This window comes from Manis pentadactyla, chromosome 5, assembly GCF_030020395.1.
Source record: "Manis pentadactyla isolate mManPen7 chromosome 5, mManPen7.hap1, whole genome shotgun sequence".
Lineage (NCBI taxonomy): Eukaryota > Metazoa > Chordata > Mammalia > Pholidota > Manidae > Manis > Manis pentadactyla.
Genome location: NC_080023.1, coordinates 19,337,537 through 19,481,715, shown reverse-complemented (window position 1 = coordinate 19,481,715; position 144,179 = coordinate 19,337,537). Strand labels below are relative to the sequence as shown.

At 37.7% G+C, this 144,179-nt stretch overlaps 1 protein-coding gene and 1 pseudogene across 1 annotated transcript; one reads left to right on the top strand and one right to left on the bottom strand.

Moving 5' to 3' along the window:
- Nucleotides 1-70,090: 70,090 nt before the first annotated feature.
- Nucleotides 70,091-131,068, top strand: DHX15 (DEAH-box helicase 15). The gene is made up of 14 exons (XM_036921002.2): nucleotides 70,091-70,316; nucleotides 76,372-76,807; nucleotides 80,966-81,159; nucleotides 103,006-103,165; nucleotides 104,631-104,849; nucleotides 109,890-110,057; nucleotides 116,961-117,047; nucleotides 118,035-118,184; nucleotides 118,600-118,708; nucleotides 119,194-119,385; nucleotides 122,261-122,383; nucleotides 126,664-126,854; nucleotides 129,105-129,274; nucleotides 130,502-131,068. The coding sequence occupies exons 1-14, from the start codon at nucleotides 70,246-70,248 to the stop codon at nucleotides 130,617-130,619; spliced, it is 2,388 nt and encodes a 795-aa protein (XP_036776897.1). The 5' UTR covers nucleotides 70,091-70,245; the 3' UTR covers nucleotides 130,620-131,068.
- On the bottom strand, nucleotides 81,173-88,672 carry LOC130683771 (eukaryotic translation initiation factor 1-like; annotated as a pseudogene).
- Nucleotides 131,069-144,179: the final 13,111 nt, after the last annotated feature.

Genomic DNA, 144,179 nt, shown 5'->3' with positions numbered 1-144,179 from the left:
GTGGCTTTCCTATACACTAACAATGAACCAACAGAAAGAGAAATCAGGAAAACAACCCCATTCACAATTGCATCAAAAAAAATAAAATACCTAGAAATAAATCTAACCAAAGAAGTGAAAGACTTATACTCTGAAAACTACAAGTCACTCTTAAGAGAAATTAAAGGGGACACTAACAGATGGAAACTCATCCCACGCTTGTTGCTGGGAAGAATTAATATCGTCAAAATGGCCATCCTGCCCAAAGCAATATACAGATTTGATGCAATCCCTATGAAACTACCAGCAACATTCTTCAATGAACTGGAACAAATAATTCAAAAATTCATATGGAAACACCAAAGACCCCGAATGGCCAAAGCAATCCTGAGAAAGAAGAATAAAGTAGGGGGGATCTCACTCCCGAACTTCAAGCTCTACTATAAAGCCATAGTAATCAAGACAATTTGGTACTGGCACAAGAACAGAGCCACAGACCAATGGAACAAACTAGAGAATCCAGACATTAACCCAGACATATATGGTCGATTAATATTTGATAAAGGAGCCATGGACATACTATGGCAAAATGACAGTCTCTTCAACAGATGGTGCTGGCAAAACTGGACAGCTACATGTAGGAGAATGAAACTGGACCATTGTCTAACCCCATATACAAAAGTAAACTCAAAATGGATCAAAGACCTGAATGTAAGTCATGAAACCATTAAACTCTTGGAAGAAAACATAGGCAAAAACCTCTTAGACATAAACATGAACATATCTCCCCGGGCAAGGAAAACAACATCAAAAATGAACAAGTGGGACTATATTAAGCTGAAAAGCTTCTGTACAGCTAAAGACACCATCAATAGAACAAAAAGGAACCCTACAGTATGGGAGAATATATTTGAAGATGACACATCCGATAAAGGCTTGACATCCAGAATATATAAAGAGCTCACACACCTCAACAAACAAAAAACAAATAACCCAATTAAAAAATGGGCAGAGGAACTGAACAGACAGTTCTCCAAAAAAGAAATACAGATGGCCAACAGACACATGAAAAGATGCTCCACATCGCTAATTATCAGAGAAATGCAAATTAAAACTACAATGAGGTATCACCTCACACCAGTAGGGATGGCTGCCATCCAAAAGACAAACAAAAACAAATGTTGGCGAGGCTGTGGAGAAAGGGGAACCCTCCTACACTGCTGGTGGGAATGTAAGTTAGTTCAACCATTGTGGAAAGCAGTATGGAGGTACATCAAAATGCTCAAAACAGACTTACCATTTGACCCAGGAATTGCACTCCTAGGAATTTACCCTAAGAATGCAGCAATCAAGTATGAGAAAGATCAGTGTCACCCCTATGTTTATCGCAGCACTATTTACAATAGCCAAGAATTGGAAGCAACCTAAATGTCCATCGATAGAAGAATGGATAAAGAAGATGTGGTACATATACACAATGGAATACTACTCAGCCAAAGAAAAGGGCAAATCCTACCATTTGCAGCAACATGGATGGAGCTGGAGGGTATTATGCTCAGTGAAACAAGCCAAGTGGAGAAAGAGAAATACCAAATGATTTCACTCATCTGTGGAATATAAGAACAAAGGAAAAACTGAAGGAACAAAACAGCAGCAGAATCACAGAACTCAAGAATGGACTAACAGGTACCAAAGGGAAAGGGACTGGGGAGGATGGGTGGGTAGGGAGGGATAAGGGTGGGTAGAAGTAGGGGGGTATTAAGTTTAGCATGCATGGGGGGGTAGGAAAAAGTGGAGGGCTGTACAACATAGAGAAGGCAAGTAGTGATTCTACAACATTTTGCTATGCTGATGGACAGTGACTGTAAAGGGGTTTATTGGGGGTCCTGGTATAGGGGAGAGCCTAGTAAACATAATATTCGTCATGTAAGTGTAGATTAGTGATACCAAAAAAAAAAAAAGGCAGTTCCTGTGTGGTAACCTCCAATGAGTTCTACACAAGTGTATAAAGGGCATATAAAAGTGTAGGCAAAGGGTCTGTTTGTGTTTATACAGAGGATCAAAGCCTAATTGGGCTACCCCGAAAATGAACTAAGATATGATATGAAAAAGAACTTACAACATCAGCACTCTCTGGAAGACTCATGCCAGAAGATGATCATCAAAAAAACCCAACAAAGATCCACACACTGCTACAGCTGTAGATGCACTATTCCCACCAGCTCCTGGACTTGCCATGGGAATGAAGAAGGAGATATCTAAGCTGGCCTGTGCATACAGTAAAACAACAAATTTGACTGGATCTATACTGTTGGAACTCAAGCAAGAATTAGGAGAAGTGCAAATTGTAGCGCTCCAAAATCTTACAACTACAGACTATTTACTGTTAAAAGAACATATGGGATGTGAACATTCCCCAGGAATGGGTTGTTTTAATTTGTCTGATTTCTCTCAGACTGTTCAAGTTCAGTTGGACAATATCCACCATATCATAGATAAGTTTTCACAAATGCCTAAGGTGCCTAACTGGTTTTCTTGGTTTCACTGGAGATGGCTGGTAATTACAGGTATGCTTTGGTTATGTAACTATACTCCTATTATGTTAATGTGTGTGCACAATTTAAGTAGTAGTTTAAAACCTATACATGCTGAAGTTACTCTACAAGAAGATATGTCAAAGAAATAATCAATCTTCCCAGGTTTTCTGCTGCCTGCTACTTCTATAGCTTTTCTTCTTCCTTCCTAATTACAGCCCTTAAATAGAATTCGTGCCTCATATCAAATTTACCGAGTATCATAATTCTTCCAAGTGGTAAAGATACCTCAAGACAAATGCTGGGCATAGAAGCCACAGGGCATAAATATGCAAAGAAGTAAAAAGCTAACCTTTTCAAACAATAAGGCTTCCCTCTCACTTACCAACTTCACATTTCCCTGTATGGCCCCGGAAGATGACTGGTTAGCCAGAGACAGGTAAGTTTCCTCAAGGGAGGAACAACCTAAGACAGGCACAGTCGCAGGGGGTCATCAGGTGAGAAATAGGGGATCAACAGAGGAGAGGCTTAGAACCTCACCCCCCCTGTTCTGAGAGAAATCTTCTGCATACGTGGATGTTTTATTGCCCTGGTCTATCTTGGATTAACACATAGTCTACAGGCACACACCTGATCATCTACATTTGCTCTCTTACAACACTAAACTATGTTTTCTACCTTTATCTTGTATCTACCTACCACTTCAGCATTTTATTAAAAATAATAATAATAAATAGAGAAATGTGGTATCCACATATAAATCAAGTATAAAAATCAAATGAGTATTCATATTTGAACTGAATGTTTATAGTTCATAACGCATGAGCAAAACCGAAAGTTTCTGTGATGACTGCCCTTGTTCTGTTCACCATGTAACTTATTCACTATGTAAGAATTTGTTCTCCATGTTAAGACTTGTTTGTTGTGCTTCAGAAGATTGGAGACTGACGAAAATTAGGCTTGGGGTGGATTAATGATTGTGCATTGAGCATTGACTCCCCTATACAGAATTTTATTGTTGTTAACAACCATTTGATCAATAAATATGAGAGATGCCCTCACAAAAAACAAAAACAAACAAACAAACAGACAAAAAAAAATACACACTTCCAATTGTAAAATAAATAAGTAACCGGAATATACTGTATAGCATAAGGAATATAGTCAAAATATTGTAACAGCTTGGTATGGTGATAGCTGGTACCTAGAATTATCATGTATATAAATGTTGAATCACTGTGTTGTACACCTGAAACTAATGCAATGTAATACTGTGTGTCAACTACCCTTAAATAAAAAATAATTATAAAAAAAAATTACCTTAGATTTCATGGCTTATAAGCAATAGAAATTTATTTCTGACCGGTCTGGAGGCCAACAAGTCCAAAATCAAGGCTCCAGCATATTTGCTGTCTTGTGAGAGCCCACTTCCTAGTTTACAAAAAAAGATACAGTTTTGTATTTTCACATGGCAGAAGGGGCACAGGGTCTGGGTTTTCTGGGGCCTCTTTTATATAAGGATATTAATGCTATTCATGAGGGCCCACCCTAATGACCTAATCACCTCCCAAAGGCCCCACTTCCAAATGCCATCACATTGGAGATCAGGTTTTGGCATATGAATTTTGGGAGGACACAAACATTTTCAGTGTATATATGTAATATGTAATGTAATATTTAATGCATATGTATATAATATATAATAATACATAGTTATAAATATATGTGTGTTACATTACATACATATATATTACATTAATATGTACACATTACATTATATACTTATATGTATGTATATATTATTTTTATTTCTGTCTTAATTTGTGTTCCTCCAGAATCAAACTTTGAGAAAAGGATATAAATATATGTTGTTTGTCTACAACCCCAGAAAACCCCAATAAGGGATGTAAAGCAAGGAAGGGCAAGGTAGGTGAGGAAGGAAAAGCAGTCAGCTAAGGGGCGTTGTCAAGAACACCACCACCGATGACAGCCAGAGGACAGGCCTGCCGGGCCCTTCTGAAAGAGTGTCAGCCTCACTTCAGAGTTGTTTCAGCCAAGGGGCCAGGGAGCTGGAGGATTAATTCACCAACTTTCCGTCTGCCTTTGATTGTGGGCTATCCCTAGGAGCATTTGCTCTGGAGTCACTCGGCTTGCCAAAAGTGCTCCCAGGGCCAGAACTCAAAGCCCCAGGTAGGAAGACTCGGGGTTCACAGAGAGCGGCCTTTTGTGTGTCCAGGGGAGAGGAATTCGATGGGGCACTAATAGGCTCTGCTCAAATATGCACAGAGGATGTCTGGAGGGAGATCCACAAGGAACTGGTGTCAGTGATGGAGAAGAGAAAGGGAACTAGGAGGCTGGAGGAGACGGGTGTTTTCACTCTACTGAACCCTACTGAACTTTCTGAATTTTGTGACATGCATATATCACCCATTCTCAAGGTAAACAAAATGATATCTGGAAATTAAACTGAATCCCTGTGGAGATGCACGGGAAGCCAACAAGCATGTTTCTAGAGCACCTGGCCACTACTGATAGTCTTGGTGACATAGCCACTGAATAATTACCTCCAGAGGCTGTGCTGAATCAAATGTGGCCCCTGCCCGAAGCTGGCAGCTCAAAGCTTGAGGGAGACCTGACCTTTCAAAGGTGGGCCTTCAGAGTAAAGGGCTATCTGGGCACCCGGAGGCTGAGAGATTCTTTCTCACCTTTCCTTTTCTTTCTCAGCATCCTTCTCTATCCCATGTATACTCAGGAGCACTTCCTACCATCTGTGATGGTCTTGTTAACTTTATTTATCTGTTTATTATCTGTCTACCCTGCTAGAAGCTGGGGCTCTTCAAAAATGGAATCATTCCAGTCCTCTTCTCACCATTTCTCCAGCATCATGAATAATGCTCAGTACAAAAGAGATGGTCAGCAAATGTTCATTGACTGAATGAATGACTACTGCATGAATGAATATTTCGAAGGGCTGGAGGACGAGAGAAAGCCCGGATGATGACACAGGGAATAGAAGAGAAACAAGACAGGAACTGGGTGAGGGGAGATGCCATGGAAGGCATCAGACATAGCTTCTGCTGCTTAGAAAGCTCTTCCTCCTGATGAACTAGCAGAAAGAGAAATCAGGAAAACAATTCCATTTGCAATTCATCAAAAAGATAAAATACCTAGGAGTAAACCCAACCAAGGAGGTGAAAGACATTTACTCTGAAAACTACAAGACCCTCATGAGAGAAATTAGAGAAGACACCAATAAATGGAAATACATCCCATGCTCATGGAGGGGAAAAATTAATGTTGTCAAAATGGCCATCCTACCTAAAACAATCTATAGATTTGATTCAATGCAATCCCTATCAAAATACCAATGGCATTCATCAACAAACTAGAGCAAAATAGTTCTAAAATTCATATGGAACCACAAAAGACCCCAAATAGCCAAAGCAATCCTGAGAAGGAAGAATAAAGCTGGGGGGATTACGCTCCCTGACTTAAAGCTCTACTACAAAGCCACAGTAACCAGAACAATTTGGTACTGGCACAAGAACAGGCCCATAGGTGAATGGAACATAGTAGAGAGCCCAGATATAAACCCAAACATGTGTGGCCAATTAATGTATGATAAAGGAGCCATGGATATATAATGGGAAAATGACAGCCTCTTCAACAACTGGTGTTGGCAAAACTGGACAGGTACACGTAAGAAAATGAAACTAGATTATTGTCTAATTCCATACACAAAAATAAACTTGAAATGGATCAAAGATCTGAATGTAAGTCATGAAACCATAAAAACTCTTAGAAGATAACATAGGCAAAAAATCTCTTGAATATAAACAGGAGCAACTTCTTCCTGATCACATCTCCTCAGGCAAGGGAAACAAAAGCAAAAATGAACACATGGGACTACATCAAACTAAAAAGCTTCTGTACAGCAAAGGACACCATCAACAGAACAAAAAGACATCCTACAGTATGGGAGAATATATTTGTAAACTACGTATCTGACAAGGGCTTAACATCCGAAATATATAAAGAACTCACCTCAACACCCAAAAAGCAAATAACCCGATTAAAAAATGGGTGGAGGATCTGAACAGATACTTCTCCAAAGAAGAAATTCATATGGCCAACAGACACATGAAAAGATGCTCCACATTGCTAATTATCAGGGAAATGCAAATTAAAACCACAATGAGATATCAGCTCACACCAGTTAGGATGGCCAACATAGAAAAGACTAAGAACAACAAATGCTGGCAAGGATGTGGAGAAAGGGGAGCCCTCCTACACACTGCTGGTGGGAATGTAAATTAGGTGAACCATTGTGGAAAGCAATATAGAGGTTCCTCAAAAAACTAAAAATAGAAATACCATTTGACCCAGGTATTTTACTCCTAGGAATTTACCCAAAGGAAACAAGATCTCAGATTTAAAAACACATATTCACCCCTATGTTTATCGCAACACTATTTACAATAGCCAAGATAAAGAAGCAACCTAAGTGTCCATCAGTAGATGAATGGATAAAGAAGATGTGGTAAATATGCACAATGGAATATTATTCAGCCATAAGAAGAAAAGAAATCCTACCATTTGCAACAATGTGGATGGAGCTAGAGGGTATTATGTTCAGTGAAATAAGCCAGGCAGAAAAAGACAAGTACCAAATGATTTCCCTCATTTGTGGAGTATAGCAATGAAGTAAAACTGAAGGAACTAAACAGCAGCAGACTCACAGACTCCAAGAAGGGACTAGTGGTTACCAAAGGGGAGGGGTGTGGGAGGGTGGGTCAGGAGGGAGGGAGATGGGGATTGAGAGGTATTATTATTGGTACACATGGTGTGGGGGCTCATGGGGAAGACAGTGTAGCACAAGGAAGACAAGCAGTGATTCTGTCGTATCTTATGATGCTGATAGACAGTGACTTCAATGGGATATGGAGGGGCACTTGATAATGTGGGTGAATGTAGTAACCACAATGTTTTCAAGTGAAACCTTCATCAGTGATACCTTAATTTTAAAAAAATGAAAAAAAAGAAAGCTAGGATTCCTTCCCACTTTCTGTCTGTCACCCCCTAGAAGCTGGAGCTGCACCCTTATTTGCAGGGTGTAACATCATCAGAGGGTGATAGCATCGCTGAAACAAACTGAATTTAGATGAGTTCGTAGGGCTTCGTGCCCCATTTCCTGGGTTCATGCACCATTTGCCACTTCTGCAAACAGGCAATGGAGGAAAAAAAACAGCCTTTTATTCATCACCATGAAAGACAGCTTTTCCTCATACTGTGTATGTAGCATAGCTGCCATTGTTCGGATTAATATTGAGCAATACTCACTCTCCTCCCAACCGTGGAGCCTAGTGTATGGCCCTGCTCCATGATGTCAGGGTCGGCTTCATAACTTCTTTTGGTCAGTGGAGTGCTAGTCACGATATGACTAGAGGCCTTCGAAGCACTCAGTTAATTGGCTTAGTTCTTATCTCTGGTGTCCCTCCAAGAAAAGTCCATGCCCTGCATGACCACTGCCCTTTCAACTGAGCCCCAGAATGAACACACAAGGAATCAGCCTGGACCTGATTCCCAGCCTGGAGCCTTTCCTACAGAGCCCAGACCCTAAAGCAGTCACCCACTAATGCCAGCTTAGACCCAAACCAGTCAACCCACAGACCTGGCAGCAGTACTGTGGTAATAGATGTTTGATTTGATAGCAATTAGCAATGCCTGCCCCAAAGTCAGACGTGAGCATTAATAATGGCTCTTTCCCTATTAGTTGGAGCAAGTTAACTTTTGAGGCTCAGTATGGTTCCTCATTTATAAAATAGAAGTAATAATAGCATTACTGTCAGCATTGTTGTGAGGATTGAATGAGATAGTCAATATAAAATGCTTACCATCGCACCGAGCCCAGGGTAAACACTCTATAAATCAGAGGTCACAAATTGGAAGTGTGTTTTCAAATAATTCAATTGATTATTTGGATCAATTCCCAACAGCTAGCTGGGGGGTTTTATGTAAAAAAAATAATCTAGACTTAGATCTTCTCTTGAAAAATCAAGTCTGGCAATACAGCATTACTATAAAGCAACAACAGATAGAGCGGGGGGTGGGGGGTGGCAGCAGCATATTACTGTTTGAATAATAGAAAATGTGACCATCAGGGTTTAAATGAGTTAGGAGTTACTTTTTCTCAAGCAGTAAGATATCCAAGAATCAGAAGTCTGTGGCTAGCACTGAGGCTGAGTAATGCCATCCGGAACCTGGGCTCCTCTGTCTTTCTGCTCTGCCATCTTCACCATATGCTGCTTTGTCTTCAAGACCTCAAGATGGCTGCTGCACATCCAGCAAGCACAGCATAAGTGTCTCAAGCACAAATTGGGGAGAGAAGTTCATCTCTCCTACAAGGCTTTCTTCTTTCATCTTGGAAAGGAAGACTTTCCAGGGACTTCACCTCACACCTTAAAGGTCAGCATTGAGTTGTATCAGCCACACCTTGCTGCAAGTTTGTCTGGGAAATGGAACATTTCATTATTGCCTCGCCAGTTAAGAAAGAAGGGGTTTGTAAAGTTGTTGAACAACTCTGTGTCATTTCAGTTCAGCACAGACTCTCCCCAGTCAGGCTCATCATTACCTTCCCTCCATGGCCCCTGTATCAGTTTGCTGGCAGCTCTTGCCACATGTGGTACCTGTTGTTACTCTTGTCAGCCAAGTCAGGACACTGTCTTGGAGGGAGCACTCGGGTTTTTCACTGCTGGCCTGTGCCTTCCTAAGCTCATGGCTGAACTGAACTTCCAAGGTCATGTCCTCCCCAGAAAACTTGCCCCATTCTTCATCTTTAGCTTCTCATCTGGGGCAGAAGCAATATACAATATGCTCAAAGGAGTGATGAGGAGTTTCGGTCCACCTCTTATAAGTAGCTCTGACCATTCTAGCCATTTTCTTGCTGTGGCCTTAGCGAAAACTGAGAGTAGATTCTTTTCTCTCTACTCCATTCATCCTATTTTTCCTTTTGATGGACTTTGATAGTTTCATACCATTTTTCAAGGCAGGCTATTTAAGTTCCAAGAGGTGACCTCTATTTACTGCAATAAAATTAGTGATTTATAAGAAGTCAGAATTCCTCAAGCCCCCAAACTCCCCTTTTATCCCTAACTACTGTGTCAACAAAGCACCCAGCATCCAGTATGGTTCAAAGGTCTGAATTGTGTAGCAAAATAAATCATTTTTAAAATCCCAATAGTAATGTATGGTGAGAGCATTCTTAACTTGCACTGAGTCAGGAGGAGGAGCGCAGATGCAGCTGACCTTGGCTGTAGTATATTACTCAAGTTGATGTGGGGCAGAGAAGATTGGATATTTAATGTCAACGATACTGTAAGAGGGGGTGAAAAATTCCAAGTTCTACTAGAAAATAAGAAGGAAAAATTAAGGTCCCATAAGCCCTAGCCTATTTTTTCTTTCCTTCTCCTCCCCCACTGTCATTTCCACGGTTTCTTACCCTCCATCTCCTCTCTCTCCCTCCTTTCCTGCCTGCTGGAGTATTTCTCTGTCCACTGTTGAATGCCTAGCCAGTTTTTCACTGGGGCCCTAATTTAGGTTCAGTGTTGACATTCTAATATATGCAGAATGTTGGTCCCAAACTTGCTTATAAAAATGCACTGATGCTGTGCTTTACATCATAATGTTGGAACCTTAATCTCTGGGGTGTGCTAAGCTGCCCAGGGCCTCTGCAGAGTTTTCTTTGTTTGGGTAAATTTGCACATTCGAGCTGGCGTCCACTTCAGGAGGCTCAGGAACCACGGAGAGCAACGGTCTGTATGTTAGGGAGGAGTACGTTAGTCTTGATGGGTCTGGCTGTTTAGTGACATCAGCTCATGTCAGCTCAACAAATCTGTCCTGAGCTCCTACTATATTCAGACACAGTCCTAAGTGCTGGGGACACAAAAATCCATACGATATGATTCTTTGCTCAGGAAGCCCACCATCTAAAGGAGATGGCTGGCTTCCAAATAAATTATTTCCCTCTCTAACGCTAAATCCCCTAGGACAATGCTTCCCACATTTTAATGTGTGCCCAGATTCCCCAGGGTTCTTATGAAAATGGCACTTTGGCTTCAGTAGATCTGGGAAGGGCCTGAGATTCTGCATGTCTGCAAGCTCCCAGGTGATGTCCACCCTGCTCGGGCAGGGCCACACTGAGTGGTGTGGCCCCAGGGTTGGGTGTCAACCATTAGGAAGAAGCCTGGAGAGGTGCTGGGTGAGAAAAGCCCCAGGGAGCAAGGAGAGGCCCTTCTTCCACACTCCAGAGCATTAGTTTCCTCTTAGGACACATCTATAGCAGTATAAATGGGCTTTGCCTGTCTGCTAAGGTCACTCACCTCTGTGTGACCCCAAACCAAGGGAGCATTTTTCAGCTGTGGGCTGAGTGATGGGCAGTTTGGGGAGGCAAATATTTGAAAACAAAGCAGCATACCATTGTTGAGGGTTGAGGGGGTTTAAGTGCACTATTGTTCTTCTTGGGATAGACTTGATTTCTCTCTTTTCTGTCTTCATTGGAAAAAGGAGTTTCTCAGTGCACTGTAAATTCTGTAGCTCTCCATAAAGGCCCTTTTCTCCTGTCTCCTCCCCCACATAAAAGGTACTGTACTTGTCTGAATTCTATGGCACTCCACACACAGTAGGTGCTCCATAAGTACTTGAACAGTCTTGAGTGCAAAATACATTGAGGTTGTATTCTTTTTGCTTTTTAAAGCCAAGGACTGTACTCTAGGACTTATTTTGAACTTTTGAATCTCTGTTTAAAAAACGTTTCCTTCTCCTTTCTTGTAAAGGATCATGTCAGTGATGCCCTGTGTGGAAACCCATTAGGAGATCAATGAGTTTTCAGTCCATGAGATTCCAAATGTGTGCTATCATATCAGCTGTCTATTGCCATGGCTAATGCTGTGTAACAAACAACAGCAAGCCCTCATTGGCCTTGCATCTGGTGGTTGGCTAGGGGCTTCTGCTGATTTGGGCTGAGCTCATTCACGTATCTGGAAGTCATCCATTTGTCCTGACTGGATAATCGGGGCATCTGGTCTCTGCTCCATGTATCCTGTCTTGCAAAAGGTTTTCCCAGACATGTTTTCATGGCAGTTGTGGAGGATGCAAGAATGCATGCAGAGACATGCAAGTGTTTTTTTTTCAAACCTGTGCCTGCGTATGTCAGCTAAAATCCCATCTGTCAAAGAAAGTCACGTGGCTAGGCCAGGATCAGAGCAGGAGGGCACTGCAAGTTTGGCAAGCGCGTGACTAAATGGAAGGTAGAAAAACTGGGACTGTAAATGCAATCTATGGACCACAGCTTTCCCATGTAACACAGTCACTTTACAGTTCACAGTTAAGCTGATCCAAGCAACATCTTTGCATACAGCAAACATCTACCCTTCTCCGCTCTGGGATTGGAAAGACAGAACAGCTGCAGAGAGTCCAGTGGAAACAAAGGCATCTGCGAGGAGGGAGAGCAATGGAGTATTTACTGACAATGCTCAATTCATAATCACATTTCATTCAAACTCAAAAGGATGTATTTACAATCTGCCAGGTTTTTAAATTCCCACTCATAAGTGGCATCTCTGCTGCAGGAGAAATATCAACCTTGCTGCCTCTTTCAAAAGCAAGGGCCTGCATTTGCAGGGTAAAGAAGGATGATGGAACAGAAATGGCAGTGTCACATTGTTGGAAGGTGTCTAGCAGGATGCCACGGGGATGCAGTTCCATTCTGGTCTCATTTAACATCTCCATTAATGATCTGAAGAGGGAGTAAACATTAATTATAGTCACAAGTGATGCTGAATTGGGATTTGTTGTCTGCACCAAAGGAAGGGACCCCGAAGGACCGGGCAGGAGATGAATCCAGCTTGGAAAAGGCAAACAGCACCCAGGAAAAATACCATGCCACATGGCAGGGGATGGAACAAGCCATTTGGAAGCAATGAGGCCAAAAGGCAAGGAAACTGCCTGAAATCCTTTCTGGAACAAGCTAAAGGTATTCACAAGTAAATCAAGAGAGGGGAAAAGTTTGTATCAAGGAATTGGTAACAAGAAATCAGATGAAGCAAGCTAGAGCAGGAAGAAGGAGAAATAGACCCATAATTTGGATTATAAACTTGGGAGCAGGGGTACTTGGCATATTTTCCTCCATGGTTTCCTTTTCCCACTAGGATATTAGCTCCTGGTGGTGGATTTTGTCTTGATTTGTTTTCTGCTATATCCCCAGCAGAATAAAGCTTGGGACATAGAAGTCACTTCATCAACAGTTGTGAAACGAATGCCTAGATTAATGAATGAGGAATGGAGTGTGATTCCTAAAGGAAGAATCAAAGAGGCTTTCTCTCTTTTCATATGGTACAAACCAGTCAGAGATGGATTAAAAAACAAAACAAAGAAACAAAACAACAATTGGGGATGGGGAGGGAGTGGACCAAGGGAAGCTCAATAGAGCTACTCAGAGAGCAGAGACCCTATTGGTTTTTTGGAACAAACAAAAAATCGCATAATAGTGATAGTGATAGTGACAGTGGTCATGGGTGTCTGCCACTGCTAAGTGCATTGTGTGCATTATCTCACTGAATCATCACGATAGAACTATGAGATACGTTCTATCATTGCCTCCATTTGATATATGAAATACAAAAAGATTAACTTATCCAGGGTCCCATGTTGACAGTGGTGGGATTTAAATCTATGTAATCATATCTCATGCTTTTTACTCCTGTATCACATTTCCTGCCACACTGGCTTGAGGGGAAGGCGGGAGGTGGGAGAGAAGGAGAGAGGGAGAGAGAGAGCTCAGGGCTAGGGGGAGGGATACTGAAAGGAAAGGTAAACAAACAGGCAAAATACCGCAGTTGACCCTTCCCCATCCACCCACCCCATCCCCCACCCTCACCCCTCACCCCGCTGACCAGCAGGAGCCGGAGACTGGAGATTTAGCCCAGCCCTTCAGCCTGTAGATGGCTCATAGTCTCTGCCATAAATACCATTCTAGTATTTAAAGACAGATTTTTTGGGGGGTACAAAGTGCCCCTTAATTCTAAAGGAGCATTTTCTCTGGTGCTCAGTTGAAGAAACCATCGTTAGTCTTTGTTTATTTTCTTCTTTATTCTTCCATTTCTTGTCTCTTTTTTATGGAAGTAAAAAATTTGGTAATTTATCTTTTGCATATGTACTCATTATTTTTCTACATTATTTATTATTTTCTGTACATGACTACATACCTCTGAGTCATTCTTACATACCGAGAATTGAGGGTATAAAACCACATATATTGTAATTTATAGGTGATTTAAGGGACTTTCAAGGCTAATTTTTTGCAGGAATTGTTTTTTGTCCTATACTCTGACTTTAAAACAAAAACCCATTGTCCTGGGCTTCTCCTCCTTTGGAACCAGTCAATGTTCCTTAACATTTTTGCCCATGGTTCTAATTTTAAAATAATTGTCTTTGTTTTGTCTGATGTTTATTATGTGAATCCTTGAAGATCATAAATCTGATTCCTGTAATTGCCAGCATGTATAGAGGTGTGTGGTCGGGCAGATCGAAGCTAAGGCAGAGACAAACTATTATGGGAGAGATAATCCTGGAAATACCAAGAAATTGGGTTCAGTCCTCAAGGTACCCAAACGTGCTCTGGTTCCTGAAGTTTATCCTCTGCTTCTAGAAGTTTCATCCCCAAGTTACTTTTCAAAAAAAAATTCCTGTTCAAATTGAATTTCTATCTCTTAAAACCAAACAATTTCTTAACAATGCAGTTATGTTAGGGTTTGTCCAATTTTAAAGTCTGTGCTTTGATTTCAGGATTCTAATTCTAGCATTGATGGGAGATGGGAGTCAATTTAGAAGTGTTCTGTGGGATCACTGTTCCAGGCAATTCTCATCCTGTGCTCATCTAGAAATTACTATGAATCATCTCTGAGTTCAATGCCTAAGTAGTGAAATATGCCATCAGAAAGGAATTCCTAAGGCCAATTTAAGGTGGTATAAAAAGTTGCTCCCTACAAATAAGGATAATAGAAAAGCATTTTCCAAAGTGTGTTCCTCTTAAAATAGCATGATCATATAGTTTACCCTCCAAACTGGTACACTTTGGGGAATGAAAGGGGATACCTTTAGTAATTATGGTAAGATAATGGGAATAAAACAGGGTCTTTATACCTTATGTAAAACGTGCCCCAACAAAGAGGGTTCTTTGGCCCAAAAAGTTTGGGAAGTCTGCATACTGTAGTTCCCTTCTTGAGGGTCACAGTAACCATTCAGTTAAAAGCTCTGAGTCTTATAGTAAAGAAACCCATTACATGTTATCTAAACTAGCATTTCCCAACTGGTTTTATTATGAAATCTTTATTTTTAGTAATACTTACTACCATCCCATGGACTCAATATTCCATAAGAAACACTTCAGAAAATGGTGACCTTGAACATGTCATACTCAGATACAATGTAGCATGCTACCTACATGAATAACCTGAACCAGAGGACTCCAAACCAGAAATATCTTCCCATCAAGCTCCCATCTGCCTAAAATTTCTACCATTATTTTCTCCCTTAAGGACCTTTTAAAGGATACACATATTGTAATGGGGTTAGGCATTATGTCATCTGGAAGGAACAACTCATTAGCTAGCTAACATTAGTGATAATTAGTTTATCGGAATAGCCACTTAACCACCCATGGATTCTGAGTGGAGAACAGATCCCTCAGGAATTACCTTCATGGGAGTAATGGGGGAAAAGGGTCTGGAGCATGGGACCCCAGCCTGGCCTGTGCAGTATTTCAGTGGAGGGTTCTATATTAATATGGTTCCTAACCTTTACTCCACCAAAGATCATTTCTCTTTACCTGTTCCCCAGTATCTCTAGTTGTAGAAGATGTTGCCTCCCAAATAAACTGAACTTACTCAGTAGTGGCATTTGTAATTTTATTGTTCTCTATTTTTTTTTGCCTGCCCTTTGCCTTCTTTCTTCTGGGAATGCTCCTTCCCAACTTGAACCTTGAGGTTCTAGAAAGGGTTTCCACAGTCTTCTAAAATCCAACTTTGCTGGATCTACAGCGTCCCTGGGCCAAGCTGGGCCAATCGAGCCCTTCCCTGGTATTTTCAACATTTGGATCAGAAAGAGCAAGTCTCAGTTCCCCTGGGACAACGGAAGCTGGGCCTGGGAGTTGGCCATATGGAGAAATAGCCTCTTGCAACAGGGTTTCCCACCTACTATTGACTTTTGGGGTCAGATAATTCTTTGTTTTGGAGGCTCCTAGCATGTTTGGCAGCATCAGTGGCTTCTACCCACTCAATGCCAGTAGCACCCTCCCCCGAGATATTTTCAAATGTCCCCTGGGTGCTAAAATCACTCTCCCTCCCTGGTGGAGAACCAATGGTCTAGAGAATGAAGCTCACACTCAGAGAAGAGCACAGATGAGAGTTAGGGGATGAGAGAAAGTCCTGGTGACATTTAAGTCCCCTCCACACTCTCCCTGAGGCTCAGCATACCCCAGTTCTTCCTCTGGACTGATTTCATGAGCCAATTAATTCCACTTTTTTCCTTAAGCTGGCTCGTGCTGAATTTCTCTAGTTGCATACAAGAGTACTACGTTCATCTATAATCGCCATTTGCATTTTTAATAAACTGAAAATAGTTCACCTCCTTGTTTTTCTCTTCCTTATTGTCCCACCTACCCCTGCCCTAAATCCAGGTGGCTGATTACATCTAGGACGCCTATGAGTCAAACCCCTAGTCGGTGGTCCCTATCACTGTCATAGAGAAAGGAGTGAGGCGTGAATGAGGACAGAGGTAGTAAGGGAATGTGCGTCCAACAAAAATGTTTCCCCTCCTTTCTCCAGCAAGCAACACAAGTGGGCTTGACTCAAGATATTTTCTTTGGAGAGGGGGATGGAGGCTGTGGAGGAGAGGGAAGTATGTTTTCCTTCAATGGAGGGAATAGGCTAAATAAAAAATAGAAAGAATGGAAAGCTGATGCCTCAGTGTCCTAGAAAGCCTCTCCTTGGGGCTGCTACAGGCAACAGAGAATCTCCTGGGCACCTAAGCCAATGACCTTGCATAGTGGGTCCTGGGAGAGGCTGTGTCCTGTCCTGTCAGCTGGGAGCTACCCAGACATTGCCTTCGTAACCCATCTTCAGCACAACCCCGCCATCTGCCCTAGGACTGAGTTCCCTGAGCAGCCCACACCCACAGTGCCAGGCCCCTGTCATCGACCCAGCTTCACCACAGCCTTGGGGCACAGAGCAGGGTTCTTGGAAAGGGGTGGGGGCTGGCACTTAGGGCACAGCAGGATAGCCACAAGGTTGTGGAAATACTGGTGTTCCCATGCGGGTGGGCAAGTAGCTGCCATCCTGAGCCCACTGGTGTACCTTTGCCAATGCAGTCCCTCCCTTGGAACCTGATGCTTCAGGAACTAATGAGTTCTTGTCACACAGTGGTGGTCCCAGTACTGCTTCTGCACAAGACTGCTTCTATTCCGACTGGTTAGGGCTCCCTTTCTGGCTGTCACACACTTGCAGTATCACACTGAAAGGGAAATCAGGATTCTGGTGGACAGGGATAGGAAGGTGGCAAAAGACTTCACTTCTTTTCTGCTCTGGAAGATCCTGCATTGTCCCTTATTCTTTATGGATGCATTTATTCCGAAAGCGTTTTGGACTTGCTCTTGGAGGTAAGCCGTCTTAGCTCATACTGTTGGTGTGCACTGTCCGGCAGGGCAGAGATGGGTGCTGCGGTCACGGTGGAGAGCACACAGGGGGCAGAGGAGGTGCTTTGGCTGGAAGCCTGCTGGGCCCTCAGCTGGGCCTTCATTTTCTCTGGAGGCTGAGCTGGGTTTCTGTGGTTTTCCGGGGAGGTGAGAACTGCTGGCAGGCCCATCTGCAGAAGCTCTTTGGGAGCTTCCTCATGCGTGCCCCCCAGCAAGTCCGCCGGCAGGAGCTGGGCTTCCCTCCTACCCTGGGGGAAGCACCCTCTCATCCTGGCCATGTCCAGGCTTCACTGCACCCCACTGAGCCACCAGGGCTACATGTATACCAGGGGAGTGATGCGACCAAACAGAGCTAAAATTAGATGGGATGGAAATTCCGTTGTGACTATTTTCTTGGATTCCTTTTACTCTTTCTAATTAAGGCGTGGCAAAGTAGAGAAACTCCAGCATGCGTGCTTTACTCAACGTATGCTCAGGAAAAGGAGGAACAAACCAGCCACTTAAAACTGCTTTTCTTGACAAGGCAAAGGAGGGGCTATGGGTAATGGTGAGTGGAGTGCATTCTGGCCAGAGTATAAGGAAGACCCGAGAATGACCCCTTCAATAAATACTCTCTCCTCCCTCCTGAATCTGTATTTCCTCAGCACCACCTCTTCCCTCTGCCATTCCCGCCCCATTAAAACAGATCCTGTGCTCATGCAACAGTCAACTATTAACTGATAAGGCTTAACAACTCCTAGCCAGTATTTGCATTTTAATAGAGAATTATTGAAGACCAAAAAGCTTTCAGCGTCCAAAAGAACAAAGCACAAAATTACAGACTGTGAGGTGGATATTTGGGGGAGCAGAAGATTATCCAGGTTATTCTCAAGCTTTACCATGTTTATGGTGTCCGTTTCACAAAGGACAGCTGCTGTCCAACCCTCTTGCCACGTTCCCCCTTCCCACCCCTGCTGCCACACCTTCTCTACACATGCTTAGCCATTGGTAGCTTGTTTGCTGGGCACCTAAGAAAGAATTCTCACTGTCCTTTATTTCGCGAAAATTCTGATGAGCCATTCTGGTCATGGCAGCAAAGCCTGGACAGAGTGTGGCCTGCCTGGGTTAGAGGCAATAGAGGGAGGGGCGAATTCTGTGGTTTAAGAAAATATCATGATGGTTAGGTGGCTGGGCTGGGAGCTATCTGCTAAAATGGAGAAAGTAGGAAGAGGTGAGAAAAAGAAAAAAGAGTGTCGACTATGGGGATAGATCATGGTGTTATATGGAAGAGTGGTCAATAAGAAGTTACTGATACAAGAAAGGCCAGTGGAGTTTTATAATACGGATGTTTAATGTTTAATTTTAATGTTGGGGTACGTGTGTGTGTGTGTCTGTGTGTTGGCACATGTGCCATAGTGAATTAAAAGCAACCCATCACCCTCAAAATATCAATGAAAGTTTGCTATGCCTTGTGCCAATATGGAATGTTAAGGAAGTGCACATATTTGAGTAAGCAATACTAGCCACGGCAGCAGATAACCCTTAACCCACCACAGGTTTATTTCTCCCTCGGGTCACGGTCCAGCAGGACTGAGCAGCCGTTTTGTGGCTGTGCATTTGAAATGTGGGTGGGTTAAGCTATGGTCCCCTAGCTTTTCTGTAACCTTAATGAATGTAAGCTTAATGAAGTCAGAGATCTGTGTGTAACTTTTTGTTTGGAAATCATTTCAAGTACAGCAAAGTGGCAAACATGAGAATAGTACAGAGAACACCCATGTACCCTTCCCCCAAATTTGCCTTGTTAGCATTTTGACCATATGCTTTATAATTTACTCCCTCCCTCTTGTATAGAAAACCTGGGATAATTTTAATTACATAACCGTGTTATATAATTATGTAATATTTTTCCCAAACATTCGGGAGTAGGTTGGGTGCATCATGGCCCTTAATTTATAATTACTTCCCGGTGGATTTCCTAAGAATTGGGATATACTCAAAATAACCACAGTACAGTTATCAACTTCAGTAAGTTTAGCTAATAAAATACTTTAATCTACCTACTGTATTCCAACTGACAGTTGACCCAATACTGTTCCTTATGGCATTTTTCCTCCAAATCAGCCTTTCTTTCTATTTTATGACATTGGGACTTTTGAAGATTAAAGAGCTTCTCTTTCAAACTCTCTCCTCTCTTTTCATTGAAGGTTCCTCATGTGGGATTCATCTGATATCTTCTCATGGTTAGATGTGGGTTATGCATTCCCAGCTAGAATTCACCGTAGGTGACATGTGTCCTCCTCAATGCACAACACCTGGAAAGCCCACAACAGCCTCCTGGCCCTCACAGGTGATGTGAGTTCTAATCATCTGGCCCAGGTGTTGTCCGACTTCTGCGCTATATAGTTACTGTTCTTCCCATTGCAACTGATGGCCAGGCTCTAGAGAAACTTTAGCCCATGCAAATCTCCTGTTCCTTATGAAAACACCTCCAAGATTTACAATCCATTGATGATTCTTGCCTATGCCAGTCTTTATTATGGTAGTGGTAAATGGTAACTTCCCACTTCCATACTCCCTGCCCATTGCTAGTGGAACTTGGTATTTTAGTTAAAGCAAAAGCCTTCCCTTGTCCCTTGTTTATTTGTTTATCTACCCATTACTAAAATTGATTAATCAGTTTCTATTCTTTAATGGTTCATGGTTCACTCTTGTCCTTAATTATTTGGTACTCAGATTGCTCCAGATTTTGCAGAAGGGTACCCTTTCAAGCAGGCTCTGTGTCCCTGTGACTTACACTCATCACTTTTTTGAGTACCTCCTTAATCTCTAGTATGCATGAGAAGATGTACAAGGTTCATGTTGTACTTATATGGGTCAGGGACTTTTGTCTGTTTTGTTCCTTGCTGTAACTCCAGTACCTAGACTATGCCTGAACATAATAGTTACTCAATAAATATGTATTGATTGTATGAATAAGGTTCTTAATTAAAAACCTCTTGAGATACTAAGATATCTGTGCTGGACTAAACCTAAATGTTGAGATTTTGGCGACCGGGGATAGCATGGGAAAAAAAAAGATTTTGGTGGCTAAAAGCCTGTGGAAATGTTTAAACCCTGTAACCTACTGATTCTATTTCTAGGAATCAATCCTAAAAGGAATAATCTGAAGCTAAATATAATGTGATTCCACATAGATGTAAATATTAGCAATATTTGCACAAAGAAATTCTAGATGCAGTGTCCAAAGTGAGGGAATGATTAAGTAAAACTGTGGCCCATTCACATGATATAAGGTGACTATTAGAAGCTAGCTTTTTGGGATATTTGTTATTAACATAAAATGCTTTTGCTCCGATATTAAGGGGAAAGTAGGATAAAAATTTGAACATGTTGAGTGCATGAAATATGTTAAAATATGCCTACAAAAAGAAACAAAAGGAAATACAGAAAAAATTTTAGTAGGAATTTACTCTGTGTGGTAGGATTATGTAACTTTTCCTTTCTTTGCATTTCCAATTTTTCTACAAGGTGCTTGCATTTCTTTCATAACTACAAAAGTTAATTTTTTAGTAAGGGAACAGAAAACAGTAATATGCATAATGCGAAGTAGGTAAGAGGTGCCCCTCGTGTTTGTTTTGTGTGCCACATGTTAAAAAATCAGTCCTATTTTCTGAAAAGCACTTCTGGACAAACAGATCAGACTAGCTTAGAATGGCTTCAAGACCTTATTCAAGCAACATCCTCTACCTGAAACTCTGCACCAGCCTCCGTCTGTCAATGTCTTACCTGTCCTTCAAGGTGTTGTAGTTTGTTTCCCTGCAAAAACAGACCCTGAGATATGGGTGCAGGTGACTTCTCTGAAAGAGGAAGGTGATAAGGTATGTGTTAATGAGCAGGTTACCACTAAGAATCACCTGGTGTTCAATTCCTAGAGGGACCGTCTGAGCAACTTAGTGAAATGTGCCAGAGAATTGTTCCACTGTGGGATGGCGAAGCTGAGGTATTAATTCTCCAGCTTCTGTCTCAAACATTGTTTGAGAGTTGCCACTGGGGGCATTAACTCTGACACAAGCAGAGGAGCAGAGAGTCTCCTGAGACGAGAAGCTGTCACTTTTAGGGAACTGCCCACCGCAACTGCCGGGGAGCTCAGAGATGGTCCTGGTATGAACTGGAGCAAGGTATCCACGGCATCTGCCCGAGGGCCTGGGCTCCGGATCATCCCCACACCAGCCATGCTGTCAAGTCGTTTATAAAAGTATCAGTTTCTTTCTTCACCAATATTTATTTTTTTGTGTATTGCCACTGCTTTCAGTGAGACTTAGGTCATGCCGTATGCCTGTCTCAGTTTCTTCATCTGTAAAATGGGGATGGTGATAGTCCCTGTGGTAGATGGCAAACATGGTGGCAGTTCTTCACTCCTCTGGTATCCATGCTTTTTATAGTATAACTTTGCAGCCCCTCTCATCAAGAGATAGAGCCTATTTCCCATTCCCTGAATCTAGGTTACCCTTGTAAATTTGCTTTGGCCAAATGCAAATACAGCAGAACTGACCATGTGCGAGTTTCAAGTCTCAGCCTCTAGAGGTTTCTGTACTCCTTAGAATCCTGCCTCTGGAATGAGGATGCCAAAATAGGAGAGACAGAGGAAAGGGAAGGCAAACTGTTTCATCTGAGACCTTCCTAGACCAGCCAGTCCCCGGCTGCCAGATGCAAAAGAGAACCCAGCAGAGGTGCCTCAGGCAACAACCAGCTGCCCCAGAAGCAGACGCTCCCAGCTGATACACAGACTTGCAAACAAGAATAAATGTTATTGCATGCCACTGAGGTTTATGGTCGTTACACAGTAATATTCTGGTAATACATAACCAATATAGCACTGATTTCAGTAAGGATTAAAGAAGTCTATAAACATGTGCAGGATTTAGCACAGGGCCAGTACCATGATACCCTTTCCTTGAATGTTAATTATTAGTTATAGTATTGCTCTACTTTTCAGATTATTTATATGTATGTCAGTTTCTCCTACTAAAGCAAGGGCTCCTGGATGATAGAAATTCATCCTTAATAACATATTCCCTATACTCAGGAGCCCATATTTCAAGAGGGAGACAGATGTACACATACAGTCTGTTGTGGGGACCAGAGATAGCAAATGTTCAGAAGTGCTGAACATAGAGGATAGCACAAAGAAGATGTTCAAAAATGATAAAATAAATAATAAAAACCAAGCATTCCCACTTCAGGGCATTTTTGTGGAAGGTAAGATTGATAAAGATGAGCTGGCTGAGCCTCCACCTCAGGAAAGCATGGCCAAAGGAATGACGGGCTTATTTGGTGGTTTTACAGCCAGAGCTGCTGCTCACGTTTTCAAGCCCTTTCTTCCTCCAGAGACCAACCTTCACATGATGAAAAAACTAATTAGAGCAAGCATGGTGCCCAGAATAAGCAGCCTATTAAAAGAAATTCGAGTCAAATGAATGTAAAGGATATATCTTATAAATATATTGTTAAGAAGAATTTATTTTTTGTTTTGTCCAAACTTTCCTGGGGGTGGGGGTGTGTGTATTGTTTGAGAAGAAGCCTGGTAAAAATGAGAATATTTTTACAGCATGCCTTCTGGTCCCCACAGAGATTCTCTGGAGGGTTAGCAGGCTGCATGGAGTGAGCTCCCAGCAGGCACATGTAGGCAGCGTGTGCTGAGCCCGACAGCAGATGAACAGAGACTCAGGCAAATTCATCTTCATTTCATATCTTCGACAGCCTCTCAGCTTAGGTCAAGTCCAAAGCAAACCAAGTAATTTTATTAGAGGCAGGAAGAGGTGGTAGTAAGCACATGGACTAACTTGGATTTCCATTCCCAACCCCACAACCCACCAGCTGGGGGACTTTGACCTAGTTTTTTAATTTCTCTGCATCTCAATTCATCATCTGTAAAATAGGGATAATGAGAAGTCTCCTTGCTTGGCCAGTATGAAGACCAAAGAAGAGATGCCAAATGTCTGGCTCATAATAGCAGGCATGTAGGGGCAGGATAGACTAGTGGCTAAACAACTGAGCTCCTGAGCTGAGAGCTTGTGTTTATAGTCCAGTTTTGCCACTTTCTAACTATTTGTGACCTGTCTGGGCCTCAGATTCTGCAAAATCAGTAAAGTGGGGGAAATTATCACTAGCTCTTTAGGTTGTCCTGAGGATTAAATGAGTTTGCATGTGGAAAGTCCTTAGAACGGTATCTGATACATGGCAAGTGCTCAGTAAGTGCTGGCTATTGTTGTTCTGCAAATAGAATTATTAATAGAAATCTCTGGTGACCAGAAACCTCCTCATCATCTCACTTTAGTCCAGATATCAGCTGCAATACATTAGCTCATATGCATAAATGGCGAGAGTGGATTTAAGCAAATCATAATTCAATGAGTCATGATTCCAGTTTATAAGCAGAGAAGCACAATTCAATTTTATAGGCAGCTGGGCTGCTAATTAAGAAGCAGCCCTTAATTACAGCCCCTGATGTGGGAGACCTATCTCACGCTTGCTCACCTTGCTTTCCTCACTTCTCTCTCAATCTATGGCCCATCTATTTCTCAGCTTATTCTTTCTTTTGCTTTCTCCATAGAGCACATGTCAGTTTCTAGAGAACTAAATACTGAAACTGTTCCCTGACTCTAGAACTCATACATCTCCACTTGAAGAAAGAACAGTGCTTAACTCTCCAGGCGAGGGTTCTGAAGCAGATGGATGTGAGGGAGCCACAGGAGTCTGAGGAAGCCAAGAAAATGGTCCATAGGATGTACCTAAGATAAATGGAAACCCATGTTCATATAAAAGTCTGTAAGCAGATATTTATAGTGGCTTGATTCATTGTCACTAAAACCTGGAAACAACCCAAATGTCCTTCAGCTGGTGAATGGATAAACAAACTGTGGTATGTGCACACAATGGAATACTATTCAGCAATAACAAAGAACAAACCACGGGTACAAGCGCATCCTGGGTGCATATCAGATGCATTAGCTGAGTAAAAGAAGGCAGTCTATATGTGTATGATTCCATTAATATGACTTTCTGGCCTGAAAATAGACCAGTGATTGCCAAGGCCTGGGATGGATGGGAGCAGGTTGGCTACAAAGGGCCCTAGGGAATTTGGGGAAGGAAGGGAAATGTTCTACACCTACATTCATGAGTTTGTCAAAATTCATAGAACTGTATGCTGAAATAGGTAAATTTTACTGCATGTAAATTATGCCTCAGTAACCTAACTTTAAAATAAAATGGTCTGTAGGAAACCATGGAGCAGCAAAAAAGGACCTTGGCATTGCCCAAAGTCATTAATAACCTCTGTTCTTTCCTGTCTTTTATTTTTACTTTGTACATTTCATGACATCCTTGTTAGCCATTAAAATATGCATTTTTAAAGTAGGGGGCAATTAATCTCATCAAATATAGTAACACTAGCATAAGAAAAGATTTCTTTTTCTAAGTAAAATCAGTCTTTAGGAAGAATCAGATGTGAATTCCATTGGGCAAAAGGCATATGCATGTCAGATGATGCATAGGATGGGGTGCATGTGTTTCAGAGTCTGAAATAGAACAAAGGCAGTTAACATGTTTTGCCCAACTGATTCATAACTGACTTCTGTGCACAATGACCTCAACACACAGGGAAGCTGGTCCCACAAAATTAGGGCAAAGCCTAATACAGACAAATGCCATGTGGGTGTTCCCAGAAGAATAGCTTTGTCCAAGTGAAGGAATGCCAGCATGGATAACAATCCAAGAATTCATATTCAAAGTACCTTCAGACTGCCCAAAGCTTAGCATTGCAGAAAGAAACCTGTTTTTCAGTTTATCACAGAAGTATGAAGGACTGTGGATTCATTGTTGTGAACTTTTTCCACCATTAACATGATTCTTTTTAATTTAAAACACACTTCACTGATGAATCATTAGTGCCAGCTTTTCATAGAGCATAACAACTCCAAAAAGTATCTGTGAATAAATGAGTAACCCAAGGCTAGGTGGGACAGGGAACAGGAGAGTGACATGAACCAGTAAGTACTGAGTATCTGCTGAGTGCAGACCTGCATTCCCTGGTCTGGGGCCACCTCCACCTATGGAGGAAGAGGTCCTTATCACCACTTTACAGACAGGAGATGAGGGCTTGGAAAGACAAAGCCTCTTGCTCTTCAACATTTTATATTTTCAAATGTAAATGTTCTGTGATACAGCAAGTGGAAATGGTGATTTCTGAATTAAATTCAGGCAGAGGTGAGGGAAGGCAAGAGGAGAGAAAATGAAAACGTAAAAAGGAGGGCAAAGTATTTAAAAGAAGGTGCTGGTAAGTGTTTAACAAGAGGTGCTGGAGAAGGAAGGGCTGGTTTATGACAAATCTACTATGGCCAAGTTGAAACCATCCATGTGAAGTCAAACAGTTTGCAAACTTCCTGACAATTCAACAGTTAACTATTGCAAGACTTGCCACTGGGGAACTTTGGTGAGGAATATGGGTGCAGAGAAAGCCTCCAGAGAACCCCGAATGAGCTAGGACATGGGAATGGGAACAGCAGGGTAATGGGAAGAGGAAAGAAACTAAAGGAGGTAAGGGAAATAATAGAGGAAGACAGACTTCAAGGGACAGATTTGAGAACTGATGAGGAGGTCCTGCCAGGAGTTTAATTAAGCCAAGAAAGCCCCAGATCTGCCCATGACCCTCTGTCCCAAAGTCCCCAAAGTTTAAGGTGTGGGTGGGCCAGGGAACTGCACAGAACCTTGTACCTGAGAAAGGGCCAAGAACATAGCTGTCCCTGGTCAGGGTTTAGAGAACTGATCTGAAGAAAAGGACTGAGTTGCTGAGAAGAAATGGTGATTTCTGGTGGCAACATTATCAAACTTGCTTAGATGTCCAAGTGTAAAGGAGCAACTATCCAGTCACCTGAGCTCCTCTGATGGGCAGTATCACCCCATATCACACACATGAGGCACTGCGCCACTTCTAAAGGGACACCCCAGCATCTCTTGCTGCTCACAGATCTTACTTCTGAACACCTGTTGCCAACATCTATGTCCTGTTATATAGTTTCTAACTCTTGTTGCTTTGATTCTGACATTATTTCTCATCCTCCTACTTGCAGCCTCACTGTGCCTTTCAGGCTTGATGGGCCCACAATGTTCCCCTCTATGCATTTGACTTCCTGTTGGATTCTGTCCGTCTCTACATTCATGGCAGTTTTTAAACAAAGCTGCAAATTCTTTGACATTATTTCCTTCCAGAGGTGGAACCTGTGTCCCCACCTCTTGAATCTGGACAGGCTTGGCCCAATAGAATGTGGTGGAAGACCCCCTACATGATTCTGAGATTGGGTCATAAACAGCCTGAGCTGTCAAGAAGACAAACTACCCTGAGACCACCATGACAGGCAAGTCCGTGTAGGCACTGCAGTGGACAGTCCCAGCTGAGCTGAGCCTTTCCTCCAAATCACCAAGCCACCAGACGTGTAAGTAAAGCACTGTGTGCCCTCCTGGTGATCCCCTCCTCCAGCAGAATGCTGCCAAGTGCTCTCAGGTGACGCCTCATGGTGCCCTTCTGCTGGCCCCCTGCCTAAATTCCTTACACATAAAATCATGATATATAAAGATGTTTGCTGGTTGAAGCCAACAAGTTTGGGATAGTTTGTTACACAGCAGTGGATAACTAGAACACCTCACTCCGAAACTCTTCATGCCTCCCTCTGTGAAGAGCCTCTGGCTGGACGGTGCATCTAGTCCTAACCCTGATCAATTGAGAAGTTTCATAGAGCAGCGCCATGGAATGTTGGTTGGTTTATTAAATTCCACTGTATGAACCAAGAACAATTTTACTAGCCTACATTTTACATGAGTACGTGTAGGCAATAAAGAATCACCTCAGCACATGTCTTTGAAAAATCAGTCTTTGGACCTGAGGACTGTCAGATACTTCTAAAATACCCTATTAATATTTGTTTGCTCCTTGTTTATTCTCTTGCTTGTGAAGTATTCCCAATCCAAGAAGTAGAAGCAGGTTCCAAAGATCCATGGACCTATTTAAGTAAGAAGATTCTATCCATTTAAAGTGACATTTTCCCACTTGAATTTGAGAAAAAACATTCTTCAAGTTGAGCAACAAAACATGTCCATCATAATTCATGGAAAAAAGAAGAATAAATTGAGAACCTCCCTCTCAAAACGATGTCAGTCCAACTAAATAAGTAACACACGAACATGTACATTAATTATCTGACTAACTTATAGTTTGCATGTACCCATTCATTCTATGCTATTTCTTGAGCACATAATACATACCAAACACTATGCTGAAACATAATTATCTGGATAACTTCAGTAGTTTAAAAAATTTGGTGTAATTTAATGGTCTTTTTAAAAAGTTATTACTAAATAAATATGCCATCTTAAAATCAATAGTGTCTTAAAATTAGGAACTATGGTAATTATACTATCAAATGGGCTCATGAAAAGCATGAATTTGAGTATTTTAATATCCTGTAATTACAATATATTGTCAAATATGCTGTGGAGTCTTGATTTAAAGTATTTAATCCATTGTGCTCCTTAGTATAATTACATTTATCAGAGAAGGTATTGATTAGGAAGATAAGGTCATGATGATAAAGCATAGGGTCATGGGACCTGCAGAAAGAGGGATGAATTTTCTTTGAAATAGGGCAGAAGGAAAAACATTGACTTTCTGAAATGGTGATTTTTAAAAAACTTTGTCTTTAAAGATATGTACATTTTTGTCATAGGAGTAAGAGGAGTGAAAATTAGAGGAAAATAACATGAATGAAGCAAAAATACTTGGCTTATTCAGGAAACTGAGAACTTCAGTGGCTAGAGCGTACGCTTTATGAGGAAGGCGATAGAGAAAGTACACTAGTCAGAAGTCAGAGCTTTACAGAGGGCTCTGTGTTTCACTTTATCCTTTACACATGAGGGACACAGAAAGATTTAAATAGGGGAGTCTCATGATCAGTTGTTCATGTTTTTAAAGCAACAACCGTGATAGCTGCCTGGAAAATGAATGGGGGAACCAGAGAACAAGGCTGGAGGCAGGGAGGCCAGTTGGAGGCTGTTACAGTATTCCCAAGGGAGGTGAGGTAAATGGCAGTGCAAAGGAATGAGGGAAGCAACTCCTTCTGGTTTCATCCTATTGTTTTCCCATTTTCTTCACCACATTCTTGAATTCTGTGTGTGGGACCAGAGCAGACAGAAAGGGGAAATATGTATCAGTGGAGACAAAGAAGATACAGTACAAAGAGTATGTGAATCCAGGGGTTTAGTCTTGGAGAAGAAATTTCCCTTTTTAATTTATTTTGATTTCTTGTGGGGGTGAAAGAAGTCACGGAATGTTGATAAGAGCAGCAAAAGAAGCCCTTTCCTCCGGGATGGTATGAATGGGGAAGTGTACTTTTTATTTACAGTTGAGTTAAGTTGCAAATGTCACCCTCCTCTTATAGTTTGCAAGAGTAAAACAATGACTAAAGTTATAAAAAAATGAAATGCATTTATCATTGAAAAATTACTATGCAAGTAATTTACTATTAAAGGATATTTTACTGAGGAAAAATGGTCACCTACTTAATCTGAACTTTCTTATACAAGTTTTCATAATTTGCATAGTTTAAGCACAGTGTAGTATATATGTCAACATAGCCTTTTATTTCCTTTTGAATTATTTTCTTGGAATAATATGCCAAGGGTGGGATTATTGGGCTAAATTAACTTTTTTATAACTCAGCACACAGGGACAAAGATGAGACAAGGAAGGCATTCATCTCATGTGCAAAATTTAAAGAGGCATCAAAAAATTAGTAATGAAGATAAATAATATTTAAATGAGTATCTCAAAGGATCACTAATGCAAAAAAATTAATGCAAGAACTAACACCAATGCACACAATCTCTTCCAGAGAGCAGAAAAGAGTGAACACTTCCCAGCTCATTCTAGAAAAACAATATTATCCTGGTACCAAAAGCAGACAGTGACAGTGCAAAACAAGAAAACTGCAAATGTCTCTCATGAATATCGATGCAAAAATTATTTTAGCAAAGAAAATTCAGCAATATATAAAAAAATCATAGACCATGACTAATTGAATCTTATCCCAAAGATGCAAGGCTATTTTAATGTTCAAAAACCAATCAGTGTGATCCACCGTATTAATTGGCTAAGAAAGAAAATCACACGATCATATTAGTTGATAAAGAAAAATATTCAATATAATTTAGTATTCATAATAAAAACTCTCAGAAAATTAGGACTATAAGGGAACTTCCACAACTTGAAATAGAACATCTACAAAAACTACAACTAACATCAAATTTAATAGTGAAAGACTGCATACTTTCCCCTAAGGTTAAGAAGACAATATTGGCCACTCTTACCATTGCTATTCAGAATAGTACTGGATGTTCTCATCAGCATAATAAGGGAAGAAAAGGATGTAAAAAGGATATAATTGAAAAGAAGAAATAAAAGTTTTTCTGTTCGCAGATGACATGATGACCTACATAAAAAATCACAAGGAATCTACAGAACTCCTAGAGCTAGTAAGTAACTTTAGCAAGTTTTCAAGGATACAAGATCACATACTAAAATCAATTGTATGCTAGTATACATACCAGTAATTGTATACATACTAGTAATTAATTTATGCAACCAAAATTAAAAATACAATTAAAAATACTACTTATACGCTTGCACAAAAAAAAAAAAACCATTTCTGTGTAAGCTAGCAAGACATGTACAAGATATGTATACTGAAAACTACAAAATCCTTGTGAAAGAAATCAAAGATGATCTAAATGAATAGAGAGACTTGCCATGTCCATGATTGGAAGCCTCAGCATACTAAAGATGTCAGTTCTTTCCAAATTGATATACAACTGTAATTCAATTCCTGTCAAAATCCTAGCAAGACATTTTGTAGATACAGACAAGATAATTCTAAAATTTATATTCAAAAGAAAAGAGTAGAATAGCTAAAACCCATTCTGAAAATAGAAGTATAAAAGGGGAGGAATCACTCTACCTGATTTCAAGACTTATTATATAGCTACAATAATCAAAGTTGTATGGTTTTGGCAGAGGGAAAGACACATCAGGAGAACAGTATAGAGAACCCAGAAATAGCCCCACACAAGTACAGTCAACTAATTTTTCATAAAGGCCAAATGCAATTCAGTAGAGGAAGGTAGTCTTTTTCAATAAATGATGCTGGAGCAATAAGATATCCATAGGCAAAACAAAACACAAAGCGTGAAATTTGATCTAAACTTTATACACAAACTAACTCAAAGTGAATCATAGAGTTAAATGTAAAATATAAAACTATAAAATTTTTAGAAGATAATATAGGAGAAGTCTTTAGGATTTGGGATTTAGTGAAGAATTCTTAGACAAAAGTCAAAAGCATGATCCATAAAAGAATAAAAATCATAAATTGGGCTTCATCAAAATTAAAATTTTTCTCTCTGAAAGACCCTATTAAGAGGATGCAAAAACAAACTACAGTATGAGAGAAAATATTTTCAAATCACACATTTGACAAAGGTATCATTTCTAAAATGTCCAAAGAACACTTTAAAGTCAACATTATGAAAACTAGCAATCCAGTTAGAAAATAGGCAAAAGATATATGGAGACATTTCACCAAAGAGGCCAATAGGAGTGGCAAATAAGCAGGGGTAGATGTTCAACATCACTAGCCATTAGGGAAAGCAAATTAATAGTACTACAGGGTATCATTACATACCTGTCAGACAGCTAAAATAAAAAATAGTAACAATACTGTATTAGTTTACTAGGGCAGCCATCACAAATACTACAGACTGGCTTAAGACAACAGCGATTTATTTCCTACAGTTCTGGAGTTTAGAAGTCTGAGGTCAAGGTTTCAGCAGGGTTGGTTTCATCCTGAGGCCTCTCTCCTTGGCTTGTAGATGGCTGTCTTCTCCCTGTGTCTTCACATGGTCTTTTCTCTCTGTGTGTCTGTCCTAATCTTTTTTTTATAAGGACAACAGTCATATTGGATTAAGGCCAACCCCAATGATTTCATTCAACCTTAATTACCTCTCTAAGACCCTATCTCCAAATAACAGTCACATTACTAGAAATTAGAACTTCAGGATATCAATTTGGGGAGCATACAATTCAGTCTATAAGAAATACCAAATAACTGGGGAGGATGCAGAGAAAATGATCTCTTGGGCATCACCGGTGAAGATGTAAAATGGTATAGCCACTATGGAAAATAGTTGGTTGATTTCTTAAAAATCTAAACTGAATATACACAAGCAATACAACACCACAGTTGCACTTCAGGGATTTTATTCTAGAGAAATGAAAACTTACACCTGCACAAAAGCCTGTACATGATTTTTTCAGAGCAGCACTATTTGTAACAGCCCCAAACTGGATACAACCAAAATGCCCTTCAATAGGTGAATGGTTGAACAAACTCTGGTATATCCATATCCATACCACGAAATACTATTTAGCAGTAAAAATGAACAAACTGATGATGTTTGCAACAATTTGGAGGGATTTTAAAAGGTCGTTATGCTAAGGGAACAAAGCCAATCTCAAAAGGTCATATACTTTTTGATCCCATTTGTGTACCACTTTCTGAATTACAAAATTATAGATGTGGAAATCAAATTGTATTTTTGCCAGGGGCTAGAGATGGCAGAGGGGAAGGGTTAATGTTACTGTACAGGTTAGCATGAGGGAGAACTTTAAAGGGATAGAATCATTCTGCATCTCACTGGTTGTGGTGGTTAAAAAATCTCCATGTTATAAAATGATGTACAAATGTACAGACATATTGTACTAATGTCAAATTCCTGGTTTTGACATTATACTATGGTTACATAAAATGTAATTGTTGTGGGAAACTCGGTAAAAAAAAAATACAGAGGATCTCTCTCTACAGTCATCCCCCCTCATGTGTGGGAGATGCGTTCCAAGACCCCCAGTGGATGCCTGAAACAGCAGATAGTACCAAACCCCATCTATACTGTTTTTTCCTACGTGTACATACTTATGATCAAGTTTAATTTATAAATTAGGCACAATAAGAGATTTACAACAATAACTAATAATAACACAATTATAACAACGTGTTGCAATAAAAGTTATGTGAATGTGTCTCCTTTCTCTCACAAGATAGCTCACTGTACTTTATTCACCCTTCTTGTGATGATGTGAGGTGATGAAATGCCTACATGATGAGTTGAAGTGAGGTGAATGATGTAGGCTTAGTAATGTAGCATCAAGTCATTCTTGACCTGACGATGATTTGTCAGAAGGAGGATCATCTGTTCCAGGCCATGACTGACCATGGGTAGCTGAAACCATGGGAAAAAAACCGTAGATAAAGGGGGCTTATGTACTATCTTTGTAATTTCCTGTGAATGCATCATTATTTCAAAATAAAAAGTTTTCTTTTCAATCAATGATTAATAAAGTAGCAATATTTTAAATCAAGACAGCATTGAAGGGGACCAGGATTAGAGGGAGGTGAGTGAGGCAAGCTATGCAATTGAAGAACTTCATTTAAATTTTGTTATTTTGTTCAATAGATTTGTCTCAACTTTGATTTCTTTAAATGCTGTATGAAAATGTCACTCATCTTGACCACTGAGTTTTTTCATTATCTTCTTAAATCGTGCACTCAAGGCAATGCTCAGCCCCCTCAGCCTAAACCCAGCACAAATTGTTTGTCAAGGTTTTGCTGCTCTGTAAAATATAAGCATTACTTTACCACGTTTTTACATTAAATCACAAAAATATCACATACTCAAAAAAGAGAGTATAAAGAAAAAGTCGAAATCTCTCACGCCTTTGTCCTCTCAATCCCATTTCCAGAAGTAACCATTATTAATAATTATGTATCTTTCCAGATGGTTTTTATAGAAACATATGCAAAGTATATATATATATGTATATATACATATATATATACTTTAAAAAACAAATGGGATCATATTCCATCACTGCTCTGAACTTGCTTGTTTCAATTTTATGATATAATAGACACATTTCCACATCCTTCTATTCTGATGTATTCTACTTGACCTGCATAGAAATTCATTTTACAGCTGTATCATAATTTAGCTATTCAATTCCCAATTGATAGACATTCAGGTTGTATCTGGCCTTTATTGTTGCAAACTATGCTACATCAATAACAATCCCTAAACATATTTTTTCTTGTTTGTTCTTATTCCAGTTTTTTATTAACATTCTATATTGCACTCTCAAATATTTTATGCATCATTTTACTCTTCACCAGTTGTTTCAGGAGCATCTGTTTTTCCCTTCTCTGTGGCCAATACAGTCACTCATTTTTTAAAAAATTTGTTAATCTGATAGGTAAAAAAGGAATTTCATTGCTTTATTTTCATACTCTTTTATTATCTTTTTACAGACTTATTAACCATTTATTGCTTTCCTACGAACCATATCCTTTGCCCATCTTTCTATCAGATTATTAATCTTTTCCACATGGATTAGTATGAACTCTGCATATTAAGGAGATTAGTCCTTCTTGTATCAATGTATTACAAACATTTTTCTTTCTGCTTCTTGTCTTTTTATTCTGTCTCTGGGATTTTCTTTGTTTATTTTTGTAAGGGTCTTTTTTGCTGTATGGAAAATTCAGAATTTAAAAAAAATATTTTAATAGTCCATTTCATCATTACTGGCTTCTTAACCTCACGTTATTCCTAATATGAGTTTACCCGTTCAAATGTATAATTTTTTAAAATTTATCCATGTTTTCTCTTAGGTTTTTTGTTATTGTTAAGGCATTTCCTTGAGAGTTTAAGCCACTGAATTTCCTTTGGTGAAAGAAATAACGTAGAGATCCAGATGACCTTTGTCAAATGGCTTTCCATGTTGTACAACATACTTTATTAGAAGAGTCATCTTTTCACCACTATTTGACAGGCTAACTTCGGTATTACAATGTTCATACATACTTCTGATCATCTTTAAATTTCTTGTCCTATTTATTTAGTAGAATATTTCTGTTTCCGTATTAGTTCATAGCATGTTAATTACTGTAATTTAGTGAAACATTTAAATATTTGATATGGCTATTTTCCTTCATTATTATTTATTTTTACCTACTGGTCTTTTTCTGACTCTTCTCTCATGTTTTTCTAAATTAACTTTAGACTGATTGCATTGAATTTTTAAAAATCTGGCATTCTGACTGGCATTACACTAAATTTATAAGTTAATTTCAGGAGAATTCATATCTTTATATGTTTTTTAAATTAAGGTATTATTGATATACACTCTTATGAAGGTTTCACATGAAAAAATAACGTGGTTACTACATTCATCCATGTTATCATGTCCTCCCCATACCCCATTGCAGTCACTGCCCAACAGTAATAGTAAGATGCCACAGATTCACTATATGCCTTCTCTGTGCTACACTGTCTTCCTCATGATCTCCCACACACCATGTGTGCCAATCGTAAGACCCCTAAAACCACTTCTCCCTCCCTCCCAGCCACCCTCCCCCACCCCTCCCCACTGGTAACCACTAGTCCCTTCTTGGAGTCTGTGAGTCGGTTGCTGTTTTGCTCCTTCAGTGTTGCTTCGTTGGTATACTCCACAAATGAGGGAAATCATTTGGTACTTGTCTTTCTCCATCTGGCTTATTTCACTGAGCATAATACCTTCTAGCTCCATCCATGTTGTTGTAAATGGTAGGATTTGTTTCTTTCTTATGGCTGAATAATATTCCATTGTGTATATGCACCACATCTTTATCCATTCATCGACTGATGGACACTTAGGTTGCTTCTGTATCTTGGCTATTGTAAATAGTGCTGCAATAAACGTAGGGGTGCATATGTCTGAATCTGAGGAGTTATATTCTTTGGGTAAATTCCTAGGAGTGGAATTCCCAGGTAAAATGGTATTTCTATGTTTAGTTTTTTGAGGAACCTCCATATTGCTTTCCACAGTGGTTGATCTAATTTACATTCTCACCAGCTGGGTAGGAGGGTGCCCCTTTCTCTGCATCCTTGCTGACATTTGTTCTTCTTAGTTTTTTCAATGCTGGCCATTCTTACTGGTGTGAGGTGATATCTCATTGTGGTTTTAATTTTCATTTCCCTGATAATTAGTGATGTGGAGCATCTTTTCATGTGCCTGTTAGCCATCTGAATTTCTTCTTTGGAGAATTGTCTGTTCATATCCTCCACCCATTTTTTATTTGGGTTATTTGCTTTTTGGGGGTTGAGGCATGTGAGTTCTTTATATATTTTGGATGTTAATGCCTCATCAGATATGTCACTTGCAAATATATTCCCCCAAACTGTATGACACCTTTTGATTCTGTTGATGGTGTCCTTTGCTGTACAGAAGCTTTTTAGTTTGATGTAGTCCCATGTGTTCCTTTTTTGCTTTTGTTTCCCTTGCTCAAGGAGATGCATTCAGGAAAAAGTTGTTCATGTTTATATTCAGGAGATTTTTGCCTATGTTGTCTTTGAAGAGTTTTATGGTTTCATGACTTACATTCAGGTCTTTGCCCCATTTTGAATTTACTTTTGTGCATGGAGATAGACAATAATCCTGTTTTATTTCCTTGCATGTAGCTGTCCAGTTTTAGAACACCAGTTGTTGAAGAGGCTGTCTTTTCCCCATTGAATATCCATGGCTCCTTTATCCATATATAAACCCATATATGCTTGGGTTTAAATCTGGGCTCTCTAGTCTGTTCCATTGGTCCATGGGTCTGTTCTTTTGCCGGCATCAAATTGTCTTGATTACTGTGGCTTTGCAGTAGAGCTTGAAGCTGGGGAGCATAATCCCGCTAGCTTTATTCCTCCTTCTCAGGATTGCTTTGGCTATTCAGGGTCTTTTGTGGTTCCATATAAATTTTAGAATTACTTGCTATAGTTCTTCAAAAAATAAGGATTGCATTGAATCTGTAGATTGCTTTGGATGGGATGGCCATTTTGACAATATTAATTCTTCCAATCCATGAGCACAGGATGTGTTTCCGTGTATCTTCTTTAATTTATCTCATGAGTGTCTTGTAGTTTTCAGAGTACACATCTTTCAATTACTTAGTTAGGTCTATTCCTAGGTATTTTATTCTCTTTGATGCAATTGTGAATGGAATTGTTTTCCTGATTTCTCTTTCTGCCAGTTCATCATTTGTGTATAGGAATGCCAAAGTTTTCTGTGTATTAATTTTGTATCCTGCAACTTTGCTGAATTTAGATGTTAGAGCTAGTAGACTTGGAGTGGATTCTTTAGGGTTTTTTCTGTACAATATCATGTTATCTGCAAACAGTGACAATTTGACTTCTTCCTTACCAATCTGGATGCCTTTTATTTCTTTGTGTTGTCTGATTGCCGTGGCAAGGACCTCCAGAACTATGTTGAATAGAAGTGGGAGAGTGGGCATCCTTGTCTTGTTCCTGATCTTAAAGGAAAGGCATTCAGCTTCTCGCTGTTAAGTATAATGTTGGCTGTGGGTTTATCACATATGGCCTTTATTATGTTGAGATACTTGCCCTCTATACCCATTTTGTTGATGGTTTTTATCATGAATGGATGTTGAATTTTGTCAAATACTTTTTCAGCATCTCTGGAAATGATCATGTGGTTTTTGTCCTTCTTGTTGTTGATGTGGTGGATGATGTTGATGGATTTTCTAATATTGTATTATCCTTGCATCCCTGGAATAAACCCTACTTGAACATGGTGGATGATCTTTTTTATGTATCTTTGAATTCAGTTTGCTAATATTTTGTCGAGTATTTTTGCATCTATGTACATCAGGGATATTGGTCTATAATTTCCTTTTTTTGGTGGGATCTTTGCCTGGTTTTGTTATTAGAGTGATGCTGGCCTCATAGAATGAGTTTGGAAGTATTCCCTCTTCTTGTACTCTTTGGAAAACTTTAGGGAGAATGGGTATTAGGTCTTCACTATGTGTTATATAAAATTCAGCAGTAAAGCCATCTCATCCAGAGGTTTTGTTCTTAGGTAGTTTTTTGATTACCAATTCAATTTTGTTTCTAGTAATTGGTCTGTTCAGATTTTCTGTTTCTTTCTGGGTTAGGCTTGAAAGGTTGTATTTTTCTAGAAAGTTGTCCATTTCTTCTACATTATCCAGATAGTTAGCATATAATTTTTCATAGTATTTTCTAATAATTCTTTGTATTTCTGTGGTGTCCATAGTGATTTTCCTTTCTCATTTTTGATTCTGTTTATGTGTGTAGACTTTCTTTTTTTCTTGATAAGTCTGGCTAGTGGTTTATCTATTTTGCTTATTTTCTTGAAGAACCAGCTCTTGCTTTCATTGATTCTTTCTATTGTTTTATTCTTCTCAATTTTATTTATTTCTTCTCTAATCTTTATTATGTCCCTCCTTTTACTGACTTTGGGCCTCATTTGTTCTTCTTTAACTGGTTCCACTAATTGTGAGTTTAGACTGTTCATATGATATTATTCTTTCCTGAGCTAGGCCTGTATTGCAAAATACTTCCCTCTTAACATGGCCTTCACTGCATCCCACTGATTTTGCGGTGTTGAATTATTGTTGTCATTTGTCTCCATATATTGCTTGATCTCTGTTTTTATTTGGTCATTGATCCATTGGTTATTTAGGAGCATGTTGTTAAGTCTTCATGTGTTTGTGGGCTTTTTCATTTTCTTTGTGTAATTTATGTCTAATTTCATATCTTTGTGGTCTGAAAAACCGGTTGGTACAATTTCAATCTTTTTGAATTTACTGAGACTCTTTTCGTGGCCTAGTATATGATCTTTTCTTGAAAATGTTCCATGTGCACTTGAGAAGAATGTGTATCCTGCTGCTTGCTTTTGGGTGTAGAGTTCTGTAGATGTCTGTTAGGTTCATCTGTTCTAATGTGTTGTTTCATGCCTCTGTCTCCTTACTTATTTTCTGTCTGGTTGATCTGTCCTTCAGAGTGAGTGGAGTGTTGAAGTCTCCTAGAATGAATGCATTGCTTTCTATTTCCCTTTTTAATTCTGTTAGTATTTGTTTCACATATGTAGGTGCTCCTGTGCTGGGTGTATAGATATTTATAATGGTTATCTTCTTGTTGGATTGACCCCTTAATCATTATGTAATGTCCTTTTTTGTCTCTTGTGACTTTCTTTGTTTTGAAATCTATTTTGTCTGATACAAGTATTGCAACTCCTGCTTTTTTCTCCCTATCAGTTGTATGAAGTATCTTTTTCCATCCCTTCACTTTTAGTCTGTGTATGTCTTTGGAGTTGAAGTAAGTCTTTTGTAGGCAGCATATAGATGGGTCTTGTTTTTTTATCTATTCAGTGACTCTATGTCTTTTGATTGGTGCATTCAATCCATTTACATTTAGGGTGATTATCGATAGGTATGTACTTATTGTCATTGCAGGCTTTAGATTCGTGGTTACCAAAGGTTCAAGGTTAACTTCCTTACTATATAAGAACCTAACTTAACTCACTTAGTATGCTATTACAAGCACAATATGAACATAGATGCAAAAATACTCAACAAAATATTAGCAAACCTAAATTCCATCTTCTTCCTCCTCCATTCTTTATATATTAGGTATCATATTCTGTATTCTTTGTCTATCTCCTTTTATTACCTCTGTGACAGCTATTTAACCTTAGGAACAGTTCCATTTATAGAAGTCCCTCCAAAATACACTGTAGAGATGTTTTGTGGGAGGTAAATTCTCTCGGCTTTTGCTTATGTGGAAATTGTTTAATACCGCCTTCAAATTTAAATGATAATCTTGTCAGATAGAGTATTCTTGGTTCAAGGCCTTTCTGCTTCATTGCATTAAATATATCATGCCACTCCCTTCTGGCCTGTAAGGTTTCTGCTGAGAAGTCTGATGTTAGCCTGATGGGCTTTCCTTTGTGTGTGATCTGTTTTCTCTCTCTGGCTACTTTTAATATTCTGTCCTTATCCTTGATCTTTGCCATTTTACTTACTATATGTCTTGGATTGTTCTCCTTGGGTCCCTTGTGTTGGGAGATCTGTGTACCTCCATGGCCTGAGAGACTATCTCCTTCCCCAGACTGGGGAAGTTTTCAGCAATTACTACCTGAAAGACACTTCTATTCCCTTTTCTCTCTCTTCTTCTTCTGGTACCCCTATAACACAAAAATTGTTCCTTTTGGATTTGTCCCACAGTTCTCTCAGTGTTCTTTTATTCCTAGAGATCCTTTTTTCTCTCTGTGCCTCAGCTTCTTTGTATTCCTCTTATCTAATTTCTATTTCATTTATCATCTCCTCTACCATATCTAACCTGCTTTTAATAACCCTCCATTGTGTTCCTCAATGATTGGATCTCCGTCCTAAATTCATTCCTGAGTTTTTGAATATTTTTCTGTACCTCCAGGAGCATGTTTATCATTTTTATTTTGAAATCTCTTTTAGGAAGATTTATTAGATCAGTCTCACTTGTTCATTTTTCTGGTGTTGTTGAGATTTTGCTTTGAACCAGGTTACTTTGAAGTTTCATATTTGTATGTGGTGCCCTCTAGTGCCCAGACACTGTACTCTCTGGAGCTGCTCAGCCCCTGGAGCAATGTCGGGGGTTGCAGGGTAGTCGTGCTGGTGCCTGCGGGGAGGAAAGAGCTTTTTCCTGCTTCCTAGCTACTATGCCTGTCTCCACTGCCAGGACCAGTGGGCTGAACACACAGGTGTAAGCCTCTCTGCTTTGCGTTTTTAGCTGCTGTAGGCTGGGCTTCCCTCTGGCTGGCCTGATGTCAGGGCAGGGTTTGCCGGTTTGTGAGCCAGGTGCAGGCTGGCCGGGAGGAAGATGCAGCAGGCTGCATATCACAGTGGAGGGCTTTGGAGCTGCATAGCCAGCTGGGGGATGGAGCGCCTGAAGATTGTGAAAGCTCCTAACCCTGTTCCATGAGGACTGTTCTTTTCTCCAGGTGTATGCAGCCTGGCGCAGCCTTCTTTTCTGTTGCTTTTTCAGGATTAGTTGTATTAATTATATTTTCATTTTATATGTGGTTTTAGGAGGCGGTCTCTGTCTCACCTCTCACACCGCCATCTTTAATCCAATCCTCTCTTTTAGTATTTTAAATAAAACCCATGTCTTTTTAATTCCTAGGCAAAAAGAACACATATCCATCAATATATTAAAGTCTTCTTGAACAAAATAGTATTGCATTATGTTGCGTATCTTTGATTAGGAGCTTCAGGAGGAGATACTTTCTTTAATTCTATACTTAATACTTACATTTGTTTTTACATGAATTAATTACATAAGTGATTATGAAGCACCTACTACATGTACCACACACAATACTAGGCAACGAAAAGATAAGGAACCAAAGATGTAGCCCCTGCTCTGACTCCTTATCAGGTAGTCTTTTCTACCACAGAGAACAATCATATAAATAATGTAGTGACTGCTCTAAAAAGGGCAATGCAATGTGTTATGGAATATAGGATCACAGAGTTTCAAGGAAAGCTTACTTTCTCTAGGACTTTGCTGGGGCCTCTAAGACATGACATATCAGCTAGATTTTAAGGAAAATTGAGAATTGGCCAGTAACAGTATAGTACATTCGTGTATCTACTGGAATCTTGATGTTACTCAAAAAGATTATTGTAATTAAAAAATAAAAAATGAAAAATGAATCCAAAAGTATTCATTAAAAATTGGATCTCATATTTAAGCAGATTTTCATACATGTGAGTGAATTCTTTATATGGTAGATATATGAATTTTTGGCTGTTATGTATGTTGTGAATACTTTCCCATCTAGCTTTAGCAACTTTCATGGGACAAAAATACAAAAATTGTAGTCAGTTAAATCTGTCATTTCCTACTTAATTTCTCATATTGTTTCAATCTTTCAAAAGCTACCATTTCTACAAAGATCTGGTAAATGGAGTCCCATTTGGGCCACCACATTTCAATAATCACAGGGAATTGCTGAATAGCATCCAAATTGATGAGAAATGAAAAGTAGATTTCCATTTTTTCATGAGTAAAAATAAAAATAGAACTGACCAAAGAGAGAACTTGAACATTGTCTCCAAGAATAATACAGAGGATGTGAGCAATGATTTTCCATGTCCAATAATTTTGATTAAGTGACAATGAGTTTACAGCAAAGTAGAAAAGTTTTGATTGAACCCAACACAGAACTTACTTACCATCACTGTGCTAGAACAATTGAATAAACTCCAAAATAATATGAGTGCCTCCATTCCTGTAGGTTTTCCCAAGATAATAAGAACCATTTGTACCAATGGTTTACAAACTGGAGTTCTTATCTGGAGTATCCTGGAGAAGGTATAGGAAAGGGATAGGACTGTTAGCAGAAGGCCAAACATTTATTGGTTGAACATAAAGACCTGGAAATACTGGTTTGTCCAGTTGATAGATGGTGTGTTGACAGGTGCGGTGCTGACTAGCCTGATAGTTCAAGGTCCCTTCTCAGTATTGGCTATTATTAGTAAGTAAAGGGCAGGTCACATTCTTAAAAATAACAATTTTGGTCACAGCTTTGTGATTTTGTGGTCTGTACTAATTCATGTTTGGACAAATGGGCTCATAGTGAATACTTTTCCCCTCAATCCAACATATTCATAAAATTACATAAAAGTAGAAAACTAAAAGCATTGGGAATATACTTTTTTTTTAAAGATGAGAGAATAAAAAGCATGTTTTTCCATGGTTTAGAAATTCTGTGGTTGTTGGAAAGCTAGATAAAAATAGTTTAGTACACTCCCAAACTCCCAAATTAACTGAATTTCTTTTCAAAGGGCAGGCATATTCAGCATCTAAATCAATGGTCAAAATCTGGTCTTTAGTGACTTTGAACACAGACATAAAAATGCGTATTTTACATCTTGAAAAGTCTTTAATTAACTCATAGAGCCATGGCAAAAGGAGATGAGAAATTTTTTCAGCTGCATAAAATTTTCAATGAGTTCCTTAAGGATGTGGGTGGTTATCTTTGATTTTAAGATTGAGCTGATTAGTAGGAAGGAAATGTAGTATCAGAGCTTCTTTTTTATTATCCAGCATTTATGCAATTCATTTCCTTTCTGAATTGAAAAAACACTTTATAATATCTTGGTTAAGGAGAGCAGTGTTACATTTAAAGACTAGAGCAGAAGATATTAGAGGAGCCCAGCTGGTGACCAACCCAGGTCTCACAAGGCTACATTGTACAGATGGGGTCGCCAGGACCCAAAGTCCAGTAACTCAAGTTCATCAGATACATTCAGGCTCAGAGAGACTGACTCACACTAACCAACTCCCGATTCTCTGAGGTCAAAAATGGGGATGGGGGGTAGTGGGCATACACATCTGCCTTTCCTTCCTCACCAAATCCTATAAAATGCTGTAGAGGTACTGCTAAAAGGAATAAATGTATTACAGTATGGGGAAATAATAGAAAGCTTTGTTAATGAGACAGAAATTTGGAATTATTCCTAAGAAAGAAAAAGCAAAAGGAGTCTTATTTAAGAGAAGAAAAAAAAAATCCAGTAGAACATCACAGCTCAAAGCACATGCAATAGTAATTGTACCTTTGGGAGGCCTGATTTTTTAGGAAGCTGCCTACTCAGAGCTAAAGCAATTCACTAACTCATTGTTTTATTGAATAAATATTCCTTAAGCACTTATTATGTGCCAGGCACTGTTCTAGGCATTTGGAGCACATCAGGGAACAAAACAAGATTCTTGCCCTCCCCAGGCTTATGTTCTAGGGGGATGAGGCAGACAAAAGGTACAATTAATCAACATGTCAATAGGCCAGAAAAAGATGAGTGCTGTGAAAAATAAAAAAAGTAGATGGGGCAAAGGAGATTTATTGTGGGGGAGAGGAGGCTAGATATTGAATAAGGTTGTCAGAGTGGCCTTATTGAGAAAGAAAACAGTGTGTGAGCCTAGAAGCTATCTGGGGGAAAGACTTCAAAGTAGATGCAACAGTCAGTATGAAGGCCCCAGGGTGGAAGTGATGTGCCCATCATGTTCTAGGGACTTCAAGAAAGCTGGAATGCCTGTAGAGGAGTGAACTTGGAGTGGAGTGGTAGGAGATGAGGTCAGAAGGTCACAGGGAGTTGGAGTGTGGAGCCCTGGTATGGACCTTGGCTTTTTAATTTAAATGAAATGCAGTGGCAAGGGGAGGTGTGTAGGGGAGCCAGTCAGGTGTAGTGTTTTGAGCATAGAAGTGATGTGACCTAATGTACATTTTAAAGGGCTTGACTCAGGACGTCCTGTTGAGAACAGACTGTACCAGGGCAAGAACAGACCAGTGATCTGGGTGAGAGAGGATGGTGCTGCTGTCTGGGAGGGAAGCAGCGGAGGCGAGGAAAGAGTTCAATTCTGAATATGGTTTGAAGGTAGAATGAACAGGATTTCCTGATGGCAGTGGGTGTGGGGTGTGTGGGAAAGAGAAGAGTCACAGATGGCCCACCCTTTCTGACATGCGTGATTGGCTGGATGGCATTGTCCTTACCTGAGACAGGGACAGCTGCCGGTAGGGAAGGTTTGGTGGGATTTGGAAGAGGGGGAAGGTGGTCATGAGCTCCATTTTTGACATGTTGAGTTTGAGATATCAACTAGGCATTCAAGGGAGGTGTCAGTAGGCAGTTCTCCCGGATCTGGCATTTGAAAGAGAAATCTGGACATACATATTTAGGGGTTGTTGATAAACACATGCTGTTTAAAGCCATGAAACTGAGCAAGATCACTACATGGGGGAGTATAGATGTGGAAGAGAAAATGACATTAATTGATTAAAGGAGAGAAACCAGATGATCATCTCAATAGATAACCAAGAAAAAGCTGATATACTTTAAACACTCATTCCTGATAAAGAAAAACAATAGCAACAAAATTCCTGGCATGCTTGAGATATAAAAACTTTAAGGGGAAAAAAGACGTCCTTAATATATAATGAAAGAGATCATGTTCGCTAGATGGAAGATTCGATTTTTATAAACTGTTTTCTCTGATTAATATTCCTCAAATTACAAAGCCAAACAGCCTTATTGTAACAAGTAAAACAGTACAATGATGTATAAAGAAAAAGTTAATCATCATTTCATTCCCATCTGAATCCCCTTTGAGGTAACAAATCTTAAGAACCTGGCATTCATTCCTTCACATCTTTTCATGGCTCATTCAGCATTACAAGCATTTACGCAGCCAGCCCACAGTTGTAAAGGTTTGTTTGTATGTGCTTTGTTTTGACAAAAGAGAATCACACCATGCACATTATGAGGTTTTTAAAATTTAACAACATATCATGGACACGCTGCAAATAATAGATGTAGATTCAACTCTAGTTTCTAGTGTTTTCCCTTAATATATACAATATATATGTATATGCATATATACACACACATATTATACATAGAAATTTTATTCTAGTTTAAAAAAATTTTTAATCAGACTTTTTTTCTATCCTTTTTCCAGCATCTACCCAAATTCCATCCCCTCAACCTGGTATAGACCCTGTTAACAACCCCACACAGAGCATTCCATGCTTTTCCCCAAGCTCACATAATTATAAACAAACAGAGGTTTGCATACAAATATATACATTTACACATACATATATCCTAGTTTATCACTGTGAAACATAATATAAACAAATCTCACCGTCTTGACTTTCTCACTTGGCATCTTGTAAAAATCTTTCTAATTCTAATACTTTCTTCTTAGTAGCTGCATAGTATTTTATGATGTAGATATATGCACAATACATGCAACCATTTCCTTATGGATGTATGTTCTCTTTGTTTTTAGGTTTTTGCTACTATAATTCTACAATAAACAAGTTTACATATTGCCTTCCATACTTGTTTTTTATTTTTACTGGCTACATTCCCAGGAGTGCAATCCTTGGGTCAAAGTGTATATAGATTCTTCATTTCAATAGGTGCTGCTAGACATTTGTTCTGAAAAGCCAAAGAGAATCCACATTTTCACAAGGAATGCATGAGATTGCAATAGATAATATCATTCTTTTTAATTTTTACCCATCTGTTGGGTAACTGTAATGTTTCATGATTGCTTTAATTTGCATTCCCTGATTGCTGGTGAGTTTGGGTGCCTTTCCTATGTTTATTAGCCATTTGGATTTGCTATTTTCTGAATTGCCTGTTTATACATTCAAAAACATTTTTTATTACAGTATTATTGATATACACTCTTATGAAGGCTTCACATGAAAAAATAATGTGGTTACTACATTTACTCATATTATCAAGTCCCTACCCATACCCCAAAGCAGTCACTGCCCATCAGTGTAGTAAGATGCCACAGATTCAGTTTGCCTTCTCTGTGTTACACGATTTTCCCCGTGACCCCCCACACCATGTGTACTAAATGTAATACCCCTTAATCCCCATCTCCTCCCTCCTGACCTGTGCTCCCACACCCCTCCCCTTTGGTAACCACTAGTCCCTTCTTGGAGTCTGTGAGTCTGCTGCTATTTTGTTCCTTCAGTTTTGCTTCATTGTTATACTCCACAAATAAGTCATTTGGCACTTGTCTTTCTCTGCCTGGCTTATTTCACTGAGCATAATATCCTCCAGCTCCATCCATGTTGTTGCAAATGGTAGGATTTGTTTCTTTTTTATGGCTGAATAATATTCCATTGTGTATATGTACCACCTCTTCTTTATCCATTCATCTACTGACGGACACTTACGTTGCTTGCATATCTTGGCTATTGTAAATAGTGCTACAATAAACATTTGGGTGCATATATCTTTTTGAGTCTGAGAAGTTATATTCTTTGGGTAAATTCCTAGGAGTGGGATTCCCGGGTCAAATTGTATTTCTATGTTTAGTTTTTTGAGAAACCTCCATATAGCTTTCCACAATGGTTGAACTAGCTTACATTCCCACCAGCAGTGTAGGAGGGTTCCCCTTACTCTGGATACTCACCAGCATTTGTTGTTCTTAGTCTTTTTGATGCTGGCCATCCTTACTGGTGTGAAGTGATATCTCATTGTGGTTTTAATTTGCACTTCCCTGATGATTAATGATGTGGCATCTTTTCATGTGTCTGTTGGCCACCTGAATTTCTTCTTTGGAGAATTATCTCTTCATGCCCTCTAGTCATTTTTTAATCTGGTTATTTGATTTTTGGGTGTTGAGGTGTGTAAGTTCTTTATATATTTTGGATGTTAACCCCTTGTCAGATATGTCATTTACAAATATATTCTCCCATACTGTAGGATGCCTTTTTGTTCTGTTGATGGTGGTTTTTGCTGTACAGAAACTTTTTAGTTTGATGTAGTCCCATGTGTTAATTTTTGCTTTTCTTTCCCTTGCTCAAGGAGATGCATTCAGGAAGAAGTTGCTCATGCTTATATTCAGGAGATTTTGCCTATGTTGTCTTCTAAAAGTTTTATGGTTTCATGACTTACATTAAGGTCTTTGATCCATTTTGAGTTTACTTTTGTGTATGAGGTTAAAAAATAATCCAGTTTCATTCTCTTCATGCAGCTGTCCAGTTTTGCCAACACCAGTTGTTGAAGAGGCTGTCATTTCCCCTTTGTATGTCCATGGCTCCTTTATCATATATTAATTGAACATATATGGTTAGGCTTATATAAGGGATCTCTAGTCTGTTCCATTAGTCTATGGTTCTGTTCTTGTGCCAGTACCAAATTGTCTTGATTACTGTGGCTTTGTAGTAGAGCTTGAATTTGGGGAGCATAACCCCCCAGCTTTATTCTTCCTTCTCAGGATTGCTTTGGCTATTCAGGGTCTTTTGTGGTTCCATATGAATTTTAGAACTATTTGCTCTAGTTCACTGAAGAATGCTGTTGGTATTTTGATAGGAATTGCATTGAATCTGTAGATTGCTCTAAGCAGGATGGCCATTTTGACAATATTAATTCTTCGTATCCATGAGCATGGGATGTGTTTCCATTTATTGGTGTATTCTTTAATTTCTCTCATGAGTGTCTTGTAGTTTTCAGAGTATAGGTCTTTGACTTCCTTTTTTAAGTTTATTCCTAGGTATTTTATTCTTTTTGATGCAACTGTGAATGGAATTGTTTTCCTGATTTCTCTTTCTGCTAGTTTATCATTAGTGTATAGGAATGCAACAGATTTCTGTTTATTAATTTTATATCCTGCAACTTTGCTGAATTCAGATATTAGATCTAGTAGTTTCGGAGTGGATTCTTTAGGGTTTTTTACATACAATATCACATCATCTGCAAACAGGAACAGTTTGAGTTCTTCCTTGCCAATCTGAATGCCTGTTATTTCCTTGTGTTCTCTGATTGCCGTGGCTAGGACCTCCAATACTATGCTGAATAGAAGTGGGAGAGTGGGCATCCATGTCTTGTACCCGATCTTAAAGGAAAAGCTTTCAGCTTCTCGCTGTTAAGTATAATGTTGGCTGTGGGTGTGTCATATATGGCCTTTATTATGTTGAGGTACTTGCCCTCTATACCCATTTTGTTGAGAGCTTTTATCATGAATGGATGTTGAATTTTGTCAAGTGCTTTTTCAGCATCTATGGAGATGATCATGTGGTTTTTGTCCTTCTTTTTGTTGATGTGGTGGATGATGTTGATGGATTTTCTAATATTGTACCATCCTTGCATCCCTAGAATAAATCCCACTTCATCATAATGGATGATCTTTTTGATGTATTTTTGAATTCAGTTTGCTAATATTTTGTTGAGTATTTTTGCATCTATGTTCATCAGGGATATTGGCCTGTAATTTTCTTTTTTTGTGGTCTCTTTGCCTGGTTTTGGTATTAGAGTGATGCTGGCCTCATAGAATGAGTTTGGAAGTATTCCCTCTTCTTGTACTCTTTGGAAAACTTTAAGGAGCATGGGTATTAGGTCTTCACTATATGTTTTATAAAACTCAGCAGTGAAGTCATCTCATCCAGGTGTTTTGTTTTTAGGTAGTTTTTTGATTACCAATTCAATTTTGTTTCTAGTAATTGGTCTGTTGAGATTTTCTGTTTATTTCTGGGTCAGTCTTGGAAGTTGTATTTTTCTAGAAAGTTGTCCATTTCTTCTAGGTTATCCAGTTTGTTGGCATATAATTTTTCATAGTATTCTCTAATAATTCTTTGTATTTCTGTGGTGTCCATAGTGATTTTTTCTTTCTCATTTCTGATTCTGTTTATGTGTGTAGACTCTTTTTTTCTTGATAAGTCTGACTAGGGGTTTATCCATTTTGTTTATTTTCTTGAAGAACCAGCACTTGCTTTCTTTGATTCTTTCTACTGTTTTATTCTTCTTGATTTTGTTTATTTCTGCTCTAATCTTTATTATGTCCCTCCTCCTACTGACTTTGAACCTCATTTGTTCTTCTTTTTCTAGTTTTGTTAATTGTGAGTTTAGAGTGTTCATCTGGAATTGTTCATCTTTCCTGAGCTAGGCCTGTATTGCAGTATACTTTCCTCTTAGCACGGCCTTTGCTGCATCCCACAGATTTTGCAGTGTTGAATTATTGTTGTCATTTGTCTCCACATATTGCTTGATCTGTTTTTATTTGGCCATTGATCCATTGGTTATTTAGGAGCATGTTGTGAAGCCTCCATGTGTTTGTGGGGTTTTTCATTTCCTTTGTGTAAATTGTTTCTAGTTTCATACCTTTGTGGTCTGAGAAGCTGGTTGGTACAATTTCAATCTTTTTAAATTTACTGAGGCTCTTTTTGTGGCCTAGTATATGATCTTTTCTTGAAAATGTTCCATGTGCCCTTAAGAAGCAGGTGTATTCTGCTGCTTTTGGGTGCAGAGTTCTGTAGATGTCTGTTAGGTCCATCTGTTCTAATGTGTTGTTTCATGCCTCTGTCTCCTTACTTATTTTCTGTCTGGTTGATCTGTCCTTCAGAGTGAGTGGAGTGTTGAAGTCTCCTAGAATGAATGCATTGCATTCTATTTCCCTTTTTAATTCTGTTAGTATTTGTTTCACATATGTAGGTGCTCCTGTGCTGGGTGTATAGATATTTATAATGGTTATCTTCTTGTTGGATTGACCCCTTAATCATTATGTAATGTCCTTTTTTGTCTCTTGTGACTTTGTTTTGAAATCTATTTTGTCTGATACAAGTATTGCAACTCCTGCTTTTTTCTCCCTATCAGTTGTACGAAGTATCTTTTTCCATCCCTTCACTTTTAGTCTGTGTATGTCTTTGGAGTTGAAGTAAGTCTTTTGTAGGCAGCATATAGATGGGTCTTGTTTTTTTTATCTATTCAGTGACTCTATGTCTTTTGATTGGTGCATTCAATCCATTTACATTTAGGGTGATTATCGATAGGTATGTACTTATTGCCATTGCAGGCTTTAGATTCGTGGTTACCAAAGGTTCAAGGTTAACTTCCTTACTATCTAAGAATCTAACTTATCTCATTTAATATGCTATTACAAACACTATCTTCGGGTTCTTTTTTTTCTCTTCCTTTTTCTTCCTCCTCCATTCTTTATATATTAGGTATCATATTCTGTACTCTTTGTCTATCCCTTGATTGCTTTTGGGGATAGTTGATTTAATTTTGCATTTGTTAGTAATTAGCTGTTCTACTTTCTTTACTGTGGTTTCATTACCTCTGGTGACAGCTATTAAACCTTAGGAACATTTCCATCTGTAGCAGTCCCTCCAAAATACACTGTAGAGATGGTTCGTGGGAGGTAAATTCTCTCAGCTTTTGCTTATCTGGAAATTGTTTAATACCTCCTTCAAATTTAAACGATAGTCTTGCCGGATAAAGTATACTTGGTTCTAGGCCCTTCTGCTTCATTGCATTAAATACATCATGCCACTCCCTTCTGGCCTTCTTTTCTGCTGGGAAGTCTGATGTTAGCCTGATGGGTTTTCCTTTGTATGTGATCTCTTTTCTCTCTCTGGCTGCTTTTAATAGTCTGTCCTTATCCTTGATCTTTGCCATTTTAATTACTATGTGTCTTGGTGTTGTCTTCCTTGGGTCCCTTGTGTTGGGAGATCTGTGCACCTTCTTGGCCTGAGAGACTATCTGGGGACATTTTCAGCAATTACCTCCTCAAAGACACTTTCCCTTTTCCTCTCTCCTTCTTCTGGTACCCCTATAATGCGAATATTGTTCCGTTTGGATTGGTCACACAGTGCTCTCAATATTCTTTCATTCTTAGAGATCCTTTTATCTCTCTGTCCCTCAGCTTCTTTGTATTCCTCTTCTCTAATTTCTATTTCATTTATCATCTCCTCCACCATATCTAATATACTTTTAATGCCCTGCATTGTGTTCTTCAATGATTGGATCTCTGTCCTAAATTCATTCCTCAGTTCTTGAATATTTTTCTGTACCTCCATGAGCATGTTAATGATTTTTATTTTGAAATTTCTTTCAGGAAGATTCATGAGGTCGATTTCATTTGAATCTTTCTCAGGTGTTCTGTTCATATTACTTTGAACCAGGTTTCTTTGATGTTTCATTTTTGTACAAAGTGCCCTCCTGTGCCCAGAAGCTCTACCCTCTTGAGCTGCTCAACCCCTGAAGCAATGTCAGGGGTCTCAGAGGATCAGTATTGGTGCCTGAGGGAAGGAAAGAGCTGTTTCCTGCTTCTTGGCTGCTTTGCCTGCCTCTTCTGCTAGAACCAGTGGGCTGAGCACACAGGTATAAGCCTCTATGCTTTGTGTTTGTAGTCGCTGTAGACAAGGCTTCCCTCTGGCTGGCCTAACATCACCATAGGGTTTACCAGTTTCTGAGCCAGGTGGGGCTGGCTGGGAGAAAGGCGCAGTAGGCTGCATATCACAGAGGGGGTCCTTTGAGCTGTGCAGCCAGCCAGGGAGGTGGAGTTCCTGAAGACCGAGAAAGTTCCCAACCTGCTGGGAAGAGTGCACCTGGACAATTTTGTCCACCCGTCCTTTCTCCTGAGCAGTAAGCTCTGTGCATCCTTGCCCCTTTAGCAGCCCTCTTGCTGTTTGGAAGTCTCTCAGACTGCCTGCCTTTCTTTTGTCCCAGAGCAGCCGATTATGGATCCCTGCTTTCCACAAGCAGCTGCAATCTCAGTCTCTCCAGTTTTTCTGCCTGTCTTAGCTTTCCAACCCCATAATCACGAGAGTACCATGAAAGCACCATGAAATGTAGGTTTGTGCTCCCAGAGAAGATGTCTGGAGTTAGGTATTTAGCAGTTCCAGGCCTCCAGTCCCTCCCTGCTCCATTTCTCTTCCTCCCACCAGTGAGCTGGTGTGAGTGAAGTGCTTGAGTCCAGCCGGGCCATGGCTTTGGTATGTTACCCTGTTCTGAGAGGTTTATTCTTTTCTCCAGGTGTATGCAGTTTGGTGCAGCCCTCTTTCCTGTTGCTTTTTCAGGATTAGTCATATTAATTATATTCTCTTTTTATATGCAATTTTAGGAGGAAGCTTCTGTCTCACCTCTCACACTGCCATCTTTATCCTCTCTCTGCTTGTTTATACTCTTGCCCTTTTTAAAAATTTACCTGTTCAAAAAAGAGGGTTTTATCCTTTTCTTATCATTTTGTAAGAACTTGTTGGAATAAGAAATATTAACCCTTTATCTGTTATCTGCATTTCACATATTGTTTAAATGCATATTTTGACTCTCTGTTTATGGGATCTTTCACCATATGAAAGTTTAAAATTTTATATAGTTAAGTATCTATCTTTTATACTTTCCATCTTTCTGGTTTTAGTTAAGAAGGTGTTCTCTGTCTTTAGATTTACATGTAGTCACCTAAATGTTCTTCTAAGATTTATTGTTTACATTGACATTTTTAATCCACTTGAAATTCTTTTTGGATTTCTTGTGAAATTGGGATAAAAGTTCATTTTGTTCCACATGAACAGCCAGTTATGCCAGCACTGTTTATTAAATAAACCATTCTTCCCCACAAAATTGAAGTACTACCTTTGTCACATATTAAATTATGATATATACTGAAATCTATTTTTGGATCTGCTCTTCTATTCCATTGATTTGTCTACTCTTATGCCAATACAGTGTTGGTTGTATTACAGTGATTTTTTATTACAGTGGCTTTCAGTTGAAGGCAGGTCTCTCATTATTTATCTTCTTCATAGTTTTCTTTGCTAGTCAGGCATTTATATCTCCATATGGATTTTTAAATAATTTTATCTAACTCCCTCCATCCCCCAAAAAGAGGACTGTTGAAATAATAAATTGAATTGTGTTATGTCTATTTAGGGGGATAATTGTTATCTATTAATCTATAAAAATGTCAGTATTTATTTCTTTAAAAAAGAAATACCATTATCACATATTAAAAATATTAATATCTTAATATAATTAAATGTCTAGTTACTGTTTTAAATTTCTCCAATTATCTCATGATTATTTAGTTTATTTGTTAGACTCAGGATCAAAAGAAAGCTATAAATTGTAGTTGGTCTTTTCATCCATAGACTCCCCCATTATGTTTTCTTCCTGTAAATTACTGAAGAAAATGAATTGTCTAGTAGCATTTCCCTAGGCTGAATTTTGATAATTGCACCTCTGTGGTGTCATTTAATGTATTCCTCTGTCCCCTGTAGTTTCTGTATTTTGGTGGCTAGAAATTTAGTCAGACTCAGGTTCAATTTTCTGGCAAATACTTTTATAGAAGTTGGCACAGGATGTCTCTCTGTTGCTCAGCATTCCTGTCATTAATTTGTTAGTGCTTGCACAGTGGTGATATTTTTATTCCATCATTGCTTTGTTATTATTAACTGGAGTAGCTTTAGAAGCTTCTTCTACAAAGATACTGTGTCCTTTTCAACCACCTGGGTACCTGGAGGCACAGGTTAAACAGGAAAACAAGATAAAGGATTAATTTCGAAGGAGCTGGTTTCCTAGAATCCTCTAAAGGTGACCACTAAGTTTTGGTTTGTTTGTTTTGTTAAGAACTAGTGGACACAAACATACTGGATGTGCTTAAAGCTATTATAGTTATTATTTGTATGTTTCAAGGGTTTGTGGGAGTCCCTTCAGGTGGGCTCATGAGTCCTTTGGACACAGCGCTGGGAATCTTTGAGGTCATGCTAGAGAGCAGGAAACTCAGATGCTCAGGGCAGGTGGTGTGTTTCCTGCCCTAGACCTGCCACAGCTATAATTTCAGGAGCCCTGCTGCCTTCTAGGGGAAATGGAATTTGGGACCACTATATGGGCATTTGATATTACTGGCTTAGTCATTGTTTCTGGACTTTTTCAGTAAGTGAAGTGGAGAATGGTGTGTGTTTGCAAAAAATACATGTCATGAATTTATACTAAATAGCTTTAATTCAAATAAAGACTACAGGGTTTTTGCTTAATTCATTGATGTCCTTTCTGCCACACTGAAAAATTTTAGTTGTTGACTATCCCAATAGAATTACTCACTTCCTTTAGGCCTTCTCACACACTATAGTCTAAAAAACAAACAAAAAAAACAGTCTCCATGCTGCCTTTAAAACATGAGATTTCTGAAGGCAACTTACAATATTTTTTGCATTCTTTTTTTGCCCTTAGGGCATATCCCCCCAGTGATTGGCAATCAAATTATTGTGCTTTAAAAGTCACTTTCAATAAGCTCTCTCTGCATAGTTGTGCCACCAACCTGATTCCAGTTGGGTTGGGTTCATTTGTTTTATTTTACTTCCAGTTTTTAGGCATTGCTTTTAAAAACTTAAACTTTGATGTATGACTATGTAAAATATATATGGTTTTAAAGTAAAATTTAAAAGCAAGGTGTATTCAGAAAACTCCAGCTTCTGTGTCTGCTTGTCCACTACCTTCCACAGAGGAAGTTATTTAAAACCACTTTTATAGGTAATTAACTTTGCATTTTGCAATGTAAGTAGTTATAGATTTATGTGCATGTATACATACATAGGATGTATGTATACATAGGATGTATACATACATAGGATACCCCTTTCTTAAATGGTAGGCAATTGCATATACTTCTCTCTACCTTGTTTTTTCAATTAACTAAGTATCTGAGAAATCACTCCTCCTTAGTCTCTAGAGCTTTAATATTTTCCTCTAATGGAGTTCCCATGCTTCTGACTTATCAGCCTTGAATTGGCCAGCATGTTCTCAGTTGGGTCTTCAAATGCACAGTCTAATCTAATCTAACACATCTTCCCTTTCCAGTCCATCTATAGCATCCAGCAGGTAAGAAGTGTTATTTTATGACATTAACATTTGCCATCCAAGGGTGAAGTATATGCAAATGTAAAGATATCAATTATATCTCATATTAGTATATAAATTTAATTCAATTCCTACCCAAGTCCTAACAGGACTTTTTAAGGGTATTTAAGCTGATTATACAATGCATGTGAGAGAGAAAGGAACCCAAATAGCCAGGAAATTTTTGAGATAAAAAGAAAAATAAGGGAAGACTTTCCCTACCAGATATTGGAGCATACTCTGAGTCCATAGTATAGACTTGGTTTACTAATATACTGTAAGACTTATGCTCTTGGCCCTGATGAAATAGCAGGGTTCAGATTTAGCCTCCTCCCTATACAATGAAATTACTAGACAAAATAAATAAAACAATAGTTTTGAAGCATTGTAAAATAGGCAAAACAGAGAAGGAAAACAAGCATGGTGAACCCTGAGCTGCCCAAGCTTACTGCCTAGAGAGAATTTCTCAGCTGCAGCCCAGGGAACAATCACCATACGTATACAGAGTGGTCTCTGAGTGTACATATGGATCTTACTCAGCCCAGGCTGTTGCAACAAAATGCCATGGACTGGGTGGCTTAAACAACAAACATTTATTTCTCACAGTTTTGGAGGCTGCAAGTCCAAGATCAGAGTGCCTGGTTGGGTTTTTGGTGGGGGCCCTCTTCCTGGTTACACCCTCCTGTGTGACCTGCCTTGGTGCACACATGTAGAGAAAAGAGAGATCCTGTGTCTCCTCTTCTTTTTAGAAGAACACTAATCCCACCATGGGGGTCCCACCCGCTTGATCATCTGACCCTAAGTATCTCCCAAAGGCCTCATCTCCAAAAGCCATCATACTGTGGGGTAGGGCTTCAATATATGAACTGGGGATGGAGGTGGGAGGAACAAAGAATCAGTCCAAGCAATGTGTATGAGAAAACCACGTGAGGTGAGGGAAAGACCACCAGAAAGAATCAGGCAGAACAAACCCCACAACTAGCCGTAGGCCAAAGGCCACTCTGGACCCAACTAATGAAGCATAAAGACAATCTTTGCAAGGATCTAATTCCTTCCAGTAACTTAGCTGTGCCTTAGAACATAAAGCAAAGCCCAAAAATATTTAAAGGAACAAAAACTATGTAGTATTGAACAGAACAAATTCAAAGTGTTTGCATCTAATAAAATTTTTCCAGGCATGCAAGGAAACAGAATAATATAACTCATAATGATGAAAAAAAAAAATCAGTAAAACAGACCCAGAAATAACACAGATGGTAAAATGTAATAGACAGTGACACTAACAGAGTAATCACAGATTCAAGAAGGTGAAGGAAAGTATGACCATGTTAAGGAGAGACGCAGAAAACAAAGACCCTCATCAGACTTCACGTGAGTGACTTGGGTGTTGGCAACTGGATGCATTGAATCAGTGGTTGCTGAATCGGCTTTTAAAAAACTGGCTTTTGGAGAACTGACCAAGAACTGTAACTTGGACCTGAGACTGACAGTTGGGCTAAAATTGTTCACTCTCTGAATGGAAGTAGCACAGCTGGAAGCTGTAGGCCCCCTTCTTCTTGGTGGTGAACAGGGAGTGAGAACAGTGTGGGTGTTCTGCCTTGGCAAGCTTATGTTGAGAGCAGGAGTGGAGAAAGAGAATGGACTCCATTTACCAGCATGCAGACCCAAGAGAACAAGAACTGAAAGGTTGGGTCACGTAAAGAATCTATAACCCCACCCAAATGAGAAACTTGGACCAATGGAGGTCAGGCTCTCACTGGGCTGGTGGAAATGGTGAAATTTACCTTCCTGGTACTCCTGCAAGAGTACAATGTACCTGAGAAGTGTACAAAGCTGGGGATAGAAAAAAGGAACTATCCCCATGCACCTAGTAAATTCAGGCCTTGTGCTGAAGATTCAAGCTTGGGTATGAGGTGGCCACTGCCTCTCTCAGTGTAAGAGGCTTGCTTCCTTACTTTGTTTTCTTTATAAGCTTCCATTCTTCTTATTTGCCTCCTAAGTAAGTCAGCACCTGTATGGCACTGGTGTCAAGGCACTGCCCTAAGCTTCCTTCTGCTCCATTTATAGTTACCATAAAAGGGGTAGAAACTAGAACAAATTATCAGAGCCTAAGCAGGATCTCCCTTAGACCCAGGGAACCAAGGCTCCTGGCCCGAGTCCTGGGCTATACATAGTCTCATTGGATCTGTCTTCAAGTTAATAGTAAACCTACTTGGAAAGGTGTCTACAGGGCCAAGGGAATATGGCCACTTAGAGTCCCTGCTCCTGGGAACTGGATCAAACCCATCACAATTGTGCTGGGGTGTCCATACAGGGAGAGAAGAGAAGATGTGTATGCCACAGGCCAGGAGCATTCATTTGAATCCTTGCCCCAGACCCCTCAAATGTTAGCAGTAAACCTGACTGACAGTCCAAAGGTGGCCTGACTTCCTGCTTGGGGAGCTCAATGTTATTTTCACCAGCTTGAACCCTGTCTCTTGGGCCTGGACATTGTATCAGAACTCACAACGTTACCTGTCACTCTGTGTCATGTCTCTGTTCCCCTTAAAAGAATTATCTATATGCCTTTTCATCTCCCATTCACTCAACCCACTTTATTTGGGTTTACATCTCTACCACTTTTCTGAAACAGCTCATATAAAGTCCTCCATCATTTCAAATCCAGTGGTCAGATATTTGCCTTACCTTACATCTTTATTAGTTTTCTATTGCTACTGTAACAAATTATTATACACTTAGAAGCTTAAAGCAACAAGAATTTATCTTCTAGCACTGTGTGACAGAAGTTTGACAATCTGAAGTAAAGGTATCAGGGGAACTACATTCCTTTCTGGAGGCTCTAAGAAAGAAATCTGTTCCTTTGTTCATTCAGGGTATTTGCTGAATTTGGTTTCATGTGGTTGTAGAGCTGTTTCCTTTGCTGGCTATCAGCTAAGGGTTGTTTTCCAATTTCTAAAGGCCACACTCATTCCTTTTCCTGCAGCTCCCTTCCCCCATCTGCAAAGCCAGCAATGGCAGGTTGAGTCCCTCCCAGACTTTGAATCTCTCCTGCATCCTCTTTCATTGCATCAATGTGCCATAGTGTTCTTCCATTTTTAAAGGCCTATTTCACTACATTGCAAAGTATCTTTTGCCAGGTAATGTAACATATACAGGGGAAACATCAGGGGGCAAAGATCATGGAGTCAAGATCATGCCTACTATACTTAATGGCTCCTTTTTCATATGTTTATTATTCTCGGCTTAAGAGACCTGGTTTTAATGGTTGGATCTTCTGTCATCTTTGCTGGTTTTGGTGGTTGATTCTTCTCAGTTGCCTTACCTGGCAAATGAAAGGGCACCAGGAGGACACCAGGGCCTGGTTCTGGCTCTCACTAATGCATGAAATGATCTCACACAGTTCCATGTTTTTAAGAAACAGTTCTATGCTGATGACTCCCAAATTTATATTTCCCGCCCTAAGCTCTCAACATGTGTTGGGCTGCCTCTTTGAAGTCTCCACTTGGAAGTGTGGTAAGCATCTCAAACTTAGCATGACTAAAGTAGAATTCTTGATTCACTCCCTCCAGGCCACCTACCACAACCCTCCCCAGCCTAATAAACAGTTTCACCATCCACCCAGTTGATCAGACATCTCATATTCTTCTCCTTCCCCAACCTTCTTCTGAGACAATCCATTAGTATGTCGTGTTGGCTTTGCCTCTAAAATAGATCCCAAATCCAACTAAATCTTGCCTGTTTTATTGCCACCATCCTAGTTTTAGTCACCAACATGTCTCACCTGGACTACTTCATTAGTGTCCACACCAGTCTCTCTGCTCTGACTTTAGCCTTTTCCCCCCATAGTTGATTCTCCAACAGTAGCTAAAGCGACTTATGCAAAAGTAAGATAGATAATGTTGCTTCCTTGTTTAAAAGTCTCCGCTGGATTTCCACTGAGATTAGAATAAATACTAACTCCTTACAATGACACATGGGCACTACACAATCTGGCCCCTGCCTACCTCAATGATCTTATCTCTGTCCTCTCCCTCTAAACACTCTGGTCTCTTTCCTACACTTTACACTCATACTCATTTCCTTCTTTTGTTTTCTCTTTTCTCTGCCTGAAACATTGTTCTCCCGTTCTTAAAAAGGCTGGGTTCTCCTTATCTTGGCTCAAATGCATCTTCTAAGAGAAGCTTTTCCTAACCACCTTCTCAGTGCAGTCCCTCATATCTCCAGCACCTGCAGATATTCCTTATCACAATACCCTGTATTATTTTCTTCACAGCACTTAACAATATCTGAAGCCATCCTATTCTTCCCTTGCTTAATATTTGTTACCCTCCACTAGGATATAAATGCAACAAGGGCAGGAACCTTTTCTATGTTATTAATCATTATAGTCTTAGCTTCCAGAACAATTCTTGACATATAGTTGGTGCTCAATAAATATTTGTTAAATAAATGAATGAACATATATGTGAGACTTTCAAACTTTCTGACAATTTATTTAGAATTTGTTTGGAGATTGTCCCTACTGAAAATAAAGAAACCAACTCTAGTATATTAAATCAGGTTTTCTGGGAAGCAGACTCTAACACTGAGATTAGCATACAGGAAGTTTGCTAGGGAGTGCTCCAGGGGTCAACACTGATGGAAGGGAAGGGAAGAAGACAGGATTGGGCAGATAGAAAGATTTGGCTGTGATTATTCCCCCATAAGGCCTCATGATGATCAGTTCTTAGACACAGGCTGCCCTGTGGAGGAGGTGGGCTTTTGGGATCATCTACAGACACTGCAGTAGGCCTCAGCATTTCAATTAATATTCATTTGTTCTCCTTCCTCTACTAGCTGTCTATTTTACTGGCACCCTCAGCTAGCATCTCTGGTGCTCCCGGTGGCTTTCCTGGCAGTATGACTCACACCCTCACATCTTAAGGGTCTGAGTATCTGATCACTATGCCATTCTCAGGATATAGCTGCTACACTTGTATATTTGTTATCAAAATGGCATGAGAGTTCCATGAAGTACTCAAATGGATCACCTGGGTGGAAAACATTCTTTTTTGCCCTCATTGTTTAATAGCAGCCTTGCCTCCTCCTGGTAACCAAGACCAATTACTTCTGCAAGGATGGTGATTCCTCTTCTTACTCTCTGGTCCTTTGGCATAAGGAGCACAAGGAATACAGCCATGGTAGAAGTATTCCCTTTTAGGAACCAGGATTCTTAACTGCTTACAACTCAGTTTCAGGAATGGGAAGCACACATTCCCAAAATGGATTGTTAGCAGTGCAGGAAAGAGGGGTACACTTTCCTCTACCTCGATTCCCAGACCTAAGTATTCTACCTATAGGGGAAACAGCACCATATGGACTTCATTTATTTAGAATATACACTGCATTATGAAGGCTGGCGTGCCATCTTCATAAGGTACTGTCTCTGAGTCAGTTCTCTTCTCAGGCTAGTGGCTTCTAGGTATTGCAGTATATGACATGAACAGTATCTCATGGTCATGTGTCTGTTCCAGTACGTCCTTCAGTGGCAAGTAGGTCCTTTTGTCTGACACAATACTATGTGGAATCTTGTGCTGGAGCCTTGAACATTCTATATGTTCTTGGATAATGGTACTGGCTGAAGCCCTGGGGGCAGAAAAAGGCAAATCCATACCTATAATATTTGTCTGTTCTTGTCCAAATGAATGGCTACCCCCTCCAGGGTGGTTTCCGATGTAGTTATCTTGTCATTCAGTAGCTGCTTGGTCTCTTTGAGGGGCTGTGTCATATTGGGCACTCAGCATTGGTTTCTGTTGTGGAAAGGTTGGACATTCAGTGGTGGCAGTAGATCAGTCTTGTTAAGTGGGGACATGCTGTTGCATCCATGTACAGCCTCCATCCCTGTTACCATGGCAACTCCATTCACGTGCTCACCATGCGGGCACTAGAGTAGCTGATGACAGAGGCAGACTTGTATCAACTGGATGATATGTAGGTTTTTAGTACCTCATCTATTATGGATGCTGTCTGACAGACATTAAGACATGAAATAAAAAACTTCACTCTCTGTGCCTACTTCCATATGTTCATCCACACGGCTTTACCCTAGTCCTCACTGTCCCTGAACCCTCCAAACTTTCTGCTTCCAGATCCTGGACCAGATGGCCAAGCTATTCAGCACAGCAAATGAATCCCTGTGTATTCTCATTTCAGACCACTTCTCTTTCTATACAAAGTGTGGACCAGGTGGGAGAATTTCCCCTGACCACTGTCTTTCAAATTATGCTGAGTGGGGCAGCAGTGCAGCCACCCTCCATTTCTATCTTACACCAGCAAACCAAGTTGAGCCATTTGTGAATCAAGCTCAGGCTTTGCCCTCTTACGTCAACTGATCATCAAGGATCCCTTTGTGTAGTAAGATACTTGAGCTGAGCAGTGGTACACAGCTAAATAGGTAACATCCAACTTCTGAGAGAAAAAATATCTGATTTGCAGCATTAACTAATTTTCATGGTGTAAATACTTCCAGTATAGTCAATTTCAAACTACCAATGTGCTATTGACAGGATGGTAACATTCATGAAAAATTTAACAGTGAGCTCTCATGAGCCAGTACACCACTGGAGGGAAAGGTGCTGTATTAGAGTGGCAGGTGATTGAGTTTCCTGCCTGCTACCTGCTCTTAAAGCTTGCTGGTGACCTCTGCTCTTATTGATGTTCAATCCTAGATTGAATGTCAGTCCTCCTTCTGGGCCCACCCCACCTTATGGCTTGGAGAGTGTGATAGAACCTAGCTTGTGAGGGGAAGTTCCAGTGTCATGGACATTTGATGTTCCATGGTGAGAGACACCTGTCTCAGTCAGAGCCTGGTAGTACTGTTTTTGAAAGGTGCATAGTTCTCTATTGCAGTTGAGAATCTATAGCTTTGATCCTGAATCCTATGTATCTACACTGTGATTCTCTTACGGGGGCTTGCATAAAATCCACATCTTTTTTCACCACTGATACCCCTAATATTAAGGATCTGCTTGGCTGTCTCCAAGGCCAGCTGCTTGGTCTGGGCTTGGACCTGTTAAACGGAGTCCTTTCCTGCTATGGACCTCCCTGAAAAATATCATCCTTCTATGTCACCTGCTACGTCAGTTGGAGCAGTACTCCTGGGAATATACTGCTTCCAGAATCTGACGGGGCCTAAATGGCAGGCATTGTGCTGTCTTGACGGGAGGGAGCTACAAGATACATAATTTCTCCTTTATTTTGGAGGGGATGTCCCAACATACCCATGATCACTGAACTCAAAAAAAAAAAGTCACTTACATGCCGGCTCCTGTATTTTTTAAGGTTTCTCTCTCTCAAGAGTGCATTTGAATTACCAAGGCCTCTAACCTCCTAGCCACCTTCTTGTACATATGGTCCAACTAGCATGATGTCACTAGTTTACTGGACCAGTGTGATACTCTGTGGATGTCCTGCTGGCCCGGGTCTTTCTAGACTATGTTATGACAGAGAACAGAGTTAACATAGCACTGGGGCAAGTCTATAAATGGATACTGTTTTGTGCTCCAAAGGAATGTAAATTGTTTCTGATTCTCTTGATAGCCATAGAAAAAGAATCAATTTGCCAGATCATCGGCCACATATCATGTACGTGAATGCGTGCTGACCTGCTGTAGCAAAGATAACACACCTGACACAGCAGCTGTGACTGGGGACACTCCTCAGTTAGGCTGATGATAATCTGTTGCCATTCTCCAGGTTCTGTTTGGATTTTGCAGAGACCAGACTGGTAAATTAAATGGAGGTATGATGGGGACCACCACTCATCCATCTTTTAGGTCTAAGGGAGGCAACCATTTTTACCTTTTTTCTCCCATTTCTTCTTAATGTGGTAAAATATATATAACATACAATTTACCATTTTAAGCAATGTTTAAGTATATAGCTCAGTGGCATTAAGTACATTTGCATTGTTGTGCAGCCTCTGCTACCACTCATCTCCAGAACTTTTTCATCTTTCAAACTGAAACTCTGTACTTATTAAACCATAAATCCCCAATACCACCTTCCCTGAACCCCTGGCAACCACCATTCTGCTTTGCGGCTCAATGAGTTGCACCACTCTAAGTACCTCATGTGAGTGGAATCCTACAATATTTGTCCTTTTTTCACTTGGCATTATGTCTTCAAGGCCCATCTATGTTGTACATGTGTCAGATTTTCATTCCTTACTAAGGTTTAATAATATTTCATTGTTGTATATACCACGTTTTCTTTATCCATTCATCCATCCATGGACATTTGTGTTGTTTCCCCCTTTTGGCTTCTGTTATGAACCTGAGTGTACAAATGGCTATTCATATCCCTGCTATGAATTCTTTGGGGTTTAAACCCAGAAGCAGAATTGCTGAATCATAAATCATATGGTAAATCTATATCTAACTTTTTGAGGAATTACTATATTATCTTCCACTGTAGCTGGCCCATTTCACATTGCTGACAGCAGTGCACAAAGGTCTCAATTTCTCCACATCCCTGCCAACACATGTTGTATTCTGTCTGCATTTTATAATGCCAGACTAATGGGAAGAAAAGTGGTTCCTCACTGAGGTTTGGATTGCCTTTCCCTAATGACTTGTGATGTTGAGCATCTTTACATGTGCTTATTGGCCACCTGCATATTTTTGGGGAAATAATCTAATCACCCAGTTTTTAGACTGAGTTGTTTGTTTTTCATTGTTATAGGTTAGTTTTGTCCCTGTTTTCTATTCATTGCATTTGTTCTTTAGTTCATTTTTCACCTTTTTTTCTGCCTTCTCTGGTTTTAACTGAGCATTTTATATGAGGCCATCTTCTCTCCTTTCTTTGCTTATCAATTACACCTTGAAGAAATTAAGTGCATTCTTGAAAAACTTAGTTTTCAGTATACATTTTAACTAATGTTAAATTCATCTTGAAATAACCTATGGCTTCATGCATAGTGCAGGTAACTTGTAATAGAATATTCCAGTTTCTCCTCCCAGCCCTTGAGATATTGCTGTCATTGCTGTTGTTTATTTCACTTACCCATTTGCTTTAATTGCCAGTACATTGTTACTACTTTTACTTTCAATAACTATTATCTGTTAGATCATCTAAGAGGAAAAATAAAATACTTTATTTTACTTTTTTATTCCTTCTCAGTGTTCTTGCTTTCTTTATGTAGGTCTGAGTTTCTGACCTTTATGATTTCCCTTTCCCTAAAGGACTTCTGTTAACATTTTTTGCAAGGCATTCTTCATTTGTTACAGTGATTTTTATTTCTAGGATTTCCCTTCCATTCTTTCTTAGAGTTTCCATCTCTTTATTTATATCACCCATCTGCTCTTGCATGTTATCTACTTTTTCCATTAGAGCCCTTAGTATATTCATCATATTTTAAATTCCCTGTCTGATAATTTCAAGATCTGCATCATAGCTGAGTCTGGTTCTAATACTTGCTTCCTCTTCAAACTATATTTTCTCTTGTCTTTCATCATGCCTTGTAATTTTTTGTTGAAAGCCGGCATTGGGTAATAGAAACTGGTTAGCAGTAGCCCTTTAGTGTGAGGTTTTATGTTAATCTGGCTTGAAGCTAGACTGTTTAACATTTCTTGTAGCTGTAGCTGCTAGAGGTTTCAAATTCCTCTGGCATCCTTGTTCAGTCTCCCCTGCTAGCTCTGTGCTTGCCTGGGAACTCTTCTTCCATTAGAGTCCACATCTTGCAGAGATTTCAGCTGTAATCTACTGTTATTCTACTGGAGCCCTGTTGGCGTGGTGGTAAGGAGTGGGGAGGAAAAGTGTTCTAGAATCTTATGATTAAAGCTCAGTCTTTTCATGGGTCTGTGTTCCTGAGCTTTGACCTTCACAAGAATTTCTTAGCTTCCTTTTACCCCTGTAGGTGAGACAAGAAGGCTGGAGTGGGAGAAATACCCTCCCCCAGGTAGGACAAGGTTCTGGTAAAGTGTTTTCTCTTGGAGAGTAAGCCCTTGTTATAATGCGCTGGCTTATTGCACAATGGTTGTTCTTCCCCTGTCTCTACCTGAGCCACAAGCTGTATATTTCTTGGCTCTTTATAGTGAAAACTTGGTAGGATTCCTGGAGGTGAAACTCACGAAAGTGTGGGAGCCCCCTCATACCAGAAATGAAGAATCAGAAGTTTCTTATTCTCTAGGTAGTCCACACTCAGCCTTTAGCATTTTACGAAGATGACCATTGAGATGTTCCAACCAGTTTTATGGGTCCAGCAGCCTCTGCTCCAGGTAAGCAGATCTTTGCTATAACTCACTGTGTGTATTTCTCAGAACTTTCCTGTGGATATATTCATTTGCTGGGTTTTCTATCTTTAAGTACTTTCACTCCAGCATGTTCACCTCTTTGAAATGTGTAATCACCTTTCATGCTGTCAAACACAGCAGTTCTAGCTTTACTTAATTTAGTGTACTGGGGACTATTGCTTTTTCCATCTTCTAGGTAGCAGAGGACATCATCCTACATGTGTTCATTCCATCAACTGGGATTCTTGTGTGAGGGTTAAATACTGTATCCTGGGAGAGTACTCCCACATTGATAAATTCTCCCTTATCTATGTTCCACCTCCCACCTCTCTTCATCCAGAACCTTCAAAATTCAGTCCCATGCATACTCTCCCGGCTCTACTGGTACTGTTAGCTAGGTCTTACAACTTCTTTGGAAGTAGAATCACTTTCCAACACTATCAGCTTTTGGATGTACCTGGACAATCATACTTTCTGACTTCACCCTAAGTATAGCCTAGTGGTCAGCAGGAGGTTAGGGGTGTATTCTGAGGGAGGTGCATATTATCCTGCAGAGTAGAGGCCTCTCATGAATTCACAAGGAAGGATCACTAGGTTGTGATAGGGAGGAGTGGAGCTCTTTGGCAGGTTCAGCAGGCTGAAGGGAATTTAGGGTTCTAAGATCTTTCAAATATATCAACCTAAAGGTGCCATCCTATGTGTCAGAGTCCCACTCTTTCCCAACCAGGGCCCTGTGATATATCATATCCACACAAGTAGAGAATGTAATCTTTGGAAGTTTCCACTTGGCTTTCTGCTACTGTTATGTTTAAATCCTGGGACTGGTCCTCAGTTTTCTCTGCCTTACTGCTGCAAGAGATGAGAACATATTTACATGCTCCCCTGAAGGTCTTCTGGCTTTCAGATTTAGCTTTGAATTGCAGATTAATCACCCTCAGCCTTTCATTATCTCTCTTCGAAGTATCAGAAATAGCCATCAAATCCCATGTGCATATAGTTCTACATTGAGGACAATGTATGCTCTTTAGCTGTACACCACATACTCTTTCCCAGTAAAACACACATAAAATTTTTTACAATTGAGTTGTTTTCTTGTGGTAACTATGTTCCACCTGCCACCAATGATTCATTGTGGACCAGCAACAAGTGGCCAATTCCGAAATCTGATCATAGTGTCTGCTTTCTTGGGCCATTCCTGGCACCAAATCTTTTTGGTTGGGTTCCATTAAAAGTAAACTCTGAGTTAAAAATTATTGTCCAGGAAGTTTATTAAGGAGTAAACTTAAGGATCAGCACCACTGGAAAGGGAAGATATGAAAGGATCAGACAGAGGGAAAGATTAGGTGGGGATGTTGTTGTATCTTAGGGACTTGACTGGCCTTTGTCTCTGGTTCTTGGGAGGCAACTTCTAAATCCTTGGAATTTCCCAAGTGATGAGTGACTTTGTTATTTATGTCTAGTCCTTGGACCACATCTGAGTTTGTGCTCATGAGATAATTCATGATGAGGGCTAGTCATGCCAGAAAGACAAAACCAGGTGAGATTATAGGGTTGGGGCTTTGAGCCTGGTGGTATAAGCCCAACTTCCTGACCTCTAGCAGGGAGAAGGGAGCTGGAGATTGAGTTCAATCATGAGATCAACAATACAATCAATTATGGCTATGTGATGAAACCCCAATAAAAACTCTGAACACTGAAGCTCAGTAGAGCTTTGTGATTTGTGATGTGCCTAACTCCACAAGGAGGGATCACAGAAGCTCTGTGTTCAGTACTCTCTCAGATCTCATCCTATATGTCTCTTTGGCTGATCTTTGTCTCCTTTATAATAAAACTGTTAGCATAAGTATACTGCTTTCCTGAGTTCTGTGAGTTATTTTAGCAAATTAGTAAACCTGAGGGAGATGTGGGAAACCTTAAATGTTTAGCCTGTTGGTCAGACATGCAGGTGGCCTGGTGACTCCCGAACTTATGGATGGCATCTAGAGTACAGGCAGTCTTACTGGGGACTGTGCTCCTAATTTGTGGGGTCTGAGCTAATGCTAGGTGATTAGTATATAGTACAGAAGATGCCATTATAACAATGGTCTCAGCTGATGCCGCAGGGAGTTCTGATGCTCTGAAGCTCTAAAGCTCACAGTTGTCCTAAGTTGGAGAGAGGGGCTATACACTTATACCTCCAGATTGTATTCAAACTCTCCCTGGGAAGACTCTCTCTTTAGCCAAGAAAGTTCTTGAAGGAAGCTGACACATGAAGGTTGTCTGCAGGAACTGAGGGATGTCTTTCATTGTTGAAGCAAGATTTCCATGGGAAGCCATAATGCCTACTACATTTTGTAACTATTTCTATTAAATAGTAGAGAGAGTACAGGGTGATTAAAAACGACTGAAGATTCTTTTGAATTTGTAAGCATATTGCAGCTAAAGAGAATTCAGAGAGAGATTGGTGGGTTGATCCTGGCAAATCGTCTGGTGTGATCATATTGTTTTCCCACTCAAACTTTTTTGATGTCTTCCTGTTGTTCTTGGGAAGGATAGTCTTAACATCCTTAGCAGGACTTCTCAGTGTCTGCATGATATGGCCCCTTGATGCAGCTGCAGGATCATGTATTCCTCATCTCACTGGGCTCAGGTTGTTCAGTGGATTGCTCTTGACTTTTTAAAGTCTCAGGGCCTTTGCACAAATTCTTTCTTCAGCTTGGAATTCTTTTCTCCCTCTTTGCCTCATCAATTTGTATTCATATTTTAGGTATTTGTTTAAGTGTCCCTTTTTCCGTGAGGTCTTCCCTAATCCTCACCCTAGATCAGGGCCTTTATATGCTGTTATATGCTCTCACAGCACCTGCTCCCTTTAGATGACCTGTTCAGCACTTATCAGAGCTATAACAAGATAGTTATTTATATGTTTAGTTGTTTAATACCTGTCTCTCTCCATCTAAGTATCCTAAAGTCAGGAACTACGGCTATTTGTTCTTACCTCTTTCCCCAGTGCTTAACTCAATGCCTGACTTGGGGTGGGGGTGGGGGTTAATACATTCTTAAGTGAATAAGTAAATGAAGTAATTAAGGGATAGGTAATAGTGATACAGCATAATGGTTAATAGTATGGCTCTGGAGTCAGACTGGGTTCAAGTCCTCCAAATCCTGACTTGTTCATTGAGAGCTCAGTAAATGAGTCTTTGCCTTGGACAATGTAGAAACTTCAGTTTATCATTTCACATTGAGTCTATCAGACTGGGGGAACTTGTCCCCAATAACCAAACCCTAGAAGGATAATGTGGAATAAAACCACTTGTTTATCAGCAGCAGCATAGCATAACACTTAAGCATACAGACCATATGGGATGAATCTGTCATCTGGGCCACAGTACTTCTCTTTGTGCATAAGTTTCCTCACCTATAAATGCATCAACTCATAGCTCTTAGCTCAAAGTTGCTGTAAGGATCAAATAGGTTACAATGTATTATAAGAAATAGTGTCTGGTACCCAGTAAGTTCTTTATATATGTTTACTGTTATCATTATTATTTATTAATTTAGGTTGGGTGACACCTCTGGCTGGACACCTCTGGTTAGGGGCTTAAGACATTCTTTCTAGGCCAATAAGTTCATGCTGTAGAGCAAATAATAGACCACAGGGCTGTCAAGTAGATAAAGAGGGAGAGTAAAGGAAATATTCTTTGGCAACATTTCTAGAAAGCTGTAAGGGGCCTGGTGGATGGTTCTTCTTTACTCTACAGACATCTGTCTGAAAATCCAGGGTGGGTCATGTAGACTCAGAACACTACCCCTCCTCCCAGAGGGCATGACCATCCTGGCAGATTCTGGCCCTTTGTTCTCCTTATCATAGATTCTAGAAAGACTACTATCTTTTGGTAAATATGGCCTTTTTTCAGTCACTCAGGTTATAACAAAATTGATAAGGTTTTCTGTTCCCTGGGCCCAATGAAGAAATCTCATCATCTTGATTCTAAGTTCCTTCTTTATCATGTCTCCTTGCACTTTTATGAGAAGCTGGCATCTCTTAAGGTGGGAGACTTCTGCAGGTAGAATTCTAACATTTTTCTCCCAATATTTTTTCAAAATTTTAAAGTTCTTTATTAGTAGCCCTCAAACTGGGAAGCAGAAACTGGAATAGAGTGAGATTTGGATTTTAATTCTTATTTTGAGACTGACTGGCTGTGTGAATGAGTTCAGGTTACCTCATTTGTAAAATGAAGCAGGAAGAGAAAAAAGCTGGAAAGACTTTTCCAGATTTACAATTCAGTGATTATAAACCGTGATTTCTGACAAGAGACAATACACTGTTGATGTACATTTACGGTAGAAAGTTGTACTGAATATTTTATAAGTGAAGATACTCACTTTTCTTTGTGCTGATTTAGGAATGTGGACTTAGTACAAAAATTAAAACCCTCTTTGTCAGTTGGAGTATTAAAGTTTGTATTTAACCTTAACGATTGCAGTTGTGAGGATCTGATAAGAATCTGAGTAAGGGTCTTAAAGGGCATCCAAATAGCCATTTCATAAACTACCCTGGCTTGGGTTGGTCCACCTATCTTTCTGTGAGAGTGTGTGTGTGCATTTTTGGGCGGGAAGCGAATGCAACAGAGCAAGCAGAAAGGCTCTAGGGAGAGAGATCCATAGAAGTCGTAAGTCATTTTACCCAACAATTTGCTAAGGCTTTAGGGACAGCACTAATGGCTGTGTGACTTTAACCTCCCTCTGCCTAGCATCCACATCTATAAATAACATCTAACTTGCAGGGTTACAGTAAGAATGAGGAGAGAGGCAGGGCTAATACTATGAAAGCACGTTATAGACACAGAGGAAAAAAAAAGCTAATTATACCCTTACTGCCAATTTCTCTATCACACTAAAAAATATTTATAGGTTTAATCTGTGTTCTCTGTGCTGAGTAAAAAAAGGGCAAAATTGATCCTGGTAACTCTTGACATTATCTCAACTCAGTTTCCTTACTGCAGTTTTAAGTGTCTGATTAGTGGCTGCAAATTCTAGATCTGGAGTCATAACATAATTGTGTTCCAGTCCTGGCCCTGCCCTTTATTAGCTGTATGATCTTGATTAGTTTCTCAGCCTCTCTTGAGCTCAGATTTCCCTAAAGCCAGGGTAATAAAGATGGATAGAATTTCCTAACTAGGATAGACTTACCCCTCTCTCAATATCCTAAAACAGAGGGATGTGAAGGTCAAAGGTGATGACCACTCCAGAACCGCCAGCCACACAAAAGTCAGAAGGCGCCTGGAAGACGAAGCTTGTAAGCGGGCGTTAAGGGCAGGCCAACGAGCCGGCGGGCGGGCCAGAAGTTCCCGCCTCCTGTGCGAGCGCGCGCACGCACGCACAGCACGCTGCGGGAGCGTGCGCGCTGGCCCAGCCCTCGTCGCCGCCGCCATTTTAGCTCCTGGTTCCGGCCGCACGGTGAAGGCTGTTGTAGCGGGAGGGGTCGGGGGGGGTCCTCCAGAGTTAAGTAGCTGCCCTCTACTGCGCGGATACAGCCGCTATCTTCTTTTTTTTCTTCCTGCGTAACCGCCAGTTCGCAGAGTCCGAAGATGTCCAAGCGGCACCGGTTGGACCTCGGGGAGGATTACCCCTCCGGCAAGAAGCGTGCGGGGACCGATGGGTAAGCCAGGCCGGGGGCGCGAGGCAGCGGCTTGGGCTTTGTTGGGATCCCGGCGGGGAGCGGGCCAGTGCCGGCTGGAAGCCCGACCCTTTGTTTGCCTCTGGGCTCGGCTCGCTAGCGGCCGATCGGGGAAAGCGGCGCAGCTCCAGGCGTTGGGCCCGGCAAGGGCGCGGGGAGATGTGTGTGGCGCGGCCGCCGCCCGGCCCAGTCGAGAGGGTGGAGAGGCCTGTCGTGGCCACGAGGGCGCCTCCTCCTCTGGCCGAGCCATGCGAGAATCACTTCTAGGCGAGCAGGCGAGTGCGAACCGTGGACCTCGTGGCCTGGGTTCCCGGTTAAGGCCCGGAGCTGGCGAGATCGTGGGGGAGGGCGCGGCGAGAGTTATTTCCTTCCAAGGGCACCAGGTACTTCTCAGGCAGCGGGGCCAGGTAGGGGGTCTGGCAGGGCGACTGGGTGCTGAGCAAGCGGACAGGCGGGGATCGGAAAGTGAGAGAGGCGCGTGGATTCTAGTGTAGGCTGGGATGGGGGTGGCTGGAGTTGAGTGAGACGTGCTTGCGAGGAGTTCTCGGGAGAAAGGGGAGTAGAGGGCCTGCCGGGAGGAAAGAAAATGTGGAGTATACCTGGTGAACTTGAAGGCTGCTGGTTTGGAGCCGCTGAGTTTATAGTTTGGCGGGAGAGCGCGTGCCTCGGTCCATTCAAACACTTCAAAGTAGACACTAGGCAAACTTCCGCTCTCTGGCTGCGCTCCCGCCATCTCCTTTATTTCCTGCTTAAACAGTGGTTATTGGGCGTTTGTATCTCTGGGATAGGAATTAGAGGACATTCTTTTTTTCCAGTAAGTTATTGTTTTCTATCCTCTCTCCCACCCCCGCCCTCCTTCACAAGGAGCTTTTGAACCATGAAGACACTTAAAAATTTATTTAGTATTTATGGCAAAATGTCACTCATGGGGAGGTTTGGGAGTTGAAATACAGAGTCATGGTATTTCAGATTCCTTTCTCTTATCTTTTCCTAAAAGGTACAGAGGAATTTAATAATTGACTTAAGTAATTGCATCAGGATCATTTTTTTTTTTTGGTCCAGTGTGTTGTCATTCCTAAAGTGTAGGGACTTATTTGGATAATTTAGGCAAAAACGGAAAGTATGAATATTCCAATACTTAGTATAATTTAATCATTTTAGTGTGTGTGTGTGTGTGTGTGTGTGTGTGTGTGTACACAAGTGTACAGAATGACTGTGTGAAGTCATCTGTATTACTTAGGCGAATTTTTGTTTTCCCGAAGTCTTTCATTTGGATTGACTTCCAGGTATCTGTAATGTCTGGGGAGTAAAAGCCAGGAGGTTATACTTTGTGATATCTTCCCGTGTTTTCAGTATGGAATGCAGAGGGATGTAGCATTTTAATCTTGTGAATTTTTAAATTTATAACGTTAGACATTTGTTTTCTCTCTTTTTAGGCTGTTTCCCCCACCCCCAACAAAACTTTAATTCGTTTGATCCACAAGGCAGACTCCTTAGTGCTGGGAATGACTTTAAGGAGAGTAAAATCAACTCCATTCAAGGGAGACCCAGAATTGTTAAGGTGGCTTGTGCGACCTTACACAGTTTACAGCTGGATCTAGAACCTTGATCTTTTCATTTTGACTCTTCACCCCTTTTCCCAGTACCGTGTACAGACTATAACTATAGTCAGGAGTCATTACAGCCTATTTTTGATGACATTTATAATGTGTTCATAAACTAGGGAACACTTGGTTCCTGTGAAGCAAAAATAAATTGCTTGTCATCTGGCTAAGATGCAACTGATGTTTCTCACAGTTGTTCGGATTGAAACAAATATACTGGGAGGAAATGAATTCACATACTCATATTTGTGTTAGTCTGCTATTCAAATGCTTTTCTTGGGATTAATGGTCCCATGATAAATGTGGGGTTGCTCGCTTTCTGTTGCAAAAAAGATATACTTAGTAAAAGTGTGGACATTTTAGGTCAGCGCTGGTGATCTTGCGATTTTCTTGAATATTATATGACACCTGTAGGTAAAGGAGAGTTCATCTTTGGAATAAAGCCCAAGTTGAGATAAACTGGAGGGAAGTTTGTATACTTGTATGTCACTTCTAATAGAATAAATTTTTTTAGCAGTGAGTTAATAGTATTTGGTGTTTTGCGGTTTTTTTTGGTATGATAATTTAAAGTCAACTTCTGTGGACTGCCCTGCAGTCTTGTGGATTTTTTTAAAACCCTGATAGTTAGCAAGTGTTTTTATCTGAGACAGTGTGGACTTGTAGTCTATGCACTCCACTGCTGAAAATACTCCATTACCCCAATACTGAGAAGGAAGATACTTCAGTTGAAAATGTTACTCAGATTCAAGCTCCCACACTATATATGGCTTTATTTACTCCTGGTGTATTTTACTTGTGGTGTTAGGTAGAGAAGTTAAAGTTTCTGTTACATCTTGCTCTCCATTTTCCCACAAAACTTTTTGTATAAAATTACTGCCAAAAATAATTTACTGTTGACATATGGAAAAACTTTGAAAATAAAGACATTTTTCACTTTGATGTTAGTTTCTGATATTTGGTAGGAGCTTTTCCTGTTAACTAAAAAAGTGAAACAAATATACCAGTAATAAGATAAAATGTAGAGTACATGCTTTGCTCCCAAACTATTCTAACTGCTTTATATGTATAAGCACATTGTAACTACAATCCTATGATGTAAATAAGGTTAAGTAACTTGCTCCAGGGAACACAAGAAGTGTCCATACATAAAAATAGGAAGAAAAAAGCAAAACTTCCCTGAAATCTTCATTCCCATCTTTAATCCCAAGAGTTTTTAGATCTCTAATACTTATTTAAAAATGTGAACTATAATATTTAATGGGTCTTTTCAGTATGTGTTATTTCGTTTTGGGTTTTTTATTCACTCAGAAATAGTCCTAAACTGTAGAATAGATAAGTGTAATCCTTTTCCTTGAGTGTATAGTAGTCCACTTGTAAAGGGGTATTATAACTTATTTAATAACTTCCTTGTTCGTTGATATCTAGGTAGTTTCCCAGTCTTCATTATTTTATGTGAAAAATGTGAACATCCTTATGTATATGTATTTGCACACTAAACATCCTTAGAAGTTCCTGAAAGTGAGATTGCCAGATAAAAAGCAGTGATTATTTAAAATACTCTTGAGTTTGATGACCAGTTTACACCTTCATTAACAGTACTGTAGTTCCTGTTGTTTCATGTAGAACTTTAACGTGATGTACATTTAAAAATAACTTTAATGATAATGGATTTATTGGGCAGTTATTATGTTCTAGGCACTTCTTTATGCACATTATGTATATTTATTTACTCATGTAGTCCTTTCAGTACTCTCACAAAATATATGAATAGCCACATTTTATAGATAAGGCACAAAGTGACTGGTCATATAGTTAGCTTAAGTGCTGAGCCAGGATTAACTGAAACAGGAGTACAGAACCACATGCTCAACAGTCACATTCTATCTTCCCCTGGCTAAGTGAGTAATAATACTCGTAGAGTACTGTTTTGAAGATGCAATTTTCGAGTGATGTATCTCAATTAGTAAATCTTTTTAACACTAAAATTCCTTTATAATAGAAGTGCCTGTTTAAAAAAAGAAAACATGGATATGTGCAATAGTCTACACATGTTTCTGAAGCAGTGGATTTGAGTCCCCCCTTAACTGACATTTTATTTTTATCCTGTCTCCGCCACTGAAGGTAGATAGTTTGATTCATAGGCAGCATTTCAAGGTGATTAAATTTGCGTTCTGTGTTCTTCCTGTTGCTTTCTTATTTTAATCTAAGAGATTACTTTTTTAAAACTTTTCACTTTGCAAGTTAGTTAAATTGAGGCTTACACCTTGCCAGTGGTTGTGTAACTATGATCTCAGTGCTCCTTTTACTCTTACATCACTTACCCTATTTATTGGCCAGCAGTTAACCTGTGGGTCCTCAGAATATATTTTATGCTGCTTATGCTGTATTATTTTTGGTAATAAAATTTCTGATGAAGTAGGCCCTTGAAAAATGTCAGTATAGGCATTACTGTAACAAAGCAAGGTGGTATGTAATTTTCTTCATCCTTCATTCTCCATCCCCCATATTTCATGTCTCTTGGAATATTAGGTTCATGATTCAGCCTGGTACTGGGCCAGAAGTACAAGAGGAGTTCATTTAACTTTGTTTTTTGCCCCTGTCTGCCACCAGAGTACTAGAAACATGAATCCTTTTTGTTTAAACTAGATGTTCTTTAAGGGTTCTTTTATGTTCTGTGATCTTTAAGATATCCAGTCTTTGAACCATTGGTGGCTGCTGTGCTTGTGGACACATTTACATTTCTATGTCCCCTATTATAAACTGTTTCTCACCCACATGTGGGGGCAATATAAATACTCTATTAATGAGCACCTTAGACCAGAGGCAGAATGAAAGAAACAAAGAAAGGATGGTTGACAGCATAGTTCAGAGGTAGGTCAAGAAGCCCAAGTGAGTTGTGAGACTTCATTTTGTGTGTTTATTAGGTTATCCTTTGGGTTCTTTTTCCATTGAGTTCCCCTAATTGGGATGAGTGCTTTAATCCTAGCTTGTATGTCTTGTGATTCTGTAGAAGATGAACATTGAGATAGAGGGGAAACCCATTTTTTATATATACATAAAGTGATGATACATATAAATGTATACATGTGGATATATATTTTAAAAGTATATATATATATGAAAAGTATGTATATATAATAAGGCTTTCTATCTCTTTAAATTTCTACAGAATAATATCTTAGGAAGGACAAGATCAAATAGAACTGGTCAGCTTATAGTTTTGATCAGTGGGGAACCATCCTATCTCATACTAGATTTAGCATTTATCTGAATTCTTCTGTGGAGAGGGGGAGTTATTATTACCTTGCTGATGTACTCCTGTAGAGAATGAATGACCTTCTCTACTCTGCTCCTGGTAATTGGGGCATGGGGTATTTGTATGTCTTTTGTGTGTTATGGATAAGGAACAATGACATGTTTAGTGGCTGTGTCAAAGCTCTGTTTAGTCTTACTATTTCAAGTCTGGGTCCAAACACTTTATGGCAAGTTTGTCTGCTATAGGACTTGGTTGAAGTACACTGGATTAGTAGAATGAATAAGCATAGATTATTTTTAAATTATCATTGTATTAGGGATCATCTCTAGTGGAAGTCAGTACTAGAATTGACCACTTAAAATTGGTATCATTTGATATAGTGGCCATCTGCGTAATTTTAACATTTTAAACAACTTGATAGTGTTCAATGAAGCTTATTTTTAATGGGTTATGTTTTATATTTCATTTTATGGATGATGAAAGTATACAGAGGCTTTACAAAGCACTTTCAGTGTTTTGCTAGAACTATTTTAAAGCTATTGTGTAAGTGTAAACAATGAAAACAAAAGAAGTTTTAGTTTTTCTTGTAGAGTAATATAGTGAACAAAATTGGAAAAGTGGGAAAGTAGAACTTAAGAAAACAAACTCCCCTACAACCTTTTAAGTCATATTTGTATTATATAATGTGAAGTGGGAATTGTCTTTGTGTCCAGAAGTAGTGTTCTTGCTAAATTTTGAACATACTTTCAGTACCAAAAAAGATCTTTTCATGTAACTTGAAGGAGAATCTGGGGAAAGATTGTGATGCCATCCTCTTTTCGCCTGATTTGGCCCTACCTTTTCCCCACCCTCAGTCTTTAACCTCTGCCAAGTTAGGAAGGAATTTTACTTGCAGAAGACTGAGTTCTTGTGTTACCTCAATTGATGGCTAACGCTTACAGGAAAAGGCTGTCCCTTAACAGAATTTGAGGCATCATTATGGAAGGGAAAGATGTTTATGGGTGAGGCAAGGAAAATCCTTGATTGAAAGTTTTTTTTTATTATTTCTGTTACATAATTCATTGAGCTTTGTGTTGATTTATTCATTTGGTTGTTGGACATTTACTTTGTGACTGTAATGCTGCCATGAACATCTTGCATAAAATTCAGAATCTCAATTCTAAATTTTTATTTTTAGGAAGGATCGTGATCGTGACCGGGATCGTGAAGATCGGTCTAAAGATCGAGACCGAGAACGTGATAGAGGAGATAGAGAGCGGGAGAGGGAGAAAGAAAAGGAGAAGGAATTGAGAGCTTCAACTAATGCTATGCTTATCAGTGCTGGATTACCACCTTTAAAAGCTTCCCATTCAGCTCACTCAACCCACTCTGCACATTCAACACATTCAACACATTCTGCTCATTCAGCACACACAGGGCATACAGGGCACACATCACTTCCACAGTGCATTAACCCATTTACCAACTTACCCCATACTCCTCGATACTATGATATTCTAAAGAAACGACTTCAGCTCCCTGTGTGGGAATACAAGGATAGGTTTACAGATATTCTGGTTAGACATCAGTCCTTTGTACTGGTTGGTGAGACTGGGTCTGGTAAAACAACACAGGTGAGTTATTGTGTACCACAGTACTTATTTTATTAATGTTTAAATTTACTGATTGTTGTTTGTGTAATCCTGGTGTCATTACTGTTTTCTGTGTGGTAAAATGTCTTGAAAAGTAGCTAGCTGCTTGGATGTTCAGCCCTTTTTAGTGACTTACAGAGTGGGAGTACTCTAGGGAGTACCTATTTTCCTGAGTCTGTAAGGAAAAATAGGAGTGCTGTTTTTCCAGTTTTGTTACTGTTAAGTATGGTAGAGTGACGCTCTCCCACCCACTTTGATTTTGGAGGTACATTTTCCAGTGTTTGGGTGGAGTGATCTGAACCACTGGAGTGGTTTTTGTTTTCATCATTCTTTTTGTTTCTTTGCTTTGGCTTTTAAATTTTTTATTTATAATTGTTTTTGAGCCATGTGAATATTACTTAAAGAGTCTCTTTTCTCGTGACCTTCCATCATCTAGTTTTACACACACAGAACTAAACACTAGCATCTTGTTAGTATTGTTTTAATAGGATATTTTTCTCAGACATGGATAAGCTCTTAATTTCCTGGGTGCCTGTTATAGACAGCTAGGCTGCTTCTAATGGTTGCTTTGCCTGGGCAAGTATATCTGCAGGATAAATTCCCAGAGGTGGATATTGCTGGGTCAGAGCAGTGCTTATAGTTGTGATACACAACAGCCAAGTAGTCTTTTATATAGAACATACCTTCCATGAGCGTTTTGTGAGAGCCTAAGTGGGAAACCGTTAGAGTGTACTACTGAACTTGAATTTTTACAAACCTAGCTGAAAAAATTGTATTTCAGTGTAATTTTTAGTTTACATTGTGTTTCTGTGAGTGTGGTTAACCATATTTTCATACTCTTGAGCCTGACCCATCAGTTAAAGATTTCTTGGAGATTACAAAGTAGCAGCCCCTGGCCATTGTAGAAAATTTGGAAAATTCAGGAAAGTGATGAAATGAATTTGAGACTACTCAGCTTACTGCACAGAAGTAATTATTAGTTTGTAGTATTTCCTACTGGCCTGTTTTCCATGTGTACCTGTGATGATGTTTATAACTGAGCATATTGCATATACAAGTTACCTTTTTAAAATTATGTATGCCACCTATCAATTTGAGTTTTTCCTGAAGACATTTTGAAAGCTGCAAAAGCAACCAAAATAGGAAGATTTTATTTAAAGACAGCTTAGTGAATACAGTTTTTAAGTGAAGGAAAGCTTAGTGTTGATATTAGGAACTGAAACTATTGGTTTATTTTTATTAATTTAGAAAAATTTAAATACATGGAAAGATGTAACTAAGCTTACTCATATCATAGTATTTTAAGGAATTATTTCTACTGGTTTATTTAGTTTACATAATATTGCCAGTACTCAGTTAATTAACATTTGGGTAATGCCAGGTGCTGTGTACTTTGTATGTATTATGTCGTTTAAGTATATCAGGATTTTACAGATGAGCAAAATAAGGCTTAGATTTATGAGCTTCTTAGGCTAAGTGAGTTGCTATTGGTTACATATAGATTTAGGTGAGCTCAGTATTTAAAACTTTGTCCCTGTACCTCATAGCCAAACTTATACTTCATTTCTGCTGTTCTGTGGTCTTAAACATTCAGATTCAGAACTGAGTTTATTTAGTAGCAGTTAGTGTAGAAGAAAGTCAAGGAGGTAGGTGATTTTTTTGCTAAGTTTTTGTTCAGTTGAAGGTTTGTTTCTTTTTTATTTTACATATTTAGGATTGCAGAGCATTCAGGATATTCAAACGGAAACTGAACAGTTAAAATATTGAATTGCACTGAAATGCTTTTTGCATACTCTTTTTAAACTTGGACTCAAAACTGTCAAGAGGAAGGAGTCAGCCACTTTTTGGTTATCTTTTTGTGCCTATCAGAAATAAATTCTCTAAATCTAATGATTTTAATTTTGACCAAGACTCACAGTAAAGACCTTTCATATTGCAACTCGGTATGTGCATACTATATCCGTATATAAGAAACTGAGGCTAGTTCAGCCAGAGGGATAGGGTGAGTAAAGGGCCACAAGTTCTAGAGTACAAGGTGAGAGTATAGGGTGTGTATGAAGAGGGAAGTGAGGCAGGTGAGATGGGAACAGTAGGTTGGACCTTAATGTATCTTGCTATAGATTGGGGAGCCATCAGAGCTTTTAAGTTGTAGGGGAATGACAAGGATTTTTATGTAAATGTCCTTTTGAGTGGAAATGTTGATGATAGACTACGTAGAAAGTCATAACAAGATTTTGATTCTGTAAAGGGAGTTAACTCTGGAGAGTAAAGGATAGAAAAACAAGAGTAGAGGGCTGAGGATCCATTTTTAGGAAGATGGCCTCCAATGGAGGAAGGGAAGAGGCTTAAAAAAAGGAATAGCTGGTTTGAACAAGTCAGTAGCCTAGATATTTCAGCACCTACTTCCCTTCTTAATGCTATTCTTAGAAATATGAATAGATGGGTTGACTGAGTGGCTCTCTAAATATTGTCTGGAAACCCTCGAAAGTTCCTGAAACCCTTTCACAAAGGTCATAGAATTTTATTTGTATACTTCAGATAAAGCAAAAATATTGTAACACATTCAAAATAGAAGCAGATTAGAGAATCCAGCTGTCTTCTATTAAGGCAGCTATTAGAAATATGTGAAAATGTTAAACAGTTCCTCAATTTTTTTTATTTGAAAGATATAGGTATTTTTCAGAGAAAATGTGTATGTGTGTACAATGGATTTTTATTGTTATGAATTAATAAATATTTTAACAGTTTTTCATTTTAATATCTTTTTTTTAAAGTGGGAATGTGCTGTTCATTCTACTGGAGTGAGTTAAAAAAATCTGTGAACACTCTTGCCTTGAGAACACTAAATGAGTTTTAAATAGTTTGAATTGACCAGTGAATGTTCTTTGAATTTCATTTTGATTGGTCTTACAAAGTACTTCTTGTCTTCTTTTGAGTCTTGCTGCAGTGAAGATACATATATAAGGTTTTGCTGGGAAACTATTAAACTTTGGTTTGTGGTTTTGCAGACCCTTCTCTTTCAGTTTAGTATTTTTGTTCATTTTCAGTCCTTTAAAGGGGTACATTTAAGTTCCTAGAAGAAGCAGCATAATCAGTGACCTCCTCCTCTTTCATGTAATTGCCAGTGTTAAGTAATACCAAAAGTACAGAAATAACCTAACTAAAATGTAGTAGTACAGCAACCGTTTTTTTTCAGGTACACTGTATAAAAATGCTGTGTATCAAAAAAACAAAAATGCATTTCCTGTAGCATTATGTGATAGGCTTTTGGAGGCTTTGCTGGAGGCTCATCATGCCCTCCTTGGAACAGTGGAGTCCTATTTAATGTAGTGGACACATGTATTTTTCCTGTAGTTTTTTTTTTGGAGGTGAAAGAGTGGAGGAAAACTATGAAATTAAGAGGCTCTATTAGCTTCTGTTGATAGTGGAGCAGGGAGGAATGCACTGTCATCGTGGCCTCCAATGGAGGAAGCTTGGCTTGTTGGCCTTTTTCCTTCCTTCCCCCTTGGCTGCCCTTCTTCAGGGAAATGCTGCTGCTTCTTTAGGTTCTGTTGAATTTTAGATTGAGTTACTAAAAGTAACTTTTAAGATGACATATAAGGTGTTGCCATTTTGTATAAATCTCCTGAGGGGAGGGTGGAGGATAGGATTTAGTCTACTGGCTTACAAATCAAATTTGAATTTTATTAAAAGATACAGCTTTATAACTACAAGAGTATATGATTTCTGCTTTTACCTGCATTTTGTAATTCGAATTGTGTAGGGATTTAAGTTATAGTTTTTTAGAATATTTTTTGGAAAATAACATTTGTTAAAGGTACAATTTTTTATAAGTTGTATTTTTTTTTCCTGTACATAAAGAAATGATTAATGATGGGACAACTGACACTTTAGAGCATATTCAGCACAGCCCCCGTGGACCTAGCCCACTCAGAAGTACACTGTCACATCAGTGTTACACATGATAGTTCCTTGGCTTGGAGGGCCCATGCTATTACAAGTTTGAGTCAAAAACAGTAACCTGTGGTATGCCTGGTTGAATTTTGTTTTAAATTATTAGAATGAATAAAATACTTGATGTTAAATATACCTGATGTGCAGGCAGAGTAGAATTAATTTAAATGTGAAATTATTTGGTAGATTCCACAGTGGTGTGTGGAGTACATGCGATCATTACCAGGACCCAAGAGAGGAGTTGCCTGTACCCAGCCCAGGAGAGTGGCTGCAATGAGTGTGGCTCAGAGAGTCGCTGATGAAATGGATGTAATGTTGGGCCAGGAAGTTGGTTACTCCATTCGATTTGAAGACTGCAGTAGTGCAAAAACCATTCTTAAGTAAGTACTATCTTCAAAAAAGGGTGCTTCCTTTCTCTGCTTATAGTCTTCTTCCACTAGATAGGGGGCTTTGCTAGTGGAGTCTCAAGTCATCCAAATTTAGAATAGTCCAGAGAAGACCTCTTTAGTCTTACTAGATGACTTTTTAATATGGGTTCTTTTTCTGGTAAGTTAATACATATAATATATTCAGTAGGCATTGAAGTTCAAAGGTCAGGTTTTAGTTGGTGCTGTATCTTAAGTGAAATGTTATGTCATTTAAATGTGGTAGAAAAGTAAAGTGATAATATCTTAGTAAAAGACAGTTACTTTTAGAAAGAATGTTGTGTGGGATGGGATATGACTTATGTGTGGGATGGGATATGATTTGGGGGAGAGGGCTTTTAATGTTAATTATACAGCTTTTACAGAGCATATGATATGAGTAAAAAGTAGTCTTTTCTGTAATACAGTCTTTGAGTCTCCTCAAAGTCCTTGTTCTTCATTATAGTTATGTTACACATGACTGACTACCTTATTGAGGTTCTTTCTAACGTTTTATTTAACTTCCCTAATTTTTTATGTTCATCTTGTGTTTGCATTCTGTGTAAGTAGTGATGTATGTGCCCTGATGGTAATTCTTTTGGATATCTTCTTTTTGCTGCTTCTGTTTATTCTGTATATATGTGACATTTAGATCATTTTTTAAGAATGATTTCTTTGTAATGATGCAATTTTTTCCTTGAGGTTTTTAAAAGACAATTTTGGAACAAAATGCTATATAGGCAGTGATAGGAGTCTCTGATAGCAGAGATATATGCAGTGCTAATAGGGAAAAACTATGTATTTCATAGAAATTTTCAAATGTATACTGATCTACAATAGTACAACGAACTCCCATTTATTTATCACGCATCTTCAGTTGGAGCCAATCTTGTTTTACCCATATCCTTACCTTTTCCCTGTCCCATGTAGTTTGAAGCAAATCCTAGATAACATATGCTTTTATTTGTAAATATTTTAGTGTATATCTTACAAAGATAAGATTTCGTAAGGTACAACTCTGCTATCACAACTTTAAATATTTCCTTAGTCAAAACATCCAGTTACTTCAAGTTTCATGTCAGTTTTTTCTAGTTTCTTTGATAGTATGTTTCATTGTATTGAAAATATACTATTTTATATACTTCTATTCAAATTAAAGAATTCAGTGTTATTTTTAATAGCAGTTGGACTTAAGTATTTACTTAAGTCAAATTTATGAGGCATGTTTTTGGCTTAAAACTTTGTCTTGATTGAATAATCTTTAGTTTAGTGCTAATTACATTAGTGATTATTTTTAAGTACAGGGTAATTGACAAGAATTACATAAAAGCATAACTTATGATTTTATACTAATATTTTAAAATGCAGGTAATTTTCAAGGACTTGATAATAAAGGGCAGGTTTTACCCATCTTTAGGAGAAATACAATTCAGACATTTGATTTAGTGTGCATTGAATTTTTCTTGGTAAGCCACAATTGAGCAGGGAGAACAGAATTTGGAAATTGGGAGATGAGAAAGTTATATGCGATACTGGGCAGAGAGTGTATATGTGTGTGTAGTAGAAGTGGTAGTCTTTCAAAAGATTTATGCCTATGAAAGGTTTTGGTTCAGTTAATAGGGAGTGACAGGTAACAGAAATAGATTTAATAGCTAAAAATGAAAGTGTTTCTGGCATTATGATGTTTTCCGTGGAGTGGTTCCCAAAGGCTATTGCTAAACATTTTTTTTTTAAGCTTAATTCTGGACAGAGTAAGCTTACTGAGATTTCTTCTAGAATCTTGTATGAAGAGCTAGAAGCTAACCTAGTACTGTATTTAAGGGATATTAAATTGTACTTAATAATATGGGGCTAGTGGTAGTTTTGACTAATGGGAATGGTTTATTGAATGCATTTTTATGAATCCCTAGTTATATTTTATTTAGTATCTATCAACTCATTTCTTGAGAACACAGATGTTAAAAACAGCTAAAGCCTTAACTTAATGAGGATTAGGTGCATAATTAGTTGGGAAAGAAAAGTGGATATACATCAGACAACTGTCAGTACCCTCCATCAGTTGTTTGCATATGTAGATGTAAAATGCCTGTCTGTGTATCTGCTATATAGCCTTAGTTTTCACTTTGAGAAGGATGGTAAAGAAGATAAACTTCTGAAGATTCTGGTCCTCTGGATGTTTCCCTTTAGGTTTTTCCCCCCACCAAACTGCAAAATAACTGATGTAATTCGGTACTTAGGAAATCTAGTAATTTACATATATAAACTCTTAGCCATTCAGTCAGATAATAATTGAGTACTTTCTGTGTGTTGGGCAGTGCTATATGTATAGGAGTAAAAAGAAAATCTGGTCCCTGTCCCCAAAAGCAAATAAATAAATATAAAACTCCAAATTGTGATTAGGCTTTTGAAAGAATATTAGAATTTATATGAAAACATAAATTGAGAAGTCAATTTAGAATGGAAAAGAGAAGGTAGAATTTTAAGTCAAGCTCTGAATTGAAAATAATGGTTTGCAGAGCAGGGATTGGGGTAGAGGGAGCAGCGCTTTCTAGGCAGATGAAACAGCATATTTTAAAACTTTCTGAAAAGAAAAAAATCATTCCTTTTACTCGAGAAGGCACTGTCTGTAGTTTACATTAAAAATACCTGATTTGTGTAAGCATTTCTGTGCCAGATCACTGGCAAAGTTATAGGATCACTGGTAAAGTTATAGGACTGTTTTGTGGACAGTATGAATGATCAAAGATTTGTTTCTATCTCTTGCCTGATGAAAGCATAAACTCTTTGGGAACAGTGTTTGTGTATATCTATGTACTTGGATTGTATGTGGCATAGTTGAAATCTGTAATTGAGTTGATAGGGAGAAAATGAACAACAGTTTGGGTTTCAAGATTTCGTAAATCCCTTGTGAAGCTTGAGAGAGAAGTTTTGAACAAACTAGCCAAAAAAATGCTACTCAACAAGTATGGACTGGAAACTTGGAGAATATTTTAATCTCCAAAAGGTGATCTAAGCAAGAAGACAAAAGAGAATCCAGAAATACTTAACAGATTTAAGAACCTAGTACAAACACTGCTACAGTAAGGAGCTTGCTTCTACAGCTTGTTGACACTGGGGAGGATTTAGCAGGAATTGCCATAGCGGATTCTTTGGGGTCCCAGGAAACAAGTTTGAGGCACCACCTAAAGGACTGCTTTGAGATTCCAGAGCAGGTTTCCAACAAGACCTTATTTTAAAACAAATCACTTGAGAAGAGAATCAAAGGAAATTGACTCTAGAGCACAGATTTCTAGGGTCACATTGCCTGAGTTGTATCCTAGCTCTGCCACTTAATAACTGATCTTGGACATTAACTAACCTCCCTGTGCTTAGTGCTTGGTACTATTCAGAAGAATAGAGCTGTTAGTAATAACTGCCTGGAAAGGTTGTTCTGAGACCACATAAGTAAATTTGTGTACAGCCCTTAGAGTAATTCCTATTGCACAGCAAGTGCTAAGTCAACATTTCTACTCCTGCTGTTGCTGATGATGGTAATAGATTTCTAGTTTGAGAAATCACTGGATCTTATTAACCAGTTAGCCCAGTTAATTAGAAGGGGACTTAAAAAGTTCCTTTTAACATAGCAATTCAATTACAATTTGGGGGTTTTAACTTGAATTAAGCCTTGACATTACTTGTCACAATGAAATGAATGAATGAATCCAGATGTTCTTTTAGGGCTGGAGGTAAGATGTAGAAATAGGTTTGTTCTTTAAAGACCATTAATTATACAGTTACTGAACATGTGATACGGTAGGCATAGTTCTAATTCAAGTGTAGCACTGAAGTTAAATAAAGGTAGTTTTACTAGATCTTTAGGGGTGATAATAAAGAATAAATATGCTTATTTACCACTTAAGCAGTTCCTATTAGACAGACTAAAAGAAATCACTGTTGTCACCCTACAATTAAGAGTTCTATTGACTTTTGTTAATTCATTGAAAGCAGGCTTGATTTCCTAAAAGTCTGCATATGTTACTACATTTGACCTTTGTGTTTATACTTAAGTACTTGCTAGGGAATAGCTAGAGAAGGGTCTCTAGTGACAGCACCAACATCTTACAAAGTAGTAAATGGAACCTACACATTCATCCTAGCTCTCTATAAATTCTGTTGTAAGGGTGATAGAGCTTTTCCTTCAAATGGGCAGTGTATTTTGAAAAAATATGACTTAGTTGACTTTTTCCCTGTTAATTTCTTAGGCATTCCTTTTGCTTGGCTAGATATCTTCTGAAACACATACCATGCGTATTTTAGCTGTTTTCCAAAATAAAGCTCTATATTCTGGCAGCTGATGGTAATGTAAGCATTTCAATTAAGAACTAGGAGGCTTGATATACAAATGCAGCTTGATATTTTTTGTTTGCCTTCTTTTTTTTGTCCTTATTTGATATTAAAAATGCATTAAAATATAGACTCAAATTATTCAAAATACCATATGGTACCTTTCCGAGTGACTTTTTTAGTAGTTTGCTCTTACTGTAACCAGTATCATGCTACATACAGTGCTGTTGTGATTATAGTATCATTAGTGTTGCTCATACTCTGTAACAGTGTTGCTAAGATATGTCAAATTGACCTTGAGCCTATAGAAGTCTTGGTTTATTCCTTTACCAATGAAAAGGAGCATTAAATATGTAAAGGAACTGTGCTGGTGTCACTGGCTCCTCTCCCACTTAGTTGGGAAGGTAAGCTGTGAAGCAGTTAGGAAAGTAGTTTGCGTGTCACGTAAATTCTATAGGTGATTTCACAGAGAAGAAGGTATGTCATCTGAGTTGAGGGGGTTAGAGAGACAGATGATCTAGGTAGCTGAGCTAGGTTTTAAGTAGAGTAGAAGTTCCCTCACTGCCTGGTTCACAGAGTGCTTAAAGAGTGCTTAATGTCTGAATAATTTTTTCATGGCACCTTAGGCCTAAAGTAATAACTCAGAATTCCATTTATTTAGTAGTTGGGTCCTAACAACTTAAGTAGTTAACATTCTAACAACTTAGTAGCCCTCTAAACAGATACCACACATAATTGAAATAAAGGAAAAATCCCAGTATTTTTATTTATTTTTTTATGGCTCTTTTCAACTTATTGCATGAAGGAGTTAACACTAGTCCAAGTTAAAAGGCCCCAAGTGGTTACATTATACAAGCTGTGAGGTTTTTAAACTTCTGACAAGGGACAGAAAGGAAATTCTATTCATTGCAAATAAATTTAGATGCTTTGGTGAGCCAGAAGCACTTAACACCCATGAACCTTTTGCTGGTCTTCCTTAGCTAGCCAGCCCTGTCTCTGCCAGGAGCTGGCATGTGTTCTTGTGCTGGTCACCTTGCAGTTGAATTACTTCTCCATTTTCTGGATGCTCAATTACAGTACCATTGCAGGCAAGTTTCTGTTTAAACGCCTTCACTAGTTTTCTTTTTATCATGATCAACAGCGATCCCTTAGATAGCAGTAAGGGTCTTCCTGCTTTTTTTCTGTTGAATTTTTATATGGATATAATCCTCAGTGCCAGCAGGAAGCACATTATCACCCTTACTTGCATCAGCAAAGATGGAAAGAGTGGAAGTTCTGGGTAGTGGACATACGGTGGATTCCTTTTTCCTTGGTGGAAAAGGCCTATGGAAGGAGTCAGTGGGCTCAAAGAGGAGGTTGCTGAGTCCTTGGTGGTAGCTCAAAGACTAGAGCCTTTATTTCACCCTTAACCACCATTATTTACTTATGTGATGTTTGTGCCAGTTGAATAGTACAGTTTCTTAAACCTTGGAATCAGATTGGATGGTACCGCTTTTATAGTGCATTGATTTTTGCCTTATGCTTGTGTTTTATCACAGCAGCTATCAAATCCAGCTTGTGAAAGACAACATCATCAAAAGGAATCTAGCATGATGTACAGTTGAAACTGAACTACTTCAGGGTAGTTATGTGGTTTCACATGTTGAATACTGGAAGCAGAAATATAAATTATTTTGAATCATTGAGGCAAGAACATGTTCTTCTCTGGAAATAGGCTATTGTTTAACTAATTGAACTGATTTACTGTTTTAACTTAAGTGACCTATTTATACCCAAGGAGGTAGTTCATTATTCTCTTAGCTGGATGTAATGTATACATAGATGTTAAGGTTATATAGTAATCTAAAGTCCTATTGTGCTAGGGAATTACACATAAGCTGTCCCTTAGGAGATCTTAATATTGAAAAACAAAATGTTTTTTAAACTGCCATGTTCATATGGATCAGATTGATGAAGCTTTTCTAACTTGATAGAACTATATAAATTGAGAAATACAGTACTACGTAGAACTATGTAAGTTGAGAAATATAGTACTAGCCATTTTGGACACACCAAGAAGACTAAGTTTAGTGATGAATCCAAAAATAGCCAAATCACTTCCGAGAGATAAATAACTTCATTGTAAACTGATTTATATATACTTAGGATAGATGATCAATTCTTTTTTGTGTACCCATGGCATACAGAAGTAACTGATACTGGAAGAACTTGTTTTGATGGAGGAAGGTATTTGGTTAACTTTAGCAGAAGCTATTGAGTAAGTACAATAAAATTCACTGTGGGATTGTTTAAAAATTGTTTGCTTTTTTTGATAATCAGCCGTTTTGTAGTGTGGGCTTTGTGAAGGATGGGTAGGGTATACCAGATGCACCATATTTAGTAGTGAAAAGAGCTCTGTTTTATAGAATCACTATACTATATTTAGACTGTCTTCTAATATAGTTCTCATAAGTACAGGCTGCTTTAGCCTTGTCGTTTTTCTGTTCCTTACTGTGGTCATTCAGAAAGTATTCTGATGGGGCTCTAAACAAAAATAGATATGGTAGGGAAAGTAAAAGTAAATAAGTATTTTTTTGGTCATAGTTGCTTTCAGAGAAGTCTTGATTCCTTATGACTTTAAAGAAATCAACTGCGCACAAACCTGTTTGTATAGGCATTTTCATGTCATAGGCTTTTCTTTAATAGAGGTGCTCACTCATGTGACTATATTGACTTCGTTGAAGTGGGTTAATCTAATAGAAAATTTACAACAACTTTAAACATCTTTTAGTTTTAAGTTAAACCTAAAGTTTAAGCTAAGGTGAATTGATATATGATCAACTTAAGTGATCTTAAATCTGAACCATTTCCTTAAATAGGGATCCTTTGTTTGGAGTTCATTATGCAGTAAATTAGCTAGTTCTTAAGGAGGGGCCCTTAAATAGGGACCCTTTTTGATTGGAGTTCATTATGCAGTAAAATAGGTAGTTCTTAAGGAGGTGTTTAAACTTCAAACACTTTCAAAATACACAATGTTTTTCTAAAATTAGGGAGAATTCATTCTTGGAGTTCTGGAATTATTCCAGACCCCTTTCACTCTTATACTCATCTCACACATGTAATTTGTTTTTATAACTCATCTTTATCAAGCTTTTCTGAAGCAAACGAGTGTGTGTGTGTATGTGTGTGTGTGTGTGTGTGTGTGAGAGAACCCCCCAGAAGGGTAGGGAGGGTATCCTGGGGGCTCTGAAAACAGTCAAAGGGGGAAATAAAGCGGGAACCTGAAATCAGTCAAAGGGAGAAGTACAGTGGGAGAAACCCACTTATTTCATACAAGCAATCCACTTCTGCTGCCCCATGTCTCTTGCAACCCAGCTGTGGAAGAGGAGGCCCCATCCAACCTCTCCCGTCCAGATATGCCCTTGCTGGCCCTTGTAATTACCTATTAATATGGAGATGCACTGAGACCAGGCAAGAGATTCTGGAAATACTGCTATTTTACCGGTTATCCCAAGGACTTAGTGAAGTCTTAACTTAGTGAAGTTAAGAAGGTTTGTTATCCCAAGGACTTAGTGAAGTCTTAACTTAGTGAAGTTAAGAAGGTTTGTTATCCAGTCTTCTATATTGAATACTTAGCCAAGTGTCTGACAGTTGATATAGTAGGTACTTTATGTACATTTTGTTTACTTTAAACAATAGCCACAGTATTCTCATTTTACAAATGGAGCATTAGAGAAGTGGAACTTGTTTAAGGTTAGGTACTAAAAAGCAAGCAGGGAATTGAGCCTAGGTTTGTCTTGAAACAAGGGGGTAGTCTTAACCACTGGGTATGTTTACTACTCATCTCCATACTCATTCCTCATCTCCATGTAATTCTCCATGTCTAAGTATCTATAAAGCTTTTCTAGGTGATACAGAAAGCAGTAAATCTAATTACTCAGATTAAACAGTACCAGTCATTTGTAATAGATACTCTTTGAAGCAGATACCAAAAATTTCTTTGGGTCAGCTGAGTCACATTTTGGATTCTTTTGAAACACAGTTCTGATTTATTTGCATATTTATGCCAGGATAAAGCCTATATTTGAAAGGTAACAAAATGCTAGCAGTATTGGAATAGCACTGTAACTAGGATTTTCAGAACAAATTAACTTCTTCAGCATTTATAGCAGGGTTGGTTCAAGACATGGCTGTTGACTTCTCTTACCTTGTATCTTGGAGATTATTCTAGAATAGTAAATACAAAATTGCCTTTATATTTTTAATGACTATGTAGTTTATGCTATAGAGGGACACTCAACTTTGCAGTTTCTGCTATTAAAGATATTTCTACCTTCAGTACCCTCTTGCAACCTTGTTTGTATACTATAGAGTCATTTTTTCACACATGCACAAGTGTATATCTGAAATGAGTTCCCCACAAGTGAAATTGGTTGGGTCAAAAGTTGTGTTTCAATTTTATCAGCTGTTACCAGATCACCCTCCATAGAGATTTGATCTGCCCTGACCAGTAAGTATGATCAAAGGAGTGTCTCTACTCTTGCCAGCACTGCATTGTGAACTTAAAAAAAATCTTTGTTAATATTGTGAGAAATGGAATTTTATTGTGGTTTTAATTTGCATTTCTTTTGTATGAAATTGAGCATCTTATACATGTATTTATGTGCTGTTTGTATTTCTTTTTGGAATCTGAGACTAGTGCTTTTCTCAGAAATCTTTTAGGAGTATTGCTACCTCGTTGACAGTCATTTCTAAGGTGCTATTTTAAAATGCATTCCAATCACAGAGATAAATTTGAAAAATGTACAGTAATAAAAGATTGATGGAATTTGATATCTGTTCATATTGCCCATCTTTCTATGATGGTTGGCCTTTTTCTTTTCTTTTTTTTTTTTTTTTTTGAAATTCCATTCAGCCTTTATTATTTATCACAGTCATCTTAAGATATATTTTAAGTGGGGTGCAAAAAGTGAATTTTCTTTTCATTATGGGGTAAACCATTTTGGTTAAATTTTGATCAATACAGAAATTAAATTATTGTACATAGTGTGAAAGTAAAAGGAAATTTCAGTGTAAGTTACAATCATTGTAGTTTCTCTAAATTGTTGATAAATGTGCTTCTTCAAAGATAGAGGTTATGTTGCATTCAAATCTTCTGCAAGGAATTATTTGACTTTTCAAATAAACTCCACAAAGTCAGGGCATCTAATGTAATATATTTAAATTCTGCCCTGTACATTGTATTTTTGGATATTGAATTTTAAGTGTACTTTTACTTTAGCCAATTATATATATATTTTTTTTTTTTTTAATTTTTTATTTTTTATTTTTAATAATTATTTTTTATTGAAGGGTAGTTGACACACAGTATTACATTACATGAGTTTCAAGTGTACAACACAGTGGTAGAACATTTATATACATAATTCTAGGTTCCAGCTATCACCCTACCAGGCTGTTACAATATCTTGACTATATTCCTTATGCTATACATTACATCCCGGTTACTAATTTATTTTACCATTGGAAGTCTGTCCTTTTTTTTTTTTTTTGTGAGGGCATCTCTCATATTTATTGATCAAATGGTTGTTAACGACAATAAAATTCTGTATAGGGGAGTCAATGCTCAATGCACAATCATTATTCCACCCCAAGCCTAATTTTTGTCAGTCTCCAATCTTCTGAGGCATAACAAACAAGTTTTTACATGTAGAACAAATTCTTACATAATGAATAAGTTACATAGTGAACAGTACAAGGGCAGTCATCACAGAAACTTTCGGTTTTGCTCATGCATTATGAACTATAAACAGTTCAAATATGAATACTCATTTGGTTTTTATACTTGATTTATATGTGGATACCACATTTCTCTCTTTATTGTTATTATTTTTAATAAAATGCTGAAGTGGTAGGTAGATACAAGATAAAGGTAGAAAACATAGTTTAGTGTTATAAGAGAGCACATGTAGATGATCAGGTGTGTGCCTGTAGACTATGTGTTAATCCAAGCTAGACCAGGGCAATAAAACATCCACGTATGCAGAAGATTTCTCTCAGAACGGGGGGGTGAGGTTCTAAGCCTCACCTCTGTTGATCCCCAATTTCTCACCTGATGGCCCCCCTGCGACTGTGCCTGTCTTAGGTTGTTCCTCCCTTGAGGAATCTTACCCGTCTCTGGCTAACCAGTCATCTTCCGGGGCCATACAGGGAAATGTGAAGTTGGTAAGTGAGAGAGAAGCCTTATTGTTTGAAAAAGTTAGCTTTTTACTTCTTTGCATATTTATGCCCTGTGGCTTCTATGCCCAGCATTTGTCTTGAGGTATCTTTACTACTTGGAAGAATTATGATACTCGGTAAATTTGATATGAGGCACGAATTCTATTTAAGGGTTGTAATTAGGAAGGAAGAAGAAAAGCTATAGAAGTAGCAGGCGGAAGAAAACATGGGAAGATTGATTATTTCTTTGACATATCTTCTTGTAGAGTAACTTCAGCATGTATAGGTTTTAAGCTACTACTTAAATTGCACACACACATTAACATAATAGGAGTATAGTTACATAACCAAAGCATATCTGTAATTACCAGCCATCTCCAGTGAAACCAAGAAAACCAGTTAGGCACCTTAGGCATTTGTGAAAACTTATCTATGATATGGTGGATATTGTCCAAATGAACTTGAACAGTCTGAGAGAAATCAGACAAACTAAAACAACCCATTCCTGGGGACTGTTCACATGCCATATGTTCTTTTAACAGTAAATAGTTTGTAGTTGTAAGACTTTGGAGCGCTACAATTTGCACTTCTCCAAATTCTTGGTTGAGTTCCAACAGTATAGATCCAGTCCAATTTTGTTGTTTTACTGTATGCACAGGCCAGCTTAGATATCTCCTTCCTCATTCCCATGGCAAGTCCAGGAACTGGTGGGATGAGTGCATCTACAGCTGTAGCAGTGCGTGGATCTTTGTTGGGGTTTTTTGATGATCATCTTCTGGCATGAGTCTTCCAGAGAGTGCAGATGTTGGAAGTTCTTTTTCATATCGTATCTTAGTTCATTTTCGGGGTAGCCCAATTAGGCTTTGATCCTCTGTATAAACACAAACAGACCCTTTGCCTACACTTTTATATGCCCTTTATACCCTTGTGTAGAACTCGTTGGAGGTTACCACACAGGAACTGCCCTTTTTTTTTTTTTTTTTTTTTTGCTATCACTAATCTACACTTACATGACGAATATTATGTTTACTAGGCTCTCCCCTATACCAGGTCTCCCCTATAAACCCCTTTACAGTCACTGTCCATCAGCAAAGCAAAATGTTGTAGAATCACTACTTGCCTTCTCTGTGTTGTACAGCCCTCCCTTTTCTCCTACCCCCCCATGCATGTTAATCTTAATACCCCCCTACTTCTCCCCCCCTTATCCCTCCCTACCCACCCATCCTCCCCAGTCCCTTTCCCTTTGGTACCTGTTAGTCCATTCTTGAGTTCTGTGATTCTGCTGCTGTTTTGTTCCTTTGTTCTTATATTCCACAGATAAGTGAAATCATTTGGTATTTCTCTTTCTCCGCTTGGCTTGTTTCACTGAGCATAATACCCTCCAGCTCCATCCATGTTGCTGCAAATGATTGGATTTGCCCTTTTCTTATAGCTGAGTAGTATTCCATTGTGTATATGTACCACATCTTCTTTATCCATTCATCTATTGATGGACATTTAGGTTGCTTCCAATTCTTGGCTATTGTAAATAGTGCTGCAGTAAACATAGGGGTGCATCTGTCTTTCTCAAACTTGATTGCTGCATTCTTAGGGTAAATTCCTAGGAGTGGAATTCCTGGGTCAAATGGTAAGTCTGTTTTGAGCATTTTGATGTACCTCCATACTGCTTTCCACAATGGTTGAACTAACTTACATTCCCACCAGCAGTGTAGGAGGGTTCCCCTTTCTCCACAGCCTCGCCAACATTTGTTGTTGTTTGTCTTTTGGATGGCAGCCATCCTTACTGGTGTGAGGTGATACCTCATTGTAGTTTTAATTTGCATTTCTCTGATAATTAGCGATGTGGAGCATCTTTTCATGTGTCTGTTGGCCATCTGTATTTCTTTTTTGGAGAACTGTCTGTTCAGTTCCTCTGCCCATTTTTTAATTGGGTTATTTGTTTTTTGTTTGTTGAGGCGTGAGAGCTCCTTATATATTCTGGACGTCAAGCCTTTATCGGATGTGTCATTTTCAAATATATTCTCCCATACTGTAGGGATCCTTCTTGTTCTATTGATGGTGTCTTTTGCTGTACAGAAGCTTATCAGCTTAATATAGTCCCACTTACTCATTTTTGCTGTTGTTTTCCTTGCCCGGGGAGATATGTTCAAGAAGAGGTCACTCATGTTTATGTCTAAGAGGTTTTCGCCTATGTTTTCTTCCAGGAGTTTAATGGTTTCATGGCTTACATTCAGGTCTTTGATCCATTTTGAGTTTACTTTTGTATATGGGGTTAGACAATGGTCCAGTTTCATTCTCCTACATGTAGCTGTCCAGTTTTGCCAGCACCACCTGTTGAAGAGACTGTCATTTCGCCATTGTATGTCCATGGCTCCTTTATCAAATATTAATTGACCATATATGTCTGGGTTAATGTCTGGATTCTCTAGTCTGTTCCATTGGTCTGTGGCTCTGCTCTTGTGCCAGTACCAAATTGTTTTGATTACTATGGCTGTATAGTAGAGCTTGAAGTTGGGGAGTGAGATCCCCCCTACTTTATTCTTCTTTCTCAGGATTGCTTTGGCTATTCGGGGTCTTTGGTGTTTCCATATGAATTTTTGAATTGTTTGTTCCAGTTCATTGAAGAATGTTGCTGGTAGTTTCATAGGGATTGCATCAAATCTGTATATTGCTTTGGGCAGGATGGCCATTTTCACGATATTAATTCTTCCTAGCCACGAGCATGGCATGAGTTTCCATCTGTTAGTGTCCCCTTTAATTTCTCTTAAGAGTGACTTGTAGTTTTCAGAGTATAAGTCTTTCACTTCTTTGGTTAGGTTTATTCCTAGGTATTTTATTTTTTTTGATGCAATTGTGAATGGAGTTGTTTTCCTGATTTCTCTCTCTGTTGGTTCATTGTTAGTATATAGGAAAGCCACAGATTTCTGTGTGTTGATTTTGTATCCTGCAACTTTGCTGTATTCCGATATCAGTTCTAGTAGTTTTGGGGTGGAGTCTTTAGGGTTTTTTATGTACAGTATCATGTCATCTGCAAATAGTGACAGTTTAACTTCTTCTTTACCAATCTGGATTCCTTGTATTTCTTTATTTTGTCTGATTGCCGTGGCTAGGACCTCCAGTACTATGTTAAATAACAGTGGAGAGAGTGGGCATCCCTGTCTAGTTCCCGATCTCAGAGGAAATGCTTTCAGCCTCTCGCTGTTCAATATAATGTTGGCTGTGGGTTTATCATAGATGGCCTTTATTATGTTGAGGTACTTGCCCTCTATTCCCATTTTGCTGAGAGTTTTTAACATGAATGGATGTTGAACTTTGTCAAATGCTTTTTCAGCATCTATTGAGATGATCATGTGGTTTTTGTCTTTCTTTTTGTTGATGTGGTGGATGATGTTGATGGACTTTCGAATGTTGTACCATCCTTGCATCCCTGGAATGAATCCCACTTGGTCATGGTGTATGATCCTTTTGATGTATTTTTGAATTCGGTTTGCTAATATTTTGTTGAGTATTTTTGCATCTACGTTCATCAGGGATATTGGTCTGTAGTTTTCTTTTTTGGTGGGGTCTTTGCCTGGTTTTGGTATTAGGGTGATGTTAGCTTCATAGAATGAGTTTGGGAGTATCCCCTCCTCCTCTATTTTTTGGAAGACTTTAAGGAGAATGGGTATTATGTCTTCCCTGTATGTCTGATAAAATTCCGAGGTAAATCCATCTGGCCCGGGGGTTTTGTTCTTTGGTAGTTTTTTGATTACCTCTTCAATTTCATTGCTGGTAATTGGTCTGCTTAGATTTTCTGTTTCTTCCTGGGTCAATCTTGGAAGGTTATATTTTTCTAGGAAGTTGTCCATTTCTCCTAGGTTTCCCAGCTTGTTAGCATATAGGTTTTCATAGTATTCTCCAATAATTCTTTGCATTTCCGTGGGGTCCGTCGTGATTTTTCCTTTCTCGTTTCTGATACTGTTGATTTGTGTTGACTCTCTTTTCTTCTTAATAAGTCTGGCTAGAGGCTTATCTATTTTGTTTATTTTCTCGAAGAACCAGCTCTTGGTTTCATTGATTTTTGCTATTGTTTTATTCTTCTCAATTTTATTTATTTCTTCTCTGATCTTTATTATGTCCCTCCTTCTGCTGACCTTAGACCTCATCTGTTCTTCTTTTTCCAATTTCGATAATTGTGACATTAGACCATTCATTTGGGATTGCTCTTCCTTTTTTAAATATGCTTGGATTGCTATATACTTTCCTCTTAAGACTGCTTTTGCTGTGTCCCACAGAAGTTGGGGCTTAGTGTTGTTGTTGTCATTTGTTTCCATATATTGCTGGATCTCCATTTTGATTTGGTCATTGATCCATTGATTATTTAGGAGCGTGTTGTTAAGCCTCCATGTGTTCGTGAGCCTCTTTGCTTTCTTTGTACAGTTTATTTCTAGTTTTATGCCTTTGTGGTCTGAAAAGTTGGTTGGTAGGATTTCAATCTTTTGGAATTTTCTGAGGCTCTTTTTGTGGCCTAGTATGTGGTCTATTCTGGAGAATGTTCCATGTGCACTTGAGAAGAATGTATATCCCGCTGCTTTTGGATGTAGAGTTCTATAGATGTCTGTTAGGTCCATCTGCTCTACTGTGTTGTTCAGTGCTTCTGTGTCCTTACTTATTTTCTACCCAGTGGATCTATCCTTCGGGGTGAGTGGTGTGTTGAAGTCTCCTAGAATGAATGCATTGCAGTCTATATCCCCCTTTAGTTCTGTTAGTATTTGTTTCACATATGCTGGTGCTCCTGTGTTGGGTGCATATATATTTAGAATGGTTATATCCTCTTGTTGGACTGAGCCCTTTATCATTATGTAGTGTCCTTCTTTATCTCTTTTTACTTTCTTTGTTTTGAAGTCTATTTTGTCTGATATTAGTACTGCAACCCCTGCTTTCTTCTCACTGTTGTTTGCTTGAAATATGTTTTTCCATCCCTTGACTTTTAGTCTGTACATGTCTTTGGGTTTGAGGTGAGTTTCTTGTAAGCAGCATATAGATGGGTCTTGCTTTTTTATCCATTCTGTTACTCTGTGTCTTTTGATTGGTGCATTCAACCCATTAACATTTAGGGTGACTATTGAAAGATATGTACTTATTGCCATTGCAGGCTTTAAATTCGTGGTTACCAAAGGTTCAAGGTTAGCCTCTTTAGTATCTTACTGCCTAACTTAGCTCGCTTATTTAGCTGTTATATACACTGTCTGGAGATCCTTTTCTTCTCTCCCTTCTTGTTCCTCCTCCTCGATTCTTCATATGTTGGGTGTTTTGTGCTGTGCTCCTTCTAGGAGTGCTCCCATCTAGAGCAGTCCCTGTAAGATGTTCTGTAGAGGTGGTTTGTGGAAAGCAAATTCCCTCAGCTTTTGTTTGTCTGGGAATTGTTTAATCCCACCGTCATATTTGAATGATAGTCGTGCTGGATACAGTATCCTTGGTTCAAGGCCCTTCTGTTTCATTGTATTAAATATATCATGCCATTCTCTTCTGGCTTGTAGGGTTTCTGTTGAGAAATCTGACGTTAGCCTGATGGGTTTCCCTTTATAGGTGACCTTTTTCTCTCTAGCTGCCTTTAACACTCTTTCCTTGTCCTTGATCTTTGCCATTTTAATTATTATGTGTCTTGGTGTTGCCCTTCTTGGATCCTTTCTGTTGGGGGTTCTGTGTATTTCCGTGGTCTGTTTGATTACTTCCTCCCCCAGTGTGGGGAAGTTTTCAGCAATTATTTCTTCTAAGATACTTTCCATCTCTTTGCCTCTCTCTTCTTCTTCTGGGACCCCTATAATACGGATATTGCTCCTTTTAGATTGGTCACACAGTTCTCTTAATATTGTTTCATTCCTGGAGATCCTTTTGTCTCTCTCTATGTCAGCTTCTATGCGTTCCTGTTCTCTGATTTCAATTCCATCAATGGCCTCTTGCATTCTATCCATTCTGCTTATAAACCCTTCCAGAGTTTGTTTCATTTCTGCGATCTCCTTTCTGGCATCTGTGATCTCTTTCCGGACTTCATCCCATTTTTCTTGCGTATTTCTCTGCATCTCTGTCAGCATGTTTATGATTCTTATTTTGAATTCTTTGTCAGGAAGACTGGTTAGGTCTGTCTCCTTCTCTGGTGTTGTCTCTGTGATCTTTGTCTGCCTGTAGCTTTGCCTTTTCATGGTGATAGGAATAGTCTGCAGAACTGGGACGAGTGACGGCTGGAAGGACTTCCTTTCTTGTTGGTTTGTGGCCCTCCTCTCCTGGGAGAACAGCGGCCTCTAGTGGCTTGTGCTGCGCAGCTGCGCGCAGACAGGGTTTCTGCTTCCTGCCCGGCTGCTATGGAGTTAATCTCCGTTGTTGCTGTGGGCGTGGCCTGGCTCGGGCAGCTACTCCAAAGTGGTGGAGTCGCGTTGGAGCAGGAGCTGCTGGGAGGCTATTTATCTCCGTAAGGGGCCTCCCTGCTCCCTGCAGCCCAGGGGTTAGGGTGCCCAGAGGTCCCGGATTCCCTACCTCTGGATTAAGTGGCCCGCCCTGCCCCTTTAAGACTTCCAAAAAGCACCCGCCAAAACAAAACGACCACAAAAAAAAACAAGAAAAAAAATTTTTTTAATTAAAAAAAAAAAAAATTTTTATTTAAAAAAAAAAAAGGTGGTCGTTCGTTTTTCTTTATTCTCCGGTGCCAGCCTCAGGCCTCTGCTCACCGGTCTTTCTGCCCTGTTTCCCTAATATTGGGGTCCCTGTCCCTTTAAGACTTCCAAACAGCGCTCGCCAAAACAAAGCAGCAAAAAAGCAAAAAAAAAAAAAATGGTCGCGCGCTTTTCTTATGTCCTCTGTCGCCCAGCCTCCAGTGCCTGCTCACTGTTCTTGCTGCCCTGTTTTCCCAGTATCGAGGGCCCTACACTCTGGCCCGGATGGCTGGGGCTGGGTGTTCGGCAGCCCTGGGCTCCGTCTCCCTCCCGCTCTGCCTGCTCTTCTCCCGCCGGGAGCTGGGGGGAGGGGCGCTCGGCTCCCGCGGGGCCGGGGCTTGTATCTTACCCCCTTCGCGAGGCGCTGGGTTCTCTCAGGTGTGGATGTAGTCTGGATATTGTCCTGTGTCCTCTGGTCTTTATTCTAGGAAGGGTTGTCTTTGTTATATTTTCATAGATATATGTTGTTTTGGGAGGAGATTTCCGCTGCTCTACTCACGCCGCCATCTTCCGCCCCCTCCGGTTGGCCTTTTTCTTAATGATTTGTGGGAGCGTTTAAGAAAATTAACTTTCGAAGAAAGTTGCAACTAATTAAATAACAAAATTGACATTTTGGATGTAATACCCAGTTTGCCATTTGTTTCTTTGCTTTATGATGCCTCATGTCATGAGGAAACTTGAATTCTATACAAGTGTTGAATTAAGCACTTGGTTTTAATTGTTGGATTTGCATCATACCCTGTTAAAAATTGTTTTAAATAATTTGATGGGTATATTCTAGTATTTTGTTTTTGTCTTAAATGTTGATCAGTCTGCAAGTTTTTTAGGAGGGTATAAGGTTCAAGGTAGTGATTCAGGAAGGTGCTTACACTTTCTCTGCATCTCTCTCTGTGTGTATGTGTATGTATATATATGTGTGTGTGTGTGTGTATATATATATATATATATACACTTAGCATGTGCTCTTCCTCCCTCTCACTCCTATGTCAAATGACATAACATTTTTACTGATGTTGCTTCCCCATGTGGGCACAGGTTTCCATCACTTGTAACTTAAGCATAAGCCATTGACATTCATTGAAGTTGTAGATAATTCTGTAGATTTTTTTTTTTAATTTAAAAGTTTCTAGTGTTCATTTTGGAAAACTTTTCACCTTTCTGTAGATCTTTTCTGTTTATGATTTTTCTTTGAACCAGACAACTTGAGATGTTTCAGAAAATTATAAATATATGTAAACACAGAACTATAAACAAGTAAGACCTTTGTAGTACAAAACATTTTACCGTGTATTATGTTCAGGTCAGAATTGATGACATTTGCTGAGACCAGGGTTGGCATTTGACTTGTAGTTGTACTATGCCATCTTCATGTGTCCATTGCAAAAGATACTTAAGCAAAATTGATGCTGCTCAGCACACTGGGTTTTTGCTTTTGTTTTTGTTTTGTCTTTTTTTTGTTGTTGAACAGTCATTGGAAATAACTTTCTGATTTACATCAAGGCTGTTTTTGCTACTTTAGGCATCTGCTTTGCTTAATCTACCTCTTGTTTAATTTGATTAATTTAAATTTAGGCTAATGTGTTTCACACTTCAGCAAGCATCAGAATCACAGGAAAGCTTGTTAGAACACAGATCATTAGGTTCACCTTAAAAATTTCTGATTAAATTCTCCAGTGCTGCCCAAATCTTGTATTTCTGACCAGTTCCTAGGTGATGTAGATAATTTTTTGAGTCTTTGTCCCAAAACAGGAAAATACTGGAGTAATAGGGTATCCAGTAAAATGTAGAGTTTGGCTGGCCTGTTAAATTTTTGTTTACTGTCTGTTACTAAGACTTCAAAATGATCTAATCACAGTTTTATTCCTGTGACACCCTATTCTTGTGATTCACCCTTTAGCCTGAGTAGATACTTTATTACAACTGTGAAAGGTACTAAGAGTTGACTTAGGTAAAGGAAAATGGCTATTGTTTTTATAAGACCACCAGTACCTGGTAATGCTTTATCTGTGTTCTGTGTTGGGTTATTTTTTTGAGCAGACGGCTTCATAAATCTAGCATTACAGAAACCATCAGGTAGCTTTTTGCTATTACATATATACACACAAATATCCATCTAAGACTTTGCTAGTGTGGGAGGGGCCCAGGATTGAGAATCAGTATATTGACACGTATAGACTCTTGAAAAGTTAACTGCTAGTACTCAGTTTTCTTTACTGGAGAAGCAGCAAATTTGACCGTGTATCTTTAAGAGACCACTCAACTTCAAAACTGTCATTTTTCCTGAAGCTCTCTATTGTACAAATAGCAAGCTTCCCATATTAAGTGTTGATGCAAGAGATACTTAACTGTAACATCGCATGGAATTTGAGTGATGATGAAATTAATACTGAGGAACTATTATGAGTCTGTTTCTGGGATCTGGAAGTTAGAGGGTTCCGGTTGAGTTGACCATTTAACCTGGTACATGGTGACATGCATAATTATTAATAAAGCAAGGCAAATATATACTTCATTAATCTAGTTTACAATATTAACAGTCTACCATTTGTAATATTTCTCATCCCAGGAGAACATCAAAGAATGAGTATTTTTGTCAGCTCTGGTTTTGAATGACTCCAATACTGTTGTGGTTGTCTGAAGCTAGAGGATTGTGGAGGAGGAAAAAGATAAAAATTAAAATATACTGGCTTTTTTTTTTTTTTTTAAAGGAGTTTCCAAGTTAAGTTTTACTTTTTCAGTTCTGTGACTTTTCCCAGTATGTAAAATTGTGATGCATTTTACAACCTATGAAAATCTTAATAGTATTGACTGGTGGCAGTTTGGTCGTTGTCATTGTCTGTGAATCCTTTAATTTGGTCTAGCTGTACATATTGTCACTGCAGATAAGTAAAGTGCATTGTTGGGATTCCATGTGTTGAGTTTTATTTGCTAATTAAAATGTCTTCAAAAATCCACTAGGATTCCATTGAAATGACAGGTTTGGAAACTGAGCAACAGAGTGTAAATTTGATAGTGTTTACCAAATAAATATTTGTTGTTGGAAGAGTGACCAAATCAATTTTTTTTCCCTTGCAAAGCAACAAACAAGAGCTTTGTTGAATCTAAGGAAGTTACCCACAAGTAGATGAATTTGTGTAATGTTTTGCTAGTGAGATAATGTGCCAAAGGATTTCCTGTCCTATGTCAGTAATAATCTGAAAGCAGGAGAAAATACCAAATGTCCTCAAATAGATCAAAGATTTCAAAACAACTAGAGGCTGTAGTGTAGCTGATTCATGCACTGCACTGCACTGCACTGTCAGTAGGCATTGGCTGATGGTTTAAATCACACTTTTTTTGTCTCATGGACTTAGTATAAAATAATCTTGTAACTAATGATGTGTTGATTCCAAAATTGTGATAGTTTACTTTTGAAAATAAGACCAAAGAAGAAAGAGCATAAAATACATAAAGATAGATTTGTTTGCAAAAAGTCTTGCTAAATTTAGAATTAACTTGAGGTGAAATAAAGCAGTTGTTTCTGTTGTACACTGCCAGTTTGCTGAATTTACTGCTTCAACAGATGGCATTAGTTAAAAATCGCAGCTATTTCCTGAAAATAAGGTTACAGTAATTTGTGAAACATAGGCCCAAAATGGTGAAGTTGTAAATGATGATTTCAGATTTTTATACTGCTTTTAAATCTGTAAATAAAAAGACAGATATGTATTTAGCTGAATAAGCTGTGACTTCAGCATTTGCAGGCCGACTTTGTTTTGTCTAGGTGCCAAACTGAGGATAGTTGTGTTTTCTGTTCATGACAGCCAAAATGGAATGGACAGGACATGGGTGACCGTAAACCCATTCTGCAAACCACCTTTCATCTGAACGTCTGGATTCTATGTTAGCTGTCTACTCTTGAGCCATCCCTATGTCTGGTTTCCCTCTCTTTTTGACCCATTGATCTAGCTGATGTCATTTGCCATTTCTCTTCCATAGTTACTAGCATTTCCGTAGTGCTGATGCTGCTGTAACTATATTCCTTTTTGTGTTTCTTTACCTTCATTTCATTAAATTGGGTGGGCCTGGGGAAGAGAGATGGCAGGCTTATGCTTTCTTAGTCCTTTTAAACCAGGAGCCTATGTTAGCTTAAGTGGGGAATTACTAAGGCTTTGAAGAAACATACATTTGCATTTTTAATGATAACATTTTAGTGATAAGGTGCTATGAAGCAACTTAAAATGGTATCTTTGTTTTGTTCTGCAAGTTGAATATTCATGTGTTTTAAATTGTTTATAATTCATTTATTTAAGTGACAGATTTTGCTTTGGCATTGTGTGAAATCATGTGATTGTTATATTCCATAATCAGACTTAACCTTGTTTTCTCAGTGCATTTCAATATTACTATCTCACTTGACAAGATTTTGATTATGTATAATTTTTTGATAACATACTTAAAATTTCTCTTAAAGCTTGATATTGCAGTTGATTATGAAACAGTAGCACATTTGTTTAGGGCAAAGTTTTTATTTTGACTTACCTAACATCTTTATATTTCATTTTTATGTCATGAAGTTCAGTTTTAAAATGCTCTAAATGAACCTTGGACAATATGTTCTTTGTGAATATAGATATATGACTGATGGGATGTTACTTCGTGAAGCTATGAATGATCCACTCCTGGAGCGTTACGGTGTAATAATTCTTGATGAGGCTCATGAAAGAACATTGGCTACAGATATTCTCATGGGTGTTCTGAAGGAAGTTGTAAGACAGAGATCAGATTTAAAGGTAAAGTAATTTCTTTTATTCATTTTGTTCATTAAAAATGTATGTGTGTAATGGTACACATACTGGTCACTCTAATCAACTATAAAAAATAATTAAAATAAGCAGAAAAGTACCTTTGTTGGAGTTTTTCTTCTAATCTACTTTGCTGTGTCTCCGTTTTAGACTCTTAAGTATACTTCGACTTCAGTAATGTATATTTAAGACAAATCTTTTCTATTTCTAACTCAGCCAGTTTTTGTGGGGGTGTTTTTGTTGTTTTAATTATCTAATAAGCGTCATGTTTTTGTAACCCTGCTGCTCACCCTGCCCTTTATTAAGTACAGAGGCCTTTAAGGATAAAATGTTTGTTCTTGCCCCAACACAAACATACCCATTATAACTTACAATTCTGGGGTGTTAAAATAAGTACCCAGAACAAATGGCTCCCCAGGAATGCATTCACTTATACAAGTGTCTTGGTTTTTTCTTTTAATATCACTTGTACACTGACCAGTGTTACTCTGTTAATAAGGTCTTAAAGCTGACTGGATATTCTTTGACATTTTTGTCTCCCAAAGCTTAAGAAGTTCTCCTTTTTGCCTGTTTGTGTATGTGTGTGTACCATTTGTTACTTCCTAGTACGTGTTTTATAGAAGGATTGTACACTGGGCACAAATATTTTGGGTCTTAAGAAAATTGATATCTGAGTATCTTTTGCATATAAAAATTAGATTTATGCTTTTGAAGAATACAGTTGAAGAACTATGTGAGTACATGATTGATTAAGCCTTATGAGCTATTGAAGTTTTTAGGGAGAAACTCAGAGTAGAAATAAGAACTCTAGCAGAATGTTTCATGGGGGAGCCTTCTATTTAAGTAAATTTTTAATGCACTATAATGCATGATTTACATAGAGGGGGAGGGTGACTGCACAATTAATGCAGCCCTGCATCTGAATAGCCTTTTGTAGCTGTGGCTTTTTACAGCAGTATTGTAGACCTCTGTTTTAGAAATTTTTCTAGAGAAATGCTTATTAAAGATGATTTGGAAGAAAGAAAATTTGTATCTTGCAACTGACTTATTTTTTATTTTTTGCACTTCCTGTTTTTCCGTATGTGCAAGGGTTGGCATGTTCTGTTTTAATAAAAATAGCATAATCATATTACATATTAAAGATGTCTTTTACATATTATGTAAACTTACATAAATTACATATTATATAAACTTTGGTTTTTAAGGTACTATTTCACGCAGATAAGTTATTTGTTGGATGTCAGGTTTATTTCTAATTTTTAAAAATGTAAATACTATAGCTCAGCCTTTCTATATTTGATTTTTAGTCACATTTATTTGGATGAAGACTTTTGTAGGCTTCTTTATAACTGATTTAAATAAGAAATTAAAATACTGTGCTAGCCTTTTTTTGTTTAAGACCACAGAAGAATCCATGCAGACAGCTTCAAATAACATACTGTTTTCTTTTCAGGTAATAGTTATGAGCGCTACTCTAGATGCAGGAAAATTCCAGATTTACTTTGATAACTGTCCTCTCCTAACTATTCCTGGGCGTACACATCCTGTTGAGATCTTTTATACTCCTGAACCAGAGAGAGATTATCTTGAAGCAGCAATTCGAACAGTGATCCAAATTCATATGTGTGAAGAGGAGGAGGGAGACCTTCTACTTTTTCTGACTGGTCAAGAGGTATCATTACTTGATTCATTATTTAACCTTTGTCATAATCTACCATGGAACAACTTTAAACTTAAAGAACTTGGCACATATTAACCATGTATTTCTTATCCCAGAATTTAAAGCTTTTCTTCAGCTAGATTGTACAGTGTGGTGGTTAGGTGCCGCAAACCCCCACTGCAGTTGAAAATCCACCAGAAACTTCACTAATAGCCTTCTGGTGACCAGAATCCTTACTGATGACATTAAACAGTTGATTAACACATTTTGTATGTTATATATATTATATACTATATTCTTAAAGTAAGCTGGAGAAAAAAAGTCTTCAAATTGTCACAAATACTCTCAGATTTTCCAATGTATTTATTGAAAAAATACCTGTGTACAAGTGGACCTACACAGTTTACACCCATTTTGTTCTAGGGTAAACTGTGTATATGGAGTATATAACTTTTTATGTTTGTGTTCTAGTTAATTATGCTAAGAATGTTAAGTATTTTTAGAATTTCAGAATTTAGCAATTATTTGTGGAGAGACCTGGGTGGTAAGTGGTGTGTGGTAATTTGCAGTTTTTCTCAGGCATAACTTTGAATCACAGCTGCTCTGAAATACAGTTACCGAAGCTATTTAGCTTATAAGTGAACTTGGGTAACCTTGTGCCTTCCACCATTAAAACGAATGTTTTATTATGTTCTTTCAAATGTTCACTGAGGATTGGAAGGAATAACTGAAATTTCTTAGTTAGAATTTACCTTATTTTAAGATACAGATTTTATTCTCTTTTATTTGAACTTGTTCAATTATCTGAACTTGTTCCCAGCACGATGTTTATAGGTGTGCTGTGAAATTCTTGAGTGGCTTAAAGTTTAGGAAAAGCTATCTGGATAAAACAGTTTTAGAAAGGCTTTTACTAGAGATCTTCTTAGAGGTTATCATTTGTTCTAACAGGCTTTGTAGAATGTTCTTCTCAAACTAATATATGTTTGCAGATCACTTAGAAAATGTGCAGATTTTGATTAAATAGGTAAAGTGGGACCTGAGATTTCTATGTACCTAACAAGATTCCAAGTACTTCTGAAGCTTTCAAAAGTTGAGTAGCAAGATTCTAGAGCTTTGCTGTCCCATTAGAACTCTTTTCAGTGCAGGAAATGTTCTGTGTTTGTTCTGTTCAATATTGTAGCCACCAATAATACAAGGGCTTTTGAGTATGAAATGTGGCTAGCGAGGAAAGGGACTAAATTCTAATTTTACAGAATTTTAATTAAATTTAAATTGCTACATGTGCTGGACCTCCTCTATTTTAGCCATTAATTAAGAATTGTTTTTATATTTTTAAAGAGTTGTCAGTAAAAACAAAGAATATTCAATGGAGTTGGTATATGGATGCAAAGCTTAAAATATTTGGCCTTTACAGTAAATGATCTGATCTCTACTCCAGAATGTTTTTTCTTAAGTGTGGTCGATTGCCTAAGTATGGGAGGAGAATTTGTTAAAACAAAGTCGGTTCTTGGTCCTTTTCCATACCTTCTGAAACTTGTGAAATTTGAGGGAAAATACAGGAGTGTTCATCTTCAGTAAGCTCAGGCCATTTTTATATTTCCTTACATTTAAAGGTCACTGTTGCAGAGGAATGGTTTAGCCAGTATAATGCCTGTGGTACCTTAATGACACAACCCTAAACAGTATTATGGAAAATTGCCCTAGTTCTCTCAGGTATTAAAATCAGAAATCTGCTGTGTGACTGCTTGCCTCCACTAGAAGGTGAACCATCTTTCTTGTACTCAGTTTCTACAGGGATGCATGGTATATAATATTTGAGCAAATGCTGTTGTGTTAAGACTATAAATATTGAGTGATTTTTTTTTTTTTTATCCTCACAATTCTTCAGTATTGTCCATAGATTTATGATTTGTGCCCCACTGGCCATGGTTTCTTTTCTGTAGAGCATGGTTTTTCAACCTCAGCACTATTAAGTTATAGGCCGGTTAATTCTTCATTATGGTGTGTCCTGTGCACTGTAGCATCTCTGCCTTTGCCCATCAGATGCAGTAACCCTTCATCCTACCCCGGTTGTGACAACCAAAAATGTTTGCTAAAGGGATGCAAAATCATTCCCAGTGGAGAATCTTATTGGTTTGTTGGGGGAATACAGTGTGTCATAAATTCAGGTTTATATATAAATCTCTTTTGGTACTAGTCTTTTTCTGCATTTTGTATGGAGGAATTTTTATGTATTTTGTAAGCAAATGCTTTTTTGATGGTCTGTGAGACAGTAAGTGTACTGTAATGCAGTGTTGAAACTGTTGAGGTATTCATTTTGTCCTTCTGTGTCTGTGTTCTAATTTCTTACTTAGTACTCCGAAATGCATAGTATTGCCTTAAGCAGCTATTTAAAATTGTTATGTTCAGATAACCAAGCATTTTAGAATTCTATCAGAACTATCAGATGTCCTCCTGTGAGGACCTGAAAAGACTTTTCTCTGAGTTAACTTTTGTGTAGTTGTTATTTTAGCAACTGTAGCTTAGCTGGGGAAAGGAAATAAGTAAGCCCCATGATTTTCCGATGTGTTCTGGGGTATGTGTTTTTCAATAAAATGTTGCTATAATTATGAAACAGGGTTTTAATATGCCCTGTTAAATTTTTAACTTACCTTTAGGTGATGAGTCTTGAATTTGAAGACCTTTGTGGAGAAGGTAGTAGAGGGTACATAAAAATTGTTTTATTTTATTGATTGTTCTGTAGAGCTGATTCAAAGATACCTAAAATAATTACTATTCCTCATGTCTGTGAACATTTTGTGCTTCTTACTTGGTAAGTTAAGTGGTAGATTCTGGAAATTCAGTATTCTTATCTTCATAAATTTGAATAGAGTCCATACGGAAATTTAGGTTTCTCATGAAATTTTAAAATGAATTTTAAGGCCATATTACCATTTTAACCGCTTAAACTACAGTGCTTCTGTAGTCATCTTGAGTTAATTTGGGAGTGGGAGAGACTACTTTTAATTGGTGAAAGGTTAGGAAAGATTTGAGTTATAGAATGTTTTCTGTTACGCATAAAATCTGGACCTGTGATTATAATAAAGTGTCACCTATTGGAAGTCCTTAGGGGAGCTACACTAATGAATTAGGTAAGAATGATTATAATTGAAATACCACACTTGTTTGTAAAATGGATACTTTAAGATGTTGAACCCCTTCATTCTTTAAGCAGTACATTCTGTTTTCGATTTTGCTCAATAAAATGTCTTTCCACATGTAGTGAGTTCAGCCTCTTTAAATTAGTAGGGTCCAAATTAACTTACTAACATACTGATAATTTTGGAACTGAGATCTTTCCTTAAATCAGGAACTCTTGAAGTTCTTTCTCAGTGTTTAGTATTGCTCATGACTGAGCAGATGGTAGTTTTTTGCTGATTAATGTCCATGAGCTTTGTGATCCTCCATATTGAGAGTGTTAAAGTTTGGTAAACTTTTTGTTGCAGAGTTTCATAACTTAATGATTAGAATCTTGTTTATATAAAAACATAAAAGTGATGTGGGATTTCTTTTTATCCTCTGCAGTAGTGATTTTACTTTAGCTCCATACATGCTTAGTAGATTGGACAGTCTAATTTCAAGTTGGAATTACCTTCTTGTCAAAATTCTAGAATCTGGAAATGAATGATTTTGGACACTTAATTTTCTGTATATGAAATCCAGATTTTTTAAGGTTTCTGACCATTTTGTTTTCTGGTCAGATATATGGTTAAATTTAACAAAATGGAAAATATTCTGAATATTGGTGTTAGTTTTCTTGTCTTTTTTTTTTTTAATTTTAGTTTAGAAAAATCTAACTTTGGATTCATATTCAAATCTTTTTTTGGAAGAAAGACCTAATTTTGTATTTGCATGCCAGCAGGGGGCATTCTAATCTAGATACTGCATTTGAAAGCAATTTTTTTCCTAAAAATAATTGTGTCCTTTGTTATATTTTTTCTTCCAATGAATAGCATATTTTCATTATCTTTATGAAACTTTAGATTTCAAAATAAACTATGAACATTAAATCTTTAAAAGTAATTATCTGTGTCACAACTTCCAACACTGTATCTGTTACCCAAGAAAACTTTATGTTTGAAGTAGATGAAAAAAATTTGTAAGTATCCAGAATGTATTCTTTAACATGGGAACAAAATTGCACATGGTTTTAAAATAATTTAAAGGAAAATCATTAAAGTTTGATGTGAAAAATACAGAATAAATTTATCTGATAATTTTTCTCTCTTTTTTTTAATGATTCTGTCTTTTGAACGAAAGATAGTTTTTTGATAAGGATAGCTTCTGATTGGATTGTTCATTGGATAGGCTGCCAAATCATTTAACATACTGAGGTTAACTGAATTAATGCTTCAGTAAAATTTAAAATAATGTCCCTTTGTCACCTGCTAAAAGCCTCCACCTACCCCTCTATCTCTGACTCTCACACGCTCTCACTATTCATTGTGTATCTTCTCTTTAAACCTGGATTTGAATGCAAATGCATTGGAATAATTTTTTGTGGTAAGGAAATGTTTGAAGATGCTCTGAGATATTTGGGTTAGCCTAGTTCTTAATATCTGTGTTGATACTGTAAAGGTGTTCTCATTAGACACAATGAAGCAAATCTTCCATATAATTGCATTAGTGATACGTGACATTAAAGCCTAATTGGCTTATTTAAAATATCTAGCACATCAATTTCTTTCAGGTTGTGAAAATTGAAAAGGTTATGAGTATAGTTAAATATTCCTGGGTGAGAAATTTCAATTTTAGTACAACTTGTTGAGAATTAATTAGGACATCCAATTCTAAGAAAAAGGGTGTTGAATGCCAGTAAGGCATTTGTATGTTTCTTTGACTGTAGAAATTTAAGGTTCCTGGATTTTTTTTTTGAAATCCCAATGAAATTTGCTAAGTTAATTTTGATTAATAAAATGAAAACAAGCCACACAGAACTAGGATTATGATAGTACTTAAAATGTTGCAATGTTTATTCATTTTGTTTTCAGACTCACAAACTTTATTTTGTAGGAAATTGATGAAGCCTGTAAGAGAATAAAGCGGGAAGTTGATGATTTGGGCCCTGAAGTTGGTGACATTAAAATCATTCCATTATACTCTACACTCCCACCTCAGCAACAGCAACGCATTTTTGAGCCTCCACCTCCAAAAAAACAGAATGGAGCAATTGGGAGAAAGGTAGCATAGAAATACTCTCTTTAAACGTTTCGTTAACACTGAAAGAATTGTCTGTGAGATAAACTATATTGAATTACAATGTTACGAGTGATTGTGATCTGGATTGCACACTACAAAATAATCTAGTAAATAGAAAAATGTATTAATGTGGAGTTTTGTATATCCTTTGATAATAGAGTAAAAACAGGTTCTGCTCACATGCCCGCCCCCACTGCAAGTCCTTCCTTAGCAAACAAAGATTAGTTAGTGTGTATTAAGAAAAGAGGAGATGACCAAGTGCTGTTTTCTTCCCATTAAAGACCTTGGAAAAACTAAGCACTTTTTTCTAACATGCCTTGGCTTCTACCTAAAATTTTCGTCAAGACCTAACCAAATTTCATGTCTGTAGGTATGAAGTACTGGTTTCATAGATCTCCAACAGTAGCGATATTCAACACTGAACAGTATGTAGTTTTCTTTAGGGAAGGAACTATACATCCTTTTGATATGGATGCTTGCCTGGCACAGGAAGGGAGCAAGGGTTCTCCACAGCACTTTGCTGGTGGAATGGGAGGGGGTTTGAGTTCTGGTTTGAAACAGAGTAGCTATTCTTACTTTTTATGAGATGGGGGTTCTAATAGAGTCTTTGAAAATCAGATTGCACAATTTGAAAAGGTTCAAAAACCACTAGAACACTGGAATCACCTTGTCTTTTTTTAAAGCTATTTATTAGGTCCCATAATAGCTGTGTGTGAAGTAAGATTTTTAATTTTTGGTTTTAAAGGTTTCATTTTTTAAAGTGGATATGATTACTAACCTTCATCACCTTGGGATCTGATTGTTGAGGATTAAGCTTGGTTTATATAGGATACTATACTAATGTATCTAGAACAAACTAGGCCCTCGTGGTAGCCACCATAAATTTCTTGAATTTATTCATGTAGAAAAAAAGTCTTAACCTGACGTTATTACTAATGATTTATTTATTTGATAATCACTTATGGAATTTATTGCTTTTTTATTTTTGTAATAGGGACTAACAGACTCACAACAACTTCTGTATTTTTTTCAAATTCTTTGCTATTTTTGATGGTTAATGAAAAATCACAAATTATGAAGATACTTAAATATATATCACGGCTAACTATTTCTTCACATGGCTGTGTAAAAAGTTAACTGAACCAGATACATTTTTCAAATTGAAAGAAGTTCCTGAAAGGATGTGCAGCGCCAGCCTTGTTAATATAAATTAACCAGAGATTGATGGGAAAACATCACAGAGTTTATGTAGCAAGAGTATTGAATATGATTTTTAAAAGCCAGTCTGATTGTAGCTTTATTACATTGAACTTGCCAATTATTTTTATCATCATACTGTCTCTAAAACATGTTAAAATACTTCTGTTTTATGTGTGTTCTGAAGTTTGGGGAGACCTTGAAATTTAAAATGATACTTTTACAATTTTGAAGTTGATTTATTGACTAAGAGGTACTTAGTCTCTGGAGTTTTTAGCTTGATTTCCTATCACTGGCTATGTATAAAGAAGCTGTTTCTTAAATATTTCTATGGTAAAGAGGAGTTAATGCATCCTTCAGGCAAATGATTTACTGATTTTTCTTAAAGTCATGTGCACTTTGTGTATCTGCACTTCCTTTAATCTTAAATGATGTTCTTATTTACCATTGAGGGAAATCAGCATATTTTGCCATATTTGCCATATCTGTTTTTCTTTTCTTATAATTCTCTTCATTCCATTTTGAGTTACTTTGAGAAGTATGGGTTAAAAGTTATTAAAACATTTTACATCTGAGCTCCTCTTTGCTCTGTTAATTATTAGTGTATTGGAAATTTAGGTTCAGTCTGGTGACAATCCAATACATGTTACGTTTTGCAGGATCTATAACTTCAAGATCATAGTGTAGAATTCTTTTTGAATTATTGCTTTTTGTGTTCTTATAAATCCTGAGGATATTGAGAAGTTTCAGCAGTTGGATATTTATGTTGTGGTGGCTATAGGTGATGAAAGCATTGGCGTCCTCAGGTTAGGCTTACCTTGGGATCCCATCCTGGACTTTTAATTCAGAACCATAACAGGGCCACAATACTACTTGATTATCCATTGATGGTGTTTAATTCAGCTGAAGCCACAGGACCTCTTGCTGAGAAATTATATTGTCTCTTGGCATGAGTTAACTACATCTTAGAGGTTGAGAAGAGCACTGCCATAGCTTTCCTGGATGATCCCAGGTGGGAGGGAGGGAGGACTTCCTTGGCAATTGGTACACCATTCTTGTTAGTAGGAAAGACACTTGGAAGCCTAGCACGTTTAAGGGAAAATGAAAGCTTTATAGAAGGCTAGTTCATAGAGGAAGATTCAAACGTGATCATATATTTTTGATGCTGAGCAGAGAAGCTGCCTGGAGGAAGGAAAGAGTGCACTGGCCAGGCACTGACTGGCAGGCAAAAACGAGCAGGTGACCATCAGACCTCAGAGCCTGGTTGGCTAAGATAGAGGAGAAGAAAGGATTCATGGCCTTCTGCGGAAGGAGGAAGAGTATGAATTAAGATTTACACAGGTTATATAAGGGAAAGTGGATGGGTCCCTAAACAGGAAGAACTAGTATTCAGTTGCTGTTTTCCTCAGCTCTTACAAAAATGCTGCAACTTTGATAAAATCCTGTTCTTATTATAAAGGACTAGAGACCAAGACTTGATTCTTTCGTTATGAATTCATTAATTCAACATTACTGTGCCAGTTATCAGAATGGAGCTTTTGTTGAGAAGTGCTGTCACTGATTAATATTCACAATTTAAAATTACATAGAAACATTTAGGGATTTACTGTCTCCTTCCAATTGTGTAAAACAAAATATGATTTGATTCATTTATTTAATTATTTAGTTCGTTCTAATAGAGAGATAATAGCTAGCATAGAGTAGAATGTAATAAATATTAAAAGTCTGGAACAAAGAGAATGTTTTAATACGATTTTTTAAATTCCACCAAAATAATTTTGTTCTGTATTACTTTCCATTTGGGCACCTTTTGTAAAGTAGTGTCTTGTCTTACTCTTCATTTTATTTATTTATGCAAAATAGAGTTTATAATAGGATTGTGGTAAAACTAACAAAATACCTTTTTAGTATTAAAGTTTTAAGATGTGGGCTATATTTAAGGTAGGTTGTTAATGGGCATTGGAGACCTAACCAGAATTCCTTTTATAAATAGTTAACTGAGTTCCTCTCATTTGGACTTCTAACATAGCACTAATGCTGAACTACTTCAAGTTCTTAGTGATCAATAAAGGTTGAGAATGCAGTACATATATTTATGTGAGGGTAGATACTTCTATCTGTTTTGATTGTGCTTGACATTTATTCAAATATTTGAATAGTTAAAGCTATAATAGTTTAAGCATTAAAGTTTACTCACCAATAAATCACTGCTATTCATCTTTTGACTAAGACTTAAAATAGCTGCTTTATAGATTTGGTGTTACTAAAATCCAGTAACTATTCTTTGATTTTATTTAGTTTTTATTAATGTTGTCTATATAAATAGCTGGTTTTCCTATAGCTTATTTTAGTTTACTAATTATCATGGTATAGAGCATACACTGCACACACACACAAAAAAAGACATGGCCCTTGTGGAGACAGTTCTATAGTTTTAAAGAGAAACTTAATACTCCACTATCTGAATATATACTTATTGTGGTGCTGCTGGGACATTTACACACAAATAAATTGATGTCCTTACTGAATTGGTATACCCCCACCCCCTCCGCCAGAGTACCCTGGGGACTAAAACTCCAAACTAGTTTAACCTAAATGTATTAATGTATTACTGTGTCCAAATAGAATTCAAGTAGAGCAATTCAGGTACTGAGTTCTGCTTTGAAGTGGGATTATTGCAGTAAATCAAAGTAGATTCCATTAGAGGGCAGGTTGTTGAAGGGGGAGGGGGTAAATCTAGATGACAGTTTACTCTTAACCCACTTAATACAAAAAGATAAAGTTGGCAGTAATGATGAACTTTTTACCATAGGGTATGTTATCTATTTGGGATTATTTATCTGAAATAATTATTTGGTCAGTATTGTTTGAATGCTTACTGCCAAGTTACAGCATAGGAAGCTTGGACCATTTATGTGTATTTCTATTGGTCATATATAAGTCCCTTGACAAAATCAGGATTACTTTGTGTTGTGACCAGTTCCTAATAAGATCATTTGTCACTTAAATCTAGAACATACTTAGGACCTGTCTCACCCCACTGTTGCGGTTCCAAGGCAGCTAACTTGTCATCTCATTTATTTGTCTGTTCTTTTGCATTATGTATGTGTGTATGTTTTCTTCAGCCTTAGCTTTCTTATTTAGCCTTTCTTTTCTACAGCTCTTGTGGTAAAGTCATAGTAGTAGTTTCCTCAGTCATTCAGTTTATAAATGTGTTTGTCCCTTTATTGTCCCAAATCCTACCTCTCATGGTTTCAGAACTCTGTCCTTTTTCTCATGGTTATAGATACTTAGTAATTGTTAAATCTATTTTTATTACCTAAAGCTTTTTTAATCAAATCACTTTTAGTTTTTGGGAAAAGCTTGAAAATCATGTTTCTTGAAGGTCTTTTTTAATACTTATATTTTAGAATTTTGCATTTGGGTGGCAGTAGACTCTATTAATAAAGATACAAGGCTTGCCAAGTTGGCATAATCACAAGATTCTTTAAACACTTGTAGAAGTACATTTTTGCACCTACTTATAAAAAATAATTTGTTACGCACATCCAAAGAAAACACATGCACACTAAGTGAAATTATTTTGTGGAAAAAAAATTAACTACTTTAAAATACTAAGGAGTTGACCACATCAAGAAATTCCATCACACTGTATTCTGTTCTAGAAGAAATACAAGAAATTATTTTTCACAGTAACTTTTTTTTCAAAAAAAGTTAATTTCCTCCAGTATTCCAGAAAATCACAAGACCTCCAAGCATATGTAGTCACTTCTGTGTAGTTTATAAGGACTTTCCACAGGCATTATCTAATTTTATTTCTTTCAACCTTGTCTTAGTTAGACTAATAATAAGAGTTATAAAAGGCAATTGAGGCTTGTGGATATTAAATCCTTTCCACTATAACTTAGCTACTTAAAGTTTGATTATTGGCTCTGCCACCTACCCCTAAATTCATTGCTTCTTCCACTATACCACACTTGACTTTCTAGAAAAATTAAACTTGGTTATATTTACCGAAGTTTATTGGTCAGCCTTATAATACCTTGGTTTTTGTTTCAGTTCTGATTATTGAGCATGCCTGTCATTTAAATATCTTGAAAATTTATAGTTGGCTGCTCAACACCACAGGGGTTACAGGTACTGAACCTTCTGCCACATGCAGTCAAAAATACACAAACAGAAATTTGACTCTCCAAAAGCAACTAATAGCCTGCTGTGGACTGGAAGCCTTACCAATAACAAATTTATACATATTTTATATGTTATATGTGTTATATACTGTATTCTTATACTGAAATAAGCCAGAGGAAAGAAAGTCTTCTCATGTTGTTGCAAATTCCAATATACTTAGTGCAAAAGGCCACATATAAGTGGACTCACACAGTTCAAACCTGTGTTGTTCAAGGGTCAGTTTTATTTAAATAACATCAAGCCACCTGTGGTTTCTTACCTATTTACTAGTTAGCAGTCTTTTCAATTGACCAATGCAAAAAGGAAGCATTATGGTTTTAACATGTAAATTATTCTAAAATATTATTCTGTTAGTGATTCTGTAGCTTGTTTTAAAACCTGCAGGATTTCCTAACATTTTGAGTCCTTTCACTTCCTGTATGTGCCTATTCTTGCCTTTATACTCTTATTTTAAGTTGAACCTTCTATTGCTAGCATGCTTCTATCTTCTCAGTAACCTTTCCTTGTCTTCTCTGTGGAAGTACACCCTTTTTAAATCTCACAGAAAATCTGTGGTGTTGTTTACACTTTCTAGCCATGTCTAATCTTCCTTTACAAATGTTAAAGCTATAAGAATAAGGCTGTATATGATTCATTTTATGTGTCAACTGCTTGCATATACAGGCATCTCCCACTTAATGGCAGTAATCTGTTCTTGAAAGTCAGATGTTCTGGGAAAAATGCTAATGAGGATTTCATTTTCCTATTGTTTAAAAAGAAAAGTTGCATGTAATTTTCCAGCCTTTAACCAGTTTTCTAAAACATACCTAAAATATAGTGAAACACCGACATAAGAAAAAAAAGCCAACATGTCAGTATGTAAATGTTTTAAACATTTTCCCCTGGCAATAAAAAGTTCAAATGATTGTTAACATTGTTTTGTATGCACTAACATCCTCCTTAAGAGCGTATACTTTCTAAAACATCTACATTCAACTCTGATGATCTGCCAGTTCTTCTTGGATTATAACTTGATATTCCCCCTCCCCTGCAATGTGCCATTTTGTTTAAACTGTTGTTTTGGTAATGCAAAGTTTTTCTGTGTAAATATTGCCTGAAAATGTGGAAGTATATGTCCGTTATGTGTAGTTTGGAAATATTAATCAAGAAGTGTTGTGTCAGGGAGACATTCTGTGTGAGGTGAAAGCTTTTACTGCTTTATCAGTATTTTTTTTTTGATGCTGTCTTTCAATTTGAATAATCAAAGCATAATGAGGTTAAGTGATAACCTTAAGTAATGACTTTTGTTGAAGAAGGAAGTTGCTATGATGAGCTAAATGAAATTCTGAATTCTTAAATATTAATTTATTTATGTAACATAGGCCATTAAAGATTAAACCTTATTTTTAGTTTATTTACTGGTTTGAAATTTGTTGTTTAGTGAAAGTTAATGGCTAATCTTACTGATACTTGGTTTTTACTTGACTTGTAATTTATATGCTATTTATTTCTTAACAGGTAGTTGTATCAACTAACATTGCAGAGACATCTTTGACAATAGATGGTGTGGTATTTGTGATTGATCCTGGATTTGCAAAACAAAAGGTAGATATTTAGTTGTATACTTTTAATTAGTGTTAGTTTATTAGTACTTACTGCCTCCTCATTTAATAGCTGAAATTTACTTTTTAGAATTATTTTCATGTTTTTCTTGTGTTGAATTTTTCAGACTTCGGTCTTTGTGTTCTAGCTGGCTCTCAGATATTAAACCCATGTTTAATGTTTAATCCTAGGCTTTTCTTTTAAGGTTGCACTGGTCTCTTTGTTTCTGTGTAGTGATGAGTGCTGTGGTCTGTAATGTCTTATTAAGGAGTGTGGGTTAGTAAGAGTATAAAACCATCATTCCTGTAGATTAGTCACTTAACCAATTAAAATTTGAGGGTCAGTTGTGTGTCAGGCACAGTTTTTAAAAACAGGTATTATCTTAACCTTGTAGTTTAACAGTACTAAGTATCAAACACTTTGTGCCAAAGGGAGTAACTATTCAATAAATAATGTGTATATTTTATTATTTAAAGATCTTTGATTACATTTTGTAAATAAATTGGAGAATTTGTTATAAATAATATTCATGTTTTTGATGAAAAACTTTCCCTTTAAACTGGCAGCATGTAACTGACTTCTGGACTAAGCTCAAAATACTGTTATTGATGTCCATCCTGAACATTGGTTATAGAGATTGACAGGTTCTTTTCAGGCAGAAGCCTTCAGCACTATTCACTATAGAAAAACAAGGTAAAACTGATAGAACTGAAGTTATTTTAAATTAGAAAAAGTAAAGATGATGTAAGCTATCTGTGTGTTAGGTAAGAGCCTTTTTATATCAGCTAAGTCTTTCAGAATGATGGATTCATTACCTGAAAGTAAGTTAAGGCATAAAGATGATGAATTCTTTGTTTCTGTTGCAACGTGATTTATGGCAGTCATCAATGGTACTTTATTTTGGTATCAGTTGTGGGCTTTAGATACTTCTGTTAGATCACACTTTGTGTTTAACTGAATAATGAATCATTTTTACATTATTTCCAATAGGTGTACAATCCTCGAATCCGAGTTGAGTCCCTTTTGGTGACAGCCATTAGTAAAGCTTCAGCTCAACAAAGGGCTGGTCGAGCTGGACGTACCAGGCCTGGGAAATGCTTCAGACTTTATACAGAAAAAGCTTATAAAACAGAAATGCAGGTAAAGGATTTTGCTGTATCCTTCCTATATGTGTGGAAGGTTAAGTTGAATTTGTTACCAGAAGAAAATTGCTTCATTTATTTCATCTTTGCTTTAGCACACCATAAGCTCCTTAGTTTTGCTCTGAATGAAATTTATGATGCAATCTGCCAATACAACTCTGTTACCGTTCTAAGTGGATGGAGGTGGACAACCCTATAAAGATAGTTTGCAGAAAGTATCTGATTTCTTTCTAGTCGATTCCACAAGTATTTTTCTCTTCTGAGTCCGTGGTTTAGAAGTAATGCCAAAGAAAATAAGGAGACAGAGAACAGATATGTTTTCTGAAGTAGCTAAGGAGACAGAGAACAGGTATGGTTTCTGAAGTAAGAGAGTTAGGGAATGTTTAACAGAACATGTTTTTGTTTTTTGCTAGGATAACACCTATCCTGAGATATTGCGTTCTAATTTAGGATCAGTTGTGTTACAATTGAAGAAACTTGGTATTGATGATTTGGTGCATTTTGATTTTATGGATCCACCAGGTATGAACTCTCAAAGGATATTTTATCAAACCTTTCAACCAAAACTGACTTCCTCTGTATCCTATTCAGTGTATATATTATATACATTTTACCTTTTCTTCCATTATGTATCAAGAGAAGTCCTATGTGGTTACCATTAAAACTAAAAGAGTGACAATTATATTAACATTTTTTTCTTTTTCTTCAGAATAACTTAATTATTTGGGCATGAAAATACGAGAAATTTCCTTTTTCTCATTTTAAGGACAAATAGTTTGATAAATGTTAACAATTACTTAATTTACTTAGGAAAATGACAATTTTAACCTACTATATAGGAAGATTTTGCAATTTTGTATGATTGTTTGCTATATTTCTGTAATTGAATTTGATGACAGTTGAGTTTGGTCCACTGTAGAATAAAAAATGAGAATGCTTATAATAGTTTGTCACAATTTTTCTTATTAAGGCAACTTGTCTAATATTAGATTGCGTTTTACCCCTAGCTCCTGAAACTCTGATGAGAGCCCTAGAACTTTTGAATTATCTGGCTGCTTTAAATGATGATGGAGATCTGACTGAATTGGGATCCATGATGGCAGAATTCCCTCTAGATCCACAGCTCGCTAAAATGGTTATTGCAAGTTGTGACTACAACTGTTCTAATGAGGTCCTATCTATTACTGCTATGTTGTCAGGTAATAGAGGGAAAGGAACTAAAAACCCAGCTCCTCAAAGTTTGGGTGGACTTTACTTTTGGTTTTGTTTTTTAATATTTAGTATGATAGTGGATTTTATAGATGGTTTTAAGGAATTCACTTTGTTTCCTAAGTATCTTGTAAATAGCTTCATATTGACACAGTATCAACAAAACTAAAATAAGTCATTGTGCACAAAATATACTAAAAAATCTTGGCTTTCTTATGTGCAAATAAAAATTGCAGTAAGAAAAGAGTAACTCTGAACACAGTTGTAACTAAGTTCGTTGGTAGATTATCATTGTTGCGGTTTATTACTGAGAATACAAGCAGAACTTTGTTCTAGTAATTGGCGCTATTGAGTAAGCCTTAGATGAACCCAAACTATCATTTAAAGTGAGCTTTGTCTACATGTATAGGTATGTATTCCAGCAACAGACAGACAAACGTGAATTTCAAACTTAGTATCAATTAAGTAGAAGTAGTAATGTAAGATTTTAGGTTTAAAATCTAATCCAATGATAATTCTTTTATAATAGCAGGAAAACACTTTTTATAAAAGAAATGCATCTAATAGATAAAATTGCTGATTTTGAAAATTAAAACATTAAGCTCAACAAATATTAGTGCTCTTCTTAGTAGCAGTAAAACTTAATCCACATGAATAGTAACTTGGAAGTTAGATTTGCCATAAAGAAGAAATACTGTTAACATACAAATGTACACTCATTCTTACAGGAAAAAGTAGAAGCCATCTTAAGTTTTTACTGACAAAGTACTCTGTAATACTAGTTTCAGTACTGGGGAAAATTGACTTTAGTCCCACAGTGGTTTATTGGTCTTAATTATACTTTAATGCCTCATAATTCAAAATCTTATATGAAATTAAAGGATATTGAAAAATTTCTTCATAAAATTTTGGCTTAGTTTAGGTGTATGGTATATTTTAATGGTGTGAATTTTTTTAATTTAAGAACTAGTTAAAATGTTTTTTTGCTGAGTTATGACTGATCAGACTCAGAGCAGATGGGCAGGGCAGTATCGAATCATTTTAATGAAATTGTAGTCTCACTTGCGGAGGTGGTGGTAGGTTGTTGTCTGCCTTTCTTCTATGTTGTTTTTGTTAGATTCTCCTGATTGTACTTATTCCAAGAAGTTAGTTCATAGAGAATGTGTGGGGCAAGAGTTAATTATTCGTATATTTATTTGTTACCTCCCCAGTTTTGATTCTTTCAGGTTCTCTTACCAGGCATATTATGTAATTCCCATTGTTTGAATTTAGAGTATTAGGCCCTTAAAACGTTGGTCATTGTGATGCAGTTGAAATCTTCAACTACATCTCTTTATTTGTAGTAGGAGTTCTGCAAAACTTAGGGTATACTGGTCGTCTTCTGTAGCACACCAAGAGAGTGAACATTTATGTGCGGCAATTAAGTAAGCATGACATTTGTGGGGGGGAAATGTTAAAAGGTGAGGAAGAAGTCATGGAACAAAAATAGGTTGCTGAGCTTGTAATACTTTGTTTTTCCATTTAAATAATTTCTGAAGTTTTCAGGACCTGATATAAATAGTGCAAATCAGGGGCCTTATGGAGTTCTACTTACTCCCATTCTTAATTGGTGGTTAGTTCACATTAACCTTCACAGCTATGAGAGGTTTCTGTACTTTCATGAATTAACCTTGCTTCAATTACATTAAGCAAGACTTTTAATAATTACTGTGATCATGTGTCATTGTCTCTACTTGGCTTCTTTGGCATCTTTTTAAAGGGGAAACTGTATGGGAAAGTAATTTGATACTGTATTTGATCTCATTGTTGATTATTCCCATTATTTTCTCTGAACTGATAATTTATAATTTTTTTATTGACATAGTTTTAAGAGCTTTAAAAATGTGTTGACAAAGTCCCAAGCTGTTAAGTATTTTTATTTTCATATTGCTTTTGTGACTATGGAATTGCTAAAGTGAATTAAGGAAAGTTGTATTTCAAAAATTGTAGTGCACGCTTTGTAACAACTGAAAGTTTTGTGTGAATTAATATTGAGGCTCTAAACAAATACATATTTTGATGACCCTTGAAATGACTGTTTCAGACTAATTGTCAACTTTTTTTAAATACTGGATTTTGCTTTTATTGAGGTTTCGATTCAAGTTTTTTTTTTTAACTTGGGACTTTATTTACTAATCTTTTTATTATAATGATGGAAAACTAGGGTGACTATCCCCAGCCTTTTTGAATTTTCTTAATTCAAAGGCGGTTTAACCTTCCACCACTACTGCTATCATCAAAACCCAAGATTTCATGATTTTTTTTATGTTTTCATATGCTGCTGCTCACCGGTGCTAATAGTGATACCCACCAGTTGGTAATAGCCACCAGCACTAGGGAAAAAAAGTACAAGAAATGTGGCAATAGACTGGTTGGAAAGTTGTTTTTAGCCCTGCAGTGGGCAGGTATAGCTTCATAACTTTCATAGCCATTCAGTGGATTCAGTGAATGGCCTTTTGAGCATTTACCTAAAAGGCTATTGACACCATAATTCTGGTTATTGGTAGAACTATCAGCACTGGTTTTTTAAGTAAGTTGAGCTTTCTAGTACTTTGATGGCCTTCAGAATAGCTGTTTTGATGCCTACTTTTAGATCTAGTTAAAGTAATGAGGTGCTCTGTAGCTTTGAAATCCTCTTGTCTTACAGATGTGGTTAGGTGTTGATGTACCAAATCAAGGTAGTAAACAGTCCAAGATGCAGTTGGAGGCCATCCTGCCCTGCCCTATGCTCTGTGAACTGACCTAGCTAGGCCTTGTTCCTCTATCTGTGAATGCGTGACTCATCGATATGGGCGTTTGTGTTGGGCCCATACCAACCTTGTTTAGTCCCACAGTGTTTTGTTCGCCCCACGGAGGCCAAGAAAGCTGCAGATGAGGCCAAGATGAGATTTGCCCACATAGATGGAGATCATCTGACACTGCTGAATGTCTACCATGCCTTTAAACAAAGTAAGTATAAATTAGATTGAAGGCACTCTTTGTCTAAATGTCACTTGCAGCATATAAAATGTTTCTTTGTCTCAGTTTCATTTATTATCTATGACAACTTTACATTAGAAACCCAGAGGTAGTTTAGAAAAAACTCCTGACTAGCATTTAAAATAGAAATTGCCAATCTTTTTCAAAGTGGTTTACTTTTATAATCAGGGAAAGCATTGATGATACAAAGCTGGAAAATACAGTGATAAAAATGAAATACTTAATATAAAACTTACCTCTAACATACAGAATTTGGTAACACTTGCTTACTGTTTTTTCCATAGTTTTGCGTGAATAGTTATATATCTTTTACAGAATTGTCACTGTCTAATATTTTCACTAGTAAATAGGTCTTTCATAAAAATAAAACTAACAAAATAGGAAAATGAGCTATAAATATGAATGACCATTCTCAGGCTACAAGTGTTACATGAACATGAGGGGAAAAATTCAAATCTACTTTAGTTAAAAAAAATGCATTAAAAAGTTACCATTTTCTCACCTGTAAAATTGGCAAAGGTTAAAAACAGTCCTTAACTATGGAGTAGTGGGTTTAATGGAACTATCATACACCAGAGGTGGGAATATAAATTGATGTCTTTATGAAAAGCAGTAGATTTTGTTACAAGAGCCTTATCTAATTTATACCCTTTTACCTAGAAATAATCTATGGTCATCTTTTAATTATTCTGTGGACACAGAGAGGTTGAAAGATTTTTATCCCAGAATTACTGTGATAGGGAAAAAAAATGGAAACTACCTAAATGCCCACCATTAGATAGTTCAACAGTTTATACCACACCACATGATGAACTGCTGTTACATCTGTAAGTAATTTTTTAAGAGTGATTTTAGTGACTTGAAGAATATTTTCTAGTTATTTGTTTGAAAGTGAGGAAACAGTAATTTATTGCCAGATGCTGTTGTTGGGGTGAACCATTTGTAAAAATTGAAGGAAAACTTTCGTAAAGGTGAAAAAATGCAGAAATAATCACAACAGGTCCTGAAGATGTTTTGTTTCTATGTGTCCAACTCTAACCTGCTGGATTATACGTAATCAAAGAATGATAGCCCTATATCACCACCTTTTACCAAAAAATTGGGTTCTCAAATCACCCTGGTTTGTGGTTTCTGTTAATAAGTTAGTTTCCTAATTTATAGCATTGACATTCAGATTTTGTACCTCTGGTTTTATTTGTTACTCATTTTTATTATCTCATAAAAATCCTGTTTTACACTCCTGAAATGGATTGTTGGCTTTGGCACATCTCTATAGGAGTAGGGTTGAATTTATTCATCTCAGGGTCCAAGTGTTAAGATGACCAGTATGTGGAACCGAGAGCATACATAGTAGCCAAGGCACTGCACATTGGTCTTACAGGTGAGCTCTGGTGTGGTTGAATAGAATTGATGAATATCAGGTAAGAGAAAGGGTGGAGCCCTTTTTCTGTCCATGTCTAACAAATTTGGGACAGATAAGGGAGGTCATTGAAAAGTGATGGAGAAACCAAAAGGTGAAGGCCAGTACCCAGTTTTCTTCAAGAACATTTATTTTATCCCTTTCCTGTCTAAAGTATTGGTAATACATAATGTTAAAGACTTTATCCCTGATAGGATAGGTCAGTTCAAGAAATATACATATTCCTGCTCTGTGTCAAACTCTTTACTATACTGGTCGATACTATGTGACCGCTAACACACGATCTATGAACAAACTAAAAAAAAAAACCCTGTAACTTCTATAAAGGGAAGAACTTGAGAATCAGCAGATTCGTGTCCATCTTGGTTCTCAAAATCCTGTGATATTTAATAGTAAGTGGAAATTAAAAGATTTCTAAAGGAGCAACATGTTTTTTTTTTTACCCTATTTCTCTCACAAGACATTTTAATTCTTTTAAAATTAGGGGATTGTGTTACTTTGTTAAGCTTTTAATAACTAACACAGCCCTGTTTTTGAATTTTGTAATTGTGCTTTGAAAGTAAAGTTTAGGATTCCTATTAAGAACTGTATTTTGATCTTAAATATAAATGTAGCAGTGCAGTATTTGAAATTAGAGGAGTCTTATATTTGTATTTAAAATGATAAAATTACTATATAATACCTGTTCTTTATGTACGTATTTGACAGTTGAGAGCTTTCTGGGAAAATCGTGAATAGTAGATATATAAAAACTTTATCCTACCCCTTCTAAATAGGATTAGCAGAGGGTGTGTCATGAGTTGCAGTGGTAGCATCTACTCTCTTACAAGCATGATCCTTTCCTGGTAAATAAATGCTTCTCAGCTGCCATAGGGATGATAAGTGTTGATTGGTTTTAGACCTTTTTGCTTTATATACTTCTCTTAATATTAAGATCAAAGGAAATAGGGTGATTGTACATTTCATAGAAATGTCCCCATTAGTTAATACCAAACTTCCAAATCTACACATACTCTTTGGACATTCCATATCCACTTACTGAATTTAGAGTATTTTCACTAACAATTTTTAAATGATACTATATTATTAATTGAAACATTAAGTATATTTGAAAAATATCTAATACATTATAGTTAGTAGTCAAGAGGATCTGTTTCATTAGCGACAGTGGGTTCTCACATAGCAAAGCTAAAATTCATCTTAACACTATTTGTTTAAATACTTTTGAGAAACAAAACTAGATTTAAGTTTTTGCAGCTCCTTATTTTCAGTGGTGTGTAATTCACTGGAATGGTGTGGCTTTATATCTTGAGTTGTTTACTGTGTTGGTGAGAAGTAAATAGATAAAATTATTTTAACAGAATATTCCCTTTTAAAATCTTATCCTTCCTATGTATCAAATTATTTCTCAAAAATTTAGAAATACAGTGGAACTACCATTTATCTTGAAAACTTAAAATTGACATTTTGTTACTTTTTAGCATATGAATTCCAAAAATTTAGAACCTTGGAAAAGCTACAGATGAAAGTCAGAAAACCAACCTTTCTCAAAAGTCCCCTTTTTATAGTCTCAGCTTTGAAATTTCCATTGCTTTTCAGCTTGTTAAAGAACATCAGCATCAGCAAAAATAACTCTAAAGCATACTTTCTATTTCATCTCCTGAAGTTAATTCAGTGTTTTAAGTATCAGTAAGTTCAAATGGATACCTTCATTTCTCATTACACATGAGTTAATTAATAGACATTTTAACATGCCAATTCTTTATTTGAAGGATCAATGTACTCCACCTACTCACTGTTTCTGATATGTGGCTGTATTTTGTAATGCATAAACATTTATTAGTATATACTCTGTTGTTCCTCTGAGAATCTATTAAGAAAATGTTATACATTATAATTGGTGGTAGAAGCCTAGAACCATTGAGAACAGAACATGTCTAAGATGAATACATATCATAGTAACGGGGAGGATCAACACAGTTCTAGGTTTTAAGGGTTTTTTCCTCCCTATTTCACAATAACCTTCTTATTAATTAAAGGGCCTCCAATGTAAATGAACTTTTCCATTTTGACTGTCTTTGGGACATAAAAATGCCATTGTATAATATATTATGCTACAGTTGGAGTTTTTACTTAGATGAGCAACACTAGGTTGGTTGGAAGCTTGTCAAGGATTCAGCAGTGGAGTACTATCCCTTTGGTAACACATAGGGAAATTACTTAAAGTGCTTAAGTAAAAGCCTTCTTTTGTTTAACATAGGAGTTGGTACCAGACATGTCTTAAACTGTATCACTTGTATTTTAAACCTGTTGGTCCACCACTGAGAGTTCCATGGGTCACAATAAAACACAACGTTGTAAGTGCTCCAGCTCAGGAATAATGAAAGAAAAATACACAGCAGTCACTTGAGTCCATTTTTATAACCTTTAAATTGTATTTGATCCTAATCTAAAACTATCTTTTCTTGGAAAATGAGAAAGACACGACATTGCAACAAATTCCCTTAGCATACCCCGTCTGACCATCTATTGGAAACAACTAGGTGGATGTTCATGGGTAAAATGATTTAATTCATTAAAAAATAATTTATTTAAAAGTACTGTTGTGTCTTCCAATAGCCAAAAACCTTAATGGTATTCTGATAGGACTTGACTACAGATTTTTAGGAAAGCTGATGACATTGTGATTCACTTACAAAAATGATGTGGGTAAATCCCCTTTCTGGATTATTTAGCTTACTCTTTATAATGATATTACTCTTTAATTAGATAATACATCTACTGGATGATTCATGGCCCCTCCTTTGTTTCCCTCCCTCCAACTTTGTAGATCATGAATCGGTACAGTGGTGTTATGACAACTTCATTAACTACAGGTCCCTGATGTCAGCAGATAATGTACGCCAGCAGCTATCACGAATTATGGACAGATTTAATTTGCCTCGTCGAAGTACTGACTTTACAAGCAGGGACTATTATATTAATATAAGAAAAGCTTTGGTTACTGGTTATTTTATGCAGGTATGTGCATAATACAGAAATGCATAATTAAATGTTTACATAATACTGTTTGCTTTCGATAATAGGCCTTTGAGTCCACTTAAACACAAAAGTCAGTTTAAAAATACCTATAAATAGTTCTTAAATGTTATGTACAGATTTTGAAAGGACTAAAATACTAAGAAATTGTGGGTGTCTAATGCGTAACTAATTTACTAAATTGCAAAGGTAGTGATCCAGTTGTGTAGAAATGAGTTTTAGAATTACTTTTAAAGTAATGGAGTCTGTTTTTGTAACAAATAGGTATGTTGTCCATTTTCAGGTGTCATTAGCAGCTATTCAAGGTAAATTTCAACTTTTGCCTTTCAGTAAATGTATTAAAAGGTTTATTTAAATCTAGGTCTTAATTGGAGACATAACAGTACTGAAAGGAAGCAGTTGTCTGAATGGATCCAGAAGTGCTGTTCACTTTATTCTTCATGCAGTTCAGATATTTTAAACAACTATTTCATTCACAGTCTTGGAGAGTGATCATTAGTATTTATAACTAAGACATTTTGGAGCTGCAAAAGCCAAAAATGTCTAAAGATAAGTAATAAAGATGAAAAATTTAATATGTTTCATTTAGTTCTAAGTGGGTTATATTGAATGAACTGAAGTAAAGCTTGTCAGGAAAATAGAGTGAACATTTACTTTAAGGATTTGAGACAAATTGTTTTTAAAAAACTCAATTTTTCTGGTTATAAAATTGAAAACAAATCAGTCCATTACTTGAGATGGGATTGGTTTTAATTATCTCTTCTATCTCCTGCTTCTCTTTTCATTCTGTCTTCTGGCTATGTCTATTTAGCAAGATGTGGTGTGCCTTGAAGGCCAGATGAACTCAATAAATAGAATGGATCTAAATACACTGAGTCAGAATAAAAGGAGCTGCATTTTCTGTGTTTGAAATCAAAGCAATAGTAGGAATGTTTATTGTGGCAGCTAATAAGATCTTATGCTTAGTAGTGTTAGGTGAGTAATAGGTATGAAAAGTCTTTCCCCAGACACCTAATATGTACTAGTGTACACTAGCTTTTGCATGTTCTAAAATTTGCTTTTAATAACTCAAAAATGAAGACTAAGGCAACTGAAGCATCATGGATTTCTAATTCTCCCAAGATTTAAGATGTCTTAGAAACGGCATGCAGTATAGTTCCTGTCATCTCATAGGTGGTTAATAAATACTTACTGAATGAAATTGTGTTCATTTGCTGTATTTTTATTAATATTCATTTCTTTTATTTACACATAATTTTTTTTATAGTAAATGTGAGAGAAGGTGTATATGAATTGTCTTTTTTTTTTTGAGAGGGCATTTCTCATATTTATTGGTCAAATGGTTGTTAACAACAATGAAATTCTGTATAGGGGACTCAATGCACAGTCATTAATCAACCCCAAGCCTATATCTCAACAGTCTCCAATCTTCTGAAGCATAACAAACAAGTTCTTAATGGTGAACAAGGTCTTACATAGTATTCACACATAATTTTTTACTTGTATTCTAGAATTGGAAAAGGCATATCATCATCTACTTCAATATTTGTTAAATACTGAGTGTCACCAATTAATGGATTATAGATAGAAATATAGGCAAGAAGCTCATGTACCTTCTTTATTCTTTTTCTCCCCCCATTCTTTTTCATGTTTTTTCCTTGTAGGTCAGTTTTTGCTTTTTACTCCCTTACGCTTTTTTGTGTGTGTGTCTTAAATATGAATCTTACAGTAATTGTACTAGTATTCTACATAGTAGGTTCTTGGTGTTGATACTGTACGGCAGGAGGGGCCAGATAGTAAATATTAATTAGGCTCTTTGGGCCCATTAGGTCCCTGTTAAACTACTCACCTCTGCCCGCCTGTGTGTGAAAGCAGCCATGAACAAATGGGCATACCTGTGTTCCAATAAAACTTTACTTATGAACACTGAATGTGAATTTCATGTGACTTTCACTTGTCACTGAATGTTTTTCTTTTGATTTTCCCCCCAGTGATTTAAAGATGTATGGGCCATTCTGACAGGCCTTAGGAACGCAGGCAGTGAGTTGGCTTGGCCTGTAGTAATTTGCTGATCCCTGCTTTTAACAGGCAATGACAAATAGGTATAGCCATAGAATAAAAAGCAAAAGGTGAGGCCTGCCTGTTCTAATTATGTAGGTAGCTTTATACCACTTTTGTCTTGTAGCTAGCATATCAGAAGCATTGTATTAATTTACTGGGTTTTGGTTACAGGTGGCACATTTAGAACGAACGGGGCATTACTTAACTGTGAAAGATAACCAGGTGGTTCAGTTGCATCCCTCCACTGTTCTTGACCACAAGCCTGAATGGGTGCTTTATAATGAGTTTGTTCTTACAACAAAGAATTACATCCGGACGTGTACAGATATCAAGCCAGAATGGTAAGCAACACGTTTTGTTCTAATAATTTGTTAGCATTTTGCTCAAAATGGGATCTGACTTTGGTTGCAGGGAGTCCTGTCTTTTCAGTCAGAGGACCTTGGGTGTTCTCATCAGCTAGCGATATATTCTCCAGTGTATAAGGTATGGGGTTTGATCTGGTGATATGGTTGACTCTTAAAATCTTTGCTAAGTGAGCAGTAAGACTGTTGGTATGGGTGTGAAGATTTAGAGCCAAATATAAAGTTACAGTGTAAATTAATAGTGTCAAGAGTGTCTTCAGAGCCATTCTCTTGCTGTTTTGATCAATTCAAGTCCTCTGGTTCCTGAAGTCAGTCAATCTTTGTATTTTCTCTGTCCTGTTATAATTAGCTCTCAAATATTTATTATTTATATGTTGGTGTTTTAGGAGGTAAGTGTAACACCTCTCTTTGTATCTCAGCATATTTGATTTACAAAATGTATTCAAAACAAATTGTGTTATTTTAAGCAAAATTACCCTCCTGCCCACCACCCACTCTTTTTGTATGTCTGGGCTTCTTTTTTTTTTTTTGCCAGAAGTCATGCCATTCTTTAACTTAAGATAGGAAATGTCCGCCAAGAATGGTGGTACTAAAAGCAGTTTCTTTGGTTGATGTCACTTGATTATATGTGAGGCTTCTTTCCTACACTGATTTATCACTTTTGACACTTAAATTGTGTAGGACATTCATTACCTTTTTACCTGAAATGCTTTGTTGAGAAAAATTATATGACTAAACATTAAAAAAGAGTCATTCAAGTGAATTCTTTGAGGCATGGAGTTATATTTATGGTTACTAAACTTTGAAAATGAGAAGATCCAGTCATTTGAATATCCAGATGTTTCTTAGATAGCCTGTATTACTATAACTTTGGAGATGTTGATCAGAATACTGTTAAAAGAGAAGAAATTAATGACCTTATGTTAATATCTTTTTATTAATAGAAAGAAAAAGTTCTATGAAGAATTTATCTTGAGTTTTTTTTTAAGTTTATGGAAAACCAAAATCAAATTTATACCTTACTGGAACAACACATTTCTAAAAGTGGTGTTTGTAAGGATTAGGCGTTTGGAATTTTAACTTTGATTTGGATTTGTAAATTTGCTTTTGTTCATCAACATATTAACGAGTAATGCCTACACCATTAATAACTCTAGTGCTTTAATTAAATGTTAATTTGGTAATTTTTCCCCTCCCTCTGGACAGGTTGGTGAAAATTGCCCCTCAATATTATGACATGAGCAATTTCCCACAGTGTGAAGCAAAGAGACAGTTGGATCGCATCATTGCCAAACTTCAATCCAAGGAATACTCACAGTACTGAATTCAATGCATAGAACTGAAGTTTTTCAGAGGACAGCTTTAAAAGACGAATGAACTCAAAAGTTCAAGTTGTACTCTTCACGTTGGTTCAATAATGGCCTTTATTTGAAAGCTTTTTAATTTTTCTTTACAGTAAATATTCCATTCTGATTTCATAAATTAAACATTTATGCCTCCCTTTTGTGTTGACACTGTAGCTCATACTGGAAAAGTCGATCAATGTTTTGCAGTTTATTGAAAGTAGTTCTATATATAACAATGTTATAAGCATTTCTTTAGAAATGGTTGAAAATGCTTCTAAAATGTGATTATCGACCATGGTATGCATGATCGTTGTAATTGTTGACATTCCTTTTAGAAGTTGTGAAATGTTACAACTTGTGCTTATGTAGACACAATCTTCTGTCTCAGTACAGAGGCACTGACTTCAATAAAGTCTATTTATACTAATTTTGGCCAAGGCACTTCGGTATCTTTGTTTTAGTCTCTTCCCAAGTGTGGGGCTGTGTGCTTTTTTTTTTGAAGTATACTACAGTTATGTATTTTGCATCTTTCTACAAGGGCTACTCCTTAGATAAAATAGTCATTAAAGCAGTATTTTTAAGAAAATAGCTTAGCACTTTGTTAGGTTAAACTGGATGTGATTTAATGTAAAGCCTGTAGTTTTTATTCAAAATTGAATCTCAAAAGACAGAACAATGAAAGACTGGCTTTCTCTTCATATTAAAGTTCATTAATAAGACTGATAATTTATTATTTTCTTACCACATTTTTAGCAGAGCTTTTTGTTACACTTAGAGAAACATTCTAAGCACCCTAGCCTCTGAAACAAAAGTTTATTTGTACTAAGTAGATAGTAGGGAATATATATATATTCTAGATCTTGGTCAGTTTTACAACTGCTTTTTTATTCAGTGTACAAAAAAAATAGTGTGTTAAAATGTGAATTTGACTGTCCATTTCCTGTAACAGGCAGTAGACAAGTTAAAAATCATTTCTTAACCACAAATTAGGTGTTTTAAGTGATCCATCAAAGGGTCTGTAATAAATCAATTCCTTTCACTTGAAAACTAAGTACTGTACACATTAATGTCTGGATTCCCTTCTTTTGCTCCACCCTTTTAAAAATACCTCAATGTTAAAGGGAACTTATAGGCATGGGTAATTGGAATTTATACTTCAAAGCATGTATCTAGTATGTGACTTAAGGGAGTTAATTGGGCAAATTAAAGATTTTCTTTAGGCTATTGGAATATTTTTTAGCGTAGTAGCTGCCATTTAATGATGCCTATTGGCTTGAAAGAGTTAATGTGCTTCTGTAAATGCCCAGGGTCGTTCCCATGTAATAATGTACATGCTAAAATAACATTTTAGGTTACCTTTAAATATTTAAAAGTTTATCCTACATTAAGGATTGGCAACATAGCCTGCTAGAATATTTTAAGGTTGTGTTAAGAAAGTCTAGGCACCTCTATAGCATCTTACTACGCTGATAGACAGTGACTGCATTGGAGTTGGGTACTTGATAATAGGGGTTAATGTTGAAACCACGATGTTGATGTGAAACCTTCGTAAGATTATATATCAGTGATACCTTAATTTAAAAAAAGTCTAGGCTCTTGGTCAGATTGTTTTCACTAAAAAGGCAGTGTCAAAGTAACATGTTGCCTGTTAAAATTACGCCACAGTATACAACTTGTAAATCAGCTGCATATCTTCATAATCTGATGTTCTAATTCTAAATAAGTGTCAGTGTAATTAGTGTAAATATTTAATCTTGTGATTTTTTAAAAATCTGAAGTTAGACCATGAGGTTTTCTTACAGAGAAACAAATTACAGGGCTGATAGGTAGAATAAAGTTTGGTATTTGGCAGTTTCTAGTAATGGCAAATGCTTTTTCCATCTTAAGTGATGACTCTGCATTGGGAAGGAGTACATGGTAACAGTAAAGCGAGCTTACCATTATTCCCTATCATGTTGCTCCACTGCCACCAGTTATGCAAGGCTGGCCCTACATCTGACCAAAACTGGGAGTTTCTTAATCATGATGTTAATTGGAAAAGTTACGGCTTTTAAATTTTGTTTCCAACCCCTTTATTTTATAGATTTAGCAACTGAATACCAAAGTGGTTCGAATTTCCCTTGTTCACATAGGTAATTACAACTGTCAACTAAGTCCTTGGTGTAGAACAAGAAAATTAATTCCATAATATCAGGAACTTTTTAAAAGATTTTCTGAAGAACTGTCCTCATTTCTCAACTTAAACCAGTAGAGCTGGTTTTTATTGTGAATATAGTATAAGGAAGGCCATCATCATATAGAACCTTTGACTGAAAGTTGAGGAAATAAATACAGCTTAAGTAGAATGGATGGCACAAAATACACTGTGTAATCAACCCATTTAGCCAGAATAATTTTTTTTAAAGCATTCTACACTCACCTTTTTTATTTAGCATATGGGTTAGTCCTAGAATTGTATAAGATACCTGCAAACACTTGGGATTCACTTCTGAATAATTTTAATAGCCATTCCCTCTGCTCGAATACTTAAAAGAAAACCATTACTTTCAAAGTTATCTTAATAATTCTCTTAGAAATGCTCTGTACTAGTTTTTAATTATTCTTCTGGAGCAAAGCAGTTTAAATAAGGCTTTTCTGCTACCTGATGCCATTTAGATAGTTGTGTTAACTCATCTTTCTTTACCCTTAAGCTGAGTAGCCTGTTTCCTTGTTAACCTTCCTCTTTGATAATGGTTTCTAGATATCTTGAACATTCCTGACTAACCTCTGCTAAGTATTCTCTGGATTGTAGTCAGTGCTGTGGTTCAAACTGGGCAGAGTACTGTATTAACTTGTATGTCCCAAGGGACCAGACATGCAGTAGCTTCTGTTCATGCAACTTATCATTACATTAACCTTTCACACAACTACAGCATACTTTTGGCTCATATTAATCTTACAGTAAATTTAAGATAACTAATTATCATATGATAGTTTTGGATGTAGATCACGGCTGAGAAAAGATCCTAACAGACTTTGGGCAATGTTAATTACTGGGTACTTCACCCCACACATTTAACTGCATCCAATGCTTATCAGGAAACATTTAAAAAATTAAAGATGTTGAAAAATACCTTCTTAAATATTTAGGATAGGAATATCTTGATTGTCTGCATCCTCTAATAGTTCTACAGTTCTAATTATATCATGAAACTAACCTACATGTTTGTTTTATCAGTGCAGTTTTTATCAATATTGAATTTAAAAATGAAGTTGCAGGTCTGGTATATACTTAACTTAAACTGGTATATATTATTTAAACATCATTTTGAATTTTATAGCTTCTGTTTGTGTTAGAGAAAGTAGGGGAGGGTTTGTGTTCTATCTCAGGCATTTCAGGTGCCCTCATATTGTGCCTATGGATAAAACGGATCTTTAGATAACCATTGCACAAGTGGTCCAGTAGTTTTGTATCTTCCCATTGCCACAGCAAACGTGTTTATTAAGAGCTTAATTGCTGCAGTGATTTCTAATTCTTTTGATACACCCTGGCTTAGATTATGGGAACTTTGCTGTTCTTCACTTACTGACAGTTCTCCAGCTTAGACGTGAAATTGCTTGTTCTTAGGGAATTTGAATTTAACCTAGCACAAGCAGTTCTCTAACCACCTCTATCATCAGTTATGTGTCAAGTTTCAGTCCAGAGCTAGGAGTTAACGTTTGGCAAGTTTCCTTACATTTTTAAGAATATGTGGGCATGTTTTGTTCTGTTTGAATAGATTTTTTTAAAACATAAGAGTCTTCATTTGCAGTTAATAGTAGACTGTAATAAATCAAACCTGATTATGAGAACTCAGATTATAAACATGGGAAAACCATACTTACCTAATTTTTTAAAACGTTTATCCTTGAGAGTGATTTTTTTTTATTCACTTGCTGGTGGTACTCCATTGAATTTCAGTATAAATGGCTTGGTACTGATCATTGTTCATTTTATTAAGCACTAAATTGGAAGGCATTCTGTGAGGTTATAAAAATAAAGATTGATTATTCAGAGACTGTCTTGAATTATGGTCTGGTTGTGGTTTAAAAATGCATGCAAAGATCTATAAAGCAAGATATAATGAATGTGGTGAAGATCAAGGAGCTATAGGTAGCAGAAAGGAAAAATGTGTAAAGATTAAGCTAAAGTATTAAGGTAGTGTAAATAAGCTAAGTGAATGGTTGTGTGAGCCATTGGAGGTAGTAAGGGCTGGGATAGAGTCACATCCCATCCTCTAGCCAGTTATGTCACAGTGCCTGATGGGTATTTTAAACAAAGCTGGAAGTCCAAATTTACATGTAAATCTGCCTTTTAGAAATTTTAATTTTTTTTCTTAAAGCAGAGTTCTGGGCAGCCATTTTCAACCTCTGGGTTAAGTGTAAACAATATTGTGAAGGAGGCTTAGTTGGAATTTCAAATATTAGGATTTCAGCAGACACTGAGGGTTTCTTGCATTTCACTAATGACTGACCGTTAGTTGAGTGTCTTCATGTCCCTGTGTGCCACTGATCTCTGGTGAAGTGACTGGTCATATCCTTTGCCCTTTTTCATAATTTCATTGTTGTGTTTAAGAGTTCTTTATGTATTTTGGATCCAAATCCTTAGTGAGATAGGTGTTTTTGCAAATGTTTTCACAGTCTGTTGACTTGTCATTTTCTTAAAGAGTATCTTTTGAAAGGCAGAGGTTTAAAATATTGGTAAAGTTCAGTTTATCCTTTTTTAATCTTTAACGGCTTGTGCTGTTGGTGTCCAGGCCAGTTTTGATGGTGTGTTAAGGGAGCAGCAAGAGTTCAGTTTAGCTGTAGCATGATGTCTATAAACTTCAAAAAATTAGTAAAAAAGACAGTTTAGTAATACAAACCTTACTTAATGTTTCATGAAATGGACAGTCTCCTTTTCAGATAACTGCAAAATGGGGTGGAAGGCAAGAAGTTCTTACAGGATAAAGAACAAGGAAGAGACAAATAGAAAATAACTGATTGTGTTAGGGCCACATAGTCCACCTTATCAGGGTGAGAAGGCCAAGAGTTGGCTTGGCCTTTAGGGATTGGCTGGCTGAATATACTGCATTTCTGGTCAAGCAGAGCATTTAGAGGGAAACAAAAGTTATCTCTTAAGTATCAGTTTGCTAACATGGCACCCTGGGCAGGAGTGGCCTAGAAATTCATGTCAACAGTAGTATAAGAGGGCAGATGAGGCAGACTATGAACTTAGGTTGGGATTGATTTCAAAGTGCAGGACTTTGAAAGCTAGGGTAAGAGTGAATATGAGTTCAGTATAGAGGATAGATGGTAAGGGGGTGAGAGGGACACTTGGAAGCCACTTAGACTATAATCACTCAGGTAATGAGATTGAACCTAAAGAGAAGGAATGTTAAAGGGTGAGAGAGAAAGTAGTGATAGAAAGCAAGTCATCAAAGATAGAGAATGAATGACTTGGCATGCCATCTGTGAATCTAGGCTTCAGATCATTTTGCCCACCAGTTTAATGTGACACTCGGGGTGTTTCATACCAGTTGGAGCCACTGTTTAGAAGCAGAGTTATCACATACAGTTTTCCAGATGCCCGTAGATCTGGCAAGGACGGGCCTACCTGATGTTTAGAGTGGACTCAGTAATCTATTGCACTGGGTTGTAGCTGTTGCCTGTAGGTAGGCACATTTTCTTCAGTTTGCCAGAGCACCTTGCATACCTTCGTTTACTCTAGCTACTTGGTCCTCTAAGGCGTTGAGTAAGAAGGGTTTTGAAGTTGAAAGAGCTTGCAAAGCCTGCTCTTTACAAGAAATTGCGTGGGTAGAATTGGGATCTGGAGGGGAAATGATTTTTTAAAGAAAGGAGCTACCTTAACACTTAGGAAAAAAACATCAGAAAACGGGTTGAGGCCAGGCTTGGTAATGTTAACCTTGGAAATCAGAAAACTTCCTTAGACTAAAATGAAGAGAAGGGAGGAACTCAAATGGCCTCTTTTATGAGGTGTGGGGAGATCTATCTGTTGATATGAGTGGTAGGTGGATCAGGTTCAGGCTTTGAGGTAGAGGAGTTAATAATATGACAGACTTGGCTAGTGGTTTGATTGTGCGGAAGTAGAATCATCAAAGGGATGCCATAGGTCCTGGGCGGGTTTAGATGATCTCGGGTTCCTCCTCTGTGATCATAGCCTAGGAACTGGAACCAGAGAGAAGCTGCCCTGGGTTGAGGACTGGTATAGTAGGCATGGAGAAAGTGGGCAAAGTTCTAAGATTTTGCCGTTTAAGAAAAAATCATTAGGCAAAGCAAGTGTTCTTTATCTATACTTAAGACAATGCATTCCCTGTATGCACTATTGTATGGCAACTAAAGTCTAGTATCAGTGAATTTTTTTTAATGCCTTGTGCTCCTGTGAGTTCTGGTGATGAACACGTCCTGTAAGCTTTGATGAACACTTTATATGCTCCTTAGTAGATGTAACGTGTTTGTTGAGAGGTACCTTCATTTCAGCTCAGAGATTTGTTATGTATATGAAGAATCGTGCAATTGAAAGAAAATTTGTATTACACAAATCTGAAGTATGATCAGAGTGAAATGAGGCATGCTGTCAATCTAAGGGAGTGACTTAAAACCTTAATGAATGGAAAGTTGTTTTAATGCTTACAGAGATGTGTGGTGTTGTTTTTTTAGGTTATATAAAAAAGTCAAATTACTATGATGAGATGTTGGTGAATATTTCAACTCTGGCACTATCACTAGTGCCTTGTCAAAGAACTTAGTGCTGCATTCACAGGGAGAAGTTACTAATATTCTTCATTAGAAGAAGTGCTAATATTCTTCAAAGGGAAGCATTTTAAGTTTTACAGAATGATAAACTTGTACAGTAAGTTGTAAAAGAAATTATTAGAATTTCATCTCTCAGTTCCAGTGGTGAGTGTATGACATTAGTGTATTTGCCTTTTATCATACAGTCTCAGTTCTTGGTACGAAAGCCTACTGGAGACTTATGTAAAATATTTATCTAAAATTTCTTACGTCTTTTTATTTGGCTATTTTGTGTAATTGCTACTTCCTAAATTAATGAAATTTTTGGTAATTTAAAATACACTTTACATATTGTTTTGTTATTGTTCGTCTTTCTTTATTTTGGAGAGGCTGGGCTGGTGATGTTAAAGGTATTTTTTAAGGTCTGAATGTCTTGAGTATGTACCTCCTTGTCTTTTAAAAAAAAGACATTTAATTACCCCAGAAACAAAAGACTTTGTCCAGAAAGTGATGACTGCTTTAGAAATCAGGATCTGTTCCTGTCATTTCTGGTATAAGGTATTCTGTTTGTCAGTAATAAGAACAGTCTTTGAAGCCTAAATTTTGGTCAGTCTTTGTTTTATTACTATCGAGAAATAAAATATTGGGTGTCTGTTAGTGTAGAGGACTTCTAAGTGAATAGTAATAGCTCTTAGCTAGTTACAGTCATCTTTTCACCAAAAAATAGTAACGTGTACTGAAGGTAATGGAGTGGTCGGGCATGGAGAGGAAAGAGAAAAAGCAATCAGGAGCAAGTTTTAAAATAATTTGTGGAAACTCCAGAGTCTTTTATCAGAATCGAACCTCACAACTCTGAAGAAGATTGCATTATTCCCATTTTTTTTTTTTCCCTGAAGAACTGAAGAGCTGGCCGTTCCTCACTCTGCCTAACTAAGGGCCCCTGTACTGCTTGATGCATTTCCTCTGGACTGTTGTACCAGGGAATTTGGGTATAAAAAGTCTGGTTGGAGTCCTTGGTTTGTTGCATGGGTCTAAGATTGATGCCCAGCATAAATGTAGAACATTATTCACATCTCATGTTAGGCACCCAGTGTGAACAAGCTGGGTCTGCTTTTTTTTAGATGTAATGTGGTTCAGTGTCCACAAGAAAATGAAAATGAGAATTTGACCGCATCCCTGGTTCTCCTTTTTGCCTAAGACCCTACAAGGGTCTGATAAGATTTTTTTTTTCTGATGATTTGCTTCTTTATTATAGTATGGATTTTCAGTGCAACCATTTCTTGATTATGTTTTTAGAGTGCATCAATGATATGGTGATCTGAAGTGAACATAATCCAAAAGTCACTTGTTCAGTTTTGGGATTAGAAGTATTTCCAGGCTAAAGTGAATCACTTTCCCTCCTGCCTAGTCACCCTAAACTGCTTTTCCCCATGACTTGGAGCCATCATGATGATTGATCACTTGTCTTTCTCATTTCTGTCCTTGCAGTCTGAGAATTTCAGGCTATTTTCTTCTGCTAGGCTACAAGTTCCTAAGGGCTGGAGCCATGTCACATGATAGTATGTCTCTAATACTTTGCAGTAGGCCTATTGGCCTGAAACTTTTCAGAAGATACTTTTAAAAATGTAATTGCTGTGGCTTTCTTGTGTTTGCATTTTTATAGTGCTGGTCCCTTCCTCACTGGTGGTGATTGTAGAACCTCTCAGATGACCTTTTTTATCCACAAGGCTAGAAACCAAATTATCTAGGTATATGAATGGAATGGGGTAAATATGCCATAATAAGCTTTGTAAACAGACTGATGCAATTTTAAATCCCAGCTCTAAACTTATCCAGCAGCAACATTGTGGATTTGTGACTTAGCTAGCTTGCTTCTTCATTCTTAAAGGGAAAATTGATTGTAGTACTTTGCCAAAGGGTTGGGTTCGCTAAATTCAATAATATACAACTAACACTTGGTCCAGTGGGTGCTCATAAGTGGCCACTTTTCCTTTTCTACTTTTATCAGACATGAGTTGAATAGGTATTCTGTGGGGCCTGAGTGAAGCCCTATTTACATGGACCTTGAAATAATTATTGTAACTCCTTCCAGAGGTCTGAATCCCTGATTTAGGATTCTTAAACTCATCTGGAAAGAGATTACCCTGTACAAACAATAATGTTCGGAATATGACAAGAAGATTTAAATAACCTGAATGCTTTCCTTCCTTGATTATACATATATATGCCAGGGCATGCTTGGAGGGAAGTATCCAGAAAGAATGGATTGAATGTATTGAAAGTAATCACCAGTTTTCCATGGGTAAGCCACATTGTATTTATGAATTGACAGGGCATGGGGTCTACGATGGTGTTTATAGAAGCTGTGCTGTAATCTGCTGAAGTCTGTATCTGATTACAAATAAATGATCAAAGTATTTGTCTGCAAGGAAACTTAGGGTGTCATGTGCTCTCTAAAGATTCAGATTAAGTTGTCAGGGAAAGGCCTTATTTGTTTTGACCTTTTTAGTCTTGTAACAGGGTTTAGGCAGAGTGAGGCAAGCCACATTAGATGCTTAGACGTAGAGAATATTTTTTTGAACGATTAAAGATAAATACTTTTCTTCTGTAGCATTTTTTTCCAGTTCCAAAAAGGAAGAGAAAAATAATATTTAAATGGCTTAAGTGTGGATATTAGCTTGTATTTCATACTAAAAAGTAATACTGATAGGTTTTGTGTAGATATGACATCCAGAGAATCATGTTTCAAAACTTGGTTTCATTGTGAAAAAGGAATATCAGATGTGTTCTGCCAGATTTATCTCGTTAGTAAATACAAACACTGTCAGGTCATATATTTATTATTACTAAATTATATCTAACACTAGAGAGATTTGCTAATAGTGATCTAAAAGTTTTCCATTGCTGTGGATTTCCCATAGAATTTCTAGACCTGCTAGATTTACTTTTTAAGTTAGTATTTAAGTTTAAAGTTTGGCTTTTTTTACTACAAAACAGAGCACTTAGAAGAAGAGATAAGCGGCCGCCCATCACTTTTCAGGGCCCATCCCTCTTATTTCCAAATTGTCACTTAGTTTCTGAATATGACATTGCAACCCTGATTTTTTTTTTTTAACTGTTCTGCACTAAAACATTTTAGATAAGTCCTTAGGGTTAAGAAATCCTGAATCCTAGTCCTGGGGGCTTAAAAGAAATACAGTGACAGGCTATGAAATAGTGTTGTCATAACTTATCAGTAGCTAATAAATAGGGTAGTTGCCTTTTGACTCCATTTTGAGTGAAGGCAGTTTAATTGTGTTGCCTCTGTTGAGGTATTTTAGATCCATAGTCAAATGTGTGAATGCTGTAGTTAAGATATTTCCATTACATAAGATTTGATTCCTTAAGTGATTTTTCTTTTTAAATTTCACTAGTAAAAGTATTTGGACAATGTCTTTCACTGTATGTATATGAGGAGAAACATTCACTTACAAATGTATATGTAAATCCAGTGACTGTAACAGAAATTTGCAAACACATGATTGACAGTTGATTTACCCTTGCATGTCGCTACCCCCCCAAAGAAGCCCTGTGAAAACAATTAAACAATTTTGATTAACAATTTCTAATTTTTTAGTTGTGTTATTTCCTTGAAGAAGACTCCATCGCTGTTGGCTGAAGATTCTATAGTTTTTGCACATACTGCATTCATGCTTCCAGACTTATTGTTTCTTGTCATAAACAGCAAACACTTAAACCGTTGAGCATTTACCAGGATACTTAGAAAGGAAGGTTGCAGTTCTTTGAGCTAATTTTTGCATGCTTTGTCAATTCAAATTTTCTACTATGTTGAAAATACACTTTGTTTTGCAGTGGTGATGGGTTTTATACTCTGATGATTCAACCTTTCCGATAATTGAAAAAGGAGTTTTAACCTTAGCAGTTATGATAACACTTAAAAATTTGAAACAAGAATTTGACTCTCTGACTCTTAAAATGATACTGTGTGTTTTGTTGTGAAATGGGAGGGCCAAATGGATAGTTAGTTTCTATTGAAATTGCAACAGCTGTCAAAAAGTGCTGGAAGGGAGGGACCTCAGAAGTCAGTGATTTCAAATCTTCATTCTTAAAGAAAACCAAGGCCTTAAGATGAACCAAGTTTTTTTCAAGGTTATTTAGTTACTTTGTTTCCTCATGCCAAGGGGACGGGCATTTCCCCCTATGCAGTTGTATACATGGTGGCTTTATATATAATCCCATTTGATTTCCTGCTCTTTCCAAATACAGTTTTGAACTATGCTGTGACCATTAAGATAACTTGGGTAATAGTTACAAAAACTTCATGTGTGTGTTGTTCTAGTTATTTAACTGTGGAGGAAGTTTTAAACCTTTGCTAATAACTATGGGCTATTTTTTCCTATTCACTTGGTTTAGCATCTTACACAGCCGTGAAATGTTGCTCCTGTGCAACTAAAGAAGTTTCTTTTTCATTAAGTTTTCAGGTAATGCTTACCATTTCTTGACTTGCTTAAGGAAAAATTGAATTCCAGAAGAAAAACAATTCAAAAACATTTTTATTTGCCCCTACCCTTTTTTGAGTATTCATTTTATGTACCAGGTACTGTGCTAATGAGCACTGAACATGCACTAAATTGATCAGTTCTCCACAACGGCCGGCCAAGACAAATGAGGTGCTGTGAGGTTATGTGACCCTGATGAAAGCCTAGCACTAGTCATGTTCCAGGTGGAGGTGGAGGGTGGGGAGAGCAGCCCTAAAACCCATTAACTCATCTGTACAGCAGTGTTAACCCACCTTACCCACCTCAGCCAGTGCAAAGCGGAACTGTGACTTATCTCTACCACTTGAGAGATTGTCTTTTTAAAGGCCCTGGATTTATGTAGAAATTGCGGAGTTCAGTTCCACCCCTTAACTCCCATTCCTCTTGGCCCTTTCTTGCTGAGTGTCAAAGCATACCCAATCACATCATCCTCATTTGAGTTTTCTGTCCTCCCATCCCCATCCTGGTATCTCCCTGTATGCTGAGCTGTGCTCTTACAAAGATCAAAGATCTTGTTACATATATTTTCTTTTGCATTTCCAGGTGCTGTGTTGCAGGGGGTTTGCAGGTTATCTATCTAGAGAATTGCTGGGTATAGAAGTTAACTGCTCAGTATTTAATCAAGAGGAAGGATTGGGGTCACATCACTGGCTGTCTAATGTTTTATTTGTACAGATGTGGAAAAGATACAAATTGGTGTGAGCAGATGTGTGTGTAAGCTTAGTGGGCTCTCCCTGATACATTGACACACTTGGGCCGGCCAATTTTCTGTCCTTTAGCAAATCTCACTTGAGTCCTATTGGCATAATTAAGTGGGGTTGGTAAACCATCTCTATTTTCTTTTTCTCTGAAGCCTGACACCCCACAGTCAGGCTTTGAAACCAAACACTTCTTTGCCTAGTTATCGAAGAAAGTGAAGACTGTTCTTGGCCTCCTGCTTTGCACTTGCATCTCCACTGTGGCAGAGGTGAGCCAGGGCCAGATGTGGAGAGGCGCACAGTTCTTAAGGTACATCTAAGCTCTTCCTTCACAGGGGCTTGCCTTGATTTCAAGCTGCTGCTTTGCTGAAGTGTCCTTGTTACTTGACTACTGAGCCTTTGTTCATTCCCTCATCATTTAGGGATAAAGTGGAGTCTCCTCTTTCACTCAGGGGTCAAGCTCTAAAGTCAGTTCTTAAGGCAAAAATCATTATGTAGTCCAAATTAAATCTTAAGAAGGTGCCAAGTGAGAGGTGTATGCAAGAAAAAAAAACATAGCCAGTTTTTGCTCCAACATTGAAAGATCAGAGTTTTGATATAGTTGGCTCTCATTCAGAGGCCATTTACAAAAAAGAAATACCTATTAGAATGAGAATTCCATTCATAGAAGACACAAACTTCAAGAGGCAGACAAGTCTTAAGCAAAGCAAAATTCAGTTTCACACCTATTTCATATTCTCAAGCTGCTTTCACTCCGAATGGTGGGCTGAGTTGCCCAAACTGTTTATACTGCACTGTCTCTGTGATTGTTTTTTGTTTGTTCTAGTGTTTTGCTGATGCTTTATTGAATTAATCACATTTAATTAGTTAATTGCTATCTTGGATATTGTGAGAATTAAGTTGGGTAATCACTGTGACAGATACTTTGAAAACTGAGATCTCTGTGGTAGTTATTAATGCAATTCTTCAAATATTTCTGGTTCCAGGTGTGTGTGATAGGTTTTCACATCCCTCTCGGAAGTTAGGTACGGCCATGTGACTCGATTAGGCCAGTGAGATGGAGCAGAAATGACATGGTCAAATCTGAGTGGAAGCTATAAGAGCACAGTCCTCATGTAATTACCATGCCTCCCTCTCCCTCTGCTGCAGCTGGTTCCACAGTGAGGTGACACAAAGTTCCCAGCTGACCCCAGATGGAGATGAGCAAAAAGTAAGCCTATTTTTAAAAGCCACTGAGGTTTGGGGACTGTTTGTTATTACAATGTAGCTTAGCCCATCCTGACTGATGGATACCAAACACATACAGGTCTTAGGTGTACTGTGCCCTTGGAAACAGGTCCAACCCAATTGAAGGCAACTATGAGGGCATAGTTGTGAGTTGTATTTAAACTAAAATCATTTGAACTCTTCACAGGAAAAGATAGCTCCAAGATACTTCAGAGATGTATTTGAGTCATGCTTGACTTCCACTACCTATCATGAGCAGTCATAGAAGAGGTGGAGAACTGCTATTGGGTGAGCCCCTTGTCTGTTCCTGGCACTGTGCTCC

Excerpts from the sequence above, each read along its gene's own strand:
- DHX15 (XM_036921002.2), top strand. The coding sequence starts at position 70,246 with ATGTCCAAGCGGCACCGGTTGGACCTCGGGGAGGATTACCCCTCCGGC. Across the intron at positions 117,048-118,034 it reads CTGGATTTGCAAAACAAAAG|GTGTACAATCCTCGAATCCG; the intron begins GTAGATATTTAG and ends TATTTCCAATAG. Across the intron at positions 118,709-119,193 it reads TGATTTTATGGATCCACCAG|CTCCTGAAACTCTGATGAGA; the intron begins GTATGAACTCTC and ends TTTTACCCCTAG.